The sequence below is a fragment of the Lissotriton vulgaris genome, chromosome 8, assembly GCF_964263255.1.
Source record: "Lissotriton vulgaris chromosome 8, aLisVul1.2, whole genome shotgun sequence".
Classification (NCBI taxonomy): domain Eukaryota; kingdom Metazoa; phylum Chordata; class Amphibia; order Caudata; family Salamandridae; genus Lissotriton; species Lissotriton vulgaris.
In genome coordinates, this window is record NC_141696.1 from 1,036,563,067 (window position 1) to 1,036,707,245 (window position 144,179).

Sequence of the window (144,179 nt, forward strand, 5' to 3'; positions counted from 1 at the left end):
GAGCATAGCGCCAACTTCCGGGTACACGGAGCAAGCGCGCCTGGTGGCGCTACAAAACAGCAGACGCTCCATCGGTGGAGCGGGGGGCCAAGGACAGTGAGGAGCTTACCTCACCACCGCCAGAACCAACACCGGTCACCGCGCCAGCTCCTGGGTTGGGAACGCTGCAGTCTCGCCGCCTCAGCGCCATCAAGCGGCTGGAGACTACAGCTCCCAGCGAGCATAGCGCCAACTTCCGGGTACACGGAGCAAGCGCGCCTGGTGGCGCTACAAAACAGCAGACGCTCCCTCGGTGGAGCGGGGGGCCAAGGACAGTGAGGAGCTTACCTCACCACCGCCAGAACCAACACCGGTCACTGCGCCAGCTCCTGGGTTGGGAACGCTGCAGTCTCGCCGCCTCAGCGCCATCAAGCGGCTGGAGACTACAGCTCCCAGCGAGCATAGCGCCAACTTCCGTGTACACGGAGCAAGCGCGCCTGGTGGCGCTACAAAACAGCAGACGCTCCCTCGGTGGAGCGGGGGGCCAAGGACAGTGAGGAGCTTACCTCACCACCGCCAGAACCAACACCGGTCACCGCGCCAGCTCCTGGGTTGGGAACGCTGCAGTCTCGCCGCCTCAGCGCCATCAAGCGGCTGGAGACTACAGCTCCCAGCGAGCATAGCGCCAACTTCCGGGTACACGGGTCAAGCGCGCCTGGTGGCGCTACAAAACAGCAGACACCCCCTCGGCGTCGCGGGACGCGCGCGGGCGACGCCGGGCGGAGCCCGGGCAGAGGGCGGGCCGTCTGTGGCCGTCTGGGGCCGAAGGAGGCCGGGCAGGGCCACGTCGCTAACATCCACCAGCCAAGATGGGTAAGAGAAAGAAACAGACGAATGCGGAGGAGGGGGGTAAAAATGCCAAAATTCCTAAGCACTCCAACACCATTATGTCATATCTCTCCTCGGCTGTGGGGGCTCTAACAAAGGAGATAGCGGATGTGGAGCAAGAGCTGGCCACCGCATTAATTGCTCCGAACTCTTCACCCACCTCGCCGGCAGAGGTTGTAACAGCCCACTCTCCCGGCGCCCCTGCCAGCGTTCCACTAGAACCGCATGTGGTAATAGCTAACTGCCCCCCCAGTGTACAACCATCCTTGGATTCTCATCTGTCCCATCTCCCAGTGTTTTAAACCAGCTAGCCACCAGACCTAGCTCACGCAAAAGAGGGAAAAAAGTAAATAGTCTGCCCCCCCCTGAAGACAGATCAACTATGCTGGAGGATAAACTAGAAGAATTATTTGTGGCGAGGATTAAACCCTTGCTGGTGGGGATCGCAAAGGACATTGTCGAAACTCTCAATACATGTCTGGAAGGTCTCCTGAAGAAATGTTCACTTCTGGACAGAATTATGCAAGCACTTCCAACTAAAAACAATCCAAGGAATGGGTGTAGTCCTGAACAGACGAGCACAATCAGGGTCTCTGAGGGGCCAATAGCGCTGACGGACCATGCAGGCGGTAATCTAACCAACGACAACAGGACATGTGAATACAATATACCCCCCCAGTCAGCACTGATGAGCAACCCAAGCGGGGCCTCAGCCACACTAGCCCCATCAGATAACAGCCAACCAAGCAGAAAAAAGGCAGTGCCAAGTACATATAAACTCCACCTCCCACCAGAAGCATCACCTCTGGTTGCAGTGTTTATTGGAGTAGACCCACTTGGAGAAGGGGATAGGGAATCTACGGAGGATCTGATCACCAAAGTTAAGATCTGGAGTGGTAACACATGCAGTGGTGAGAACATAGCGGAGTTGATCATCCACGCAAGAAGGGTGGGATGGATTGGGAAACAACCCAAATCAACGTATGGCGACTGTGTGGTCGTTAACTTCTGCAGGGCGGACGTGGCTGACAGACTCTTTTGGGACGGCTCAAAAATTTCGTGTAGGGATCGTCAAAGACCGGTCCCTTTGGGTTTTTTCTACCAACCTCCGTCTCTACGCAAACTCAATATCAATTACCAGGCCAGATGGCAGGGTAAAAGGTTAGCAATGGCCCGCATAAACACACACGCCCCTCTCTCAAGCCACTCAGCAGCGCCCTTTCCCATCCCTCCCACCTTGTCTCAACAGGCCTCCCAGGCAGTATCTCTGGTCGAGGGGACAAGTATAAGCCTAACAAACCAGTTCTCTCCCCTGTCGGGCCTGGATGATATGGACTGACTATCATCAGATGAAGCCACCACATCTAGTGAGGTCGCAAGGGCCTCCATGGCAGTACCGAATGATGAAAATGGTTGCAAAATTATTAGCTGGAACATTGCCGAAATCAGCTCAAAAATGAGCGACATCGAATGGGTCTCCTTTGTATCAGAACACAACGTCATCGCTCTGCAAGAAACATGGGACTTGTCATCTAGTCTGTGGTTGGACGGTTTTGTAGGCTTCGCAGTCGCGGCCTGTCCCAGCACTGCAGGCAGAGCGAGGGGAGGCCTCTTGACCCTTTTTTCCCTTGACCTCACTGGCCCACTGAAACAAATTGACTACCACTCCCAAAACTGTCTAATTGTAGTATGGCAAATCTGCTCATCTAAAAGTAATCTGTTCATCAATTTCTACAACTCTGTCAACAAGGAATTTGGGGGCAATAACATCACCCAACTGGACACATTTCTAAACATATTCACCCAAAATTCCCCTACCAGGTATGAAATAGTGTTAATGGGAGATTTTAACATTCACCCCTGTAACTTTGGTTGTCCCAGGCCGGGAGCTGTGGAGACTTGGGACCAGGAGGGCCCACACTTCGAACACATCAGGCCTGGAGAGGAACTGGAGGACCTCCTGGCCAACTATAACCTCCTTGAATTTACAGCAGGAGAGGGGGTATCTAGAGCACCGACGTTCAAGGGCTCTCCCATGGGTTCTGTTATTGATTATATTTTTGTGACCCCTGCCATTCTTGATTGTATCATTTCCTATCGCACTGTGTTTTCCCCTTTTAGCGACCATAACCCTGTTTTTCTGTCGATCCGCTGGGGGGGAGCTTTGGGACCCATGCCAGGGCAGCCTAAACAGGGATATATTCTTCGCCCAACAGATCAAGGCAGGCGTTTGAAGTGGGGGAATGTGGTGGCAGATGATTTTTATCGAAACATCGGTCAAGAGATTGAAGAGCAGATTAAAATCTGCCAAGATCCGACCTTCCCAGGCAATGATACCATGGGCGCATTTCAATCAATATGCCACACCGTGGCTGAGAACCTTACGGCACCAAGGGGCAGGGGAGAACCAAAGCCACACAAATGGTTTGACTCTGCATGCAGTAAGACCCTTAGAGCTCTAAAAGCTGCCCTTAAAGCTCAACCTAGGGACAGGGCTCTGGTCTCAATGTTGAGAAAAGAGTACAGGATTGCCACGAAATCTAGAAGGGATAGCATCAAGTAGGAGGCTTGGGAACAATTAACCGACATTAACATCTTGCGGGACAGCAGGCAATTCTGGGCTGTAGTAAACCACCCTTATTTCTCAGACTCTCCCAATGCAGACACTGACTGCGTAATACCAGATGAGAAGTGGCTAGCCCATTTCAGTTCTGTTTATGGTGAGTCGGGGGACCGGCCGCAATCACAAAACTGTGCTAGTTTGGTGGCCACACCTCTACAGTTTAACAGCGGGGAAGTGGAAAAAGCAATCTGCGCCACAACTAGGAATAAAGCCCCTGGCCCAGATGGGGTGCCAGCTGACTTTTATTTACATTCCCCCAAACTCTGGGCTGGCATCCTGGCCAACGTGTTCACAGCCGCAAATACTTCGCCCCCCCAAACACGTGGGCTACTTCCACCATAGTGCCTATATTTAAAAAGGGCCGAAGGGACGATCCAGGGTGCTACCGACCTATCTCCCTGCTGGACTCTGCTATTACGATCCTGGGCAGAGTCCTTTTAGACAGACTAAGAGATAGCCTGGAGGAGTGTGGGGGCCTGGCTGATATACAGTATGGCTTTAGGGAAAAAAGGGGCACAATAGAACAGTGCTCAAATCTCCACCTCTTGATTGCCAAGTACACGGTGGCCAAGGAGGGGTCCTTGTATCTAGCATTTATGGACCTCTCCTCGGCCTTCGACTTGGTCAACAGGTCTAAGCTATGGGAAATCTTAATTAATATGGGAATTGATGCAGACCTGGTGGCGTTTATAGCATCTATGCATCAGGACTTATTTGCTGCTGTAAGAGTAACCAAAGAGGGAAGATGCACGTCACGTTTTAGATCCCTACATGGCGTTAGGCAAGGATGCATACTGGCCCCCCTGTTGTTCACCATCTATATAAATGACCTAGGCAAACACTTAATTGGGGCAGCAAGTGACGTTCCGCGTGTAGGAGAAGTTAAGATCCCTGCTCTCCTATACGCGGACGACGCTGTACTAATAGCACGCACAGGGGTATGCCTTCAAAAACTGCTAGATGCTTTTGGGACCTTTATGGACCGGTTGGACCTGAGGGTTAATGCCTCCAAATCGCACACTATGGTCGTAGGTAGTCAAGGGAAAAGGGCCAAGAGAGGAATAAAAACCTTTTTTTGTAAAGGGGAGATAGTCTCGGGAGTCCCCGTGTTTCCCTATCTGGGAGTCCTTTTTGACAGCAGGGGTACCTGGGGCCCACAGATACGTGCAAAAAGCCTAGCGGTCACTAGAACATCCATGGCCATCTTAAGTTTCGCTAAAAGGCTAGGCCATAGACCTATGAAGGCCATTATCCAGGTTTATAACAGCAAATCCCTTCCCGTGGCCTTGTATGGTGCCTCCTTATGGGGCTACGTACGCCTAGACAAAATCCAGGTAGCTGAGAATAGTTTTTTACGTTCAGTCCTGTCCCTTCCCCAATCCTCCCCGGTTTTTTCCATTCATTCAGAACTTGGTATGGATTATATCCAGGACAAACTGAGACTGGCTCCACTAACATACTGGCTTAAGACCTGGTTAAACCCTGAATTATCGTTAAACCACATGATCATGAGGGATGTGATGAGTTTGGAATACAGCCACACGATACCATGGCTGGCGTATTTGCACAAATGTTTTAATGAACTAGGACGCCCAGATTTATTCACCTCTCCCTCGTGTATCACAAAGCAGGATGTGTGTTTCATAAAAAAACAGTTTATGTCTAGGGCATACATGTTGCGAGAAGAAGTTGAATTATCTAAACCCTCTGTCCGAACGCACTACTTAACTCTCCAGTCACTTGCAATTGAGCCTTATTTATGTTTTGTCACAAACCCCTTCCACAGATTTTTGTTAACAAGATTCAGATTCAACATCATTTATTGTTATTTCGGCAATTTTAACAAATGGACGAAACCTGAGTTAGCACCACCTTGCACCTGTGACAATTTTTCTGTTCAAGACAGTTTACATTTTGTTATGTTTTGTGATTTCTTCTCCACCCAAAGAAAAAAATACCTGCTACCAGTCCTAAGAGAAGCTGGCTTCTCCCAGGTGAGACCAGCAATGCTATATTTACAATCATTGGGCAACATTTGTATTACTTTTGCCATGGCCAATTTCCTGGTGGCAGCAACCAGAGCCAGAAGGAGCATGAATTTGGAAAACTGATGTACATAACGGGTCTTTTAAATATTTTAAACGCATTTATTCAACCAAATTAACTTGCTGATAAATGAAATTGTTTAATTCTTTTTTAACTGTAAATAATACTGTTGTTATGTACTTTGTATGATTTTATCAAATCGAATAAAGTTAATTTGACTGACTGACTGACTCAGTCACCTCATCTTCAGCCTCAACAACCAAGAAGCCGCAAACAACACTAACCTCCTGGAAAGCATGAGCAAAATCAGCCTCACCCAACTGGTCACCAACCCCACACATAGTGCGGGACACACGCTTGACCCAAAATCTGCCACCAGCGACAGAATCAAGTACAATCATGTCACCGAACTCACTTAGTCCGACTACGTCATTGTCTATTTCACCATTTCAGGATCCCCAAGCACCACTACCAAGCCTCTTAGCTCTGCCCACTAGAACTGGAACTAAGTGACAGAACCCAAATGCATGGTAGCTCTCAATACCACCCATCCCTACCCAGCAACCAACCTTTAACATGCTGTCAAGATCTCCACCTTGATCAACAGCTGTGCCAACAGAGTTGCTCCTATCAAGTCCACCAAGACCAGCAGATCCACAAAACAAGCTAATTTGTATACACCAGAATACAGGACTATGAAATGTAATTGCAAACCGCTAGAAAGAAGATAGCTCACCAGCAATGAACCCACTGTCCGAACAACCTTCAAGACAGTACTCAACCAACATGAAAAGAGGCACCTTGGCAGACTGTATCAAAGACAGCTCCAACCGCAGCAAGCAACTCTTCAGCATTGATAAAGACTTCTCCTGCCCGTCACCACTGAGAACCAGAACCTCCCATCCCAGGAACTTTGTGACACTCTGGCAGACTATTTTCACTACAAGATTTCCACTATCTACAGAAGCTTGGAGACCCAGCCTAATGACCTCTACATCCTCCTCTCACCAACTGACACCACCCACAACCACCCGCCCACCACATAGGAACAGCTCACCACATAGAGCACTACCGCCATCAGGAATGCTATCCACTTTGGGGCAACCATGGAAACCTGCCCACACCAGTTCTTATTCAGGAGCAAGGAAATCAGCAGCAAACTAGCCACCATTCTCAATGCATACATCACCACAGTCAGATTCCCCAATGGATGGAAACGGGCAGAGGTCAGACCCCTCTGCAAGAAACCCTCTGCCATCTCCAGCCAACTCAAAGAACTACTGCCATATCTCTTTAATACCTTTATCCGCCAAAGTTCTCGAGGTCATCAATTGTCAACTCACCTGCTGGCCAACTTCCAATCTGGTTTCCATGCCAACCGTAGCATTGATACCAGTCTGATCGCTGCCAGCAGTGATAAGAGTACCCTCCTCGACCAGAATGAAAGACAGGTCCAGTCCTCCTCGACCTCTCAGCAGCTTTCGATACTGTATCCTACTACACCCTCATCAAGGGACCCCACCACATTGGGATCCAGGGAGACTCCCTCAGATGGATCGCATCCTTCCTCATAAGAAGAACCCAGAAAATCCACCTACCACTCCCCAATTGGGAACCCAAGAGCATCATCTGTTGTGTCCCTCAAGGCTCATCCCTCATCTGACACTGTTCAACACCTACATTACGCCCCTGGACAATTTCATCAAACCCAATAGCCTCAACATCATATCCTCCTCAGACGACACCCAACTGACCCTCTCACTCTGAAACGACTCCCCTACCACTAGGCAACTTCCACAACTGCATGACGGGTGTCATTGTCTGGATGTAGACCAACTGTCTGAAGCTCGCATGATCTGAAAGATCTTCAGATGGCTCCCCATCAACACCAGAAAAACAATCACTCGATCTCTAGTTATCAGACAGCTGGACAACGGCAATGGGCTCTATGCCCGAATCACCACCCAACTCCTAAAGAGACTCAGGACGATACAGAACTAGGCTGCTAGACTAATCATCTACCTCCCCAAATGAACCCATGCCACTTCCCCACCTCAGGAAATTCCAATTGCTCCCCATCCAGAAAATATGACAATTCAAGATGTTGATTCAGGCCTACAGGACCCTACAGACCAAGGACCAGCATACATTTAACACCACATGAATGTCCACCAACCCTCCAGACACCTGCGCTCCGCCTCCCTTGCACATACTCCCCTCATCCGCTAAAGCTACAGTGAAGGACTCTCCTTCACCTTCCTCACCGCCAAGTTCATCATCCTTGTTCCTGGAATTCAGAAAGGGACTCAAGACATGGCTTTTTAACTGATCCCAGCACAAACCTAGCACCTGGATACCTTGCAGGTGATTAGCTGCGTTCTACAATTCCAAGTTGATTGTTTAAAAGTGCTCACTTGATAACTTAATATGTAGCCTTGCCTCCTCATTACTGCCTTGGCCTAGCCTGTACAGCAAGAGGTGTCTCACATCCCCTTCATGTGACTAACCAAAAATAATTCCCATCCCACTCCTGTGTCTTCTCCTCATTCCCCTAGGCCCTATCTCCTTGTTCAAGGCCATAAGGGGGGATAATCATGAATCCTGGCAGGTAGAACTACGTGGGAACAGCCTAACTCACACCATTTTTTTCAAGTTAAGAAACTCTGGGTAGCAGGTTGCCCATTGAGTGATCGTTTTGACAAGGTGTCTGACTTAAGGTAATAATCTTTGGAGAGTGGGGTCCTCCAATAATAGGCAGTATGCTATGGAGATCTTTTCCTTGCTGCTTAACACCTTGAATGCTACAGCAATTCCCGCTTGGTGCTGAAGTCTTCAGATTCCCATTGTTCATGATGAGCTCAGCTCATCAAAAGCACACAACCAGTGTACTGCATGACGAGCTGAGGTCGTCATGAGCAGGGAAGGGGTTAACTATCTGTCTGATAATTCTGATTGACCCACTGCAGTACAGGAGGTATCCAGCTCCATAGTAAGTATGATGATTGGCAGGCTCCGGCAGTCTGTGCTGGAGCCTGTTACTGTCATTAAGTCAGGTGGGTCTGGAGGGTGAGCCTGGCAACATGTGAGGGAGGGTCTGAAGGAACTTCCTACCAATGTATGCCTACCTGGCTTTAGATATGTTTCTTTAAGAGTTGGCCTCTCCAAAGAGGATGGTGACTACTCCTTAGAGAAGCAGGTCAGCCCTTCTGATAAAGACTGAGGATGGAGGAGGCAGTTTCTATTCCTGCTTCAAGTGAGGCACCTCACCACAGCTGTTAGGAGTCAGTGGTCTGAGCGGATATGGTCGGTTGTATTGACGCCCTTTCCCCCACAGGGATTAGCAGGAAAGTATAATGCCATGGCAAATGTATTCCCTTTTTAAATCAGTGACACTCCCTGGGTTGTTCACTAAAAAGAAGAAAAAACTACTAAATGTATTATAGCTTAAAAAGAAAATGTATCTCACTCTCGCCTATAGTGGCTTGATAGTTCTTGAACAATTAATGAGAAATAAATACACTTTTCAGGCACGAACACTGGCAGAATGCCATAAGAAGAAACAAATCCCATGCCTGTTAAGGACTCCATTGAAACCACATCTATGTGAATATCAGAATATACTGCCGCACAGTAATTGGTATTAAATACATCCTTTTGACTTAATGTTTCTGAGTATAGATGAATGTTGTCTTCATATTCGTATATTGTGAAAGGACGATGCCACAACGGTCATTGTGGATATATCAAAAATATCCCTAAACAGTGCACAAACTAATATTATTTCTTTACACATGTAACACCATGGGCTCGATTCCGATCCGGTAAAAAAAATCCCACGTACGAGTCGTATTCGTAGCCGTTTCTGTACGACTCGTAAACACACCATACGACCCGGCGAGTACGATCCGGACCGGGTGAGCAGGACGCTATTCGTACGGTCGGCGTCAGGTAAGGGCGATTCGTACGGAAAAGCGCTCAATCACATACACAGCGTATGCCGCGTACCCCCCATGATCGCCGGGGTACGCGACGTACCCCTGCGATCATGTGGGGTACGCGCCGTACACCCAGCGTACATGGGGTGCGCACCGTACACCCACCGTACATGGGGTACGGTGCGTACCCCATGTACGCTGGGTGTACGCCGCCTACCCCACATGATCGCAGGGGTACGCGACGTACCCCTGCGATCATGGGGGGTATGCGGCGTCCCCCGGGGGGGGCGTTCTGTACTTGTTTTGGCGCGAACTATGCGTTTACGGCTGTTTCCAGCTCCTGTAAAAAAAGGCTTGTACGTTGCGTACCTGACACGAATCGTACTTGCTGGGTCGTAAGAACCAGCCGCGAACCGTAGCGATGTCACGTACAGCGGGTTCCGAGTGAGACTCGTACGGATATTTTAGTCGTACGGAGTCCTGTACGACTCGTACGGTCTTTGGCTCCTAGTACGGATCGTACTTCGTCGCTCGTACGGGGACGTGTACGGGTATGATTCGTACGGGGAAAATTGCTCCGTACAACGATTCGGAGCGCATTTTACCGGATCGGAATCGAGCCCCATGTGTCTTTGCCAACTGCATAACAAAAATCATATTATTACCCTTTGAGTGATGTTTATAGATCAACCACCAGTTCACAGGAAACACATTTATGTAAAACTTTACAAAACGTGTTTTTGCCATTTATGTTTCGTTTTTGTTTTTCGCTTTGTATAACGCATAGCATGACTGTGAAGTGATTTCAAAGCAATAAAAAGTGAGAAAGTGAAGGATAGATAATAATCTCCATGTTTCAGAGATAGAAAGTCTAATATACAAAGGGCAATCATATGATGAAGGTGAAGTCAAAGGCTTTCCATGAACATCTCAGAGTGTTTATTTTGGAGAAAGAAAGTTTTCCATTGGTGGTGCATTGATATGCAACCACCCATGATTTTTGAGGCAAAACACTACCTACTAATAATAATAGACAAGATTTAGAGCGAAAACATAACATCTCTTTGAAACCAAAGTTAAAAAAGAGAAATTCACAGCACACATCCAAAGTGAAAACTCTTTTAAGGTTTGTCTAGGCATAGTATTTTTGTACTGGAAGGGTACCCTTTCAGTACATATGCTAGACTTGAGGCAGGAACACTTTCACTGTGGTGCAAACAGTCAGTGGCGTAACAAAACTTGAGGGGGCCCCCCTGCTAAGCACTTGGAAGGGCCCCCACCTACCACCCAGAAATCTAGTATATTTTGAATTGAAACCCCCATCATTTAAATTAAGTGCCTCTATATTGTCTTTCTCTAAGTTCTAATGAGAAAGTGGGAAACACTCTTAACATACAAGCTATACCATTTGTAACAATACTGTCAAAAGCAGATTATTTAACCTCATCAATGCTTGAGATATTCCTTTCCTGTGCTGAAGGTCAATGGTAACGGGTGTGGTCATGACGAGCTAAGCTCGTCATGAGTGCAGCTCCACTGTGCCTCATGACGAGCTGAGCTCGTTATGAGCATGGAAGGGGTTAACTGAGTCAGCATGCAGAACAATGCCAAGGAGCAATCCTATTCTCTCAGGAACACTATGGCTGAAGAACAAAGAACAATTATGAAGGATCTGATATAGAATTGACATTAATGGACAATAACTTCAAACTTTGAAAGACTGGTGCAACCAACGCTGGAGAGAGAGTGTAGTGCTGCCTGTGTGCGCTACAGACCTGATGGTGCCCCTGGAGACTGGAAAACGGGGTCTGCTGGGGGCATAGCTGCCAAGGATTTGGATTGCCATTTCCGACTTTTGTTGATGTATGTTGCATGTATGTTGTATAATATATTGACGTGGAGGAAGTGTATGACTTGGTAGTCATTGCAAAGTCATCCTCGTGCATTTATGGTGGATTAACATAAGTCAAGCGTTAAACATGTAACGTCACCCGTAACAACGAGAATAGCAATTATATAAATATGAAAAAAATAGAATTTTACTGTCCAGCCTAACCTACTTTTATACGCTTTGAGTAATTTGCTATGACTCTGGAAAAACCTTTTTCATACTCTAGAGCTGAATAAAGAGTCTATTTCAAAAACTGTTTGTATTAAATGTTTATTGTGTGAGTTTCAACTGTTCAAAGTCAAAAGTGAAAACATGCACTGACTTACTATTTTTCTTCAACATGATGTTTTAGTGGTAATATTGTATTATCATTGTAATAATTTAATAGGCTTTTATGTACATGTAAGGGTTTTTAATAACTATACATAAAAAAACTAAACTAAAAACAGTTGAGTCTGTTTCAATAAGGTTCCACCGGGGTGGAGGACCTCGTGTTTGAAAATGAATCAACGATTTTCTCATATCTTGATATATTGACAGAAGGCATGCATAAATGTGCAGTCCGTGCCCAGTAATACTAATTTGTTGAGCTCACCATGTTTCCTATGACATGTTTTTATTTTTATTATTGGCTTCAGTGGCACCAATAGACCACTATAAATGGTCCCCTTAGGATCCAATAAATAGAGAGTAAGGTCTCTCATTTATTTTGGGTTAAAGTGTGGAGATTGGTCAATCCCTCCATAGATGACAGATCAATGGTATATTCATTATCTATTATTATGGTGGTGTCCCACACATATTGCCTCATCTAGATTTTCCACAGAAAATCCAGGCCATCAGCTTCTTGATGCCATTTTGGTCCTTATCCCAGAGCACCACTTCACCTGTTATAAGGACAACAGAGATATAGAATGCAGCAACCAGTAAACTACTACAACTACACCTGCTTGACCACATCACTCCAGCCATTCAACCGGCCACATGCTCCTCCGTCAAGGCACTCCGCCTTACACCTAGTGTTGGACTTGGCCCTTCTGGCAGGTTCACCCCTGCACTTTTTGCTTTTAATGGTGACCTGGTGGTAGTGATTTTTGGTTTCTACGCACTTTCACTGTGTCCCAGTGGAAAGTGCGTGCGCACTCTGAGTGCGTGGAGTGAGGTTGGCCTGCCCTCCCATAGGAGTGCATGGGGAATGTCTGTGTCCCTGGTAGTTCCTGATGTGTGAGGCAAGCATGCTCAAGTTTGGTATGCGCGAACTCATGAGAGTGAATGATGCGCAATGGTATGTGCGGCGTGTATGTGTCTAGTGGGGAAGTGCCACTTCTAAACATGGCTGTACGTGTGCTGTGAGGGTGCTGGAGTGTGATTGGCTGGAGCTGGCTGGGATGCCAGGCTGCAGGATGTCTGGATGGGTCTGCCCAGTGGTGAGTGCTGAGATTAGCATGCTGATGTGAGGGGAGGAGTGCACCTGTGTCCTGAATGAGGCTGGGTTTTCCCCACACAATGCTGGCTCCGCCCCCTGTGGTGCGACAGATGACCTTAGTCCTGCCAGTGAATGAAAGGGGTGGTTGAGCCATCTAGGGTGCTCCAAAACCAGCTGCGACTGGTTTCTTCCCCACCCTGCACCTACAGACATATGATGTACTAGTATAAGAAGGGGCTGTGTCCCATTAGAAGTTGTTCTCTTCCAGGATCCTGCCTGAGGGGGCTGCTGCTGTTGCTGGGCCAGAGGACCGCCACTTGGACTGTCTCCCTGCCTGGAGACCCAGTGAGCTGGCTCTGGGCCCAGCCTTGCCCCCCCTGCCTGCTGTAATTCTTGGAGGACTTTTGCTCTACTTATGGGCCTCTAAGTGCCTGGAAGTGCTTTAATTGCTATTATAGCGCTTAGGAGCGCTGTATCTCTCTGCCAGTGCCCACCCGGCATTTGGCCACTTAATTGCCGCCCTCAAGGGATTCCCTGGTGTGTGGATCCCCCTTTTTGCCCACTTGCGGCGCGGGAGCCCACCCTGCTTATTTGCAGCTTATTGCCGATTTTAAAGTACCCTGGCAGGTGCCCACCCTGCCAGGGACATTGCCGCCCTAAGATCGAGTGCCCACCTTGATTTATTGTCCTTTTAAAAGAGCCGGTGCCCACCCGGCATTTGCTGCTTATCCCCCGCCTACGAGTGCCTGGAACGGGCCGCCGCGCTCCCGCGACGACCCGGAAGTGGTTGGCAGGCAGGCCAATCCAAGCGCGGCCGACCGGAAGTCCTGCCCCGCAGCCGGCGTCCTTCCCCCGGGGCTCCCGAGAGCAAGGGAGAGCCCCGGAGCACAGCGAGGAAACCGAAAGTAGAGGAGGGCACGGAGGACGACGGGGTTCTCCCGGAGGAACGGAGAGAGAGAGCCCCGCCACAGCCAGCCAGAGAAGCCCAGCGGAGAGAGCCGACGTCGCGAGGAGACGCCGACTCCCCAGGTAGCAGTGAGTGCAGGCGTGCCCCGGGTCGCTCCTCTGCTGGGGGCAGTTTCCGGCCCAGATCTGAACGAGCCGTGCGAGGCTCAAGAGCATTCCCAGTCCCCCGTTTGGGACTCCAACGACGGGCCTTTGTTCTCGAGTCCCCCAGAGGGGGGACTCCCACAGAAAGGCACCACAGTTGTTTTCGGAGCCTGAGAGGCTCCCAAGAGGCCGCACTTGTTGTGAAGCCACAAGGGCTTCAGGGGGGCATTTTCATTCGAGCCTGCGAGGCTCTTGCCGGCACATTCTTTTCCCAGAGCCCCGAGAGACTCAGAGCGCCATATTTGTTTAGAGTCCTGAGAGACTCTCAGGGGGCACTTTTGTTTATTTAAAGGCCTGCAAGGCTCCCCCATCGTGTTGGCTCCATCATTGTTCTTTCAGCTGCCCAGCACTTCGTGGGCAGCTGCCACGTTTAGGCCCTGACTCTGGGACACAGGGCGTCCTAGCCCCAACAAGGCCAGAGGGCCTAGGGACTGCCACAGGTGGTGGCTTAGGTGATTTTTGCGCAACTGTTATTCCTTACACCTGTGAATGTTTGTAGGCATCATGTGTTTTCCTCCCTTACACCTCTGAATGTATGTTATGCATCATGTGTTATGTGCTTATACCCCTACAGGTATTGTGATACTTAGGTGGTTTTTCTCCAAGTGCAGGTGGTGCTAGTGAGGTCCTAGTTCCCTGCGTGACCTGTTCCTAAGGTGGTTAGGATTGCGTAGGTGGTACTTAACCTTTACCAGTAGTTACTGGTTGTGTGCTTCATGTTCTATTTGATGCTAAAGTGAATATTATTCTATGTGCAAGTGCAAATTCTACCTAGTGCTAAGTTCTCAAAGTGCTGATTCCTGACAGTGGTCCATTTGTCCCTGTCTTGTACATATCCCCTGTAAATTCTGCCTGTGCCTGTTGGCACATTGTAAAGTGTGTGTTTTATCTAATGTGTTTTGGTATAATACAAAGGCTATTTTTATATATAACCTTGTGTGGAGTTTCCTTTGTGGTGGGCCTTGGGTGTTGTTTCTGGGGTGCGTGCGCAAATACTTAACTCACATCGCCTCCAAGTTTAGCCTTGCTGCTCACGCCTCGTTACCTAGAGGGTGAGCAGGGGTTATCTTGGCGTGTAACTCCCTTGCCCTGACTTAGGAGTCGTGGTCTCTGACTGACTTTGGCGCAAGCCGTGGCCAGCCAGGGATCCCATTTCTAACACCTGGGAAAATCTACAGCACTGAATCCTCTTTCATACAAGTAAAACCTACGTGATGCTTGTGAAAAATCACCTTGCACATGACTGTCAGTCCTTCTCACGTCCTTCCCTTCAAGTGGGTAAAAGTGGTGGAACATTCTGTGTTCTGGAACTCACTACCAAAAACCTGACTGTTCCCTAACAGTTGCCACCCTTATGCAAAATTCTGTGACAGACACTGACTGCCTCACTGGGAAGGAATGAGTCACTCACATAATATGGTAAGTATGAGCAAATGCAGTTGTATCTCTCACCTCTCTTCCCTCCACTCACAACACCAAAACTCTAACAATATTGGCCCCACTATAAACCCACACACCATGAAGCAATAATGATGGCATGTATTATCATTATCATAAGCAGGTCTGTCTCTCACTTCTGACTTCTCTTTACGCCACTCTATGCTTGAGCATAGGCACAGCTATGTTTTTACTGAGGCCCAACAGGAGATAATGCTTAATTTGAGCCGGTGGTTGCAGGTGGGGCCGACCAGCACTCGTTTTTGGGGAGAGGCACTTAACACCATTGCTGCTAATGGTTTTCCCCTCCTGTGCTGATTGATGTGTAAATCCCATTGTTCATGACGAGCTCAGCTCGTCATCAGCACAGCTCAACTGTGCCTCATGACGAGCTGAGCTCGTCATGAGCATCGAAGGGGTTAATCTTCCTCATCATGTTTTGGATCAGAGCAAGAAAGTGAAAATCGGAAGGATTAAGAGATAGACAGAAAAAAACATGACAAAGAGAGAAAGCAGGAATGTGATATAAATGGGCAGAGAGTGTCCAGTGGTGGATTAAAGACAATGCAACCTTGGTATTCCACATTCCGGCATTCAATAGCACTGGCCATTGGTCTCTGATAAAAACTCCGGGCCCCTGGACTTATTATTTTACAAATTAAGCACTGACTGGAGCCACCCACTAGTCCTCAAGCACAACACCAGTATTATTTTCAAAATGATCACTATAAACTCACGCTGTACCAACAACGTCGAAGGGAGTATTTTGCTACCTGTCAAGCAGAAAGCACATGGAGGCTTGCCAGGGGTATGATGTGCTTTATAAATGTAACGGCAATGCAATACAACTGACTACAGTAGTAAAATGTAGTGATATATGTTCATGTTCGTTCCTGTCACTGTGTAGGAAAACGTATTTGTTGTCCTGATGAAGGTCAGGTAGACCTGTGCCACTTGTCGAAATGTTGAAATGTCAACATAAGAAATTGACCATGATGAAAAACTGTGGAAATAGGATTGTATGGTGGAAATGGTCTGTCACAAATTCATTGATGTGTTTGTTCGTCACACAATTGTGTTTAAATTTTGCACCTAGAGATGTAATAAGAGATTAGTCTTTTATATGTGTATATTGCATCACATCATTTGTAATTGGAATGCAACGGTCATATACACATATGTGATGGAAAATAACATGTCTCTTTAATTGTTCATGTGCCTGGAAGCTGGTAGCTGAGGAACACTGTCCAGATTGTTTCACACCTGTGGGAGCTTCTCACGACATAAGAATGAATGACTGAAGTTATTTTCCCTTGGCACTACTCATTTGATGTCAATGTTTATGATGACACAGCCAGTGCCAGTGCTAGGGACCAGGTGTTTGATTAAATATTCACTGTCATCCACCGGTAGCATTAGTCTACATCCCTATCTGGCAGGCTGTCTCTATTCTTCCATCCACAAATAGGAGAAGCAGAGTGGTTTCTTGTTCCCATACAGTAAAGCACAACAGACACACTCTATGCTCAACCTAACCCACACACACATGCATAGTGCAAATGCACTCTTTGTATATGTCCCCTGCAATCTACCCAGAGTCCCTTACTCTAGCTGTCCACAGGCAGTTGGCCTTATATAAAAAGGTAAGTACTACAGCTAGCAGTTTATAATCTAACATTAACAGCGTGTGCTGTGGTTAAGACTTCATTAGGGAGGCTTACTGCACTGCAAAGTTTCAAACACCAGAGATTAGAACATTAAAAAAGAAAATATTTTTCAGGTTAATTACATGTTTTCCAAAATGGCATGAGAGCAGCATCCCTTTCTCGTTCCGATTTGTAGTGTAGTGTGCCAATGCTTTACCACGCCAGTTTAGGACACAAACTACTTTCAGGTTACCATTTTCTCAAAGCAAGTGGTATTGATTTGCAATGTGGAAGCTTTACTCTCTGAATCACAGAAGGTCTGGGTGGGAACTTGGATGGGGAGCAGTGGGGCATTGGTCTTGCCAGAGTCTAACCTGCTCCCCCCAAATCCATTTAATGTACAATTTTTTTAATGTATTTTTTACACAAGCTCTTCATCTTTTAAGAGACTGGGATAACATTTAAAGTAGGCATTCTGTGAATGAGAATGCAGAGATGGTGCGTATGCTGTCTGGCACGTCTTCCTCCCTAAATTCACAAACAATCACAATGCGTTTTAAAAAGAATCCTGTTTGTAAATATCCGGATTTTTTGTGATTCCTCACAGGTGGTGCTTAAGCTGCAGTTTATTTGTGTATCAGTCACAGAGCAAAACTGTGGCGAGTTGCAAAGCTGTTGTTGTTTCAAAACACTACTGCTTTGCAACCTGTCCTTACACATTGGGGCCTTTGTTCATTGCTTCAAAACAAAAAGTGCAATATGTGAAAAAATGTGTAGTGTGGCAATTCCATTATTCTTCATGACCCTCCCACATCCCGAATCCTGAAATCAGGCCTGCAATGAATATTGACCAATGGAGACACCAGGCAGTGCTTTAAATGGACCGGGACTGAGTAACTGGCACTTCTTTAATTTGAAAGGGGGTGTTAGGGACCCGTCAGCACCTGCTTTTAAAACTGCCTGGCAGGACCCACAGGATGAATCTGGAGCCTGCCCCATACGCTGTAATTGCCACGGAGGCGGCTAAGTCTGACGGCCCGGTCGCCCATCTCCTCAGTTTCCAGTCACTCCTGACCAGGCATATTCTGTGATGTACAGACTTGGGGTGGGTGCATACCCCATCAACACACATTATCTTTCTAACAATATTAAATGCTATGAATTTACTAGCTCCAGCTACAAACAGACCTGACCATTACAAAAAAACGTCATGCCAGCTGCCTGGAAACATTTCGCAGTTACTCGGGTTAAGTGTATTTGAAAAACATTCCAGTGAGTTTTAGGTGTGTCATGGTTACCAAGAGCGAGAGAATGATATTAATGAGTGTTTTTTCTCGTTTTCAGAGTTCTAAATGTGCATGTATTTCATTTGGGCAGCACGTGAAATCTCACATAAACAGGCTGGGATGTGCAAGCACTTTACAAATTATGTTAAATAGAGGTAACTGTGCACAGGACGGCAGTTTTTAAATTACATATGCGTATGTTAGGAAATTAGACACATTTATGATTTGTTGTCATTTCTTGTGTCTTTCAACTGCAATTAAGTTTCTCTAATAAGCCTCTACCTGCATATTTCTTTTAAAAATGCAGCATTTTTCAATGATTTCATCATTGATCTCACCCCGCCACCAGCCTCACTGAAACAGACTCCAGACAGACTCACCCGAGGCCTGGCCAGTGGCGGTTCGTCCATTGGGGGCGTTGGGGCGTTGCCCCACTAGCCACATTGATGTCCGTCACTGCTGTCAATTACACTGCACTAACTGCGCAAAAAGTAAAATTATAAGCACAGGGCAGAGCGCACAAAAACTGCCGACAGTCATAATTGAGGCCGGAGTCACGTCATCACGATCGCATCACGGAAGGAGTGGGGGCGGGCCTGTGGCAGGCTGGCAGCAGCAGCGTGGCAGGGAGGGCAGCAGCAGTGTGCGCATTCAGGACAAGTCATTTTTATTACTTGCCCACGCATGCGCACACACGCAATAGCCCCTTCCCTCCTCCTCCTCCCCAAGCCGTCACACAGGCAGAGACCCGGGGGAGCCGGGTCTCAGTATGGGCAGTTTTAGCCCTGCTCTATAGTCAATCCTGGCGCAGTGGCGAGGTTATGCTGCGCCAGGATTGGCTGAGTAAAGTTACCGCGCACGAGGAGGGTGGTGCTGCCGAGCGTGGGTGGGTGGCTGACTGGCTGTGCTCAACCTGCCCATTGGGAACCATGAGAGAGCGCTGCAAGCAAGACCCCTCCTTTCATGACCTCGTGATTCCCCTTGCCACTGGACATGGCCCAGGCGGGCCGAGATTACTAGCATGTTCCACTTCCAAGTCACAGAAGCGGTGGGCCACACAGAGTAAAACAAAAGGTAAACTCTGTTTTTTTATTTTAAGTGGCTGTGAGTGTTTTTAATGGTATGCCAATGCCGCTGTCGCCAGTGTGCGAATATGTAGCTGTAGGCTAGTGCTGCTGTTTATTTAGTCTTGCAGAACTAAGAATTTCACATTTAAAGTGCACAGAAACCGAAGCACTGAAAGCTGATGACATTTGTGATAAAGCTGTCATTTGATGTAAGACGCCTAACTGCATTCGGTGGATGTGTCGATTTCACTCGATAGCATTGTGAACTGAAAAGCAAAGCTTGAAGGAGATCAGATCACCCAATCACAGACACTTCCTGTGTCGTCATCATCTTGACTTCCTTAGCCCTAGGACTCGATCACGTCATTTAGCTCCTTAGGGAAGGGGTTCACGAAACAGACTTCCAGCCGTCTTTAGTACCGTTTTGTTTGTAAATTCCACAAAAATGTAAATAGCTGTTTTATGACTATTTTTCTCATATCAGGTATAATAACTACACATGCATTGCAGACGGTCGTTCTTCCAGGCAAAGGGTATGTTGTAAGTGACAGTTCAGTTTTAAAGCTTTATTCGACATTTGTCATAAAAGCATTCACCTAACCCTAATACAATAAATACTACATGTAAAAATATTTCTAAAAATACATATTAAACATTAAATGTCGAATAATACATGATAAAAAATACATCAATATTACAACAAATTATCACACATTAAAAAATAGAGTTTCTATAGGATAAAGAAACAGTAATCCATATAGCAAAGTGCAAAATTAGAGATATACATATATTCATTATGATGCAATTGCCATTAATGATCGGGTACGAATTAGCCATGACCAAGCCAAAAATTTTGCTACCCCAACCACAAGCAATGTTGAACAATCTGTTTCAAGTATCCTAAGGGCTTCAGATTGGCTTCGGGTTCCCAACTTTAAGCACACCGGCTTTAACCATTTGCGCTTGGGGGACGAGTACAGTGGACAACAGAACAAGAAATGGGAGATGTGTTCAGTTTCTTCATTACAATGGTGACAATGTTCATCCCATGCCGGGGACCAAGGCTTCTTAAACGCATTCAACGGGAGTGTACCAATGCGAAATTGGAAATAGAGTTTTCTGTCGTAAGATTTTTCAATAAGATCCCAAAAAGGTTCGCAAGAAGGGTACATTTTTATATTTAAGAAGCGAGATGTTAAATTTGAGCTTGTGCTGTCACTAAACATTGTGAAATATACCATTTCCCAATATAGGTCCTTTAACTTTGCCTTCGTAGGGAAGCAGGTCACATCTTTATTGTCCCATAAATAGTCCAATTTCAATTTTATAAGGAGTCCCCGCAACTCCTTTAACCATGGAATACTATGGAAACAGTCGAATTTAATGACATCCGCCAATGCTGCTGCATAATGGCTTAATTCTGGGGTCACCATAATTCGTCTCCAATATAGAAGGGGATGAAGCCTCGCTATGTCCTCTATGGATTTTCTTCCCAGATCCAATTTTAACGGGATTGTCGGTGTACTTTGGGGGAGTGACACACCCACTCGTTTCAAAGGAATTGTGGGGTTATGGCCGACCTCAGCCTAATAAAGGTTCCCCAACAGCCCACATCTCGCTCGCCAAGGCCTTTGAAGACTCACTTTGAAAATCTTGTTTCCACAGCCTTCCTTCCCACAACCGAATCACTGCTCCCTGAAGCGGGAGGGTATTGGCTCAGAAATATATCTCTTGTTTTTATCCATAACAGTATTTCTTGTTTGGTAAATGAAAAATGAGTAGGTTGTCATAACTTATGAATCTTGGTGATTAAATGTATTTTCTAAACAAACAGCAAGAGAGATTAGTAGGAATATGCTTTTTGTGCATGAAATCATTATTACAAAAAACAAACATCACTATGTGCTACGTCATGGCTTCTACAGCCTATCACAATCTCTGACACTTCTTTTTGTCCGCTGTACCTCATTAGCAGGGCTTCTGCATTATCATAGCACTGTACATGGGCGGAGGCCCACAGCAGAGATGTTTTGACTGAGGGGCTTTTGGTGATATAATTGACAGCACAATTACCTCATTGTTGGTGATGAAAGGGAAGGCCCTTCTTTGCAAAACGTGTTCTCCATTAGTAACTACCCATGTGGGGTTCTATATAAATATATATATATATATATATATATATATATATATATATATATATATATATATATATATATATATATATATATATATATATATATATATATATATATATATATATATATTCACAGAAAAAAACATAGGTTATAGACCATATATAGTTAGGAATTTGCATTTACAAAACCTTGAAAATTCACTGAAGAAACCATAGGTTATAGACCATATATAGTTAGGGATTAGCATTTAAAAAACCTTATTTTATTTGCACAAAACCATTGAAATTCCATATATAGTTAGTTGCACTAACTATATATCGCGGACCCGCAATCCACTGCTAATGATGTCACATATTACATCATTCATGACATGGTCAGTGACATCACTGATGACATCACTGATGACATCTCAAATGACATCACTGATGACATCACTGATGACATCTCAAATGACATCACTGATGACATCACTGACATCTCATTTGACATTACTGATTACATCACTGATGATATCATTTATGTGATAATACATCTTCAGACTCTAATATAACCTTTGATACACTCAGTGTAAACAGGCACTCACAGACTGTCACACATCCATGGAGTTACTCACACACCTATTCAGTCATGCAAAGAATCAATCACATCTCCATTTCCTTAACTATACAGTTATACACACCTTACTTATTCAAACATATACTAACACATATTTACTCTCTTATACAATCCTTGATACAAGTTCACAATGATTCATACAGCCACTCTCACATTCACTGACTCTTATGTTCAGTATTTATATATGTCAACTCTCACATGGAGTGTGTTTTACATATGTACTTTGACATGTAGAACTGAGATATCCATTCACTCACCAATATACTCATGCACACAGTCAACTGTCCATACAGCTGTTTCTACATGCACTTTTGAACCCATACACCTAGGGAATCAACCGCTCACACATCTATGCACAGAGTTATACACCTCCCAGCCACCCACACACACACTCAGTCTCCCATACAAATACTTGGGCAACCATTCAATAACCCATATAGTTACTGATATGGCTACTGATTTAAACATGCAGCAGTTTACAGAAGAACATAAATATTGATTGCCAAATTAAGACACTTTAATCACTAACCCATGCACTCAGTGAGACACATTTAATCATTCTCTCATACAGTCAGTCATGCACCTACTAAATCCTTCATCCAGACACTTATACATCCACTCATTCTTCAATATGTAAGACATATTTTAACTTTACAGAAACATACAGTCACTGGGTGTTGTCATCAGTGATGTCATCAGTGATGTCATTTGAGATGTCATCAGTGATGTCATCAGTGATGTCACTGACCATGTCATGAATGATGTAATATGTGACATCATTAGCAGTGGATTGCGGGTCCGCGATATATAGTTAGTGCAACTAACTATATATGGAATTTCAATGGTTTTGTGCAAATAAAATAAGGTTTTTTAAATGCTAATCCCTAACTATATATGGTCTATAACCTATGGTTTTTTCAGTGAATTTTCAAGGTTTTGTAAATGCAAATTCCTAACTATATATGGTCTATAACCTATGGTTTTTTCTGTGAATTTCATTGGTTTTTTAAAAGCTAATATCTATAGCTGTAAAATATATTCTTTATTAAGTGACGTATCACGTAGCCCGTGAGACGCCTCATGATGCATCGCATAACCGTGACGTATCGTCTCTGCAGCGCAAACCAAACCCAAAACGTAAGCGCGCCAGAACACGCTTAAAGATATATATATTTTTTTAACCTTAATTAGACAAAATCCACACGTGCACATATCACAAACGTTCAAAAAACACAATATGTCGAACTCCTGTTACGCTGCCGGTTAGCTGCACGGTTAACGTACCAGGAAGCACCTTTACCGCGAAAAATCGCAAATTTTTTTTTTTCACCCCCCAGGGAACTTTAATAGCCCCCTCATCAATCCTAGGGGTTCAGGAGGGGTCTGCCTTACCCCTTTCATTCATTTACACCTTTTTTTTTCCACCTCTTGTCTCTCGATCCCACAGAGAGACAAGATGGCGGCCGCTCCAGACTGTTTACAATGATAACAGCCAATCAGCTTCTCCTCAGACTCCCGTTACACTGCCGATTAGCTTCCCGGTAGCTGCCCGGTTAGCTGCCCAGTTCGCGTACCAAGACGCGTCTCTACGGCGAAAAAATCAGATTTTTTTGTTTGTTTTTTTTTTGGCCCCACGTGGCTTTATAATATCCCCCTCATCAATCCTAGGGGGTCAGAAGGGGTCTACCTTGCCCTCTTTCCTTCATTTCCCCCTTTGTTTTGGCCTCCTCTTGTCTCTCGATCCTACCGAGAGACAAGATGGCGGCCGCTCCGGACTGTTTACAATATTGACAGCCAATCAGCTACTCCTCAGACTCCCGTTACACTGCCGGTTAGCTTCCCGGTTAGCTGCCCGGTTAGCTGCCCGGTTCGCGTACCAAGACGCGTCTCTACGGCGAAAAAATCTGATTTTTTTTTTTTTTTTTGTGTTACACTGCCGGTTAGCTTCCCGGTTAGCTGCCCGGTTAGCTGCCCGGTTAGCTGCCCGGTTCGCGAACCAAGACGCGTCTCTACGGCGAAAAAATCAGAATTTTTTTTTTTTTTTTTGGGTTACACTGACGGTTAGCTTCCCGGTTAGCTGCCCGGTTAGCTGCCCGGTTCGCGAACCAAGACGCGTCTCTACGGCGAAAAAATCGGATTTTTTTTTTTTTTTTTTGGGCCCGGCGTGGCTCTATAATATCCCCCTCATCAATCCTAGGGGGTCAGAAGGGGTCTACCTTGCCCCCTTTCCTTCATTTCCCCCTTTGTTTTGGCCTCCTCTTGTCTCTCGATCCTACCGAGAGACAAGATGGCGGCCGCTCCGGACTGTTTAGAATGTTGACAGACACCGGAGAGCCAATCAGCTTCGCTTCGCAAAGTTCCGATACGCGAAAAGTTCGCGAACCGGAGCGCTGCCCGGAGCGCTGTTACAGATATATATCTTGTTTTAAACGTTAATTTCTCAAAATCCACTGAAGCACATATATTGAGACCTAGCAAAGGCACATCGGGCTAACAGTCCCTACAATTTTGCCAAGTTTCGTGTAAATCCATTCAGCCGTTCGAGCTAAAAGTAAGTCCAACCGCCCTATGGAAAACTCAATGCAAAAAACGCGTTTTGGGACCCCCCTTTTTTCTCAGCCCCCCCTTGACGAAACCCCACCACATTTTCAGGGGCTGCTCAAAAACAAAATGTGCCATTTTCCTGAAAATTTCAGCCGATTCCGTCCACAAACGCCAAAGTTATTAGGCATAGAATTTTCAAAAGTTCCATAGAGAAAAAATCCTAACTATATATACCTACTGGCTATCGCCAGTAGGTAATATATATAAATATATATATATATATATATATATATATATATATATATATATATATATATTCAACAGCATATACAAACGAACAAACGACGAGAAAGAAATGGAATCACGAATCTTTATCATGTAAATATAATTGCGAACATTTTAGATAAATATTAATGTCTGGCCTTTTCCTTGGATGAAGTGTGACTGAATTTCTTTATATATATATATATTCAACAGCATATACAAACGAACAAACGACAAGAAAGAAATGGAATCACGAATCTTTATCATGTAAATATAATTGCGAACATTTTAGATAAATATTAATGTCTGGCCTTTTCCTTGGATGAAGTGTGACTGAATTTCTTTACATTTTTTCAACGAGGGAACAGTAAAAAAGTGCTCTTTGTTCGCCCTTGTGAAGAGCAGGGAATATTGCCTTGCCATAAATCAAAGGGTACTGTAAACCCCAGTGTTTTCAAGCTTCTGTGGCTATGGGGCCTTATCAACTCTCTTCTGTCTTTATTGTCGCTTTACAATTACATATGCTCTATAATTATGGTAAGTGCAGCCCCTTATCTTGAGAGCGATGGTAGCGTGCTGTTGTGTCAAAAGTCTCAGACTCCCACTGATTTTGACTTTATTTATGGAAAGGCAAAGGGAGTCTCCTCTTTAAACGCTGCAGGTGCAGACTTGCCTGCATGTGGCACTTTTTTGCTAGGCCTATTAATGAGCCAGCGTTGATCTTTCATTCACAAAATATATATTGTAAACAATGCACTCGACTGTTAAAATAAAAATAACTTTGCCTGGCCCCTACATGTGTAACTCCGTTCTGTCAATCAGCCCGAGAACTAATATAACCCCATAACAAAATGCACAGTAAATCGCCACAGACTTCCATAAAAATGTTGTGCCCCCCTCAGCTCACCACTCTCAGACTTCACCAACCACCACTGACACTTAGTAAGTCTTGTTCCTATAACGAAGCACTGCTGCCATCACAGCATCAGATGTAAGATACTTCACTAGCATATTCAGAGGTATTATCGCAAAGTCTGTTATGAAGTTCTGTGGATATACTGGGTAATAAGCAGCTACCTATGTCATTATTATATGAAATCTTTTTATTGATTTATTAACCAACTTGCTTTCTCAAATTTGCTTGAAATGCACCATTTGGCCACTCTTTTTTTCAAAATGTTCTCATGGGGTAATTCCTTGAACCCCTCTTTTGGCCGTCAGTCTCTCTTGTCGCATATAACTCACGCACAACTTTTACGCCACACCTTTTTCAAAAGTCACCAGCCGCCACTGTCCAGACATGCAGAGTATACTATGCTATTTACCACCATTGTTGAGGGGCATCATAAACCACTAGAGGTTTCATTTCTCAGAGTCATGGTGTGTGTGTGTGTATCTGTGTTTTACTGAAAGTTTCAGGGAATATGAAACCGAAAAGTCCCTGACATTCGCAAGCAAGCTACAGTCGCAGAATATGGCCTTGGATAGGCCAAGTCCCCAAACTCCATGGGCAAACATCCCACACTACACATCTGCATGAAACTTGATATTCTTGCAATATGTTTAATCTGGTATATGCAAAATTTCATACAGATTCATTAATTGAAACCTAAATTAATAATGGTGAAACTTTTTTTAAACCCCATTTATTGTTGTTGTCCTCTGATGGATCAGCTTTAAATGTGAAATACCAAAAAAAAGTGAAACCTGCTAAATGGCTGCCATATTTTGTGTGGATTTATCAAACTGTGCCAAATGTTTTGCAAATGAACACTTCATTGACTGCTCAATTAAATGTGCCTGCCTCAACAGACCTTTGAAACTGAAAACACCAAGTGTAAGCTGAATATGCTAAGCATCTACCTCATTTCATGCAGGTCTGACAAACAGTGCCAGCGTGACAACCAATTCAAATGTTATTTTACTCTTCCTATTAATTTGCCCAACTCCCCTATATTGGAGCTACACAAAACCTGAAATACCTGCATTTGAGTGTAACCTGCTCACTGTTTGCTGCATTTCCCAGACATTGAGCAAACAGAGCCAAAGTTATTACTAGCAAATGAAAATCTTATTGCCCCCTTTTAATTTTGACCCCCGCCCCCTAATCCCTCAACCCCATTAGATTGGCACAATACTTGACATACTAAAAGAAGACTCATTCTTCTACATTTTCTCCATATTTTGTGCAGATGTATCTCCCAGTGCCAAATTATTAGCAAATTAACACTTTCTATACCCCCCCTTCTTAACTGAGCACCCCCTTGATGGAGCTCCATGCCTTTGAAAAGCCAAGAGTAGGCTTAGTAAGCTAAGTGTCTGGTAAATTTCATGCATATTTGTCAAGCAACTGTCTAGATATACTAGTGTTTATCCTTTAGAGCCTACTCTGCACCTTTTTAAACCCTAGTATCTCAACACTATTGCACAGATTTACACCCAACCACAAAAATACCATTTTTTAATAAATATCTTCATTTATGCCAAGTTTGCCATAATTCCTTTCAGTGGTTGGAGTTGTAGTGATGGGCAACATTTCCTATAGGAGCTAAAATGGGAAAACACATATTTTTTAGCCACCCCTACCTTTTTTTCCTCCTGCACAGAATAGCCTGAGAACTCGCACACCAGACCCTAGCATCATGCTCTAATTTCTTGGATGCTTGAACTTGTGCTACGTTACGCTACATGGGTCTTGTTAAGCACCTGTCTCAACCAATAAGAGAGCCTTGGCACAAATCAGAGCATGGACACTAAACATCATGCATCATTAATGGATTGGGCCAGAGAAAAGCCAATGTTTTAATATTTCCTAAATCACAGGTGATGAGAGAAGCACCTGCTTGGCACATGCATAGAGAGTTCTAGAGCCTTATGTCAAGATGAGGCAATGCACCTTCTAGTGTCACGTAAGGATTTGGCCCCCCTTCGAACCTGCGTGCCTTCATTTGAACACACAAAAAGTAATCCACTGACATTGGGCACTTGTTTACATCTCATGTTGAAATCATTAGGGATGTTGAATGAGAGGTATATTTAACACGACAGATGTAATTGCTTGAAAATGTTTTGGCACTGAATGCCACGTGTCTGCTCTGGGCGAGGCCTGGTCTCACCCAGGTCAGCTGCAGGACCTCTCTGCCTCCCAAGCATAAGTGGCATTGTCATTCCCGGGGAAGGGCCATGCAATGACATAATGAAAAGGTAGCAGTGAGGAATGTGGATTCATGGGTGGTGAAAGAGCAGCGGTGTGACGGCAGCAGGACTCTCACACGCCACAGTTGAGAAAGTAGTTCCGTAGTGCACATCACACTTTCTGACTGCACAGGGTGGCACTGCTCATGGACGTCTGACTGGCTCGTCCCCTCAGACGGGGACAGACCGAGGTCCTTCTGGGCAGCAATAGAGAGAACTGGGCAGCCCCCGCCCCTCCTGTCTCCCACACTCTTGACAATGTTAGCTGCGGCGACATTACGGCGCGGGGCGGGGCCTGCTGCACAGTTTGTGTGTACTCTATACCTCACTTCCTAGCTGCCAGAGCATGAAGAGTTACATTACGGACCAGGAACTGGGAGCCAGACGCGTCCTGGCCCCTGTATTGCCGCTGCCGGCGTGTTTTCGGGGTGGATTGTGCCTTTCCCCTTCAGTTTGTGGTAACCTCGGCTGGGCAGTGTTTGGAAGGGTGTCAGCAGCTGTGTGTTTCCTCTTGCAGTGCATGGCTCTCCTCCTGCACAGCGAGCACCCGGAGCCCGGCACCAGGAGGCTGCACTTCAGGTAAGGCAGCCCTGCACCGCTTTCCGCTGTGTGCCTGGGTCTTCCGGTGATCGCAAGGTGCCCTGTGGCACGTCATAGCAGTGCATGCGGTTTTGCGGTCGTGAGTCACGTTGCATTCTGGTACTTGTAGTGACACCCACCCACAAGAGCCAAAATGTAAATCAGACATCCACGACTAAATGACCTACTGAGAACAACGTAAGATTTCTGAGCGCCTCGATTATTAAGCTATTCATTCCGGCACAAGGGGTCGTCGGAAAGCATGAGTATAGGTACTAAACGTTGCTGTGTGACTGGGTTGGTGATGGATCCTCGAATAGTGTGCTCATGTTTTTCCCTGATTCTCTCATTAGTACAAGAGGAGGGGCGTGGAGTACAACGTTGAGATAGTGCCACCGTAGCCCAGCGGGGCAATGCACACATATGTGGATGGACAGCTGCGTGCTTGTATGAATGAATGGCTCTTGTGTGCATGGGTGATTCAGTAGATGGATGGAAGGGTGGGTGTTAAGCTGGAAGAACATGAGCAATCTCTCGTGCACTGTCCACATTCTGAATAATAAAATGTTAACATGTCTGCTGAGCATCAGTATTGCATGAGCTGTAGCTTGCTGCATTTGCCAGAGGTAAAGGGTCAATATACAGAAGTTGCTGCCTGTCACCCAAATAAATACCAGGAAGGTCTTGGAGAAACTCTGGAGATACTTGAACGAGTTGGAGGTCTTCAGACACACACAATCTCTTGTCTTCCTATGATACAATCCATTTGAGCATCTGTCAAGCTTTAGCTCATTTCAGTGGTAAGCAGGTAATACTATTCTCCCACATCATTATAGGAGCTGTTTGTCTGGTGCTACACAAGCCATGTAGTGATGTAGACCACTCTCCTTCCCTACTCATCAGCCTTCTCTGATACATTAGATAAAATGCGCCTCAGCTCCTCGTCCTTTCACTTATACCATAAACCAATCCTGTAGCAATGCCATCCATTGGTATATACTGCACCAGGCACTAGCTGTATGTATTCAGGCAGAGTATTACTACAAATATCAGGACACTTGTATTAACCTTCCTGCTTCCTCAAATTTGCTTGAAAATGCACCATTTTCCCACTATTTTTTCAAAATTTTCTCGGGGGGGGGGTTCGGGCTCGCTCGCTACGCTCGCTCGCTACGTTGCAGTGTGATTATCAGTTTCCGCCCACCACTTTCAAATGTCACCAGCCGCCACTGGGCCTGGCCGGCCTGCAGCTTCAGAGGCAGGCAGGCTCGAGCACCGAGCGGGCAGCCGAAGACAGGGCAAGGCTGGCTAGCCAAGCAGCAGGGACAGGTAATAATTACATTATGGCCGAGGGCCCGCACAGTGACGGTCTCTTTCCGACACTGGCTGGGCTGGGTCCTGGGTGGGATGCATCACCTCACTTCTCGTGCTCACGCTCACTTTTAATTGTGATTCTGCGCATGACAATGGTTTGGGCACAGACACCAGCCCCACCCTATGCCTCACCTGCGCAGACGCGGAGACATCAGCGCGCACTAAACGCAATTACTAAAGAGCCTCAGAGAGGCCTTCTTAGGGTCCGGGGGGACAAAATTGTGCACATTTGAATAATTAAGATGTGGGGCGTGTGGTGCGCACCAATTCTACTAAATTCATGCTGGCTCCGCTCCCGCCGCCTCCTGAGCGGCCCCCTAGAGCACGCCCCCCCCCCTTGCAACAGTGCGCGTAGGCCCGGGCCCTGTGTTATGCCCCGGCCGTGGGCACCTGCTGCATAATTTAAAATTAATGAAATAAGAGCCAGGCTTGTTTGAGGGGGGCCCTTGAGCACGGCGAGGCCCCCCCACCCCCGCAACGCGGGGGCTGATGGGGGCCCATTTTACGTGTAGGTGGGGCTAGGCAGACTGATTGTATGCCAGCTCAAGGGTGAGGTTAGCCCAGCTCCTTCTCAGATATGGCGGTGTCCTGCTCTCTCACTCTCATGCAACTCAACACAGCAAGTTCTGCTGCTGCCCTGCATTGCACGGCAGCTGCGTAACTCCTCCTCTTTGTGCCATAGCTGGAGGTGTGGGCTGTTTCAATCTGTGGAGCCTTGAAAGTACAATGACATTCCTCTATACAGTTGATAGTTTGTAGTTCAGTTGCAAGCAGATTTAGCGATTTCAAGTTTAGGTGTCTGATGGCTTTATTGTAGATAATCTAGTGTTTAGTGAACTTTTGAGCACTTATGCAAGTCTTAAGAATGATGCACAAAGTTTTAAACAATTTCACTGTTTATGAGCAGTGAAAGCGGCGGTGGGGCAGTTTGCTGAGGTAATTTAAAAAAAAATCTCGTTCAATATTTATTTATTCTTCTAAAGTTTCGATACTTATTTAATCCCAGATTATTTTTAATCAACAACAGAACGTATTTGCAACCTCGATGATGGAAACAGCTGGGCTTATTAGTTTAGCTAGCATCTTTGAATTTCACCGTTCCCATGCCTCACAATTTTTTTCGCATATGTTTTCAGTGGATTGCACATTTACTGAAAATTTCGAAATTCTAAAACATAGGTTACCAGTTCAGATTGTTCCAAGGAGGGGTTAGCATCCCATTTTAAACACCTCCAATCAATGTAGGGCAATGTTCTCTTATTAAAGGCGTGTTTGAGGAGGAAACGTCTCGGTAGCAACGGTCATCAATTACGTTAGGAAGGGTATGGAAATCGCATTGACCGGGTGGCACTTGTGACTCTTGTAACGGGCTGCATACATTGCATACAATTAGCACGCAAAAGACCGTCAAGCATAATTTACGCGATATGCATAGGTATGGCTATTACATCTGGAAAAATTTACTCTTTTTCTCCAGTGTGAAAGCTTCTTTTGTTTTGTGTGTTTGCGGTTGGCAAAGTTTCCCATCGGTTGCTGTCAATCATTTTACTAGCTGTTCTCTTCGTAGCGTTTTGCCCTCCGTTAAACATGCTTGGGTGCTCATCTCATGATACGGACACGCAGAACCACGTTCGATCTAATGTCTCTGACTCTTTTTTATGAAAAAGTAAACTTGAATCGCTCATCATGTCATGCGCATAGCCTCGGGGTCAAACAAAGAATCATCCCAGACTGCCTTAGGGTCTTATCCAAAGGGAAAACGCATGTTGACAGTGCAGTTGGAGAAAAGCGAGTGATAAAGTACATACTTATAAGTAAGATACAACAGTCATCTGAAGCTATTACAGAAAATTCAGGTAGCTTTTTGTACATAGCCACAAGCACTGAGACCTGTCTCTTTTTAATATGGTCGTATCATTCAGAGGAAAGATTGCTTCTGGGGGATAATGTCTTTCTGTATAATCACTACTGCACGAGTACACCTCTTCAAGTGAGCTATGATATACCATCTTAGAAAGGCATTCCCTTCCGGCGTAAAACATAAACCCATTGCATTATTGTCTCCCAAAAGGACAGCTACGAACGTTGAGCTGAAAAATAGCAGTGAACTTGATTGATAAGTCGCCCTTCAAACAATACCAATTTAATAGGTAATTGTGTCAAAGTCACCGCGAATACACTTTGCAATATCTGGTACCGGCTTTGAGCAATGCTCTAAAAGGCTTACCTCATCCTTTGTCAGTGTTCTGCAACCCTAAGCATGACTAAGCGATTTTTTACAGTACTTTTCGGCTTTAGGCACAAGTCTACAAGGAAGAGCTGTGACACGCTCAAGCAAATGACAGAACACTTCCCCACAAACAGTGAATTGTCCTTTAATGAATGGTTTTATTTTTAAGAACAAAAATATGATGGTTAAGATCATGTGCAGGAGAGAGCATTAAAACATTTAACAAGGGTGCTCTGAAAAGTCAGTGAAACTCAAAGCATCGACACTCTTGAAAGCAACAATTCCACCGAAGATCATTTTTGGAAGCTTCTTTCAAGATTCGTGAGAAAAAACTAAAACATTGAAAAATAATTTTCCAGACACATATTGAAATCTTATGTTGAAGTGTTTTTTTTACTTATAATGCACATTTTTAAAAAGAGAAATACAAATTATTAACACACAATACGCTCAGGTACCACACATTTTTCAGGGTTAGCATTCTTACTGCTGTTTACATTCAAAACTCTCACTTGAAGTTGCAAATAATCTGAAGCAAAATGACAGTAAATTTGATGTTATAACCACTCTCGGGTGTCGAGTTCATCCCCTCCCTGTTGGCCTTGTCATGCAGTATCCCCTCCCCTTTGAAACACCCAGGGGACAACCAAGTATGTTGCATCAAAGGCTGTAGTTTATTTTCAAAACATGGATTATACATTTCGCAACTCACTGGTTGGTCATTCAAAAACCCATGTTCATTACGCATCACATTATCACTTAAACGTTGACCCCATGGTTTATCTCTGTTTCTGGCTGACAGCACTGACCCTGCGCAAGAGCCCCTTTGGCAGGTGGCTCAGTGTTCTGCTGGTTCTAGGCTTCCTTTGCTACAGAGTTTGTGGGGGGACGTCAGACCCGGCCAGGGCTTCGATTGCTGTTCCGCTTGCCCTAGACCATTGCTGGCCACTTACCTGCTCAAAGTGACTGTGCCATGTGGCATTCCATGGACACTGTCTGGGCAGCTCTTCTATCTATGCTAATTTTTCCTCTGGGTATCATTCTGGGCTGCTTCTGCCACGCTGCAGACGGTTTACCAATCGGAGGCAGCTCCCCCTTAGCTCCCAACAGTCTCCCTGCTCCTGAGAAACCCAGCTGCTCTAACATCCTACTATGTTGAGCAGGAACATATCCATGCCCACCCGGGTCTGGTGAACCCCCATCCTCCCAGTGGTAGCCCGGTGTCCTAAGGTTAACCAGCCGATGCCACACCATGCCTCAACCGTTCACCCTACATACCTTAGCCATGGGGATATTTAGCTTATGCCTTGGTTGAACGCCCAATCCATACCCACCAGCCCCCTTGTGGATGATATCTCCTTTCCGTCTTGGGGGCCAGCGCATTCTTCACCAGTATTGTTATGCCGTCTCCACAGGTTCCAGAGGTGTCCCAGTACCAGAGCCATGCACTGGTCTGCTTGGGGTGCCATCTCCTTGAATCTGTTCCACTGAAAACATTAGATCGCATCAGCTATTGAATTCCCCACCCCTGCAATGTGTCTGGCTCCATCTGCTATGTTCGCCCACAGTTGGCAGCCGAATAAGAGCCACACCACTGCTGAGCACTTTGCCTTTCCTAGGTGGATTGCCTTGAACACTGTGTGATTGTCTGACCAACGTGTGATCTGCCTGTTAGCCAGCTTGCCTCCCCGTATTGTAAAAGACACTATGATGGGGAAGAGCTCCAGGAGCATAATGTTGCCTATGATCCCTGCGCTATGCCAGCTGTCTGGCCACCACAGTGCTGACCATGTGCTCCCGAGGATAGCCCTAAAGTTGAAGCTGCCCGTCGCATCCTAAACAGCTCCAATTGCTCCGCAGATATAAAGGGCTCCCACCACTTGAGAGTGCCATTGAAGCCAGCTAGGAAAGTGTCCCAATGTTCTAGATCTTCTTTTACCACTTGTGTGATGTCTCTTTGACATCCTTTGGTCAACCAGGCTAGCTGACTGGCGAATGGTCATCCAGCTGGGATCACTGTCTTAGCGAATGTTAGAACTGGGTGTCTCTAGTTGGCAATGGTATACACCTTTGCCTAAGTAGGGACCCTTACTGCCAAGTCAGGGAAAGGGGATTACACTACTGGATAACCCCTGCTCACCCCCTTGGTAGCTTGGCACAAGCAGACAGGCAGTATTGGAGTTCTGGACTTTCTGGTACTGTCCAGAGGTGTCAGGGACAACACCCGAAGACCCCTGAGTTCTACCTGTCTCGGTGCACAAATAAACAGAAACACGGGCTTCTCGATGGTGGCGTCAAAGACCAAAGGTTTATTACTGCAGGGACACAGAAGTCACAGAAACTACACACGGGCAGAATCTCGGAGCCTGTTCGATTTGTACCAAGTGGGTTGCTCCTTAAATACAGAATTTTTAGCTAGGGGCAAAATTCTTCACATGTTGGTATGTTTCTAAACCTTTATGTCTAAACAATAAATATTTGGCGTTATACAAGAATCGTCAACAATATCTGATGTCAAAACATTACAAACGAGGGGTTCCCACTGTTCCATCATAATCCCATGTCAACTTTTCATTCAAGAGCCGGACCGCCTCATCGTAAATTTCGTTACCTCCCCCTAATAAAGGCCCAGAAGGAAAGGAGCAGAGCCAGGTGCGGAAGATAGAAAAGCAGGATAAGAGATGTTTGTGGGTTGTAAATGGGCAAGGCTACCAGCTTTGGCCGCCTAATCATGATCAGGCCAACGAATACGAGAACCAGTATAGCAGGACTGGCCTCAGGCTGGGGAGGCAGCTTTTGCCGAGTCATGCGGCCACAGCGTTTCTGTTCTAAGATGCATGTGTCACTAGCAAGGTGAATCGCCGGCTAAAGCTTACGTGTCCTTAAGTGGAGCGAATTTGATCAGAGGTTACTGTGTGTCCATTGACTATGTGAGGGCAAGAATACAAAATGGCTGCCATACTCTAAGATGGATGCCATCGGAGAATCAGAAATGTGGTTATAACAGGAGTGTTCTTGCTCGTAACATAGCGAAAACACCAGGATATGCTAAATGGATCATTTGCGGTTCATTGGTACCAAAATTATGAGTTTACGACAATGTTGAAAACATGGGTTCAAATCGTCACGGAACCTCAGACCCTCTTTTTGCCCTTACATAGGCAATTACTCAGTCTATGTCAGAGTCTATCTCGATGTTCATTAGGTCAGTGATATGTTGTTGTATCATCATCCTTTCTCGTACCTTGTCTCCAAACACAGGTGGTTTTCTGAAACAGGTTGCAGCACAGAGGCTACATAAAGCGGGACCACATTGGATAATAAGGCAACACGAGAATAGGAATACTAGGATAATACCAACGACCATCAGAACCTTCCATCCCCACGCTGATAGTAGAGTCCAAAGCCACTCCATGAAGGACCAATTTCCCTTGTCTACGTGAATAGAGTCGGAAATCTTGTGTAGCTTAGAGATCGCTTCGTATACAGTTGGAGCATTATTGAGAATAAAAACACAGCAGCTCGATTGGATCATTCTGCATACCCCACCTCGATCTGCAAGTATTACGTCAAGAACCATACGATTCTGCAACGTCATGAGACGATCCGCCTGAAGCTCAGCTGTTAAGTTACTAAGGGCACCAGCAGTTTCTGTAATAGTAGATTCAACTACCCGTGTTAGTTGACGTAGATTTCTACTATTGGCCATAGGCCCCCAGAACGGAAGGAAACCTTTGAAGAAGTCTCCGGCTTCCTGACCAGCGGTATCTTCTTTGCTGAAAACACCTCTTGCTACTCTGGTCTTGTGATAATCTGGGGAAGCAGTGTACGTCGGAGGCAATAGTCGAGCAATATAGCATGAACCTGAAAAATCAGCAGGCAACCATGTATATGCCCTATCCTGACAGATGAAGTAAGTACCCTTAGCAGTGGGAAAGGCAGGGGAAGAGTTAGACGGATACACATAAGTCTCAACGCAGTCACTCTTCCCTAGCCGAGCTCTTGGATTTCTCCCATTACCTTGCAAACAGACTTGACCTCGGTGAGGCACGACCCAAACTGGAGTGGAGCTCTTACGCTTGCTTTCACCCAAACTAATGCGATACTCTGTGGAATTCCAACTCAGATATACTCGTAGTTCATCTCTAGGATAAGATGGGGTGTTATTGACGTCTTTAATCATGTCAATGATTCCCTTCACTAGAGCTTTATTAGCGGAGTTATATTTAGCGGAACGTGGTGGACGCGGGGAATAGGTCTCAAGGGCATAGACAAATATAGTCTGAAAGGCCTGAAATGATCCATTATAGCTAAAAGGCAAGACCAGATAGGGAATGCCTTTATCCATAGTGTGTGGTATCAATCCACATAACCAACAGTCTGTCGTGTTAACTACCAGTTGGTGTTGATGCAAGAGTTGTACAAAAGTGTTATTTATGAATTCTGAGCGTCGAGCTTGCTCATGTTCAGGGAACGGGTGAAAGGAATGATAAGAAGCAATAGTAGAAGAAACAAGATCAAGGGGAGGCACTGTACTTGTTATTGGTGCAAAAATTAGATGTACACCAAAGACGATTCCACCCACCAACGTTATTAAAACAATCAAAAACGTAATTGCACATTGCATCAGAAAACATTTGTTATGAAGAATCTTGTAGAGTCTATTTCTGCGAACATAAATTACATTCTCTCGGTGCAGCTCAGGAAGTTCCATCTTCTACAACCGCTCGCGACCACTGATGATATGTACGTAGTTGAAAATGCCTCTATCAGCCCTGGGAGTTCCCAGAACTAACAGAAAGACCCACCTTGTGTCTGGCCCCCGCAGATTCAACTAGGCACAAAGCCACGACCCTACGGCTACCCAGACGGCAAGGTAATTAAAACAACAAAATATATTTAGAGAAACACAAAATATTAGCAAACTTCCTGGCTGGAGGCAATGTATCAAATTAAAATATGAAAGAGATAGGCAGTTTCCTGCTTTATTTGTCCTTAAAATGAGAACGGAGGTTGTATCTCAGTTTTCCTGGCGTTGTTTGGTCTGGAAATAGACTGTTTTCAGCAGGAGTTACAATGTTCGAGTCCGCAGATGGCAAGTGTTCGTTTGATGCAGGGGACAAATGTTCAGTGTTCAAAGGAACGGTTTCAGAAGGGGAGTCAGAGTTCGATGAATCAGTGATTAATTTTGCATCGCTGGAAGGAATTTATCTAGGAACTGGTTCTGTTTCAGTGGCACCAACTCCTTTTCTCACCCAGTTATCATAAGGGAGTGGAAGGGGTACACGCTTTGCATGTGTCTCGTGGATCCAATTCTTTCTGCCAGCCACACGTATAGCAGTCCTTGTCGCCAAAAGAACTTGGAATGGTCCGTTGAACTTCGGTTGTAGATTTCTGGTCCGTCCAAAGTTCCTGATGACGACTTGGTCGCCGGGTTTCAGCTGATGACCTGGACTTTCCGGTGGCTTTGGCAATGCATCGAAAACCTGTTGATGAATGAGACTTAATTTAGCAGTCAAGTCAAAAAGGTGATCAATTAGCATTGGATAGTCCAGTTGTTTAAACTCTTTCGGTCTAGGTACCCCCAAACGTTCGCAGGTCGACCGAACACAATCTCATAAGGGCTAAGCCCTACTCGAGAATGTACAGTCGCTCTTGTGGATAACAGAGCCAAAGGTAGTGCATCTGGCCAGGACAAGCCCGTGGAGGCTTGTATCTTGGCCAGTTTCAGCTTGAGGGTGCCATTGTAGCCCTCAACTAATCCAGCAGACTGGGGGTGATTCGCACTGTGAAATTTTTGTTTAATATTTAAACCTGCACACACACTCTGCATAACTTTCCCTACAAATTCACTTCGGTTATCTGACCATACAATCCGTGGCATACCGTACCTAGGGAAGTATTCTTTTAGAAGGATTTTGGCAGTGGACAAGGCAGTATTGTCCTTTCGTGGATATGCTTCGATCCACCTCGAAAAAGCACAGACTACCACTAGAACGTACTTGAGGTTGTTGCAACGATCCATGTGAATGAAGTCTAACTGGATCACTTCGAAGGGACAAGAAGGAGGAGCGAAGTGACTAGCGGGTGTGGGGATCCCCTTGCCAGGATTATGCATCAGGCATATCATGCAATTTCTAACCACTCTTTCTGCACACTTACTAATTCCATCATTCTTCCAGACTGAAGCCAACATCTTACAAATCCCTTTAGAACTGATGCGCGCTGCTCCATGCGCCATCGTTACCACCGCAAGCACATACGCATCAGGCAACATCCAACGCTGCTGTTCCGACAAATCAATCCAACACCCATTCGAGTCCAACTTACCCAAGTTCTCTTTCCATGCAAGCTTTTCCTCTTCAGTCGCTTCTTCCTGAATTGCTTTCACACTTTCCACTGTATCCTCACACATTCCTGATTCAGTAATCCATCTTGCAGACGTTGCAACATACATTCTACTCATCGTATTTTTAGCTGTCTGTTTAGCGGTCTCATCAGAAAAAGCATTTCCACGCCCAACATCATCCGTGATTGCTCGATGAGCACTGCACTTCACAATCGCAACTTCAGTCGGCAAGGTTAGAGATTCCAACAGGTCATTGACTAGCTGACCATGTTGGATCTTAGTCCCATGGGACGTAATGAAACCTCTTTCTTTCCACAAACGGCCAAAACTATGCGCTACGCCAAACGCGTACTGACTATCTGTGAACACATTCACTCTCTTTCCCTTAGCTAAAACACACGCTCTCGTTAATGCAATTAATTCTGCAGCTTGGGCAGAATTCTGACTCACTCTTGCAGTCTCCACAATCGTACTCAAAGTCGTTACTGCGTAAGCAGCTGTTACATCACCATTCTCCAATTTAAAACAAGACCCGTCAACATACAACGTGCCATCTGGATCTGCTAACGGAGTGTCTTTAAGATCAATCCGTCCTTTTGTCTCTTCCTCGGTTCTGAAACAACAGTCATGTGGTTCGGAATCACTCGACTCCTGACTAGTCGGCAACAATGTTGCTGGATTCAATACATTGCATCTTTTAATCTGAATAGGACTTGCTAACAGTGTCAGCTCATAGCCTGATAATCTAGCACTGGTAAGGTGATGCGTCTTGGTTCGGTTCATGAGTGTGTCCACGGCGTGAGGAACCATGGGCACTAACATGTTGTTCATGACCAAACCAGCAGATTGTCGAATGGACGCTGCAGCTGCTGCTGTAGCTCTCAAACAACTAGGCAATGCTCTGGCTACCGGATCTAATGTTGATGAAAAATACGCACAAGGGCGTTGTTTATCACCAAATCGTTGCGTCAAAACACTCAACGCGCAACCTTCCCTCTCGTGGACATAGAGAGTAAAAGGTTTACTGTAGTCGGGTGTACCCAATACAGGAGCTGAACACAATGCATTTCGTAACTCAGAGAAACTTTGCTGACATTCGGCAGACCATGGCACCGGACTCGGAACACTTTTCCCAGTCAAGGCCACCAATGGTTTTGCCAAAAGAGAAAAATTTGGGATCCATTGCCTACAGTATGAGGTAATACCTAAAAAGGCACGCACTTCTCTCTGTGTGTTAGGAACATTTATCTGCGTAATTGCTTTTATTCTCTCTGGGGTCAACCTTCTTCCCTCCTTTGACAAGAGATGACCTAGGTAGGTCACTTCTTGACAACAGTATTGCATTTTGGAAGGTGACACCTTGTGATTTAAATTAGACAAATGATGTAGTAGGGAAATTGTAGCTGCTTTGCAAGTTTCCTTGTCCTCGGCAGCCACTAGAAGATCATCGACATATTGCACTAAAGCAGAACCAGGAGGAAGTACAAAGGAATCTAACTGACTTTTTAATGCCTGGCTGTAGATGGATGGGCTTTCACAATAGCCTTGTGGAGCACGTTTAAACCTGAAGCTTCGGACTCCTAGAGAGAAGCCGAAAATATCTCTGCTTTCTTCGGCTATTGGAATGCTGAAAAAAGCATTCTTCAAGTCGATAACTGAGAACCATGTGGCTGTAGCAGGAATCAACGTTAACAATGCAGTAATGTCTGGAACCACAGGAAACTGTGGAATCACAATTTTGTTAACCTCTCTAAGATCGATTACAAATCTATAGACTGGAGGCTTTGAAGGATCAGTGCGTTTCAGAATAGGCAGTACAGGACTGTTACAGACATTTCCTCTAGTTTCTTCTACTACGTCTTTCTTGATCAAATCTTGCACGATCAATAAGAGCGCTCGTTCACCTTCACTAGAGATCTTGTATTGTGGAATTCGTGGAAATTTGACATTTGCTTTCAAAGTGACTACATATGGTGGAATTTCCAAAAGACCAACATTGTTAGGACCAGTCGCCCAAAGAGTATCAGGGAGAGAACGCAGCTCCAGTGGGAGCGCATCCATTGACAAGTACATCGGGGAGATGATTCTCTTACCCAATGTAAGCTGTACTCCTGCCGGAGAACAGTACAGAGTTGCGTACAGGCGTTTTAACAAGTCTAAACCAAGCAGATTTTCATTACAACCAGTGGTCAAAATTAGGGGTGCTTTCAATTGATGAGGTCCAACAGAAATAGACAAAGGACCAGATACGGGGTTGTGAACAGGGGCGCCTGAAAAACCTACAGAAACATTTGTTAAGCCAGACAAAGGTGCGCCAGGGAGTTTCATATGTATGATAGAACTTTTTGCTGCACCAGTATCCAACAGAAACGGTTCGACTACACCTGATGTTGCTACTGCGACATAAGGCCCACTCTGATCTACTGGAACTGATACTACTCCCTCTCTTTGTCCATGGCTGTCCTAGTACTCACTTTGCTGAAATTCCTCACTAACTTTATTGTAATCCTCAACATGATATTGCTGAGAACTAGTTGGTTGTGCAGATTGTCCATTTCGCTGATCAAAATAATTAGAAGGGCGATCATTCGTTTGTGGAGGCATAGCACCTCGTCCTCGATCTCTAGAATTTTGCATAGAACCACCACGACCTCTCTGAGCTGCTGCAGCATTGTTTTGTGCCAGTACTGGACACTCATTCTTATAATGACCTTCCTTTTTGCAGTACGCACACTGATTCCATTGGTATTGTGGTCTCTGAGAATTATAGTCGGTCCTCTGATATGGCCCTTGCTGGGTATTTGTCTGATTCGTGCGAGGCGGATATGCTTGTTGCAAAAGGACTTTGGTTTTTAAATCTTTTGTTTTCTTATCTGACTTTTCTTTTTCTTCCTTATCCCTATTTTCATAGTACTGAGCAGTTGCAAGAATTTGTGCAGTCGTAGAGACAGCCCACGCACTTTCAGAATCTTTTAATTTATTACTGAGCTCTGGTAACAGATTGTGCACAAATTTATCAACAAATAATCTCTGGCCTCCTTCCGTGCTCATATCCTGACCACTGTGATCTACGAAAGTTTCTTCAAACCTTGTGAAAAAGTCAGAGACACTTTCGTCCTTCTTTTGCTTGCATGCGGACAACTTGTCCCAGTTAACGCGCAATGCTGGCATCATAGTTTTCAATAATTCGATTATTCTACCAGGTAAATCAGCAATTAGAGGTTCGGGTTTAGAACCACCTATTTGTTGACCATCTGCCTCTATTATAGCTGCCCAATCACCACCTAGGGCAACTGGATGATTTTCTTTACGAATTTTAGCCCAAATTGGTTGTGGTACTACGTTGCCAAATAACATGTCAATGTCCGCTAAATTCATTACACAAGCTTCAACTGTTTGAGCCAACTCTTTGTAGTATCCGGCTGGATTCTTACGCGGATCTGGCAAAGCCTGTTTTACTGCTAACACTTCAGCTCTTTTCCACGGAATGTGTATCCACACTCTTTGGAATTGGGCCGGAGCGGCCGCAATACCATTCACTGCGTCAGCTTGAACGGCTTCGCGCCATATTGGAGGAACCTCTCTCATAGGATATTGTCGACCTTGTTTCGTACTACACTTGTCTAAATCTCTTGGTGAACGAAGGGAAGGATCGAATCTAAAATCTAAAATGAATTCCATTGCTTCTTTTATCTCCTGACCAACTATCATACCTGCAGCAAATTTTTGTTGAACTTGGATTAATTCATCCGGTACCTGCTCAGATTCGCTCTCTTCCCATTCTTCACGTAAAAGGGAACACATGACATCAAACACATAGCGCTGTGTCGGTTCCTTCCATTGCATGAATGTATCTAATACATCTTGTACATTATACCTCCCAACTTTCGAAATCCACCTAAGGGCAGTAGAGTCTAATATTCCACGTTCTTCACTACTAGGAAGCTGACTACGTCTCTGAACGGAATCAGAGACAGGACTCCTAATCAAAGTTTTGTAAAAGGGAGATAGAATATTAGTGACAGAATCAGTGATTCTCCGACGAACAGAAAGCGGAGTCATATAGCTTGCAGAAGTTTGGAGGAGAGTAGTAGTCGGGACAGAGGGAACAGCAACAGTAGGGGTAGCAGGCAAAATAGTTTGTGAAACAACAGGAATCAGCGGTACAGGCATAGGCAGAGGAGCCGGCAACCCTGGAAGAGGGGGTGTGGAGGAGGAACATTAAGATTAACCACAGGAAGTACAGGAGCTTGATTCGGGGGTGCAGGAGCAGGTATACCAGGCTGTCCAGCAGCCGGTAATTGAACATTAGGCAAGGGTGGAGCTGTAGCACATTGTACATATGGTGGGGGTGACCTCAACAAGTAAGACAATAGGGGATCCTTTTCAGGGTCCTCTACTATCTTAGCTGTACTTGATGGCAAGGCAGGATAGCACTTGTCTATCGCTAAATTACGCTCTCTGTTGGCCACCTCCATTGCTTTCTCAGATTCATTGAGTTGCAGCTGCTTGGCAGACTGTTCTAAAGTCAACTCTTGTTCTTTTTGTTCTTTCTTTAACTTTTTAGTTTCTCTCTGTTTGGATTATTTTCGCCAATAACGGAAAGAATCAAACATTGCCGGCCGGGCTTTCTTCTTAAACAATTTCATTTCTAAATTGTCAAGAATTTCAGGTTCAAAACTACCATGCAGTGGCCAACTGAGGACACCGTCTTTTTCCGTGTAGCGGATCCATACCTCGTTATAAGAGATAGGGCCCACACCGAACTTGCAATAAAGATCATAAAGAGGAGTTCCAATCAGAGGAACCAGACATGAGTCCTCCAACCGGGAATCCCTGTTGCAACCAAAACAAGACAACATACAATTTTTCCGACTTACCATTTTATAATCCAGAACACAGAACAGACACACACAAAGGGGCGCACTCGAACCAAGAACTTAGGCCTACCAAAGCGAACAAATGTATCGATACCCAAACTAAACCAAATGATTATCGTAACTAGAACAACCAGTGATAATCTTACGAAACCAAACCAAACCAAGGAATAAAAGGATTATCCAAACAGGAGCAAACCCTTACGAAGTAACCAAACAACTAGCAACCACTTAATACTTAACTGAGGCACTGAAGACGTCACCAAGGAGAAACCCGTCTTGTCTCGCCGTACTAAGGTCTGCACCTCGGGTCCAAGACAGGGCGACAGTCAAGGCAGCGGACCACTGCAGCCGTCCGAACGGGAACCCTCGTGGAAGAGAACGTCGGGCCACTTTTGCGATATGCCGGGATCGATGAAGTGGGGCGCCTCCCTCTGGAATCTTCACACGAAGCTTCTCGAACTCTTCAGGCTTTTGGACCGGTACCGAATGACGTCGCCCCACAGGGGCGCCAATTGGAGTTCTGGACTTTCTGGTACTGTCCAGAGGTGTCAGGGACAACACCCGAAGACCCCTGAGTTCTACCTGTCTCGGTGCACAAATAAACAGAAACACGGGCTTCTCGATGATGGCGTCAAAGACCAAAGGTTTATTACTGCAGGGACACAGAAGTCACAGAAACTACACACGGGCAGAATCTAGGAGCCTGTTCGATTTGTACCAAGTGGGTTGCTCCTTAAATACAGAATTTTTAGCTAGGGGCAAAATTCTTCACATGTTGGTATGTTTCTAAACCTTTATGTCTAAACAATAAATATTTGGCGTTATACAAGAATCGTCAACAATATCTGATGTCAAAACATTACAAACGAGGGGTTCCCACTGTTCCATCATAATCCCATGTCAACTTTTCATTCAAGAGCCGGACCGCCTCATCGTAAATTTCGTTACCTCCCCCTAATAAAGGCCCAGAAGGAAAGGAGCAGAGCCAGGTGCGGAAGATAGAAAAGCAGGATAAGAGATGTTTGTGGGTTGTAAATGGGCAAGGCTAAAGCTTCGGCCGCCTAATCATGATCAGGCCAACGAATACGAGAACCAGTATAGCAGGACTGGCCTCAGGCTGGGGAGGCAGCTTTTGCCGAGTCATGCGGCCACAGCGTTTCTGTTCTAAGATACATGTGTCACTAGCAAGGTGAATCGCCGGCTAAAGCTTACGTGTCCTTAAGTGGAGCTAATTTGATCAGAGGTTACTGTGTGTCCATTGACTATGTGAGGGCAAGAATACAAAATGGCTGCCATACTCTAAGATGGATCGGAGGATCAGAAATGTGGTTATAACAGGAGTGTTCTTGCTCGTAACATAGCGAAAACACCAGGATATGCTAAATGGATCATTTGCGGTTCATTGGTACCAAAATTATGAGTTTACGACAATGTTGAAAACACGGGTTCAAATCGTCACGGAACCTCAGTGTGTTAAGCATTTGTTAACACATACAGCAATACAGTGAAAACACTACAGATGGACACCACACAGGTTGTATAGGAATAAGTATTCTTTATATAGGCTTATCACAAGACCATAAATGACAAAAAAACCACAATGCTATACTCAATACTAATTCTTCAAGATGGTAGAAGTAGTTTAAATAGGCTATTCACTTAAAGTTAGTCTTTAGCAACAAATAACCCCAACTGGAGTTATTAGGACGTCAAGGTCAAAGAAATTCCAAAGTACGGTGCAGACAGCGAGATGTGCGGCGTCGGGCCTGGAGTCGAAACAGACCCACAAAAAACAGTACCTTGGAAAAGCGAAAGCAAAGACAGATCACAGCATCGGGGAGATGCGGCATCATTGGTGCAGTGCGGCTTCGGTTTCTTGCCTCCGGGGAGATGATGCATCGGGACCTGGATGCTTGCGCAGGCAGGGGAGGCGTCGGTTGCTGACCGGAGAGGAGATGACGTCACAATGGCCCCGAAAGCACGGTTCCATACAATGTCATGATGTCGATGGATTCTTGACCACCCACGTCGACGATCGGCTCCGCGATGATGTCGCATTCAGAGTTGATGGGGCACAGCAGCAGGCGTTGGGCTGGGGTCGCAAGTCGGAGCAGCGCTCATGGCTATGGCAGGCATACGATGCCATTTGCTGGCGTCGATGTGGCACGGCGTCCAGCTGCGGGTCTACGTTGCAAGTCGGAGCAGCGCTCACGACTTCTTCGCAGATTACGGCGTCGCTCGCTGGCGTCGGTATTGCAGAGTCCCTCCGTAGCACTAGAACAGCAAGTTCCAGATGCAGGCAAACAGAATGGGGTGAAGTTGTGTATCCTTGAGACTTCGGTCAGGAGGCAAGTTCAAATCAAGCCCTTGGAGTAATATTCTGCAAGATGATGAAGTACATAAAGGTTCTCCTCCTCTCCTTGGCACTGAAGACACCACTGTGGGCCAACCCAGCAACACAGCACACTGGCAGTGGGTTAGTACAACTCTTACAGCTTCCTTTGGTTCTTCTCCTTGGCAGAGTTATGTAGGTTTGTATTGTTGTTCCAGATGTGATCTAAAGTCTTGGGGTCTTAGTCCCCATATTTATACTGCTTTTTGTTCTCTGAAGGCAGAGACGCCTTTGCCTAGTCCAAACTGGTTCTGGTTAGTCCTGGAGTACTATATTTACATGACTCCTTCTTTCCTTTCACAGTGCAGGACAGAGACATCAGACTCAGCATAGGAGGGAGAGCCAGCCAGCATTGTGGTGGGCAGGCACAGCCGTATTCAGGTCCCAGGTACAACTCCTCCCACCCATCTGAATTTAGATCTCTCTATTCAGCCCTGTGCTGACTCACCCTGCCTCTTGGAATTCCCCAGCCCCTATCCCTCACAGAACCAGACACAGAATACACAACCTAGCAGAGGCAGGGTTGGATAGTTAGGCAAAAAATACCTACTTTCTAAAAGTGGTATTTTCAAACACAGAATGTTAAAACCAACTTCACTAAAAGATGTATTTTATCATTCTGAGTTCAGGCATACTAAACTCAAATTTCCACCATGTTCCCTGAGTCAGGTAGGATTATAAGATGTAATAATCAAACTGCCCATTCTGGCCTAAGTGGAACAGTTAGCCTAGCAATAGTGAAAAATGAAAATGGCTTTAATTCACTTTTAGGACATACACACACCAGGGCATGTCCTACCTTATACTTACAATGCACCCTGCCCTTGGTCCTACCATAGGGGTGTCCGATATGAAGAAAAGGAAAGGTTTCGGGACTGGCAAGTGGGTGCACTTGCCAAGTCGACGTGGCAGTCACAGACTGCACACATGCCCTGCAATGGCAGGCCAGAGACACACTTCACAAGCTGCTTCTGTGGGTGGCACAGCCAGTGCTGCAAGCCCACCAGTAGCATTTGATTTACAAGCTCTGGGCACACATGGTGCATTGTACTAGGGCCTGACAATTAAATCAAATAGCCCAATCATGGAGTCACTAATCAATACATAAATTTAACATAGGGAAAGCATATGCACTTTAGCACTGATCCAGCAGTGGTAAAGTGCCCCGAGTCATAAAACCAACAAAACAGGTCAGACAAAATAAAGGAGGAAGGCAAAACGTTTAGGGATGACCCTGCAAAAAGGGCCAATTCCAACACAACCCCCTTCCAGCCAAAATGCAGGGGAGACAAATCCCTACCCTGATGGGCTTCTCTGCTTTGGGCGATAGAACATGGACCCCAGCCCGCAATTGTAGGGGCACACCCCAGTTTTACGCCAATCTGAACCTATTTGGATCCCTCTGTCCATACTCTGAGGGTCCACCATGCTAACCCATGGGTAACCGTTCTCCTCACCCGTGGACCCCATCTGTGCAGCGCTTAACCTTAGCCTGCTCACAAGTGTGTGCCAGCAGACAGACAGCAAGCCATAGTGGCCACTGACAGTAGTCAGTGATGAGACCCAGGCCTTATGCCTCTCAAAATTCTCAAACCTCAGTGGCTTCAGACAGCAGGGACAGTAGCCGCAGGTGCTTGGCACCCTTTGTCCACTCTCCCTCATGTCACGTCTGGTATGACATTCTGGCACTGACCCACCAGCCCGAGTCTGTACCCAGCAGCTGGGCAAGAGGCACACCCGGTCCTCCTCCTTGGGGCTCTGTACCCTCCCACCTGGAGCGGTACACCCTTCCATAATTGTCAGGGTGCCTGTAGAAGGTATCCTGCACGATTTGCCCCCCAGTTCAGGGGTTCTATCCTGCAACTGGTCTTCCAGGTCAGGGGGGACCCTGAACCTGGTCCTTCAACCTAAGGTCTAAACCCTCCAGTTCGACAGGTGTCATTGGCAATGGCTCCCTCCCTCTGCCCCCCATTCCAGAGTACTGCACCCTCCCATCAGGAGCGGTACCCCAGAAGACAAACCGGTCAGGACACTGTTTACAGTTGTCTCCCCTCCAGGTCAGATAACACCTGAACATGGCTACCCAACCCAGAGACCAATTCCTGCAGTTGAACACTTGCCCGGCATACCAGTACTTCACTGGGAGCACATATGTCCCCCCAGAGGGTGAAACACAACTCTTGTGTCCTGCGACAGTATGCCTGGCACAGATCTCCCGACCCATGTCCATCTGACAGCTTGTGGAGATCTCCCAGGACAGAAGTGGTGTCACCATGGTCATTCATCGGTGACTCAGCCATTCTGACTGGCCCCGGACCCACTGGTTCTTCCACTGGGGACTCTTCCCCCTCTCACCCCTCACTATGGACTTCTGCACCCTTCACTTAGGAGTGGCACTGCCAGACACCAGAACTGATGGAGGTATGCTTACAGACACTCCCAGTTCTCTAGACACTAGGGGATTCGTCGCAAATAGTGGCCCATCAGGAAAGACTAAGCTCCCCACCTGGTGCTCCCTTAAAGAACCATCCAGGTTCTGAGACTGAGGTAGGGCACTACCAGGACCTTCCCCTTAAAGACAGGACATGAGGACCTACACCCCTCTCACTACTACAGGACCTAGCTGGGCTACTCTGAGCCACTTCCACCACGCTAGGTTGGAAGATACCCGAGCCACTCCTCTTAGGATCACTCCCCAGTGCCTCCTCAGACCTTCTGGACTCCACCAAAATGTCTCCCTCCAATATGAGCTCCATGGGGTCAGAGAACTCCCTCTCCAACAGGTGTTGGCATAGCTGTGGAAAACAGGGACTTACAATATGCTCTCCCACAATTGGATCACACAGCCCCCTACAAGGGTTAACCAAACTATCCTTCACCTCACCATCCAGTGCCTTCCATACGCACTCCACACCACTCTCCAGAGATTGGCAAGATAGTATCTTACTGTCTCTGTCATTAAACCCACACTTTTATGGGCAGTCTCCACATTCACACACCAGTACTTTAACCATGTGGGACCCCTCTCCCCACCCCTCTCATCCAGAATAAGTGCAGAGTCCCTCCCAACACTAGGACCATGAACCCCTGCGCCAGTGCCCCAATCTACTTCCTGGACACTGCACACCACTGGAGCTATCTCAGATCCTTGAACCTCCTGGTATAAGTTAACCCCCCCCAAGTCAGGTAACACATCTCTGGATGTGTGTACTACTCTCTCAGCACTAGAACATTCAATTTTGCTGCCAACATCTGAGCTGGATTCCACCTCCAACTCAGCAAAGCTCACTTTCTGAACTACGCACATTTCTTGTTGCTGGGCTGAAGCACTCATGGCCTCAAGCCTCTTGAGCTCCAACTTAAGCACTCTCATTCTTAACCAATGTTCCATTCTCATTATCTCCAAGGACAATCTATTATTCTCTGTTTCCTTCTGACGCTCCCTCTTAAGCTTAGCCATCTCCAGCTTGTGCATCCTATTTCTCTCCGTGTCTTCCAGATTTCTGAGAGACATGTCTTTGGAAGAGACACTAGTGCCAATTGGGAGCAGTACACCTTTCCTAGCTGGAAACACCTGCCTATCCTGCTACCCATCCACATCCTCAGCTGGCTCCACCACCTGCCCAGAGGCATTTCTTTTTTCTACCCAGGTCCTCAGTGCCTTTTGGTATTCACCCTTCTTTAAAATACCTTGGGTAGCAACTTTCAATTCTCTGCAGAAGGCTTTCAGCTGTGTTTGACATTATAGGTATCCAACCTCTCTTCCTCAAAATCTAGATCCATAGATGCAACGGATGCTGGTCTACTCATGGCAGTAATAATTGGCAGTTCTCAGGAAAAAATAACAGCCCAAGGAAAAATATTCTACCAAAAAAGTATGTGGTCGCGTTTGGTCTGCACTCACTAGTAGTGTACACCAATTACTGTATATGAGTCACAAATGCAGGTCCAAATACCACGAATGTTAAAACTGGGGGTCTCTATTTGGCAATGGTATACACCTTTGAAAAATAGGGACCCTTATTTCTAGGTCAGGGACAGGGGATTACACTACTGGATAACCCCTGCTCACCCCCTGGGTAGCTTGGCACGAGCAGACAGGCTTATCTCAGAGGCAGTGTGTTAAGCATTTGTGAATACATACAGCAATACCATGAAAATACTACAGATGGACACCACACAGTTTTTATAAAAATAAGTATTCTTTATATAGGCTTATCACAAGACCATAAGTGACAAAAATCCAAAATACTGTACTCAATAATAATTCTTCAAGATGGTATGAATGATTAAAAAATAGGATATTCACTTAAAAATAGTCTTTAGCAACAAAAAACCCCAACTGGAGTTATTAGGTCGTCAAGGTCAAAGAAATCCCAAAGTACGGCGCTGACTGCGACGTGCGCAGCGTCGGGCCCGGAGTCGAAACAGACCCACAAAGAACAGTACCTTGGAAAAGCGAAAACAAAGACAGCGCACTGTATCGGGGAGATGCGGCGTCGTTGGTGCGGTACGTCATTGGTTCTTTGCTTTGGGGGAGAAGATACGTTGGGACCTGGATGCTTGCGCAGGCAGGGGAGGCGGTGGGAGAGGAGGTGACATCACGATGGTGCTGAAACCACAGTTCCGTACGATGTCACGATGTCGATGGATTCTTGACCATCCACGTCGGCGATCGGCTCCACAATGATGTCGGCTTCGGAGTCGATGCGGCACAGCAGCAGGCGTCAGGCCAGCGTCGCAAGTCGGAGCAGTGCTCACGACTATGACAGGCTTACGATGTCATTGGCTGGAGTCGGTGTGGCACGGCGGCCGGCGGCGGGTCTACGTTACAAGTTGGAGCAGCGCTCATGATTTTGTTGCAGATTACAGCATTTCTTGCCGGCGTCGGTATTGTAAAGTCCTTCTGTAGCACTAGAACAGCTGGTTCCAGGTGCAGGCAAACAGAAGGGGGTGAGGTCTGGTATCTCTGAGAATTCGGTCAGGAGGCAAGCTCAAATCAAGTCCTTGGAGTAATATTCTGCAAGATGATGAAGTACACACAAAGTTCCTTCTCCTCTACTTGGCACTGAAGGCACCACTGTAGGCCAAACCAGCACACAGCACACTGGAAGGGGGGTTGAATATAGATGTTCAAAAATAGAGTGATAGATAATGAGTAAAAAAGATTTTTAAAAAGTTCAAAGAAACAAAGGATTACAAAGATTGAAGGAGGATTTAAAAAGCATGCCCAGAACCATAGCAATGAATGAAAAATAAGATGGCCGCACCCATTGCGACCACGTGGGTAAGTTCGTCCAATATTTCCCCCACGAGCACGCAAAAACAGACGCGAACACGCAATTGCACCCCGCACGTAGGAAATGCAGAATGCGAGCATGGAACTAGCACCCGGAAACGGAAATACTCAACGCAAACACTGAAAACAAGATGGCCGCGCCCATGTACGACCATATGGGTAACTTCGCGGTAGCCGCGCTGAAAAAAATCCCGCAAACACGCAAAAATAAAAAAATCCGCAAGTTCGCAAAAAGTTCGCAGATTTTGCAGACCGCAAGTACCCTTTTTTGCACAAATTTGCATACCGCGAATTAGCAAAATTCGCCCATGCTTAGTGTGCGCAACATATGTGCTTAAGATCAATTTCAGGGGTGCAACAGGGTAGGCCCATAGGAATGAATGAGAAGCCATTCCTTATTTGCGACTTGCAATTTGCGAGTCGTAAATAAGGGATGTGTAGGAACCGCTATTTTTATAGCAATTCCTACGTGCATAGGCTTTTGCGAGTCCTTAATTGCGATTCTTTAATTATCGCAAAATCCTACCTTGATACATGTGCTTTCAAGCCTTTTATTTAGTTTTTTTAAATAACAAAAAACAATTACATAATTAATCATCTAAATGATATTTTTTTAATATAATCAATTAAAAAATAAATATTCAAAAACGTCCCAGCCTATTCTGAAACAACCCAACAAACTGTTAAAACATTGACATAAATAAAAAAATGGCTAACATTTTTTTTACTAAATCCAAAAACACTACAAATAATAAACATGGTGAACATTAAAATAATACTAACACGAAAACGACTAAAACTCAAGCAAATAATAAAAACAATTATACGATATACAGCCAATAATTAACAATCTAAAAGACTTAACAAGTATATATTTGTAACTTCTATATTCTGTCCTATGATATGTTTGCCATCAAATAATTTTTGACACAATATTTGTGCCTCACAATATTATTGAAACATTTTTGTTGCAGTAATACCATGGGTACTTGAGCAGACAACAGGAAAGGATGCCACTAGACAGTTGCTGATACAAAGAGATAAGGTGTGAATGTGCAACCGCACATATCTGTAAGTGGTAAGAGTACACAGAGGTCTCCTGATTTCGGACATCAGATAAAAAGCCATGCTTTTAAGTCCTCACATCAATTGTGATGTGACTTTGTACTTCATTCAAACAACCCTCACATTCTTGGCCATAGCAAGGGATTGGAGGAATAACAGGGTAAAGCTAGGTGCAAAAAGATAAGCGTAACACTGTTGAAAGAATCATAACTGCTGTTTATTGACTGAGTTCTATTGTACTTGCTGCATGGGGCCAAAATTATAGAAATGGCTATTCATTGCTCATGTTTCCCTCATTTATAAGGGCTGGTGCGTTTGTTGTCAAACTCACTGACAAAAGCACAGATAGATAGATAAAGCTATTTATAATGCAGTTTAAAAAAAATATTACAATAACAACCACAAATGTATATTTACATGTAAACTGCATAGCAAGTACTTATAGAGGCCTAATAAAGGCCTAAAATCTGCAAAAATCGGAGATCACTAACATTTGAAACGCTGAATAATAATACCTTGGCCTTTTTAATGATGTATAAATATAGGGGGCAGTAATTTAAAAATGTACTAACAAATCCAAAATGCATGTTTTGCCCCAAAGTGGGCTACAAAAGTGGCCCCATATCAGAATATCTAATCTAGTTAGAAGCATGTATCTGTGCACAGTGCATCTACACTAGCCCCATAGCCTTCCATGTGGCCTAGACATGAAGGTGTTTGTCCAGGCACAGTCCATCTTAACAAAGTCCGTGTTAAAGTGTAAATGCTAAACGGTTCTTCAACAGCATCGGGTACATATTGAATCGCAGTTAGTCTTTCTTGGAACAAAAACATGTTGAACTCACTAAAAGAGTTGAGCATTTAGAAATTGTGGTGCATGTTACTATTGGGGTAAAGCAAGGAAGTTTTGAGAATTTAGAGCATTTTCTCTAAAAGCAAGGACATTATAAAAAACATTGAGACACTCCCTTCAAGGAACTAAAATGACGAAGTCCCTTCACATTTATATTACAGATAGAGCAAGTGTTGTGAGGTAAATTCAAAACATTATGAGGAGAACATGGATCTCAAGGGCCACAGTGACATTGTTGGAGGGATAGATAACCTCAAGCGCCACCATCAATCACTGAGAGAGCGGTTTTACCAGGGATGTAGCCCATCTTGTTCTCATAGGACAGAGTAAAATAAGTGACAGAATAATGAGTTCACCCAGTACAACACTGAACAAAGTATGAAGATATGGTGACTAATAGAGTTCAGTTTGACTTTAAATAACGCCAAATTTACTGCTTCTCTGGTCCTCAGGGTTTGGCTATCATTTACTCTGCTGCATCACTTTATCATCCATCCTAAGTTATATAAACCTTTACACTGTTTTAATAAATGTTTCCACTATTTATATTTTAAAGTGGATATTCTCATAAAACATTGATATTAAGTGTTGTGTAAGGCGATTCCTTAATGTAACCGTGTTCTCACTGGGAATATCAAAGAACACGCTCCCTTGACACGAAAACAATTATCTACTGGCACAAGCATGGTCTCCTTGATTGCAAGTACAATTGCTGTAATGTATTTCTATTCAGATTTGTATTTTTAGCAGCAAAGGAAGTTCATTTTTGTAGCTTCTAATCAATCTATCACTATTAATAGAAATTTTTCATTTGATGCATCGGCAAGCATGTCTGTGGAACGTCAGAGCAAAGCTCAAATTTAGGAATGTTAAAAAAGAATGTATTATGGGGCCAGGATAAATACTAATGTGACAATGGGGATGACCTTCGATTGGGGGGTCTATTGTAGCATCCCATTGGGGCATTGACTGCCACTCGACATTCTAGAGGACATGTATATAAATAAAGGTTATTTTGTTTTTTGAGTAGTTTTCTAAATAACTGTTGTTTTTATTCCTCACTTTGGCTCCACCTAGAGGTGGCATTTTCAGATCAAGCTCTGCAGTTGCTCTAGTGTTGGATACCAGGTGAGCAATCCTAGCTTCCCACGCACTTTAAGGCACTCAACAGAGGACACTCACAGTAGAAGGATTGAAGACTTTTCTTTTCAAGGAAACCTAGTACTAGGAATGGTTTGCTGGGCTGGCGGCATTGGGGCGCTTTTTTGAAAGCAGTTGTCACGCTGTACAAATGGTAGTTCATTCAAGTAATGTATCTAATGCGGACAACCAAAAAACCTACAGTATCCCGCAAGGTTGACTGAATAGATAGTTACCCTCACTCAGTCAACATTCATATGGATTAATTAATATGAAAGGTTGCAAATTATCTTCTCCAACACAGCCATTTATCCAGTGCATACCCTTTATTGGCCATTTGGTTTCACCTGGACATTTCACCAACAGAGACACTCATGTCTTTATAACGAATGGACTATAAAATGGCATGGATTTTTCACACCCTTGGTGTTACTCAGATGAGAATTTTCCACAGCTCTGGGAGTGAGGAAAACCTGGGCTCACACAAGTTAAACCCTCAGGATTCCCCTAGAAATGAGAAATCACCACAGGTATCGATAACTTTGAGTCTGATTTCTCACTTCTACTGCGATTTTCAGTTAGATATTTCAGCTGCTATCAGCAGCCAGAATTGCTGTCTGAAATTAAACAGATTTGTGGAAACACCACGGATTGCATAAATATGAAGTGGCTGGCACTGCTTTTACATGCCCTATCGCAATTAGGAGGGCAATTTGTAATGAGGGCCTCTGTTGCATTGGATATTGGTTATAATCTTAAGGAACTCATTGCAATGCCTCACCTGTTCCCCCCTCCCTTATCTTTAGTCTCTTTGTTTGACCCTTCAGGTAGAGCTATTATAGAATGTTGGGTTTCTGTCGGATGGTGAGGCACAGCTGAGCTGGCAAGACTCGAGATGTCCATTCCTTAATACTTAATAAAATATACAAAACCTTTGTTGCCGCAGTATCATCTTTTCAAATGGTGACGAGAACGAGATGCTGTGCAGGGGAGGCGACTTGAAATCTGGCTAGATTATGTGTTCCAGTGACACCCTACAGAGGAATTTATTAAGCTGGATTTATGCAACACTGAGCTGGTTCTGAAAGCATGAGTCCTGCTACCTAATCACGGTGAGAGTTCATGTGATGTGGCACAATATCACATATGCTTAAGGGCCATCTACTCATATTTTGTCCAGGATAAATCAACGTTTGACTGGTTTCTAGCTGGAAGAGCAGCGCAAGTGATTTTTAGACACTCATTCTTTTACACTATTCTGGTAGAGTGATTGACATTTGGTCAGTTTTATTGAGGATTCGCTGACATTATTAAAGCTTATCAGGCTAGAGGGTGTTTGACTTCATGAACGTTCTGATTGACTCCAGCAGACATTGGATGTGAAAATCAGAACCATTTAGCCAATAGCTTTAAGTGGCCTGCTTGTAGAAAATGTATTAAAAGGGGACATTTTCCTACATTTTGTAAATGCAGAGATGAAAATATGCATGTAGTATCTGATGCTGAGAGGAAACTGGAGGAGAAGAACGAATGTGTTTTCCAGGTTAATCCCACAGTTAATGAGGAGAAAATACATTATTCTGCATGGGGCATTCTATTAGATTGTATGGCTATTCAAGCATATGCAGATTCATGCTCACCATATTCCCTGATTGACAAGGTCATTTTTCAGAAAAAAATGTCAGCAGAGTACAAGCTTGAGGACCCGGATATTCATCCAGGAGGGTACACTAAAGAACCCAATCTGCTAGAGGGTATGGTAAGAATGTGTATCTCATTCATAGACAGGCACATGGTGGGAAAAATTTACCTGCCACAAAAAGGGTCACATTTATTGGGTTGGAAACATCATTTTTAGTTTAAGGAAGAGCTTTATTGAACAGAAAGAATGCAATAAAGAAATAAGATACAATATTAATGTCAAATACAATGCACGTAAAAAATGTGGGTAATATAAAGAGAGAAAAAAGGGAAAAGAGAGGAGGAAAAAAGGAGGGGGGAGAGAGAGAGGAAAAGGGACTCAGCAATTGAAATACAATATCCATATATAAAATGTAACATATCGAAAAAACCTGCAAGTCTTCCAGAAAACATTATATAAAATTAAAGAGAAAAGAATATGTAGAAAAAGAAGTACATTTAAGCTAGAAACCTATCAAGGGGGTTTGGGTACTTCCTCAATACGGGGAGAATGCAACATGGAGGATTGAGCTGATGAGTCTAAGAAAGTAGTAATGGTAACCACAATAAATCACGTTTGATAGCAAGTGTAACAGGATAAACATATGCTCTATCTAGTCTGTGATTAAAACAAACACCATACCACCAAGCCTGCAAGAAGATGGACGATGTATCTTTCCAAGCTTTGGTAATTTGTTGAAATGCCACAGCAAGGAGAAGGTCAATAATAGAAGTATTAAAGTCGGAGGAGGACCATATATCAGAAAGGCTACCTAGAAAAATATGTGTAAGAGAGAAGGGGAAGTTAGTAGAAAAAATAGTGTTAAGTTGTTGCCATACTTTAGACCAAAAAATATGAACCATAGGACATGAGAAAAGCATGTGTTTAAGATCCGCTCTCGATTCTGAGCAGGACCAACATGTTGAAGGGAGAGAGGAGTTTATTGTATGTAGTTTAGCAGGGGTGATCAAAAGTCGATTATAAATAAAAAACAAAGTTTGGGTAGTATTAGCTGCTCTAAAAGACCTCCTTATCTTGTTCCATATATCCTGCCACAAAGAGATAGAAAAAGACTCCTCCAAATCAAGTTCCCACTCTTTTTCAACTTTCGACTTATCTCTATAAACAGAGAATTCATGTAATTTTTTATAGATTTTCTAGGCAGAAGAAGAAGATAACAAAAAGAGTAATTTGAGAGAGGAAGAAGGACTACAAGAAAGTGAGGGTGTAAAAGAGTCATAACTTGTCTGAACAACAGCGGTCAACAAAGTATAATTGGAAAGGAAAGAAGGAGGGAGAGAAAAACGAGATTGAAGAGTAGAAAAACTAAATACATGCACCGTCAAGAAGGAGTTGATGAACCCATAAAAGCCCATGGGCATGCCAATCTTTCCAGAAAAAAAGTTCTGTTTTTAATTTTAATAAGAGGATTATACCAATAGGAGAATGTAAAAATTGTGTACGATCATCAAGGCCATCCAGAAACAGGGGAACAAAAAGTTTTCTGGAATTCTTAAGAATAGGTAGAGACATCTTTTGTGGAGCTTGAAATAATAAGACAAATTCTTTAAAAGTAAAAGGGTGAAAAAAGGAGGATTCAATGTCAACCCATAATGGAGAAGAAGCGACATCTGGTAACGAACCAGATAAAAAAGAAACCGAATGAGATAGAAAAAAGGAAGTATGGTAAGAGGAAAAATCAGGAAAATTAACTCCTCCCAAATGTTTGGGACGTTTAAGTTTGGAAAATGACATTCTGGCTCTTTTATTTTGCCATAGAAAACGAGACAAAATAGAGTAAATATTTTTATAACAAGATTTTGGAATATTAACAGGAAGATTAGAAAGGAAAAATAAAATAATAGGTACTAACATAATTTTAATGGAATCTAATCTACCCCACCAGGAGAGAAATAAAGGGTGCCATCTTGTCGTGGAGTCTGTTGGAGTAATTTGTAAATGTTTAATATTAAGAGCAACAGTATCCTTAATTGAAGGAGTAAACCAGAGACCCAAATATTTGATTTTGGAAGGGCTCTAATGAAAAGAGGAGATTAGATAATCGGCATGGAAACAAAGTTTATTGAGAGAAAGGATTTCACACTTATCGACAATCAGTATAGTATATAATCTGATACAGCTCCAAAGTTCGAGACTTCAGAGAGAAAAGCAGGGACAGACGTTTGAGGATTAGAAATGAAAAGGAGAATGTCATCCGCGTAGGGAGAAAGTTTTACTTGTTTTTCACCATAGGAGAAGCCAGAGATGTTATCATTGAGCCACATTTTTGTCAAGAATGGTTCTAAAGCAAGAATAAATAGAAGAGGTGACAGAGGGCATTCTTGACGAACTCCACGAAACAAGGGGAAGGAAGAAGACCATTAGCAAAAATGAAGGATCTAGGAAAAGAATATAACAAGGAGACATAAGAAAGAAATTTAGATCCAAAACCAAACCATTTAAGAGAGGACAAAAGGAAAGGCCAATTAACCCTGTCAAAAGTCTTTTCTGCATCTAATGCAATAGCAGCCAAGGAATGATGAGAAGTCTGAGACTTACTAATAACATTGAAGAAGAGTCGAGTGTTATCTGAAAGGTGCCGTCCTTTGATGAACCCACATTGTTCCTTACCGATCAATTGGGGTAGAATTTTGTCTAAACGTAAAGCTAAAATGTTTGCAAAAATCTTATAATCAAGATTAATCAAAGAAATAGGCCTGTAATTTTTACATAAAGTATGATCCTTGTTATCTTTGAGAAGAAGACAAATCAACACCTCCTAAAAAGAGCCTTCAGATTTTCGAGAAGTTATGAAGAAGGAGACTAGTTGATGAAGTTTAGGAACAAGGAAATTGGAGAAATAAGAATAATATTCATTGGAGAAGCCGTCAGGGCCAGAAGCTTTACCTTTCTTAAGAACGCGAATGGCTTCCAAGATGTCTGTAGGGCCAATATCTTTATCTAAAGAGGAAAAATCTACATCAGATACCGAGGGATAAGGAATGGAAGATAAGTAATGACCAATGCCGGAAGACAAAGGAGGAGATTCAGGAGTATAGAGAGTCTGATAAAAGTTGGAAAATTCAGCTAAAATATCTTCATCTTTATGAAGGATTGTATTAGAAGAGGAGACAATCGAGTCAATCTTCATTCGCTCCTTTCTAACTTTGAGATAGTTCACAAGCATATTGCCAGCTTTATTTTGTGAGGGATAATATTTATTGCTAGACTTAAGCAAAATTAGGTTAGCAGAATCAGTAGATAATTTATTGAAGGAAAGTTTGGCAGTGATAAGATTATTGAGATCAGATTGTGATTTAGTCGAATAATATAAATGTTCTAATTGTTTAATTTGAGAAGTGAGTCTGGACAAAGATTGTGAGGCTAAACATCTCTTTTTGGCAACATAAGAAATAATGAAATCTCTAGAGGCAGCTTTAAAAGTGTCCCAAATCAATTGAGGTGAGGACTGGGGAGATTCATTGGCTGTAAAAAAGAGAGAAGCAAAGTCAAGAAAAGCAGTGGAAAAGGACTTATTCAAAAGAAGGGAGTTATTGAATCTCCATCTCCTAGTTCCTTTACGGGGGGAAGTAAATCAAGCCAAAGGGAGATCAGGGCATGATCTGAAATCAAAAGGGAACCTATGTCAGAATGAGTAATGTGTTGAGTGAGAGCGTTGGAAATAAAAAGATAATATATACGGGATTGGGAAGAGTGGACAGGGGAAAAATAAGTATATTCTTGCAAGGTAGGGTTAAAAAGCCTCCATGAGTCAACTAGGGATGTTTGAGATATAACAGAAGTGAATTGAGCATGCATTGGAGAAGGACAAAATCGGGAATTCGACTTACGATCTAAGAAAGGATCCATAATCATATTACAGTCCCCGCCTAAAATAAAATAGTCATCTGTGTATTGCATCGTGGAAGAAAGAATTTGAGGCCAAAACAATTTATCTTGTACAGTAGGAGCATATACATTGAGTTAAAGGAATTTTGTTAACCAACAACAATACAACAACCCACCTTCCCTCCATGTCATTATCCTGCTTAACAAGTTGAACATTCAAACGTTTATGACAGAGAATAGCAACACCATTATGCTTTACTGTCCCGGGCGATGCAAAAACATGTCCCACCCAATTACGACGTAATTTAGAAACCTCAACATCTTATATATGAATTTCCTGAAAGAGCACTATGTCCCCCTTCAAATGTGCTAAGTGGGAAAGAACACGTTGTCTCTTAATGGGAGAACCCAAACCTTTAACATTCCAAGAAATTACTTTAATTGACATTTAAAACTCTAAGAAATACATAAAAAATATGAATAGTAACAGGCAGTGAAAACCAACAACGAATGATATCTGGAACAAATGCAAGCAATATATCAAAAATAGTCAAAAAGGAAGAAGAAAACAGAAGGAAGAGAAAATATTGAGATGTCATGAAGGAAATATAGAAGAGTTGAGAATTGTATTGAGATAAAGAGAAGAAAAATTGAAGGAAATAAAGTAAATGATTCAAAAAACAAGAAAATAAGAAGAGGAAAAGAAGAGAGCTGAGGAAAAGATGCAGAAAAAATAGAAAAGAAGGTACAAAGAGGAGATGGAAACAGAAGTTCAATAACAAAAGACATACCATAGAACAACAAGACAACCGGGGATGGAGGAGCCACAAAAGGAAGGAAGCACAACGGACCGAAGACTCCATGGAGACGTGGCAAGGGGAAAAGAGCCACCAGGCAAATCGTGAAGAACAAATGAAAACAATTGCAGGGATCACAAGACCAGCATCTAAAGAGGTACAAAAAAGAAAAAACAAGCGGTCAAATAAAACATGGAGCTAAGACATAGCACCTTTACGAAACAACAAACAGCAGGAAAAAGTAAAACAACATGACGAGCCATTACAATGAAACACAATAAAACAAGCGATAATTATGCATGAGTGATGTCCATCGAGTCGGCATTACAGGAATCCAGAAACTGCTGCAGAAGAATAGGATCCTCATAAGATGTCGTCTTGTTATTGTAGGTGACCTTAAAAAGGCAGGGATGAAACAAACCATAGTGGGCATTCAAGGCCCGTAAAGCAGGTCTCATGTCCAAAAATTTCTTACGATGATCGGCAGTAGCCTTAGCATAGTCCTGAGCAAAGTAGAGATTAGAGCCATTGTAAGAAATCTTCGATTTTTGTTTGGCTGCTTGAAGGACTCGAAGAAGATCTGTGTATTCCAGAAAATACAGGATAACACCTCTGGGTTTCACTGAGGAAGTGGAGGCTGACGGTCGAGACACTGGGCCTAGACGATGAGCACGTTGAATATTTAGAGAAGGTGACGCTTGAAGATCAAGAAGAGTGGTGAGGAAAGATTGGAAAAATGAAATTGGATTTGATCCTTCAAGATTTTTGGCAAGGCCATAAATACGTAAGTTGTTACGCCTGTTTCGATTTTCCAAATTTTCAACCTTATGCATTGAGGGAACCTGGGCAATGACCGTTTGAGCTGAAGCAAAAGAACCCTCAAGATCATCCACTCTCTGCTGTGTGTGAGACCAGTTATCCTCAAGACTCTGGGGCGGGAATTAGTCTCTGTCATATAAGGTTTAAGTGCCTGAATCTCCTCCAATATAAGTTTCATAGAGATGGTTGCTGACATGTTTGTGGGAGAAGGAGAATTGGCTTTGGTCCTCTTTCCAGAGTTACTGGCAGTAGATGGAGAGGAAGATTTAGGAAATTGCTTTGAGGATGAGCGTGGAGCAGGAGTAGAAGAACCCTTGAGAGCAATGTTATCAGATTGTGAATCATCCAATGTGTCTTGTAAAACACTAAAAGGGTTAATGTCTTCCAATGGTACATTAGGAATAGTGCGTTAGTGAAGAGTGGCCGTACGATTGGTGCGTGACGTTGCCATTGAGAAAGTGAGCCAACTGGTACAGAAAAATCACTGAAATTAAGAAATCCACTGGAAAACACACTATGCCAGAAGTAAAAACCACCAACACACTGCTAATATGTGAAGAGAATAAACAGCAGAAAAATTCTTGAAATGTCAATAGAAATGGCTCAACACTGATGCACTCTTCTCAAAAAATGAAAAAGAATTACATATAAGTGTAGAAGAGGGTCATTGTATATGAAGTAGGAAATACATTTTAACCAGGAGGCAGAAGTGAAGAAATAACTAAAATGGCGGACACATCCTGAGGAGAAGGAGATTAATGCTAGACAATCAGCATGAAAAACAGCGCTCAAGGTGCAGGGAAATGGATCCAAAAATCAATTAAAGCCCAGTGTTCATCAGAGGTAAACTCACAGCATGTTAGAGGCTGAGGAGATTCGGAGAGGCAGCCCTCTTGCACAATAAACAGCAAACGTGGCAAAAGTGCGGCAAAATGGGGTCAGGAACATGAAAGAACAGAATACCGGAGTGCGCTGCATCTCCTGGGCTGGAAAGTACATGCGCGGGTGCCGGTGAATTTCCGCCGTCCTGCAACGCTGTTCCAGCAATCCGAGGAGCAGTAAGCTGCCTGGAAAGGCTCCCGTCGCCTCACGTCGCAATGGAGCCTCCCGGACCTGCGGCCATCTTCCTTGGCGCCTTAGCCACACCCCTAGGGTTGGAAACATCGTAAGGAGTTGGGTATGACTCTAGACCCCAACAATGAAGAGCATGTATTTCTAGTGGACCCATCACTAGTGGGAAAACTTATTTGTGGATTACCCAAAAGTGTTTTCAGATAATTTGGGGAAGTTGAACAATATACAATACCACTTAATGCAGGGGCCGCTCCTTTTGTGCATAAGACAAGATCAGTACCATTAATGATGAGAGAACAATTGAAACTAGAGCTGTAGAAACTAGTAATTAAAGGAGTCATTGAAGAAATAGAACGTTCAAGGGGTTGGCACCCATTGTAATCACAGCCAAAGATGGAGGTAAATATATCCGCCTATATGTGAACATAAGGTATTTCAACACAAACAGGCATCCACTACGTAGGACACATGAAATGTTGAGTACTATACAGACTGCCAAGTATTTCATTTTACTAGATCTATCCTCTGCCTATCACCAGGTCGTTCTCCATCCTGACTCACATGTGTTAACAGCTTTTACCACACTTTTTGGAAATTTCAAATTGCTAAGGATGCCATTCGGTTTAGCTTCAGAAGTCGTAGCATTTCAAAGAATAATGCTACAAATACTGAAACTTTCTAAGGGAACTTTTTTGTTTTCAGGACAGCATCCACATTTATGTTGTTCGTGAGGAGGAACATCCTAGTAGGGTTGTAGTTGTGGGCCTCAGTAAGGCCTACCAGTGCTAGGGGTTCGCCCTTCTCTGCACAAGTCCTCAGACCAATAGAATAGAAGTTGGCACAGAAACTGGAATATAAAAAAAAGAGTTTATTAAACCTCATGAGGTAGAACTACATTCACACAACACTTCAACACCCTTCGGGAGTGTATGAAGTAGCACACTGAAAAAAGGAACATGGACCTTTTATACCCACAGAGGGGCTCAAAAGAAGGCGGTACAAGTACAGAAAGAAGGTTTTAGGTACATATAAGGTCATACAGAAAAAGCACAATCAACAAGTGGGAGGAGCTTGCAGTTGCTAATTCTAGTAAACACATCCTGACAGTTGCAGACTAATGACAGCTGCATGGACAGCTGCAAGCTCAACTGAGCATGTGCAGAGTAGAAAAGGTTAAATATAACCTGTCTCTAGGCAGAGTACAGGAGCAGACAACAGAAAGGTAGGACAGAGCACATGGTGAGCACATGGTAGTACATGGCCGACAAGATGGCTGCCGAAAACAAGATGGCTTCAGCTAGATGCTAACCCCGATCGCTGCCAAATTACAACAGAGTGAGGCAAGTTTTAGAATAATTGATAAAGGTGGATTTTACTGCAAAAGAAAGTAAGTGCAAAATAAGAGTCACTTCTGTGAAATATTTGAGACACACCATCTTTGGGGATGGCATGATTTAACAAAAATTGGGTTTGGTGGAATCAGTTCGTAAAGCAGCCACCCCGACTAATAAAGATGAAGTCACATCATTCTTGGGTTTGACTGAATAGTGAACACATGTCTAGGTATATAAGGAATTTCTCTCAGTCGGTCCAGCCTCCTAGGGATTTTCTAATAAAGGGGTATCTTTTATCTGGAAAGAGGAGCTTACCACTACTTTCACTGGCATAAAGAATGGCATTGTCAATGCACCACATGTAGGGAACTTTAATGTTGATAGGTAAACCATTTTAACAACAGATGCAAGGAACTGAGGTCTAGGTACCACCATTTTGTAGAGATTTGAGTGGAAAGAGAGAATCGTGTTGTTTGCATCAAGAACTTTGGCAAGCTCAGAAGTAATGCATTCCACTGTGGAGAAACAGGTACTGGCATGCTACTGGGCCATCAATCACTTTACATTTTTTCTTTGGGGTTTGCCTTTTAAGTTGAGAACAGATCACAAACCTTTGCTGCCACTGTCATCCATTATCTGGTTATCTAGATCTAGCTTCCAACTGTGTTGGGCCCTGGGCACAGTTAATAGAGCTGTGGTTTGTATGGAGTTATATAATCGTGTGATCAGTTTACAAGAAGATGCATTTGTAATCATCTGCTCTAGTGAGGTTAGTAATATAGAAACAGCTCAGAGAAGCTCCTCGCACCCTCAGCCATGGGACCCGGCTGGACGCAGAAAAGATCACCAGGGTAGAGGTCGGCAAAGGTTTCAAATCCCATGGATTTCGCCATAGCAACATTTCCACAGTCTGCCATTGCTGGAATCATTGGATTCTGTGCAAGTGGGATAGAAGGGGCATATAAGATCTTCCAGCAAGATCTTCCAGCAAGCTCTGGTGCGCAGCCTGTCCCACGGTGTGCACCAGAGTATCTACATGCACAGTATCCATCTGTAGTATGGCTGACAGAAAGCCACTTGAAAGGGAACTGGTGCAGCGACGCCCGTCTTCACAGCTACATGAGGCTGAAATGGGGCAGGATGTAACCAGTAATGTAAAAATTGAGCTTGCGCACAGAATGCATAAAGCGGAATATCTGGGGCTCCCAGTCCCCCCTGCATGAGGGAGAGTGTGAGCAGCTCCCAGGAGATGCGAGCTTGCTTCTTGGCCCAGACCATAGAGATCAACAGTAAACGGATAGTGTGAAAAAAGGCCAGGGTGAGCGGAATTAGTATGTTAACGAATAAGAATAAATGTAGGCAAGACGACCATTTTAGATATGGCTATCCTGCCAGCAAGGGATAACGGTAGCTGGGGCCACACCTTTGTCCTTTTCTCCAGCCAGGAGACAGCCTGCCCATACATTAAGTTCCAAATTTCCTGTTCATCTTGGCTTAGCCAAATGCCCAAATGTTTTACTGGGCCATCCGCCCATTTCAGTGGGTGGTGCAGGTCAAAAGGCTTGGTGGCCTCTTTAAGCGGAAATAAAGTAGACTTTGTCCAATTTATAAATATACCAGAGAGCCCGCCGAATTTGGTAAGCTCCCTAAGCAGCAGGCTTAGATTCATCTCGGGGTCCGTAATGCACAATGTCATATTGTCCGCATATAGAGAAATAAGTAGTCCTCTAGTGCTAAATCCCAATCCCCTTGCTGGGTGATGTTGGCGTAACCTAGCTGCTATTGGCTCCATCGCAATGGCAAAGAGGAGATTGGAAAGGGGGCAGCACTGACGAGTCCTGTAGGACATATAAATAGGGTCTGATAAGAGTCCATTCATGCGCAGTTTGGCTGAGGGAGCCTTATAGACAGTTTTATTAGTGCTATAAATGTCGGACTGATGCCCTTCCTCCCTTGAAGAGCGAAAAGGTATGGGCACTCCAGCGCATCAAATGCCTTAATCATGTCAAGAAATGCCACAAGCTCCTTAACCTTGGAAAATAATGCAGCACGTAAAAAATGTGCGGTGATTGTGGGAAGTGGATCTACCGGGATGAAGCCAGATTGGTCAAGTCTCACGATCAGAGGGAGCAGAGATGCTGCAGTCAGTTCGCAAGCAATTTGGCAATATTAATCAGGAAAAGCGGCCTGTAAGAATCTATCTCGTGGCTTGGTTTACCAGGTTTCGGTATAGTCTGAGTTATCGCCTCTCGCATAGACGGAGGGAGTATTCCAGAAGTCTGAGACTCTTGAAGACTGCAAGGAGCTGGGGTGCTAGTAAGTCAGCATATGCTTTATAAAAAGTGGTCGTCAAGCTGTCGGATTCCGGGGCCTTTTCCATTGGCAGACTGCTAATTACCTGCAGGATATAATTGGATGTAAAGGGTTCATCTAGGTATTCTCTACGTGTCCTACCGAGCCACCGTAATTCAATAGTTTCAAGGAATGATTGGAGCTCCACCAGTACCATCTGATGAGTGGCGGTGTATAATTTAGTATAGAATTTGGTAAAGTGGTCCATGACCCCTGATGTCCATTGACAACAGTGAAATCATCACCTGCTATCTCAGATATGTAAGTAACTATGTGCGTTTCTGTTAGCATATTTGCTAGGGTTTTGCCATGTCTGTCACCCTCCCTGTGGCGCCTAGTTTGGGTATGTTTGCCAAGAAATTGCACCTCCTTGCTGGCCTCTTCCTAAAATTCAGTGAGTAACTCCATAATAGACAGTAAAAGTTCAAATTCCTCTGTGGCATAATACATGGTTTCCAGCTCCATGATGCGAGTCTCTAGACTAGAGTAGTCAATATGCCTCTAATAGCCTTGAGTACCCTGGCTTGGCATGAAATGCATTTTCCCCTTATAACCACTTTAAATGCCTCCCATAGCGTTGCATGCATGGAGACAGACCCGGCATTGGTGGCAAAGTATTCCTCGATGTCACTAGGTATCTCCTCTTAAATTTGCAGAGTCGAACAGGGCGTTAGGGGCTAGCCTCCAGCTAAACCTCTTACGTGGTGTGTTTGCGATGGTTAGCTGTAGCAGACACGGGGCATGATCAGACAGCATTCTGGTGAGATGTGTGGAGTCTATGGTCCATAATTCAATGTCCTGGGAAACCAACCAATAACCCAACCTGGACAAAGCTCCATGATGGGCTGATATGTATGTGCCCTCAGCCACCCCCGGATTCCTCTGCCTCCAAATATCAACCAGGTTGCCATCCTCTTCTACAGTGTCTAGGGCATCCCTACAGTTGGGGTGTAGTATGCAAGAGCCGTCCTCTCTGTCCAAGGTGTCGTTTAGCACCACATTAAAATCACCACCCCATATTATAGTGTCAGACCAATGATTTGCATTTTGGCCCATACAGTATGAAAGAACCCTTCCCCCCAAGTATCACACAACGGCCTTCAGTGTTTTCCATTCAAGGCCTTGCAGAATCACAATCACCACCCCTCACGCATCATTAGAATAGATAGAGGAGAAGGTATAACCCCAATATTTGATGTGCAATTTAAGGGGAGATGTGCTATTCAAGTGAGTCAATTGGAGCACACAGATGGCAATGTGATGTCTGCTTAAGTTAGAGTGAACTAATCTAGCTTTCCTGTGATTGTTTAATCCCTGGATGTTCCAATTTAGGAATCTGTAGTCAGTCATCCCAATCTGGGGCGTGTGTTTCTAGTACCCATTTTTAGGTCGACCAGTGCATATGAAGCCCAGTTTACCTCATTTGCCAGCATTTTAAAAAAAACTAATTTGTGAGTTCCACCCTAAACTGTTCTGAAGGTTGCGAATAATGACATAATTTAGCTCTTCATTAAATTCTGTCCTGACACACTTACCCAACATATCAACACCGCCCCTCCCCCCACCCACACCTACCCCAGTCAGGTTGTGCAAGACATCTCCCCCTTAAGAAAAGACAAAACAGTGTGTCCCAGATCAATGCCTAGAAGCAAACTTGGGGGCTCTCCCTGGGAGCGTGGGTTTACCAGCAAATAGCACTGCCAAATGATGAGGTGGCCGAGAACAATAAAGGGAACCAATGGCATTGGGACTAGGATTCCCAGAAATTATCAAAACTATACCAGCAGGATGGCTACAAAGCAATGCTAGTATCCCACAAGAAGCTTGAAACATAAAACACTCAGAGGCTGCACGCTACTCAACAAGTATTGTCCATCAGCTATACGCAGTGCTCAGTCACTATCACTGAGGTGTTCGCCAGAGATTGGAGTTTTCACAGGTTTTGCAGCTCATTTTAGCCCACATACAGGTTTAGCAAACTTCATTGCTGATTTTGCATCCAGGAAAAAGTGGGCAGTGCCATCATGAGAGACCTTCAGCTTGGCAGGGTAGAGTAGTGCATAAGAAACCTCCGCCTGCAGAAGCATACGCTTAACCAGCACAAACTCACGGCACACTGCCTGCACCGTGGGCGTGAAATCAGGGAAATAGGAGATAGTGTTACCTTTGTGTTGAATAGTCCCACGTTCTCTGGCCAGGTGCAGCATGATATCTCAATCCTGGTAGCTCAACAGCCAAGCCGGAATTGGGCAGCTTTGCTCCCAGCATACTATCCACCCTCTTCACAATGAAGACTGTCTGTTCCAAACAGCTCACGTAGAAGTGCCTCCACAAATGTCTCCATTTTAAAGACGGCCATTGTGTCAGGCACATACTTGATGCGAATGTTGTTACATCTGGATCAAGCTTCCAGGTCGTCGTTCTTATGTCTAATCAGAGTCAATATTTTGCCCATTTGCAACAGCTGCTCCTTGGTCTAAATCTAGAAGTCATGTGCATCGGAGGTGCGGTTCTCGAGCTGGTTCAGTCTGTTTTCTTGAGTATCCACATGTTTCCTGACCTGATCCAGTTGGGAGGGGAGAACATCCAGCTTGATGTCTATGGTCTTTAAGCTTGACCTCAACTCCCGCAAGAGTGCATGCAGATCCTTTGCCTTATAATCTGTGTTGGTTGCAGCAGGTCTGTCTCCCTCTCCCTCTTTACCAGAATCTGTTTCCCTTGTCAGCCTTTTATTTTCAAAGGACAGTTTTGACTGTTTGTCTTTGTGTTTGCCCATGTCCGTGAAGTGATACAGGTTTTGAATGTAATCAGGAATGCAGGTCTTCCTCTCATTCAATTCCACAGACCTCCCGCCAAACACCAGTAAGGCAACAAAGGCACCCAGTGCTACTAGCAGTTGTCCGCAGACTCAAGGAGCACCAGTTCTGATATCAATAGAAAGGCGGGGGCCCAGTTAAGTTCAGAGATCTTTGTTTTCAAAATAGTTCCCTAGATGCCCCTGTTCCACTCTGAGGACACCCATGGCAGCCTTATCAGCAAACACATAGATTTCTAGAATCCCTCCAGCAGCAGTGGATTAATAAGCCTGCACGTCTCCCATGGCATGTCTGCGACTTTCTGGCCTCAGCCCCAGCAGCGGTTGGCCAATGTCAACAGGTGTCACATGGGAGGTCTGCAGCCCAGTCACAGTGTATTCATTGCAGGATGTTGTCTGTGCCATTCCCTGCCGTGCAACTAGTCCAAGAGAGTACAGATTCCTGCTGCACATCATTCTCTTTCTCACCACAGCCCCAACTGTGGTCTACAAATGTTTGCAAATTTCCCAGGGTCAGCTTCAGTGGAGCTGCAGCGCACTGGACACAGTTGGCCCACTGTACCGCTCCTGGTAATGTCCCTGGGCCACTAGAGCAAAGTTCACACAGTGTGTTCTCGGTGTTGTGTCTGAAGCCTCCCTATTACAGCACCAGGAACAAGCCCAGATCGACCGATACAATCAAAGATCGGGTGCGTGATGTTTTTTATTTGCCCATCTCCAGAGGCAGCTCGGGGACAGCTTGCAGGCACTCCAATGTCTCGAGCGAGGGCCTCCAGCCGTCCGCCGCCCCCCTGGCTCCTTACCTCAGCTTGCATCCCGAATCGCACCGCTGGATCTCGCTAGCTGCGGCACCACCCGTTCCCTCCCAGGCCGAATCCAGTGCTTCTCCACACCAGCACAGGAGCCGCAGCATAGATGCCGATGGATGTCTGTTTCTCCTCTCACCCTCTGCAAGATGTTGGACACTGTCGGCATGGGGCCACGGGTTCAGAGGTAGGTGTGCGATCTGGCGCTCCTCTCCCAGATGGATCAGCCTTGGCTGGCGACCAGTTCCTGCACAGTCCTCAGCCCCGCACTCTGATCCAGAACGCCAGGGCCACCAGCACCCCAGGCTAGCGTGGCCACCAACAGGCTATGCGGTTCGCCGGGTGTCATGACAGGCCTGTACCACGCAGTTGGTGCAGGGGAAATTTAGAGCTGCCTCTCCCCCTTAATTGGTGTCGCTGTCCACTCCATGTCTCTGCGAACACAGAACTCAGGTCCTACTGAAGAGCGGATTTTATGCGGATGTCACTTCGGCTGGCAGAGTGGCCATTTTGCCCCTCGGCGAGACCACGCCCCCCCCAAAAGAAGCAAAGAATTTAAAACTAATGTTGATATTCAGGAAAATGGGAGTATGTAGAGCATGTATAGATTACACATCTTCTCCGACAAACATGCTTCCGTTCAAACAATCTTCATGTGTGGAGAGAAACAAATCCATAAATGTGAAGTCTAGTCTAAGAACAAAAAGAAAAGTCCATCCTACTGCATGGTATAAAGACTATGAGGTGTCTTAACTATAGTCAGATGTATGTTGTTGTTCCCTTTTTGCACTTGCCCTTTTGTAGTTCTTCATATTTAATGTGATGGCAGTCTACCATTACTCTATGTTGGTGTAGAGTTTTATATGATAGAGGTCAATAGCTATTTTGTCTTAATGATTGTTTATTTATTATTTGGGCAGCTTTGCAGAAGAGTGTTGTTCACACTATACATCTGACAACAGACATGTGGACCAGTTCCGCAGCCACTGATTACATGTGCATCACTGCACACTGGGTCTCTTTTTCAGGGGTTACAGCAAAGCTAAGGGCAGGTGTTGACCCGGACAACGTTTTTAAAGCTGCTCGGAAACATGCAACACAAGCCATGTTTGGCATGGAGACAAGTAATACAGGAGAAAACATTTTGCAGGAGTTTAACACAAAGGTCGTTCAATGGCTGTCCCCAATAAAACGCAAGATTGGTTATGTTTCCACGGACAATGGCGCCAATGTAATTAAGGCCATGGATATGGGTAACTATTTCAGAGTGCCGTGTTTGGTGCACTGTATAAACCTGGTTGTTAAAAAATTCTTGAGTGAAGAAGTCCAGTGTGCGAGTTAATGACCACTTGCCGAAGAATGTAAACACATTTCAACCATTCTTTTAAGGCCCGGAAGCATCTGAGGCGCCTGCTACATCAACGTAAATAGCCAGTGAAAGCACTCATCCAGGAGGCGGCAACACGTTGGAACTCAACCTTATACATGCTTGAGCGTCTGTTTGAGCAGTGTGTGGTAGTCAATCAGTATTTCTTTACACAGGGTGCAGCTATGAAAGACATGAGGATACATGCGGAGCAATGGAACCTAGTTCAAAGCCTGACAGACATGCTTCGTCCTTTTGAGGTCTTCACGCGTGCAGTCAGCAGGGAGGACTGTAATTTGGGTAAAGCTATCCCATTGTTGCGCATGCTAGAGCACCAACTGAAGGCGGTGTCTTCTACGTTTGAAAAAGATGAAAAAAAGCAAGAAGCTTTTGATTTGGCGGAGAAATTATTACAGCACCTACTTTTGCAATGAACGTCTTCAAAAGATCCACACAGAACAGCATTACATTTGTGCTACTATTCTGGGTCCACGTTACAAAAAGGCACTGGCAGGCAGTTTATTCTTTCCTTTTGATGACACAGAAGTTACAAAGTAAAAACATTGGCTAGCTTTGTCAGCCACTCAGATGGAAAGAGAACGGCAGGAAATTGAAGGAAAAGGCAGTACATCAGCATCAGCAGGCCATCCGGAGTCAAAATAATCCACTTCTGCACTGGTGGCTGTGGCAGAAGTGAGTGATTTTCCCTCTCAGCCGTTAAAGACACCAGCAACTGGATCATCTGCACCAGACACAACAGTAACATTGTGTGAAGAAGAGGATTGGCTAACTCAGCTTGGGTTTGCTTCTCAAAAGGTCCCAGCAAAAAGTAAGCAAAGTGGAGGAACCGTGAAGAACCTTGAGTCGATGGTGCAGGACTATCTGAATGACTCAACAGAGGTCTATGTTCATGATGACCCATTAGCGTATTGGCATGGGAAAAAAGAATTGTGGCCAGAGATCTCCAACCTGGCTCTATATTACTTGTCTTGCCCACTCGCAAGCGTGTTTTCAGTGCTGCTGGCGGCATTGTAACTTGCAAAAGGACCCGCCTCTCGCCCAAAAATGTGGAGAGGTTAACAATGATCAAGATGAATCAGAACCTCATACCACCAGATTACAAACTACGAGAATACGCGCAGGAAGAAGACGAGGAGGACACTAACTTAGATGAGGGAATTTCTTCTCTGTTAGGTGACCCCCGCCTGAATTCGCAGATTTTGAGGACGAACTCTTCTTCCCTGACACCGAGCCCTGAAAATGAGCCAATGAATCAATAACTTTCTTTTTCGTCCTTATTCACTTTTATTCCTGTGTGTCTGTCTTTCTTTGTTTTGCAAAATCTATATAAAAAAAACTTTAATCACCTAATCACAAAAACAAGCCCATCATCAGAACTGTCTTCACTTATTTGCTTATTGATTTGAAGGTGCAGCAGTCTGTATTCCTCAGGTTCACTTGTTCACAAGTGCTGTTTTTCTTCAAACCACTTGCAATCAAAAGTATCCATACCCAGTAGTGCTCCCAGACCCCAAAACCCACCCCTAAACACCAGGAACCCCCTCCAAACAGGCCCTCGAAAACATGATAGTGAGCAAAAAGGCAAAAACTTTCTCAACTCTGATTTTCTCCAAAACACTTTTATCTGGTATTAGACCTTCCCAACAATGCCTCAAGACCCGGCAACCCACCCGCAAAAAAGCACAACACCCCCAAACAGGCAAAAAGCAAAAATGTAAAATCTCATACTTAGAATATTTTCCGTCCTTCTTTCATTTCTGTCCAAACGCGCTGTGCAGCTAGGTCATAACTTCACTTTTCCACCAGGTCTGGGGGCATTGCTGGGAAGGTCTAATACCGGATAAAAGTGGTTTGGAGAAAATCCATGCTGAAAAGCGTTTTGGCACATTAACTTAGGGCTCGTTAGGGTTAGCACTAGCAGCAGGATTGCATGTGTTTCGGGGTGTTCTAGATGTTTGCAACTGAGTTCTGGGGTCTTAGAGCACTCGTGGGAATGTGTAATTTTGGTTGCAAGTGGTTTGAAGAAAATCCATGGTGGGAAAGGGGGAATTTGGCCTGGTTAAAGAAAGCGTTTGCCACTATTCTTAACTTAGGGCTCGTTAGGGTTAGTAGTATTGTATTGCATGTGTTTGGGCAGGGGGCTGTTTGTGGGGAGGGGGGTTTGCGAGTCTTGGAGCGATGCTGGGTATGGATACTTTTGCCTGCTTGCAAGTGGTTTGAATACAATCCACGGTGGGTAAGGGGGGATTTGGGCCTACTTTACTTTCAAAGTACGTTTTGTCACCATTTTCTACTAGACCTCGTTTTTTGAGATCTGATTGGGGGTCTTCTACGTTTTTGTGACTGGATTTAGTAAGGGTCTGGGAGCACTGCTGGGAAGGTCTAATTTTGTTCTAAAAGACAGTTTACAGTACACCTAGTTTGAGGGGAAGATCCGCTAAATTAATTTGCCCATACTTATTTATCCTTCAAAAGGAGACTCAGACAGAGTACGCACTTTCAAAAATATTGTACTGTCTACTAGGAAACTCAAAGTGTGACTTTTTGCACTACACAGCGTACATACCTTATATTTATTTCTCAGTGGTGTTCTAATATCACTTCCTGTTTTTTCATCAATAATTACAGGCCGGGTTTCAGCCTGTGCAATTTGAAAAGGATGAAGTCAGGCTTCACATTAGCGAGCTGCAATTCAGCATCCGCCAGGCAGGCAGTGGACAGGGTGTCTTCTGGTCACCAACATTGATGGACGGAGCGTCAGATGGAATGGAGAAGTCACGCTAATAAGAGGAATGGTTGGATGCATCTTACAACGTCCCAAATTCAACAGGACAACTACAACAACATACAGATACAGTATCCGTTCTTTTCTAATTATCTTTTAAGTAATGTTATTGCTGTGAACTTCTATGAGTGTCACTGTGCATTTCTTTGATCTCTGCTTCTAAATTCATCCCTACAGCCATTGTAAAGGTTTTACTTCTGCTATTTTTCAAACCTAATTTAATGTACGAAGTGTTTCTCTGAGTGCAGAGATAGGCAAAAACGCATAATTATTACTGCAGCCCTGTACTTTCGCATTCTTTCATTCACGGTTGTCGAAAGTACTACTTACTTTTCAGTAACCATGCATGCAGTAGTGCATGCACTTCCTTTATTGCACTTAAAAGATTTATGGTTAGCTTTGTACCGAAAGATTTGTTTATCTTCAATTATTGTTTGTCCATGCTGTGCTTTTTTTTTCTTCTCTCAACAAAACTTTCCCAAAAACCCCCATTCCCATCCATTTTCCAAACCCTAACCCTCTTCCCCTGGGCTGTGTGGTTTTCATTGATGTGTGACTAAATGACAGCAATAATTCCACACACTTGCTGGGGAGGATAAGGTCATAGCAACAGGCTGGTGAAGGAATCTGAGGATATATTCTATTCTTACTCAGCTTGACACTAAGTCACTACTGGCAAATGAAAGCAGATTTTCATGTGCGCCATCAACTTGATTGGTCATCAAGAACATCCTCCTCCTAGACGTGGCAAATTATTACGCTGCTGTGTCCTTCACCTTCAGTACTATTTCTTGTAGTAGTAGCCAATGTCAAAGAAATTCTACGCAAGTACTAGTTATACTTTCAATACTTTACCATTTGTTAGGCTACATTGTGGCACTGTTCTCGGGTACTGTCACCTGCTATATTCTCTATCGTACCGTTCTAATGCTACGGTAAGGACAAACAAGGTTTTATTTTCTTTTTTTTCAGATGCTGCAACTGCCACTGTGTAACACCACAAGTACCACCGCAATGATAACATTTCATCCGCCCAGGATTGCCAACCTTAATTGCCATTTCGCGTGCAGCCAGCCCTGTGCCTAGCCCTATTTCCAAACACAAATTACAGGTAAGATAAGCGTTTCGGGGGAGGTAGTATACTGGAGTATCAGGAGAGACGAGAGACTGACGGTCCTAGGACTATTGAATTCACTTACTCTGTGAGAGGCACTTAGTTTTGAAAACATTTGGGCCATTAGTACTTACACAACTTGAATCAAGATGCCACTTAAGTTTCAGGACTGTTAAACCCCCACCCACCAGCCTCAAAAGCATTAAAAAACACGTATGCTAAGATAAAGTTTAAAGTATATTTATATATCCCTAACATAAATAATCTCCCACAAGACCCAACCCACCCCCTCCCGAACCCTAACGAATGTCCCTGAAAACTAAGTCCCAAAAAGTAGAAAACCTAACTCCCAATTCCCACCCCCCAAAAGTCTTTTAAAAAGGGGCAAGGGACAGTCTCCTCCTACTGCTGGCTGCTGTTGACTTTTCGGGCCAGGTCGGCATGCTCCTTGTGGAGGGTCTCGAGCAGGGTTTTGGTGATGAGGAGCTCCTGCTTGAGGTAGTAAACCCTCAGGGAAAGGCGGTGCATCCTTTTTTTGGTACTACTGTGGGGGGCAGCTGATTTCTATGCTGCTCGGTGGTGGCGGGTGGCTGCGGTACCCTGGCTCCGTACCGCTGGAGACTTGCTGCGCTGACTGGCTGACCCAGGGAGCGCGGAGGAGGATACAGGTGTCGCAGTGGATGTTGTTGACGTACTCTGCGTGTCCTCCTCCTCCTGGGCCACCAGCCTCTGTTGCCGGGCCCTTTTAGCCAGCTCCTTCCGTGTTGGTTTGAAAGGAGCATCTATATGAAGAAAGAAAGACATAGTCTGTAACCAGTGCTCTTTAAGATTAATACAAAATGATTCAGCAGAAAGTTGTGTCACAGTAGAACTAGCAACTTGCAAGCGCAGTACATAACTATTGTGGCCAGTATCTATCTAACCTCCCACTTCTTCATCCTTGCTCTAACATTAGTGGGAGTTTAAGGAATCAATTCTACGAGCACTATGGACTCACTTCATTAGAGCCGACTATGACAGTACACCAGTCTTATTCTTCTTCTTCTCTCTTGTTTAGCAAAATTGGTACTTTAACTTCTGCAAGCCGGCATAATGCCAGCGCAGTCAACTTTCACCCGAGAAAAACAGACGCCCGCCATGATGATTGAGACAGACTTGCATTACTGTACTAGCCCAGTACATGCAGGTGGTGATGCTCTTACTTTTCTATTATGGGTGGCACTGAGAATACTCTGTTACAAGGGCTACTGCTTAATTAATTTAACTTTCACCCTACAGTGCCAATGAATATTAGAAAAGGAAAATGAAGAAGATAAATAATCTGATCATCTATCACTGCACATGGTATGTATTTGCTGACATATGGGATGACTTTAGGTGCTTTGCTTTTTATTGAGTGAACAGTGATACATCCACACATGAATGATCGAGTTCTACTAAACTTATTAACAGAAGTAGTGAGTGGCCATCGTAATAGCCAGATATATGCTGTGCTTGCAATACAAACTACTGCTACTATTCATGGTAGTACTTCTTTTCCTTGCCTTTCCGACACTGGGAGGGACGTGCGGGTACGGTGTTACATGCTCTTCAAAGTAAAACTTAGTTCATCCAGTGACCGTCTACTCTCTTTAGATACACATATGCTATCTAAGAGTCAGATAGTACCATGATCCAGGCATCCATTCATTCAAACTGTATGTCAATCATTCTTCTTTATGTCTCTCATCTGGACAAACCTTACATTTTCTCACGGGGAGCACACTATGCAGTCTGCAATCTCAATAAGTAAGGAATATAAGAGCTTACCACTGCCCGCTACTACTGTGGCAACCTGCAGAGCAGTTTGGTCCGGCACTTGCACCGCCTCCTCCCCAGAACTTTCCTCCTCCGCCTCTGCGCTGGGCCCAGCACCAGATGTTCCACCTACAAAGTACATTTAAGAATGTTAGATGTCATAGACATACACCACTCACTAGCATTTTGTCTAGGAATGAAGAAATGTGAATACAGAAACCAATCTTATATTTTGTGACTCTCTACTCTAAAGTAAAAATGTCCCTTTTTCCAGGGAAGTGTGTTGTCTTACTGCACTTTTTGGCACAACTGATGAATGCTTGCTTTTTAACATGCACCATTTTTCTAATAACAGACAGAAGCTTCACTTCTAAGAACAAATCATCACTAGAACGGAGGCACCAACGATTCAGCACCAAAAAGAAAAATTAAAGTTCAAGCCAGGTGAGGGCTCGGCTCACCCACAATAAATGTGTGAAATAAATCACTATAAGCACTTTTCCATTTTTAATCAACCGTTTATGTTTTATGACAAGCTTGATTTTAATAAATATTTTTACTTTTAATAAAGCTTTAAAAACTAAATAGACTCGGTGGTTTTTGGTCATGAGTGAATGAGCAAAAGGTTTTGCAATTTGCAAGCATGAGTCCGTGCCTCTGACACTTCTGGACTCTGACTCCGTACTCTTGTCCTGCGTTGGATAATCATCATTGGGGATCAATCATCGATGAATTCGGGAGCTAAATGACTCTGCCACACTATCTAGTCAGTAAGGAGATCGGGGGTTCTTCAAAGTCTGATATCACTGAGGTATGTTGAAAGTCTACCTGCGCCTACTATAATTGATAAACAATGCACTATTTAGTGTCCATAGTTCTGTTTGTGCAGATTTGTCCCCGCAACAGTAGTAGTATGGATTGTCCTCCTATCCAAACCAAAAGTCAAGTAGTATCTTATTCTTTCTTGGTGGTCATTCACCTTTTTATTGTTGGTAATTGTCAAAGCATAAACATTTAGAAGACTTGAAAAGACATTATGGACAATCCCAGAGGACTGCACTCAGTGCATAGAGCTATTGCTGACTAGAATGGGAGTTTCGTTTTACACCTTTTGCCAAATGTGCAATCTTAGTTAATGTTATGTTATGTTAATGTTAAAAAGTATTTATTGAGCGCACTGCCACCGATTGGTTTCCTGGCACTAGAGTAGACAGAGAACGGATCCTGAAGGCGAGAGGAGAAGGCAATCAGTGATACGCTTGTTTAAAAAGCCATGTTTTTAAGGCTTTCCTAAAGGACATGAGATCCGGGCATGATCTGATCTCAAAGGGGAAGGTGTTCCAAGGGCGAGATGCAAGAACAGCAAATCTGCAGCCACCAGAGCGTTTGCGTTTGAAGGCAGGTGTCTGGAGGAGGGCTTGGTGCGCAGAAAGCAGGTGGCGGGAGGGGGTGTGCCTGGTGAAGAGATTGTCTATGAATTTAGGGCTTTTGCAATGGAGAGATTTAAAGATCATGCAACCAGTTTTAAAAGAGTAACGTTGGGCCAGGGGGAGCCAGTGAAGGTCCCTAAGCGTGAGGAGAGGCTGAATGCCATCTGGGTTGCGCAGTGATCAGCCTGGCTGCATAATTCTGGACCATCTGGTGGCGCTTTAAAAAATATAGGGGTAGGCCTAGGTATATGGAATTTGCATAATCCAGGTGCGACAAAACCGTAGTAATCACCACCTGGGTCATGGCTGCAGGAGTGAAAAAGCGTTGCACCTTCCGGATTTTCCTGAGCTGGAAAAAACACTTGGAGACCACTTGACCCACTTGAGTTTTTAAGGAGAGGTCGCTGTACAGGGTCACTCCGAGTGTCTTTACGGCAGGGGTAGGGGTAGGGGCTTTGCCCATATCGGATGGCCAGTAGTGAGGGCCCCAGAATTTGGCACTGTCCCCTGTGAGCACCAGCTCGGTTTTTCCAGGGTTTAATTTTAAGTGATTTCGGTTCATCCAGGTTTGGATGAACCGCATGGTATACTGGAAATGAGAAATGGAGAGTGTGGAGTTGTCGACCGTAAAGAGCAATTGCAGGTCGTCTGCGTAATTAAATACAGATACCTGCATATCTCTTAAGGCCTAGATTAACGGGAGAATGTAGATGTTAAACAAGTGGGGTGACAATGATGAGCCCTGAGGGACTCCACAGGTAATGGACCATTTAGGGCCGACCAGGGTACCCAGACGGACCGACTGGGAACGATTCTTCAGAAAGGACTTCAGCCAGCCTGCGGCTAGGCCCCTGATGCCAGCCTGGTTGACACGGTCGATCAATATGTCATTGTCGACCGTGTCAAAAGCGGCCGACAAATCTAGGAGCACCAGGGCCTGAGGGGAATGTCTGTCAGCGCAGTCAAGGAGAGAGTCGAGGACCACAACTACCACTGCCTCTGTTGAGTGGGCAGGGCGAAAACCTGCCTGGTGGGAATCTAGACAGTTTGAGCTCTCCAGAAAGTTGGACAGATGTTTCGCAACATGGGCTTCTAAAACTTTAGCCAAAAAAGGGAGGAAGGAAATTGGCAGGTAGTTTGCCATGCAGGAGGGGTCCGCCCCAGGTTTCTTCAGAAGTGGGATGACTGTTGCCTCCTTGAATGCAAGGGGTACTAGGCCGGAAGCGAGAGAAGTGTTCAGTAAGGTATGGGCTGGCGTAGGGACGGAGGACAGACATTCTTTGAGAATGAAGGGGGGGCATTTATCAGAGGGTGCCCTGGACTTGACTCCTGTCAATAACTCTAAGAATTGCTCAGAGGTCATGGTAGGAAACCTGTTTAGTGTAACCTCGATGGTGGGGGAATGGTGAACAGAGGGAGTAACGTTAGAGGAACTGGGAATGCTCACTTTGATGTCCACAATTTTATCAATGAAATATGTGTTGAGGGCATCACAGAAAGTCTGGGTTAGAGCCACCTTAGGGCAGACGCTGTCTAAGTCAGTCAGCTCATTGAAGATTGAGAAGGTATCCTTGGGTTTGTCGGCTGAGTTTAGAATGCAGGAGGAAAAATAAGCAGATTTAGCGACCAGAATGGCCTTCATGTATTCCTTCCTGGCCGTGATGAACTCAGATTTTAGGTCAGGGGAATAACAGCGGCGCCAGTTTCGCTCAAGTTGGCGCAGAGATAGTATTTAGCTTTTAGGTCTTGGGAGAACCAACGCTGAGCGTCAGCTCGCCGGGCCAGTTTAATGTCTTTATAGGGTGCGTGAATGTCGCTGGCAGACAGACTAATAAGAATAATCTAGTAATACCACAGGGAGTCATAGTCGAGGCAGGATAAGAATTTAGATTCAGTCTACAAGAAGATCAAAGACGATTTAGAAATTTCGAATGAGGAACGCTAGGAAAAAATAGGTACTCTATATTAAAATTAAAACTTACCGGGGCCAGCTAAGGAGCCCTCGCCTGACCGATCCTGGCTTTGTTCAGCAGCAGCAACCTCCTCCCATGTCCTCTTGCCCCTGGGGGGAGCTGATGTACAACATGAAAGAAAGAAAGACCCGAAAACATGGATGATTGTTGTCAACCAAATCAAACATTTCAAAAGAACAATAGCAAAATATTTTTGCCAAATAGCAAATAGACAACTATTCCACGGGATATATTGACCTATCTCATGTGGTCTACTACCATATTAGTATTGCTTGATTTGCGGACCGTCGACTTGGAAAGTTATGTAACTCACTAAGCAAACTACTAAAATGGTTCGCCTAGGACTGGCAGGCAGCAGTCCGCAGCATGCCAAGTGACAGACAAACTCCATCGTGATTGCAGATCAGCGACAACACTAAAAAGTTTCCTACTACATTAACCAGTTATTAAAATACTCAAACTATCAATCCACCACCACTATTTCTTCTTATTGCCAGGTGTACAAAGAAAGGACTGGACTTGAGTCTGTAGGGGCAGATTTACAAGCCCCTTGCGGCTCTTTTGCTCCAGTGTTGCTTAACTTTTGTGACGCAGCGGCAGAACAAAAGAGGCGCAATGGTGCGGCATATATTAACAACGTGACGCATATGGGATATGCATCACGTTGTAAAGCCCTGCGCCATCAGGGGGCGTTCCGGCGCAAGGGAGGGTGTTCCTGCGCAGGAACGCATCCTAAAAGTGGCTGAGGGAAATCTACAAGATTTCAATCAGTTACTTTTAGGACAATGATGCGTGACTCAAACCCTGCGCCTGCTTGAAGCAGACGTATGGCTTGGGATATAGGGCACCCCAGAGCATTGCTGGAGCTGCACCATCGTTGCGACACAACTCCAGCAATGCACCACCTTTACGGCACAGATGCGTAACGCTTCGGTGACGTTTTGGGCCCATGGTGCGCCGCATTGTAAATAGGGTGCACCATGGGTGGTGGTGGCGTGGTGCACAATTACTGGCGCATCCCTGCTACTTTGCAGGGATGCGCCGGTAATTAAAAATCTGACCCTTAGTGTCTAGCATTACGCAGTTCTTTAAACTACACTCATACATAATTTCTCAGGCCAATGAAATGAACACAAAATCGAAAACAAATAAGCATAGTAGCAACGCTACTGAGAAGGAGAGCAGTGCACCTGAAGTGCACAGAAGATTTTGAAATATAATTTACCTACAATGTAATCAGCAGCATTATCGCTCTTGGTAAAAAACAAAAATTTGCAAAATAATAACACACAGAGCAGGAGAAAACAGAGTAGTGAAGAAATAGCTACTACTACTCACCAAGTCCGGGGATCTCGAGGCTGAGCAGGTCGATCAAGTCGTGTTCCAGGTCCAGGAGATCCGTCCAACGGTGGGTGGCCTGGTTTTAGGTGCACCGGACCCGAGAGTGTTGGTACATGGCCCGGCACACCTTCTCCCACCGCTTCCGGAGCTCCCGGATCCCGTAGCCGCTAGCGATCTTGCCACCTGCCATGATGGTCGTGGGGAGGCGGCGCTGGACATAAAAAACTAGTGCGGACACCTTCTCCGCGCTAATGATCTCCCTGACTGTGGCCTGCTCCCCCCTCAAACGCCCGCACGGGAGCCGGGCACGGGGTGCGGGACCCTTCCCCTTCTCAGGATGCTTCCCGGGTCCCTTTACCATGGTCTGGGCAGAAAGGAAGGTAAATATTAAATAAGAAATAGAATAGGGAAGAAGAAAAGAAAATAGTTTAAAAAAGTAGTTTAAAATTAACCAAAAGTAGCAGAAAACACAAAAATATAGAGCTAGAAAAATAAAGGGATAGATAATAAGTAAAATAGATTAAAAAAAACTTCAAACAAGCAAAGGATGTCAGAGATTGACAGAGGATAAAGAAAGCATTCCCAGAACCATAGCAATAAATGAGAAACAAGATGGCCGCGCCCATTCATGACCGCGTGGGTACGTTCGCGCAAGATTTCCCTCGCAATCACACGCAAACTTGTACTGGCGAGCCACACACTTTGCGGGATTACACATAGCGCCCGGAAACAGAAATACATCATGCAAACAAGATGGTCGCGCCCATGAATGACCGTGAGGGTAACTTTGCGCCGTTGCACTACAAGCGGCTTGCTAAAACACACAAAACCTTGCGAACTAACACGCCGCAAAAAAACAAATCACATATTCGCACGAATTCGCGGCTTCCGAATTCGATCTCGCGCAAATTTGCGCCCCACGAATCCCACGAAATTGCAGAAAAATGAGTTCTGCAAAACTAAAAGCACTCAGCAGGTGCAAAAGTTCAAACTCATCATTAGTAACCATTCCCTGTAGTGCTTCCTGAGAGGCCCCTCCAGAGTTCAGTTGCCTACTTGCAACTATTCTATGACCCTGCTCTGACCCTCACAGCAGGCTCATAGAATAGCTACAAGTAGGCAACAAAGGTCCTGTGAAAAAAAATTGCACTGCAACAGAAAGCAAATTACAGATAAGGAAGCAGGTGCCAGACTGGAAGTTCAAATTCAGTGACACATTAATCAACCCCAAATTAATTCATGTCAGTTGAAGCTGGGCAGGTGTGATTTTCCCCCCCATAATCTACAGTGATGAACCAGAGGGTGGCAGTGATGTACCAGAGGGTGGCATGGGTGAACCAGAGGGTGGCAGTGGTGAAACAGAGGGTGCTGTGATGATGAACCAGATGTAGAAACAACATAGTTGCGACCGTTGCGTGCCGACAAGTAAGTTCGCGTTTGCGAACTGGTACAAAACCCTTGCAAACTTGCAGAAACCCTTGCAAAAAAAAAAAAAAGAAACATCCGCAAATTCGCAAGAGTTCGCAGATTTTGCGGATTGCAAATTCGTGAATATGCTAATTCGCGAACCGCAAATTCGCAAAATTCGCCCATGCTTAGTTTTCAAATATGTGCTGGTTTGGTAGTTTTCCACAGGTGCCGTCTTAGCTGGGGCCCAAAATCCTCAGCTAGCCAGCTTGTAAAAAAACATGCATTCTGCTGGGTGAAATATGATGCCTACTAGGTCACGATAAGGTCCAGCCGCACAAGTGGGGTACCATGTTTATTAGGAGACATGTGGAAATACCTAATAGTACTGAATAGTAGAACATTTCTTAATACTAATTGAATGTCTCTACCTATGGAATATAAGCAAGTATGTAACACAGAAAACATTTTACAAAGTTTGCACGTTTCCTAGAAGACAGAATTCACAAATTGTATTAATTTCCTATACAATTAGTCACATGAAACGTGTAAACATTCCTTTATGTGGACACAATTTGATGTTTTCAGGGAATTCTGGGTATACAATCTAGCCAGAGCTATGCAATTCACCCCACCTTGGCCTTCCCCTGGTGTCTAGTTTTCAAAGATGTGCAAGAAGACATTTATTCTTTGGACAAAGTTTGAAGTTTGGGGGGATTCTGGGTATAAAATCTAGTCCGAGCCTTGCAATTCACCTCAACTCGGACTTCCCCTAGTGTCTAGTTTTCAAAGATGTGCTGGTTTGATAGTTTTCCCTAGGTGCTGGCTGAGCTGGGGCCCCAATCCTCAGCTAGCCACCTTGTAAAACAACCTGCCTTCTGCTGGGTGAAATATGATGTCTCCTAGGTCATGTTTCGGAGTGTTTTGTGTCCCAGGCACAAGGTCCAGCCACACAAGTGGCATATAAATTTTATCAGGAGACATGTGGAAATACAGAATAGTAGAACATTTGTTATTACTAATCGAATATCTCTACCTTTGTTCCTTTCAAATACAAGCAAGTATGTAACACAGAAGACATTTTACAAAGTGGCTTCTGAAAATCATGCCAGTATGGGTACCCAAACATTCAGAGATGTACAATCACTGCTTCTAAACTTATTATCTGATACACATATCAGAAAAACAGAGTAGTCCTTCATACCATTTTTTCATTCTTTATATTTTACCATATGATTTGCTTTATAATCGGTACACAAAGAAAAACCATTGTAATCTGCATCTCGGTTGTTGGCTTTGGGTACCTTGGGTTATTGGGGAACCTGCAAGCCCTGTACACCCCTATAACCTGTAGAGTACACCAGATGTAATGGTATATTGCTTTTCAAAATCTGTCATAGTAAGAATAGGTTACTGAGGAAACTGTAGACACAGATGGCTGTTTTTTTATCTCAAAGTTATTATTTTTTTTATTCGACTGTTACTTTTTATCGGAAAGCCTTGAAGGATTTACCCAAATTACCACTTGCTAAATTCAGAATTGTGTCTAGTTTTCAGAAATTTATGACTTTCCGGGATCCACAGAGTTTCATACTGATTTCTACCACAAACTGGAAGGAGGTTGAAAGCACAAAAAATAGGAAAAATGGGCGAATCTGGAATTTTTGTAGTATTAATTGTGGGGGTAGGGAGCCATTGTATGTTTTAAAACATAAATTGAATATGCACATGCTGGTTTGGCTGATATATATGTATTGTATATATGTATATAAATACATTTTATTGTTCGTTTACAGCCCTGATGAAATTCCTTATCAGAATGAAACAAATTGGCTGGGCTGCAGTTTGATGTTGTGAAGAATAAAGAAAATCTTTTTGGGAATATCATATGGCTACTGCATTATATTGGATCTATAAGTAGAATTCATATGTTTGAATAATTTAGATTAATATGTGTATGAGTGAACTTTCAGTAAACATATTGTACTTCCTAGGCACTTGCTTTTTTATATTGTTTTTCATCTTGGTTTATGGTTTCATAGCAGTAGGACCATTAGAAAGTGCTATTGCATCCCTATTACGAATACAAAACGCCTGTGCAGTCAGTTAGAGCCAATACTGTTAATTTTTGGAACAACTCAAATGTCAAGGTCACTCATACAATCAAACAACTATAAATCACCATATTTATATCAAATGTAATTACAAACATTTGCAGCTGCTTTTTTCTATGTGTATATATATACATATATGTTTGCTAAATTAATATATGCATTACCAGACATTATTTAATGGTGTAAATAACAGATATGAAATCGGTGAGTTATAATTGTTTGATTGTACGAGTGACATTTGATGTTAGATTATGGACCGTAGTCTTATAAGTATAAGCTGTGTGTTTACAGCTCGTGTTTCTACTAAAAGTCTAAACTTTAAATTAGAATGTGAATGCAGATTTGCATTACGTTGTAGACACAATAAAAATAAACATTAATGTGAATAGGTAACTGGTCTTGCTGATTTAGTATGGCTGATAAAAAGCACAAACTTATTTCAGTGTGTGTATTAATTAAATGCTGAACAGATAGACGTATGAGCATGTATATTTGCAGTGCAGCCGTAGTTATAGGAAACTACATTGATGGTCTTATTAGTACTAATTATAAATGGGCTAAAAGAAGCAAGAAATGGGTCACTGTTAATGTGGTCAGCAACAGGGATTTCAGATCACGGGGAAGCCATCTGGGCAGTGAACTGCTAAATATGTGGCAGGTGTGAAACTGGGGCTTACGCGCAACTCATCAATCAATGACAGAAATGTTTTTTTTCTGAAAAGGAAAGGGACAAAGCTTCTTATTGGACACCAATAAGAGAACGCGAATGGAATGATGGGTGAGGAGGAGGTATGATGAAGATATCTTCCAGAAACCGCAGGAGAATAAAGAGCAGAGTTCTGATGCACATAAGGAAGGAGGCGTAATATAATACGAGGCCAATGAATGGAGAAAATGGTTATAGAAGCAATAAGTAATAATAATGATATTCATAATGCAATAAAATAGACTTTTACTGGTACTCCTGCTGTAAATTTGTGATGTGATGGGGCAGCGAAGTAATAAATCATCATAATTAATAATAAAACTGTGTCTACAACTATCAAAGTTTCTGAATTTAGTTGGTTTTCTGTACAAACTTGTGCATTTGTTCCCAGCTTTAAATTATATGACAACTTAATTATGCATGCGAGGCAAAATTATGCAGCAAACTCCTTCTCTGAGAATATCATGCCAGTGAGATAAAACAATAGCCTATTAATATTTAAGTGCCGACAAATGAATAAAAACAAGCACACATGATCTCCTAAAAATACTGGCTCGCTGCAATTTGTAGCATTATTTAATATGTTTGTCTCTTAGTTTTGGTCTTTGGGCGCCACTCCTGCTGGTCAGATTTAGAGCGAGACAACGTGGCCATATTTGTAAAAAAGAAGTCCAAACGATATTCCGCGACCTTTAAACGATCTAGTATTTTTCAGGCTCTGTTCCAAATGATTATTAATAGAACATTTTGGAACCTTTCTAATCGGGTGAAAAATTGATCTCGCTTTTAATCATGGAAATGCACAAATTTCCAATGTTCCTTAATTAGACGGCAACTAGTGAAGCACTGTAAGAAATGAAAACAACGAATTGGCTTTTGCATTTCTAGCCAAATGACGTAAGGTTAAAGCATGCAAAGAAGCTGGCATGGTGACACTCCAAACTGAACAATGATATCACTCAGCAATAATGGTATCAACACATATTACATAGCAATGCTAAATTTGCCAAGCTGCACATATGCATTAGATTAATGGTTTCTTTGTTTTAGAGGCATCATTGATATCAAGAAACAAGAAGTAGACGGGGGATGACCCTGATCCATCCTCTTCTGGCGGAATGATGTGGATGACAATCTCACAATCTGATGTGTAGTGCCAAGCATTAAGACTCAGCGTGGATTTGCATGCTCACACACCAGAAGTGATGCCAGTGAATAATCTGGAATAGTTATGCCAGTCCCTCTAGTATCAGTACCAATGATCCAAATCTCTAATCTATCGGAGAGCGGTGTTTTGGATCATGGTGAGCTACTACACTTAACAATGAGATCCTCATGTATGACCTGGCGTTCCGCTCTGTGGTCCGCCTGGTCAGCAGAGGGCACGGCCTCGATTCCCGTTTCACTTATTCCTGCTTCTCTTCGCATGTGCCCACTTGAAATACACATTTGAAGGGTCATATACTACAGCAGCCTCCTTATCTAGAAGCTAAACTGCATGCCATTGTAGGCCCCAAAATGTTGTTTATAAAAATATATCCCCATTTGCTGTACATCTTATATCATTAACTCCAATGTGCTGATATTTATCTGTAAACTATATTTAGGACAAAATTTGTATGTCCGAATTTTTCTGACTGGGATATTCTGATCGCACACTTGGCTAATAGGGAGTCATTGGAGTTACAAGAGTGTTGGTCAGCTTCTCTCAAACATTTAAAGGGGTTTGATCACCTTGGAATACTCTCTGCCAGAAGTTCAGATGGTGGGCATGGCATTGCTCCCTATGAGTAGAACGAGCTGTTATTGGTGTTTAGAAGTTTGCTTCAGAGAAAACAACTTTCACTTAGCAGAATATGCAGAGTAGGTTCCTGGAGATTTGGATCATTTTTAGATGTTTTTTTCTGAGTCTAAAGGATGTGTTGTTAGTGAACCTTAAGCATTTGATGTAGTTTAATGATGGTTGGGTGAAGCCTTCAAAGTTTATCCTTACATTACTTGAGGATGGTGATTAGGAGGAAATTGGCCATTGTGGTGCAGGGATTCAACATAGATGAGGGCCTCGAGCAATGTGTTGTCATTTACTCATGCTTATTTTGACACAGATAGGTGTCATGCATATTCTAATGAATATATTAATGCTCTTCCCCTACATCTCCGCTCGGAAGCTAGTCTGCTTCGGTTCCGCAAGCTTTTAAAAACTTTTCTGTTTTCTGCTTAACCCCCGCATTACTCTGTAGTTTCATTCTCTGGTGAGCGCTGGGATGCCTATTGGTAACCAGGCGCTATATAAAACTCAGAATAATAATAATAATAATAATTTATCAGCTATGTGAACTCACATGGTTTGAATTTATTGGTCCTGTTCATCCCCCCTTTGGGGGGGATGAACAGGTCATAGGCACAGTAGCAAATCAGGATGTGCTCCTCTGGATGATCTGTGATCTGTTGTTAATAGAACATGAAACATGGAAAAACACTGTCCTTCAAGGCAATTCTAGAAGAGAGAGTGCTAATTAAGGTTTGATAATCCTTTATTTTGAAGGTTTCAAGGAGATCTAACAGTACAAAGACATTATCAATGTCTTGAGTGGTAGCTACTCTTTTGCAGCATTGGAGTCTAAATTAAGACCAGTAGTCTTGGAGGAGGATGGTTTTCAGAGCCAATTACGTTTTAATGATCTTGATAAGAAATGTAGGTGTTGTGAAGACCATCGAATTAAGTTTCTTATATTTAGGTGGTAGCAGAATTTTTCAGGTAATGCTGGTATTTGGAATATAGCATCATATGCAAAAACACAGCACTGTGATTGCCTAATTCCCAAATAGCCAGTGATGGGTCTATCATGGGCTCTTCAAAAGAAATATTCTATTTTTCTTAAGGGAAGCTATACCATGAACATGCCAAAAAGTCTGAGCAATGTACATGACCGTTTTTATGTCAAAATAGTCACCTTTGGCTGTTTGTTAGGGACTATGGGCCTGATCTATGGCGTGCAAAATAGTGCCTCACACATTGTGAGTTTTTTGCGACTCGCAATTTGCGAGGTGCTATTTTGGATGTACAACAGTGAGTATCACACTGTTTGCAATTCCCAATGCTCATAAATATTAATGTCCCTCTTACAATTTGCGACCCCATTGGGAATTGTAGGCCCTCCCAGGTGTGTGGCCTGCTGGGCTCAGCAGACCACCATGTCTGGGACTGCTTTTAAATAAAGGAAAACTGGATAAATTTGAAAAAAAAATGAAATGTTTTTGTTTCATTTTTTAAGGGCAGGTAGTGGTCCCTGGGACCACTGCCTGCCCTTAAAAAATATTTCCCCCTGCATCTGCAAAGGGGAAGAGGTCCCCCCTTCCCTTTTGTGAGTGCATTACCACCCTACCACCAATCACCTTTGCGCCCGCAATTGTGGTTGCAAAATATTCATACATGGGTTTGCGCTCGCTATTAGGAAGGGAACGCCCCTTCCTAATAGAGAGTCGTAAACCCTATTTAGCGAGTTGCATATAAATTGGGACTAACAAAATAGCCTTTGTATATTGCCCATGCTGTTTTTGCATGCGCAAGGGGTTCGCAAACCCGTTTGCACATGCAAAAAGAGTCACACATCTGGCCCTACGAGGCCTGGGTCTTGTGCACCTCGCACCCTCGCTGTCTCTGGCGATTCAACAACTGGCCTTTTTTACTACCCTCACCTTCAGTAAATAACCCAAGGCAGATTGATTTGATTGGTATTTCTATAGTTCTTAGACTGTCAAGTCTACGCTGTAGTCAAAATGACAGGAAACTAGTATATCTCAATACAAAAATATCTCTATTACTCCTCTACATACGTACAAACTCCTTCATTCTTCCAGAACAAGTTTCAATATTTATTACAAACAAGGGGCCCCTTTAGGATGGTGGGCGGATCACCCCCACCAGGCCGGCGGTAGCCACCGCTAGCCTAGCGGGGGTGATCTGCCCGCCATCCGTGCCGGAATGACCCCCCGCCATATTATTATGGCTGGGGGGTCGGCGAAAAAAATCGTCCGCCGCTTTTCCGCCATGGCGGAAAAGGATTCTATATGGTGGCGGTGTCTGTCAGACACCGCCAGCCATATTAGAATGGGCATTTCACAATGCCTTTCCGTGGCAGCAAAGGTATGCAGAGTCTCCTTTGGGGGCCCGTTGTGGGCACCCAGGGACTCTGGGGGGGGGTAGGGGGTGTACATGGGGGGTACCTATGGTACCCCCCAGCAGTTCCTTGCACAACATGGCAGGCACCACACGGTGCCTGCCATGTTGTGCATGGAAGTGCACAGCATGCCTTCCTGGCATTGTGGCGGGCGGTGCAGAGTGCACCGCCCGCCACAATGTTAGGAATGCTGGATGTGCCCGTCACTGTGGCGGGCGCATCCTAAATGCAGGCACGGGACCCCCGCCCTTAGTTTGGGAGGTCCCTTGTACCAAAAGAATGGCGTGCAACTGATGATTAACACATACTTTAAGAAGACATAGCCCTTCGATCCAGGAAACTCCATATATTTAAAGGTGTTTCCCTAAATTCAACAGAGGGTCTTTTCAGGTTGCTTTAAATACAATACGCACAACGGTGATTCCTTGCAGAGTAGAATAGGATTCCTTCATTGATTAGCATTTTGTTTGTCGTGCAGAGCTGTGGTTGGTAAATAGAAAAATATTGTGCATGTATGGGTGCTCGTGTGGATGGATGAACTTGTGAGTGATCGGATGAATGTATGCACAAATTGTTCTGTGAGTAGAAGCATTAAGTGCGGGATGAATATATAAGTGCATAGTTGGATCAGTGTTTGAATGGTTGAATAAATTAATAAATGAGCACCATAGTTAGAGTTTCGGCGTAAGAATGGGACATAAGGACCCTCTTGAAGGAGGACAGCAATAGCAGACTGTCACATGCGTCAACACACACCTGATCAAAATCTATCAGCACATGCAGCTCCCACTCCAAAAGACACTCCTGTACCAACACTGCACAAAGCACCTGCAGCAGAATCTACATCTTCATTTTGTAATAAAATGCCTGGAAGAAGGTAATACAGATTTTCCTGAACTGAGTTAACTGGGATGGTGAATAAGCTAATTAGGGATGAGCCCCAGTTGTATGATTCACTGGTCTAGACACAACTGTGTACCAGATAAGTTGGTGTTTTTCATACACCACTCTGAAAGGCATTATTGGAGATAAAGGTGCAGTGCAGACTATTATCAAAAATGATACCTCTCACAATAACTAGTTCACTCTTCCCCACTCCCACACTCCTGGTCCCTAACATAAATCTGTACACTAATGACAACCCATTCACAAAGGTGCGAATCCTGATGTTTCACAAATCTCACTACATTCTCTAAGTATTTATAATGTAACATTCATTCACTATAGCACAGCATTTTGCTTAGCCCAAATCATGTGGGAAACACCATCAAAGAGGTATGATCTTACATTTGGCAACAAATCAACCATCCCCCATGTATCAACATCTATCAAATTTCTCATAACAATGTAAATCATACCCACTCATATCATGTTCATATAACACATTCTATTATTTTAGACAGTTTTATAAAGCATGACAATGACCCAAGGGTATAAGGGCACTGTACAGAGGAACCTCATGCAGTTACATCATATCAAATAGTAATATAAAGACATCAAGGGAAAACATAAACAATGACATAAACATGTTGTTTCACACTAAGCTTTTCTCTCATGATCTCTATTCTGGCAGCTTGTCAGCAAAGATGATATACAATACGTTGTGGCGAGAGGGTACATGGTAAGGATCACTGACAGAATATCGAGGAGAAGGTTATCGAGCTGCCACAATATCAATGTAAAATATTGAGTGACAAAATATCGACTTCATTTCTATAAACAGGTAAGGGCAAAAATATTGAATCCTAAATATCGTTGTTAATAATATAGTTTGCTAAAATATCAACTTTTTTCAAATGTCTTAAAAGTAATATATAATTAATTAAATAATTAAATAATAAATATAATTAAGTAAATCATACTTTAGAATAATTTAAAAAAGCTTACAACTAATAAATAATAAATGTAATGTAAAAACATGCATTTTTATTTTTTAATATTCATTAACTTAAAAATATTAATAAATATTTAACATTTTGAATTATAAAATGTTAAAAACATAAATATATATATACCTATAATGTAAATATAGAAATACATTATATATAAGTTAAAACATTAAAATACATTTTTGTTTTAAAAATAATATTTTACACTACATTAAATATAACAATAATGAAAACGTTGCATAGCGTAGGGGATAACATTATTATTCCCACTTCAGTGAGTGGAACAGTAGGGAAAGTGTTGGATAGCGGGTGGCTAAAATTACTATTCACACTCCAGTGAGTGCAACAGTATGGAAAGTGTTGGATAGTGGGTGGGTAAAAAATACTATTCTCACTCCAGTGAGTGCAACAGTAGGGAAAGTGTTGGATAGCGGGTGGGTAAGAATTATTTTTCCCACCTTAATAAGTTCAACAGTAGGAAGAATGTTGGATAGCAGGAGGGTAAAAATGACTATTTCCAATCTAGTGAGTGCAACAGTAGGGAAAGTGTTGGTAAGCATGGGGGAATAAGTGCCCACTCCTGCAATATAATTAACAATAATTAACAATTAATTATTTTTTTCCAAAATTAATTTACCTCCCACTATTTTCCCCTATTAACGGCACCTACAATATTTAAAAATATTATTAAATTATCATAATTAATTAACAATTAAATAATTAACTAATAATTATAACTGTTTAAACTAAATTAATTCACACAATGAACACTATAAAATAACTTTTAATAAATATTGTATAAAGAATAATAAAAATTACATTAAAATTAAACTACTTCTCACCCTACTCCCCTATCAATCCTCAACCAACTCCTAAAAATTTACACAATTAAAATATTTAAAAATCAATTATTAATAATTAGTATCTAATTATTTACTAATTAATAACAATAATTTAACACAATTAACATAATTACCAATTAGTTATACATTGTTATTAATCAATTTATTATTAATTAATAATGAATAAATTAACTTAATTAAAAAAGACAGACCGTGGTGGTAGCGGGCCAACAAGAACGGCCCAACGCGGGTGGTGACGGCCAAAAACCGACCACAGCGGTCAGAAACGCAGTGGAAAAGCTACACCCCGCCGCAAGCAAAGGGGAGACACCGCATGGGCAATTAGGATATCCCTGATGGTCCCGCGAGCTGGCTGACAGAACTGGCGGTGGACCACCCATTCCACCAAAACCATTCACACCATGGGAGGAGAAGGTGCTTGCCATACTGCATCCTGAGAGTCTCACAGGAGTATCAGCCATTGCACTAGTTGGCAAACAAACATACAGGTAGGTAGCCATCTTCACTGGCTGTTTGTGGGTGGGAGACCTGCATAACTACACACTGCACCTATTGCATGCAATGCATCGATACCTGACATGTACGAGTAATTGATGTTCCTCTGCACCATGTAATAACACCCAGTATTGCACTTAACAATATTCGTGAAGTTGTCTCAATTGTGTAGTGTACAGACAGCGGATGACATGCAGCTAACAGATTACATGCACAGTGCCCAACACTTACCATTCCCCATCTAATCCACAGGTGATGAAGAACTCGCTGCCGAGGACAACAACGACCAGCAGAGCCAGTCTCCACCCCCGGTACATGGACTCTCGGATGTTGACTCCCAGGATAGTGTGGACGATGAGCTCTATGCCGGCACATCTGGTGTGCCAAGGACCAACAGGTCCTGGGACCCCATCTTCCCTACCACCACGTCTGCTGCAACAACAACAGCACAGCAGACCCCTGCAATCACGTCCTGTGCTTCCACCGCTGCCACCTTCGCCACCACCACCACCAGCACCCTCCCTGTCCCAGGCAATGACCAGGACACACCACCAACTGTGGAGTGCAGGGAGGGTGTGCGGGGACCCACCGTGGTTAGGCAACAGGTCCATGGCAGCAGGGCAGGTGGGAGGGCCAGGGTCATCCCCAGACCTCAGGAGGTTGGCACACCATACCTGGACCACTTCACCAGAGTCATCGGGGCATATGGGGCATATGAACCGGTCAAGGGACAAAGTGGCCGATCTGACGAACTATTATGTGAGCTCATCCTGCTGATGATGTCCATTGACACACGCATTGGTCAAATGGTGGACCTCATGGCCCAGCAAGTGGCGTTGCTGAGGGACAGGCCCGCGTCCCAAACAACACCTCCACCCCCTCTGTTGTGCTGCAGGATGACAGTGCACGATTCTCCCCTGCGGCTACAGAGAGACATGTTGTGTTTGTGCTCCCATTGCCTTTCCACAGTTTGGCTGACATGGTATGTCTGTTTCTGTTGGTGTTCTGTGTGTGTTCCTGTGGTGTTTTTTTGTTTTGTTTTTGTGCAGGCATCTGTTCCAGTTTCCCTGTGTGTGTGTTCTGTTTGTGGATACACCCAGGGTGTGTGTTTGTTTGTATGTGTATGTGCTGGGAAGTATTGGCAGTCTTCAGTGTGTGAGGCACTGGTGTTTTGCGTTCCTTGTCAGCCACTCCTGCAGTGGCTGTCTCCCTGGTTGTTTGTTGTGTGATGCAGGGTGTGTATTGTGCTTGCTTGTTGCTCTGCTTGTTGCTTGTTGCTGTGCATGAGGGTGCACAGGATGGGCACCTGGCCTGTGACTTGATGGGGTGTGTTGATGTGTGGTTGAGGGTGGTGTGTCCCTGTGGTCTTTGTGCCCTGCCCATGCCTTGTATTGGCCCTGCCTTCTACATTGTGCGCATGTGTTGACCGCGGCAATGACGTGACTGGTTACTGGACGTTGCCGCTAGTTTGCGGTCAATGTGTGTCCCGGATGCAGAGGAGTGACTTGTTGGCAGTTGGGTAATGGTTGGGTGCCCTTGTGGATGTGTTTGGAACCCCAGCAGGGTGCCTGTGGTGGAATTGGACCCTGTGTCAGCCCGTGTGTTGTGTGTTGTATTTGTGTATTTGTGTATTTGCGTACCTGCGGCGGCGTCCACGGCGGCCCATTTGATGATAGTGCTGTAGCAGGTACATGACCGGATGCATATGTAGAGCTGGGTCCATGGCGTTCATGACCGGGTGGAGAGGACCGGGTCTCTGCTATTGCGCTCTGCTGTCGAGTTTCCGCCATCTCTGGTTAGGCGGTGTCTCTGCTGCGGTGCGTCTGCCTGTTTGGGCCATCCTAATCTGTGGAACGGGGTGGACGTCATTCCGCACGGAGGTGAGTCTCCATTATCTCCCACCGCCGCGGTGACGGGTGCACTTTGATGGCGGTGCGCGTCGCTCCGCGGCGGTCGGGAAGTGACCTATGTTTTGCTATACTAATATGGCGGACATGTGTACCGCTGCTCGCGGGCAGAAAAAGGTTTTTTCCTGCCCCGCCAACACCACAGTAGTGCCACCACCTGACATCCTAATGGACCCCTGGAACTTGTTGAGCAATTTAAACAGTTTTTTTAGCTCAGAGATTTGAATGTGTATAGATGTTTCCAGTAATTTCACCAGGAAGGGAATGTTTGACATTGGATGAGAATTATTTAAATCTGCATGGTCAGCGCCTAGTTTTTTTCAGGGGACCTGTCACTTGCCACATCTTCAAGCAGTCTGGGATAGTACATTGGGATAGTGATTAGTTTACTATTTTCAACCAAAGGGAGGGAGAAATTGAATGAGGTCTTTTGTGATTGCTGAGGGGGCTGGGTCATTGAAATGTGAGGTTGGTTTAATTGATGCTATGATCGTTTGGTCCACATTTTAATTAAGAGTTTTGAATTTGCTTTATGCACCACATTTCTAGTCATAGTGAGATGGTTGAAATCTTGAGTCCCCTCAGATATTATGTATTACGTATTCCTATTAGTAAGAACTCATGTCTGCATACTAACCCTGTAAAGCCTGCCTTCTGATATTGATTTACTTTTCAATTTCACTTATTTTCTTCTTAAAATGTTCTTGAAATGGTTCACAGTTCTCCTTAGAGTTATTACTGATTAATTATGATGGTATTGGAGATCACAGTAATTTGTCTGAAAATGTTGAAGTGTTTGGATGGTTTGGCATTATTGAGTTTGGATCTGAAGAATAATGCTTTGTTTTTTCATGTAATCTTTTTGTAGTCATTTCTTAGCTCTTGTAGCTGTCGCAGAGACAGAGAGGTGGGTTCTTGCCTTCAAACTTTTCCTGCTAGTCCGAGCCTTCTCCTTTCTTAATTTAAGGTTCAGTTGTGTCTGGATTGGGACTGTTTGTTTTGTGTCTTTTGGAGTATAGTGAGGGTTCTCGCTCCATTGTGACTATCATTGTCCAGTTGTAGTCTTCAGTTAGTTACTCTATGTTCCGCAATTCACTAGAGAAGGTGAGGTTCAACGACAGCAGACAAGCTAGATCGTCTCCGTTAAAGTTTTTAGTAACTCTTATCCAGTGTTTTGTATGATCCCTTGGCATTTTGCCTTCTGTACGAGTGCTGTGAGGTGGGATATGAATGTATGGTCATCCGACCATTCAGTTGCATAGTAGATACCTATCTCAGAGATCTTTCCAATGAGATTAAGTGAAGATCCTTTGATGTGTGTCAAGCCTCTGCAGGTGTGCACAAGGTTTAGTTCTGGGAGGAAGTTTTTATTAGGGAAGACACCTATATGCCTATCTCATCATTCCAGTGGAGATTGAAATCCCCCAGGAAAATGGCTTTAGGGAGTAGTAGGAAATGTGGTAATAGTTTCCATTATTTGTTTGAGGAGGATCTGCCTATTTCCAGGTGAGTAGTAAAGGAGGTGTAATTTAGCTAATGCTAGGCCTGCTGTGAATATTTGGATGGCCATGCATTGACATGGGGATAGATTATCCACAGGGAAGGTATTAACAGGCAGGGAGATTTGATGAATGATTGCAATTTCCCTATCCTGCGGACAATCCAGTTGCCTTATTGTGCAATTCTGGGGTACAGAGATATCCATGGGTGGCAGATATGTATTTTAACCATGTTTCAGTTAGGAATATTATGTCTACCACGTGTGATAGGATTGTTTCGGCTATGTTTTTTCCATGTTTGGCAGTGGATGTACAGTTGTTTAACACCTTATTTACTGCTCTCTCAGGAGCTGAGGTATGAGCCAGATGGTCTCGGATCATCTGGATCAAATTTGATCTTTCATGGTTCACACCCTGTGCTTTCAAGTGTGGACTTCTTGTGTTGGTGTAAGTAATTATCAATATGTCAGAGGTCGGCAGTGTGTCAGTCTGTGAGGCTTCTTCATAGGATTGAAGCAATGTTCCAAGATCCATTGTGGATAGTTGAATCCATGCTCTTTTATGGTGCTTGTATCATTTCGGTTTGTATGGATGGCCATGGATGAATGGGAGAGCAGGATTGAGTGCAGCCTGTGTTACTTTCGTTGAGGGGTTCTTGTCTCGGGCAATGTGTGTGGTATCTAAGGAGATTGAGTTGGTTGAGAAAAGGTTCTCTTTAACAAGGGATAGCTCCCCATTAGTTGTTCATCATGCCCTTAGCCCCCCCTGAGGCTCACACTACATCCTCTGACCCCTGTGTTCTATCAGTAGTGTATCCACCGTGGACGCCCAGGATACTACTCAGAAGGCCCCTCTCAAGATGGCCAGGGAGGGCATTATGGAGGGTGATACCCAGGGGAATAATACACAGCCAAGTTCCATTATAAGCCAACCTGTAAGTCCCAGGTTCAAGCATAGAGGAAGTGTAGTCATTCCAGAGCAAAAAAGCGTTTCAATCACAATCACAACCGAAATGTCAATCAGTTATTCTGATTATTTGCTAGGTGTCTGCCCCAAGGAGTTCATTGGCTTCTTGAGCACCAAGCTAGCTCCAACTATCTCAAGGTTGGTGATGATTGAAGCCCATGTTTCACAGTTGACAGAACAGCTGAAAATCCTAGTCATCCATCATGAGGATCAGAGTTTTCCACACTGGGTGGGATCTATTACCACAGGCACAGGTCGACTACAGAGTCCTTTTTCAAATTCCCTCTGAGTTAACCCCTGTACCCCCACAGAAACTCAGGATCCTTCCTGCTCCCTTATATGTTATTCCAAGTTCCTCAATTCCCATGGCTGGACCATTTCCCCCTGAAGTTACCCATCCTGTATCCTCCCGGTCAGGGCCTGTGACTAACCTGCAGCCAGAAAATGGTAGTCCTAGAGAATGATCCTCCATGCAATAATTCTACAACAGAAACCTTTAGGGAGTTAGAGGACAAGGTGGTCACTGGCTTAGGTTCCATTCTAATTTAGGCATGTAGATTTACAAAATATAGTTAAGGTCAGGAGGGTAGCCTGATGCCAAGAGATGGAAAGGGGACTGTGTGGAATTTAACTTTAATAAACCCACTATTGTGGCGTGTGTTTTGACCCCTCTAGGATCAAATAGTTCATCTAGACTCACCAACATCCTGAAACTTTCACTAGGTTTCTACAACAAATCCAAGATTTTGTGTCAGCCATCATTGATCCCTGTATGGGACATGCTGACCTGTCATGATCTCCTTTTGCCTTCCCTAGCTCTGTACCTATGTAATAGATGAAGCAAAAGACACACAATTGAAGGACGGATTGCAGAACAAATCAAAACATTTCCCCCAGTCACGAGATCTGGGTTAAATCCATCATTCTTTTGCTCACTATGCCACCCTAGTTTAGACCAGGCCATATGAAAATCAGTCTTGACCCTGTGCCTCATGGGAACAGTCCATCCTGAACTGCCAAGCCAGGTCCTGCCTGGACTGGAAACAAGCATCCTTGGACCGGTTTTGGGATTGCACACCTCATCAGCCAGGATAGCTTGTATCCAGTGGCATAGTGAGCCCGGGACCCACTTCTGGGCATTCCCTGCGTTCTTAGGGAGAGGAAGCAAAAGACACACAATTGATGGACGGAAAGCTGAAAAATGTCTTTTGACTATGTAATAGATTTGCACCCCTGAATAATCTTGAATCATGTGATTGACTTGCTACCCCGAGACACTCCTGATACTGGTCCTCCAAAAAATGTCCTCACAAATATTCTATCTGGCAACCAGGACGAGATGAGTCTGCTAGCGTGAAATATTGCAGTTTGTCCTCCAAGTTTAATGGCAGTAACTGGGTGCAGTTTGTCAGGAAATACTATCTCATCCGTTGGCAGGAAACTGAGAAGTAACAAATAAAACGATCACTCACACCCTCATCACCAGTACACACAGAAAGAGGAATATGCTTCAAGGAATTGCTTTTGTGCAGGAAGGTGCCCCTTCCTGCACTAAAACAATCCTGTCTTAAATATTCCCCTCAGGATCTGTCTTAAAAGTTCGAGTCGCATTATCGTTAATCCATTACATACATTTTAGCATTGTCTATATTGAGCACTAATACTCTAATAATTATGCATCATATACTTATCCACATTCTGGCGTAAGTACATTTACTGGAGCCCCTAACTTGTATTTGTATTTCATTTTAAACATACGATTTTGAAAAGTATTTATCTGTGTTTTTCTTTTTATTCTGAAAATGGTGTGTGGTACTTGTGTGCGTTTAGCTACCTTCTCCATTTTCCTAATGCTGGACAGTTTTAATGTTCTTATCTTGTTACTTTATTTTTTCCTATATGCAGATCTGTTTTGACTAATCCTAGCTGTAGCTAACAACATTTGTCTTATTATACCGACTACAAACGCACCCTTCAGTGTAAAAGAACAACCACTTTCCCTGCAGAGCATCATAATGGTATATATTTATCTATAGTTACTGATTGTATCTATTTTCTTTGCGTCTCACTAAGGTGATGTTTATTGTGAGACAAAAACTGATCAAATGACATTTCAAAACTGACAAACACAAATGACTCTCATCTTGAACATGCTATATTCATTTACAATGACATGGGATTTGTCTAGTGTGTGGAAATCATATAAGTAGTCATTTATAATTGCACCCATTGCTAATAAAGTGTTTTCTCAAAGATCAGAAATGAGAAATTCCCGTGTTCTTATCAGTTTTCAAACAGCTTATTTGTGCTCTCTTGATCAAGTCAGTTTTCAATAAGTGAATTGATTGTTATATTGACATAGATATTCAATTGGACAGCACTTTAAAGCCAGTGTATGCATTGAAAGGTTTGACATAACCCACAATGGAATTGTTGTTTCAAACATAATTGGTTCTAGAGCTCTGCTCAGATTTTAACTTTTCCTGGAATATTTTGAAACAGTGTTATGTACAAAACCAATCAAAGGAATCTTGTCTTAAAAACACTATGTGAGTGGAATGCTTAGATTCACCCCAGGCCCTGATAATTACTGGGGTATCATGTCAGTCAAGTTTTTGTCCATCATTGTTCAAGTCATCTCTGTAAGTAAGCAGTCATATGAAAATCAATCACGCTCCTGTTCCAAAAGGGACAGTCCAGGATACTGCTAAAGACAGGTTCCCTCTGAATGGGAAAATTACCAATACCAGAGCCTTTTTGGCCTATTTAGGCCTCATCAGTGGCATGTAGCTTGGACAATGTGGCACAAAGAGCAAGGGCCACATATCTAGGCACATTCATCATCTAGGGTATTTCCCAATAATCTGAGCCACAGATAGTGACAATGAATCGGCTAATTACATATCAGATTATAAGGGTGGCCTGCTCCATTTGAAACAGTCTTTCCAAACTTTCCCTTTCCCTTTCAAAGGGCAGGTGCCCTTTGAAAGGGAACACAGGGAAACCTAAACTTATTTTCACCTATTTCGGCTTCATCAGTGAGGTCAGACTAGAGTTCTATTGCAATTTGAGCGTGGTACCCACATATGGCAACATGTATTTCACCAAGGTTCTCTGACTGAGGAAACAAAAAAGTGATTAGTGAAATGCTTGAATTAATATGAGTCACTGGTAATTACTTGGGTCTGCATTCCAGTCTATTTTTTTGTCACCATGGGCCAGATGTATCAAGCTATTTTTTAGTTGCAAACGCTGCAAATCGCTAAAAAAATAGCGTTTGCGACTAAAAGATTAACAATAGGAGCCTGCCAGCGGGGCTCTAAAGGTATGCTGGGTGATTTCTAACCCGCTTATCACTTGTATCTTTGTGGCTCCAATTCTGAAGGTTTCTTTCTATGAACCCATTTGGTCATGCAGTCATGAAAGAGGAACAGCCTCTAGTTGCCCCTCCATTACAGCAGAATGGTCCTATATGGTCTAGTTGGCCTAAAAGAAGTAGGGTAGTAGTGGTAGTAGTCATCCTCATAGTCACACTAACACTATTTGGGGTGGTGTGGTATTTGGAGGAACCGCATCATATGCACACTCTAGTAGGCACTATCCTGATTCCCCCTGACCACCTATTTGTTACATTGGCCCCTCATAAAGAGAGACATAGACAAACTTACACCAAGAACGCATTTCTTCAGATGCTTCATCAGGTACACAGCACCACTAATGCGACAAATTGTTGGGTGTGTGGGTTACTCCCCTCCGTTATGCACAAAAACAATTTGCTGATGTCATTGCACCTATCATATCTGGGTAGCTGTGAGGCATGGTTTCAATTGCTTTGTATGGTGTACATGCACTATCATGCTGATGCTATGAAAATGGTACAGTTTAATTATGAAGCAGTGTTGGAATATATAGTGGTACACCAGGGATTTACACCTGGAACAGATGGAAAGGAGGGTACTTTACATCCAGAAGCTTGCATGAACATCTTTGAGGCTAATGAAAATGTCACTTGGTTACAAAATGAAATGGTAGGTTTTAAAGGATTAAATGTTACTGAATACTTAAAATGTTTCCGGGAGCGAAATATCACTGCAGACAAAGCCATGCCCGTCCTTGTAATTAATGCCACATCTAGCTTCTGTGTTGAAGGCTCAGGGAACTTGCCTGTAGGACAGAGCAGTTGTAACTACACCTACCGATTGAACACTACTAGTAGTCCACCTTTGCTCACACCACCGAATGTATAATTCATCCGTGGGGAACATGCTTATACATGATTTCCCAGGGGATGGTCTGGTCGGTGTTATGTCTCCTTCCTCTTACCCCCCCTGTTTACATTGCACCTTCTAATTATCACAAGTATTATAGGCTACAGCGTAGGGACCTCCATTTGCATGGAGGCGATATTGATCAGACAGATACTTCCCTGCAGCAAGTTATTGACATAATGAAGGGTATTCTGCCATTCTAGGGTCCCATGTTCAATAGCCATAATATTCGTCTCCTGGCCAGAGTGGTTGAGGGAGTCATTAATACTACTGCAGGTATATTGACCAATATTACAGTTGAGCTTTAGGCTACGGGGTAATTGCCCTTCAAAATCGGATGGTTTTAGACGTCATTCTGGCTGAAAGGGCTGGAGCCTGTTGCGTAAACACAGACTTGCTTCAGACATTCATCGGGATAACGCTACATGGTCCCTCACAGGGTGGCTCTGGGGTCTATTGACATCATGGTGTTGGAAGATACTCCTTGAATTAATAACTATCGCGGGGGTCATCTTCACATGTTGGTTATGTATTAATTACCTTCCAGCATGTTGCACCTATTGTGTGAGCAAGCTCTTCCGCACTCCTAGGTTCTCAGGATGTGATAACAAGGTCTCTACTATGATGATGCAGGATATCCAGGATATGCTGCTCATAGACGAGGGCATTTTCGAGTATTAGTTGGATTTTCATATTAAGTGAGTTGATTTCTTTTCCATTGTTACAAGATTGTTACATGAGTACCTATGCATCCCCTCCCTTTAGAAATGTAAAGACCCTACTGGATAGCTCAATAAAACATTTAGCCATCCATGCTAAAAGAAAGGTCTGTTAGGTTTAAAATCCCCATTCCTGCAACGCTCTTGTTTCATGCTATATTAGATTAGCAGTGTGTGGCTAAATAGATGCCATTTGTATTTACGTTATGCAACTCACTGAGTTATCACCGTAATGTGCAGGCTTCAGTTAGTGAGTGTGACTCCATTTTGTATTTCGAATCAATATTAGGCTGCTTAGACTGTGCTTGAACTAGGCCCTATTACTTGTATAGCTTGCCTCAGCACTGTATTTTGTTATGATTTTCTCTTCTGTTGGAGACTGTTTCTTGACTTACTAATGAATAGGCCATTCTGTCCTCGCATACCTATCTGCGCGTGTAGTTTCTGCTCCCACGTTAGGAGATGCTGAGGCTCAGCACAGTAACCTTGAATTGTCGAAACGTGTACCCATATGGCAGGTGGTAGCTCATCCCTCTGTACTCTTTTTGTTCATGTTCAGCCCAAGGTGGTATTTTTCTATTGTGGACGTGGTTGGAGGCTTCTCTGGAAGAATTATTACGCACTGTAGAATGTTGGGGGGCCAGTCCCTCGGCAGACATCTCAGGGTGCAGGTCAGGATAGACTCCTCTGCAGTGTATTGCTAATGAAAGGTATGCTTGTATTCTCTACTGTCTGACCGACTCTTCATTCTTGGGAAGGCATACCAGGTGGTTGTAAGTAACCCGGGTCGCCCCTAAGGGTGATTTCCTTCACCTCCATTCTATAAGCTGATGTTAAGAGCATGCCCACCTCTGACCTCTCCAAGTGGAGTTTAAGGCGGTTCACAATGCAGGACCTGCAAAGGGTCCCTTGGAAACTGCAAGTCCACCAATTAGTTGACTTTACTTTTGCACTCCAGCACCTCAAATGATCCGGTCCAGTTATCCTGGCACGCACAAGGCTCCACTGGGGCCATGACCCACACTTTCTGAAACTTGATCATAGTGGCATTCTGATCATAACAACGTTTCATGTCCTCCTGGCTGGCTTCCAGATTCGCTTAAGTGAGTTATCTGAACGCTTATTCTTGTTCCTGAAGGCCAGCATTTAGCTATATACATCCTGGCGATGTATTAGATATCGCAGATGGCACCCTGAGGAAGTCTTTGGTTAATTCCAGGGGACAAAACACGTGTTGGCACAATCTGTAGCTATCTGTTCTGTTGCTGAAGAACTGAAACACAAATTGTTTTTCACAAGATACAAAATAAAGAAGAAATACACTGAGAAGTCTAATGCGTGGACTAATTGTTGCTGAAATAAAATGACTGTATCTCAGGAAATTGTTTCCGTATTCTAAATGTGTGGACTTTGTTTACACCACTGACAACGTTGGGTGGTCTTTGCCTAATTTCCCTTTTGAGCTCTGTCCTAGTCGGAAGAATACATTGGTGTTAATCACAGGTTCACTTAACCTTGTGCAGCTTATACCCCACTATTCTCTTCTTACGCGTCCTCTTACAGGATGCCCATGCAGGAGCTCAAAGGGACTGAACCCTGAAGACTTCAGCGGTACCTCCCTGTAAGCAAAAAAAGCACAGTAAGAGGACGTCCCACTTACCCTCATGAGTTCACCAAGACCCATAATCATGCCCTTCAGGGTCCGGTTAAATAGGTCAACCAACCCTTTACCTAGGGTGTGGTATAGAGTGGTGAACTTGTAGGTAACACTACACTCCTGCTACAGGGAGTTCATATACTTATATATGAAGTTGGTACCTTGGTCGAACACCACCTCTCTGGGGAACCGCACATGGGAGAAAATCCCCATCAGCACACATCCCACTACAGGGTCTGTCACAGTATGGAGAGGAATGGCTTCCGAGTACTGGGTGACATGGTCCACTAAGACCAGGATGACTCTGTTGCCAATGGCTGTCTTGGGATCCATAGGCCCCACAATGTCAATACCCTCCCTCTCACAGGGGGGCTGATCACAGGAGCCTTACACTTCCTCCCACTCTCACCACTTGCCTAGCAGCTCTTCTCCTTTACAAAGGTTCATCTTGATTCCCTGAAGTGATCTAAAGTTCTTGGGTCTGGGCCCCAATATTTAGGCAACACAATACTTTGTTCTCTGGTGGCAGAGAAGCCCTGTGCTTGGCCAAAACTGGTTCCGTCCTCTCTGGTGCAGCTTCCTGGCCGGATTTGGAGACAGCATTTTGCAAGGCAGAGCAGGCCCATTCAGGTGAAAGGAAATCTCCTCCCCCTACTCTAAATGCAGCCCAGGTCTGTTCAGCCCAGCCCTGACTCATCTGGTTCTCTGGAGCCACTGCTCCTTCACAGCCCCTGACACTCCAAAGTCAGATATGCGATACACAAACATAACAGAGGCACACTGGATGGCTAAGCAATAAAATACCTACTTTCTAAAAGTGGTATAATCAAACACAGTTTGTAAAAATCACCCACACTAAAAGATGCATTTTAACATTCTGAACTCAGGAATACTAAACTTTAGCTTCCTACCTTGTTCCCAGAAGTAGTTATGTTTATAAGATATTATAAGCAAACTCCACATTCTATCCTATGGCAACAGGTAATCTTGCAATAGTGAAAAACTAAAATGGCAGTATTTCACTAGCAGGACATGCCACACACACATGCCCTACTTTTTGCATAACGTGCACGTTGCCCACAGGGGTACCTTGGGCCTACCTTGGGGGTGACTAACATATAAGAAAAGGGAAGGGTAGGGCCTGGCAAGTGGGTGCACTTGCTAGGTCGACATGGCAGTACCAGACTACACACAGGCTCTGCAATGGCAGACTAGAGGTACATTCACAGGCTGCTTATGTGGGTGGCACAATCAGTGCTGCAGCCCACAAGTAGCATTTGATTTGTAGGCCCTGGGTACAAACAATGCAATGTACTAGGGACTGACTAGTAAATCATATATGTCAAGCATGGAGTCACCAACAATTTACAAAGGGAGCACTTGCACTTTGGCACCGAACAGCAGTGGCAAATTGAGCATAGCATCTAGACCAGCAAAGCAAAGTCCAACACACAACAGAAACATGGGAGGAAAAAGGCAAAATTACAGGGGAAACCCACGCCAACGATACCATGTCTAACATGCTGAATGATCTGCATAATGGATGTTGTTGGACCTGTCAGCCTTAGGGTGGTGTTCCCCTACCTTTTTGCCCTTACGCCTCCCATTTTCACTGTACCTTTTTGTTGGACTTAGGACTCTGGGCGCCTAACTACTGCTAAACAGTGCTGAGGTGCAGGTGCTCTCCCCTAAAACCATATGACGCTGGCATATCTGCCACAAGCCCCTGCTATCGCAGTAAGGCTTAATCCTCCATAGGCTAACATTGGGAACCCCCTTATGGGATAATTCCTAACAGGGACCTAATAAGTCTGTCATGTTTGATCTTGTTGGACTCGGGGCTGGGAACCCTTTCCAATGATATATGGGGTTTGGGCACTACTACGCTATGGATCTCACTTTAAGAAAGTGGACCTTTTCCTGCAGACTCCCCCCTTAACGGCCTGTCTCTCGTCAATGTGATAGCAAGGTCAGGGAAGGCAGGGAACATACCATAACTCCCTGGACTCTTCCAGAAGCCCCTGCCCCCAGACCCGTCCAGAGACTTCTACCACTTTCTAGCCCCTAGACTGAAAAATATATAAGGGAGGGTCCTGGCCTCACTTCGTTGTTACACTGCTGGACCACTACAAAACTCTGCTGGATTACAGACTGCTGCTCCAGGAGGATTGCCACGTGGAGCTGACTGTTCCTAGGAACTGCTGCTCTGTGGTTGCTGAGCTGCCCTACTGCCTGCTGATCAGACCCTGCCAAGAGGAGACTGAAACAACATCTCCAGAGTATCTCCACAACATCCACAAGGACTGATTCCCAGGGCACTGGGATCACCAGGACAGTAAAACCACCAAGGACTGTCCCTGTAGCTTGTGGAACTGCTCAGCTGCAGAACAGAACTAAGAGGACAAAAGCAATCTGTCATCTTTCCATAAGTTGCCCCAGCAGCTCTGAAATCACTGCTGCCACCTGGGGACCCTAACGGAACTGTGAGGCACAGTGAGGAGGAAGCACTGATAGCCTAACTCATTGCCATCTCCCTGGGACCTGAGCACACTGTGTAGCACTGATAAGCGAAGCGCTGAGCAGCAGGAAGCACCGCCGCTACCCTGTCGGAAGCATTGGTCCCTACTTGGACTAGGGTGCATATCCCGGCCAACTAGAGACCCCGGTTCTAACATTGGTGATCGAGCGGTGTGATAGGACTTGTGCTTGTGTAACACCATGCAGTGACTCAGTGTACACCTCAACCCTACACCTGACTCCACAGATTTTTTGTTTACCCTCTCCAGTTGGCATTTTTATTTTTAAATTCTCCCTGACTGGCTGCTTTTTTGCAAAGTCCTATTTGCCAAGTTCCATTGGTTTTCTCTACGAACGTCTGAAGTCCAACCTGGCAAGATGGAATTTGAGCTGGCCAAACTGGAAACTTACACGGCGGTGCAGCTCAAAGAATGTTGCGAGGAGAAAAGGGTGCCCTTCAAGCGTAGCTCTAAGAAGGTAGAGCTTCAGAAAGCCTTGAGGGCATGGGTAACAACCCACCCAGAAGGAGAAGGGGACGTGCAACGATCGGAGCAAGGCGCCGCAGGAGAACTTGACCTACTGCCCTTGGTGGAAAATGGCAATTTGTTACCAGGTGCAAGGGTACCTTCTAGGGCAGGCAGTAGTGTGTCAGTAAGGACCTTGTGTCCTCAGAGGAATTGGAGGACAGGAGAGAGGAGGGTCTGTTTAAATTTGAACTCACCAAGCTGGAAAGGGAGTGTGAGAAAGAAAGGTGGGCCATGGAGGAGAGGAAACTTACCCATGAGCTCAACCTGAAGGAACTGGAAATTTGAGCCTTGCAAGTAGGGACCAACAGCAACAAGAATGGTGACAGCGTACCTATGGAAGCTTCACATGAGTCCAGGGTCTTTATGCCTAAAGATGTCATGGCCAATTTTAAGGTGGGGGATAATATTGATAAGTGGTTAGCAGCCTATGAGGTGTCCCTAAGAGCCCATGTGGTCCCAGAGAGTCACTGGAGGGACGGTCTGTACAAGTACATACCTCCAGAGGTTAGGGACACACTCCTTAGCCTAGAAAAGGAGGACCAGACCAACTATTCTGTTATGAAAGAAGCATTGCTTAAGAGGTTCGGTCTTACCCCTGAGAGGTATTGGCAGAGGTTTAGGAATAGCCACAATCTTCCCACACAGAACTGGGTAGATTTCCTGGACTACGCTAGTAAAGCTTTGGAGGGCTGGGTGCAGGCAGCAATGTGCATGACTATGAAGGGTTGTATAACTTGTTCTTAAGAGAGCACCTTCTAGAGAAATGTTTTCCAGAACTGCGCCAACACCTGGTTGACCACAAGTTGACCAATCCTAGGAAGCTTGCGGAGGATGAGGACACCTGGGTCAGTACTATGATGTCCAACAAGGGTTCTGAGGGGGACTCCCGAAGGGGTGGTCAGGGTCCCCATCAGAAGAAAGAGGGGGGAGATAAAAAGAAAGAGTTCTCCAAAGGCCCCCAAAACAATTCACAAGGGAAAGGGTCTGGGTCCTAGCCCCAATCTGGACACCAGAAGCCCACTTATCCTGACAAAGGTCACTAGCCCAGAATTGCCCGATGCTATGAGTGTGGTGAAATTGGACACTACAAGGGAGACCCCAAGTATTGCAAGAGAGCACCACCTCCCACTGGAGGTAAAAACCCTGGGGTGGCTAGTGTAGCGCTTGGGGAGGAGCTGTCCCTAGATAATGGGAGTGAGGGGGCAAGGCTTGTCCTAGTATCTCTGGAGACAGTGAGATGGTTCCTAAGGTCCACGTGCCCTCCAATACTACCAAGTATAGGCAGTCGGTCACCCTCAATGGTCAGGGGGTGGAGGCCCTGAGGGACACAGGTGCTAGCATGACTCCGGTAAGGAGTCAGCTGGTGTCCCCGGAGCAAATAATTCCCAATGCATTCCATCCAGTTGTGATGGCTGACAACAGGGAGGGTCACTATCCCATAGCACAGGTTCCTTTTGAGTGGGGAGGGGTTTCAGGTCTGCTAAGAGTTGCTGTGAGCCCTGCCATGCTGGTGGACTGTCTGTTAGGGAATGACCTTGAGCACACTGCCTGGAAGGAGGTAAAGCTCAAAGCGCATGTGGAGATGCTGGGGTTACAGGAGTAGATCTGTGCTACCACACGGTCCATGTCTGCCCGGAAAGGGAGTCAACCAGGGCTGGAGCCTTGAACAATGGCCGAGCCAGCTGCTAGAAAGGGAGGAACCTGAGGGTGTGGGAAGCCCGCCCCGGGGCAGTCACCCTGTGAGATCGATGGGGCACCTAAGGAGGTCGCACTGAAGCTTACGGAGGGGGATGTTCCTCCCTTGGGGGACCTACCTACCCCTGCAGAGTGGCAGGTAGAAGGAAGGCCCACCAGGGAGGAGTTTTGCCAGGCACAGGCCGAAGCCCAAGCCGCAGGCAATGCCTCCGCGGGAGGATGGGCTTCATCACAGTGAGCCCAAGGCTCTTGTGCATGGGTCATGAAGGGCCTTAGTGGTCTCCCAGTGCTACAGGGCCTTTCTTTTGGAATTGGCTAATGAGATCCCATTGGCAGGACACTTGGGCTAAGACAAGAACTTTGCTAGGTTTGTCCCACATTTTTATTGGCTACAGATGAGGATCTCTTCAGATACCTTCTGCAGGACCTGTCTGACCTGCCAAGCTAGTGGGAAAACAGGGGCTAAGCTGAAGGCTCCCCTGGAACCACTACCTGTCTTTAGCACCCCCTTTGAGAGGATGGGCATCAACATTGTTGGGCCTATGGATCCACCGACTTCTTCTGGTCACAGGTTTATCCTGGTTCTGGTGGACCACAGCACCCGGTACCCAGAGGCTATTCATCTGAGAACCATCACTGCACCTGTGGTGGCCAGGGCCCTGATGGGAATTTTACCAGAGTGGGTTTCCCCAACGAGGTGGTGTCCGGCAGGTGCACCAATTTTATGTCTGCCTACATGCAAGCCATGTGGAAGGAGTGTGGGGTTACTTATAAGTTCTTCACCCCTTACCTCTCCACTGACCAATGGTCTCGTAGAGAGGTTTAACAAGACCCTTAAGGGCATGATCAGGAGTCTGCCTGAGGGCCTGAGGAATAAGTAGGACATCCTCTTGCCCTGTCCGTTGTTTTCCTACAGGGAGGTACCGCAGAAGGGGTTGGGCTTCAGCCCCTTTGAGCTTTTGTATGGCCACCCTGTTAGGGGACCTCTCAGTTTAGTGAAGGATGGGTGGGAGAAGACCCCAAGGAGCCTTCCCCAAGATGTAGTGAGCTACTTGCTGGACTTCCGCAGCCAAATGGCTAAGTTGTGGAAGCAAGCTTCTGACAACCTAGAGGCCAGCCAGGTGGTGATGAAGGAATGGTACGACCAGAATTCTCACCCTGTGGAGCTAGAACCTGGACAGAAGGTGTGGGTCATGGAGCCTGGGGAGCTCAGTGCCCTCCAGGACCACTCTACTGACCCTTATGAGATATTGGAGAAGAAGGTTAAGGCCACTTACCTAGTGGACCTTAAGACCCCCAGGCAGCCCGACAGGGTAAAACACGCCAACCACCTCAAACCCCACCATGAGAGGTCTGAGCTCACCTTACTGATGGTGACTGATGAGGCAGAGGAAGAGGAAAGTGTACCTCTCCAGGACTTCTTTGCTTCCAAAGAGAAGGATGGGTTGGTGGAGGAAGTGGTCCTCTCCCCATCCTTGACTCCTGAGTAACAGAGGGACTGCGGCCAGGTCCTGGGGAAGTTCTCCTCAGTGTTTTCCCTTATCCATGGGATTACCCACCTTTTTACCCATGACGTGGACTCAGGAGACAGCCTCCCTGTCAAGTCCAAGTCTTACAGGCTGTCAGACAAGGTGAGGGCCTGCATCCAGAGTGAAGTCACTAGAATGCTGAGTTGGGGGTGATAGAGCCCTCCACAAGCCCTTGGTTCAGTCCGGTGGTTCTGGTACCAAAAGCTGTCCCATCGGGCACCACACCAGAGCTTAGGTTCTGTTTGGATTACAGAGGACTGAACTCTGTGACCAAGACTGATGCTCATCCTATCCCCAGGGCGGATGAGCTCATTGACCGGCTGGGGGCTGCCCGATACCGGAGAACCTTTGGCCTCACTGATGGAAACAAAGAGATGTCTGCCTTTTCCACCCCAGAGGCCCACTACCAGTTATGGTCTTTGGATTGAAAAACGCTCCTGCCACCATCCAGCGGCTGGTGAACCGGGTCCTTCGGTTTAGAGGCCTTCTCTGCTGCCTACCTGGACAACATAGCTGTCTTCAGTAGCAGCTGGGAGGACCATCTGGGTCAACTCCAGGAAGTGCTTCAGGCCCTGCAGCAAGCAGGCCTAACTATCAAAGCCAGCAAATGCCATTTAGGGCAAGGGTCAGTAGTTTACCTAGGACACTTGGGGGGCGGGGACAAGGTGCAGCCCCTACAGGCCAAGATAGAAACCATCCTGGCCTGGGAGCCCCTCAAAACACAGACTAAGGTCAGGGCATTCCTGGGCCTCACAGGATACTACTGCAGATTTGTCAAGGGTTATGGCAATATTGTGGCCCCTCTTGACTGAGCTAACCTCTAAGAAACATCCTAGAAAAGTGATTTGGACAGAGGCTTGCCAAAAAGCCTTTGACTCTCTAAAGCAGGCCATGTGCACTTCTCTAAAGAGTTCATTGTCCAAACGGACGCCTCAGAGCATGGCATAGGGGAAGTACTTTTGCAGCTCAATGAGGAGGGAGGGGACCGACCAGTGGTTTTCATCTAAAGGAGGCTTCTCCCCCGGGAACAGCGGTGGAGTGCTATAGAGAGAGAAGCCTTTGCAGTGGTCTGGGCTGTGAAGAAGCTGAGGCCATACTTGTTTGGCTCCCACTTCCTGATTCAGACTGACCACTGGCCCCTCAGGTGGCTCATGCAAATGAGGGTCGATAATCCCAAATTGCTGAGGTGGTCCATTTCCCTACAGGGGATGGACTTCAGGGTGGAACACAGACCCGGAATAGACCATGCCAATGCTGGCAATCACTCTAAGTTTTTCCGCCTTAGTGATGAGAACTCCCTAGAGGTTGGGTAGTTCTCCCCACTTTCGGCTGGGGGACACACGTATTGGACCTGTCCGCCTTAGGGTGGGCTTCCCCTACCTTTTTGCCCTTGCACCTCTCATTTTCACTGTACCTTTTTGTTGGATTTAGGACTCTGGGCGCCTCACCACTGCTAAACAGTGCTGAGGTGCAAGTGCTCTCCCCTAAAATCATATGACGCTAGCATATCTGCCACAAGCCCCTGCAGTAAGGCTTAATCCTCCATAGGCTAACATTGGGAACCCCCCTTATGGGATAATTCCTGCCTACACTTAGATTGGGCACTGCAGACTCCCCCTTAACGGCCTGTCTCTCGTCAATGTGATAGCAAGGTCAGGGAAGGCAGGGAACATACCAGAACTCCCTGGACTCTCCCAGAAGCCCCTGCCCCCAGGCCCATTCAGAGACTTCTACCACTTTCTAACCCCTAGACTGAAAGATATATAAGGGAGGGTCCTGGCCTCACTTCGTTGTTACACTGCTGGACCACGACAAAACTCTGCTGGATTACAGACTGCTGCGCCAGGAGGATTGCCACGCTGCTGGAGCTGACTGTTCCTAGGAACTGCTGCTCTGTGGTTGCTGAGCTGCCCTACTGCCTGCTGATCTGACCCTGCCAAGAGGAGACTGAAGCAACATCTCCAGAGTGTCTCCACAATATCCACAAGGACTGATTCCAGGGCACTGGGATCACTAGGACAGTAAACCCACCAAGGACTGTCCCTGTAGCTTGTGGAACTGCTCAGCTGCAGAACAAAACTAAGAGGACAATAGCAATCTGTCATCTTTCCATAAGTCGTGCTGCAACCCTGAAAATCACTGCTGCCGCCTGGGGACCCTAACGGAACTGTGAGGCACTGTGAGGTGGAAGCGCTAATAGCCTAACTCATCGCCATCTCCCTGAGACCTGAGCACGCTGTGTTGCACTGAGAAGAGAAGTGCTGAGCAGCAGGAAGCACCGCTGCTGCCCTGGGACCTGATCGCGCTGCGAGCTAGAACGCTGTGTCTGCCCTGGGACTTAAAGGCGCTGTGAGCTAGAAGAGCCGTGTGCCAGTATCACCGCTACCGCCCAGGACCGAGGAAATGAGTATGATTTTCCAGGTGCAGGCAAGAGTGGAGCCTTTTTGCAACATTGCCTCTGAAGAGGCTGCAGTGAAGCGATGTGCCCGAGAAATCACTGCCACTGCCCAGGTGGGGCCAGCTACTAGGATTACCCCTGCAGCGCTGTGCTGGGGAGTCTGCACCACAGCTGGACTGGATTGGATTGAGAATCCCAGGCGCGTCACAGCGAGAGCCGCACTGGGATTGGTGCTGCGTCGGAGGGTTGCCCAGCAACCAGGATTTCCTGAAGGTCGCTTCACCTTTGCAAGCAGGGCCTCTCTACAGGATGTCAGCACGGATCAGCCAGTGAGACCGCACCTGCAACCAAAAGGGCCGCCTCGCTCACCCCTGTGCTGTGCCAACCATTGCAGAGCGTCCTGGAGATCGAAGGAGCCCCGCACCGGTGTCTACCTCACTCCTGATTCAAGGTAACGCCTGGCACTGTGAGTATTGTCGCATTGTGGGGGGCGGGCCGTGATTAGAGGGTTGTTAATTCACCAACAGGCCACCTGGAGTGTAAGTGGCCGGCAGCACGTCACATGAGCAACACCCTACCATCAGCGGGGACAGCATTTTCCTGCACTTACAGCGGAGGGGCGCAAAATAATATTGGGAACCCAATCTTTGCTGCAGTACCACAGCGGGTAAAAGTGCCTTACTCGGTTTAGACCCGATAATCCAGTGAGACGGGTTATGTGGACTAGAAACAAGCACCGGTCCTAAAAGACCACAGTATTTTGAGCCTGTAACTGTTTCTCTTGTGACCGTCCTCACGCCTAGGGCAGGGGTTGTCCCTGTACTCGTTTTCTGTACACACTTACTAGTAATTGCACGAACGTTGTTCCCACAGACTCCTTGAACCTGCAAGGTTATTCCCCTTTCTCTGGTACGGAGGACATTTGGAAAGTATCACGCAGGATAGCCTCTACGCATGGGTTTTTATTTTTTCTTTATCCTGCATGCCTGAAACTGAACTGGTAATTATACAATCATATCGACCCAAGACACTACCAGGAAAATAGTGCCAGTTCAGAGCTCATGATTCCTGGGGAGTGTTTCATGTTGATCTTGCCTTAAATATAGATAAAGATTATTTTATTTTTATACAAAAACAGGCGTGGTGTCCCTATTTGTGAGTATTTTTATCGTGTCACTATTGGTGTGTGTTGCACAAATACTGTACACATTGCCTCTGAAAATAAGCCTTCCCGCTCTGCACCAGGCTACCCTGTCGGAAGTGGTGGTCCCTACTCGGACTAGGGTGCATACCCCGGCCAACTAGAGACACCGGTACTAACAGATGCGCTATTAACATCTATGACCTTGCTATGTACTTGTGCTATTACTATGCATGTCACGTGATTATGTCAGTTTATAAGAGGGGGGGACTTGTTTGTTTGGTTGTCTTTTTGATTGATATGCCACTTGGGGAATGTTTGTATACATACATATGTGTATGTGTGTGTGGCTGGTGTCACTTTTTCTGAACAACAGGGGTAAACGGGACACATCACTTGGGGATATCAAAATATCACTTATTTTGACTTTGATTTATTTAATGAATCCCTTTAGGTATCATTTGGAGGATACTATTGTCCCATCTAAAATTGGATCAATTGCAAATCTTTGCCAAATTTGGCTTAGAAATATGGTAATTAATGGATTACATTTTTCCAGACGAGACCAATGAATATGGTTACTGTAAACATTAATCTGTGTACCAGAAATCTAATGCCTATTAAGACACTAAAGAAATGTCCATCTCAATCCATATATGGGGGCAAGGAAACACAACGTAGAAATGGAATTACAATCAAAAAGCCAAAATATAAATCATGGAAATATGGAGGGAGTGGTTAAAACACAATATGCTTGCACAGATAATGGTATATACTAGCAATGTCCTGTATAATTTATATTTATCTTCATTGATTTATTTGTCTCTTCCTTCTTGATGTTTTTAATGGTATGTGGGAAATAACCATACCTGTCCTCTTCCTTGGTGGGTTTCCTTGCACACATGCTCCCACATGGGTTCAATTACTTTACATTTTTCTTGATTATGAATCTATGTACTGTGATTGTCATGTCTGTGTTTGCTGCTATATAAAATGGACTATTAGTTAGTAACTTCTTTGTTTCTGATGTAATGTGATGTTTTTTGTAAGTGTTATTGTTTGTGGAATTGTTTCTTAAATATGTCTTATGTACATCATTTACAGCCCAAATAAAATTTACATCTCTTTATGAACAAAACACATAGGCTGGATGTTAATTTGATGGATTATATGCACTGCATGAGAATTAAATAAAAGAAGAATATTTTTATACAACAGCGAAGATTTGTGGACTGTTATATCTCTGAGTGCAACATTACACATTTTTCATAATTTGGTTCTCTTAGCTAGCAGTATCATTGTACTGGAAATGAAGTGCACCAGGATTTGAAGATTGAATTAACACATATTTTGGGAAGCCACTCACCGACACCAGCTCCCTACCACTTCCAACTGCCTAACTGTCAAGGTGAGCGGCACGGCGTGTAGTTGTCACAAGCGTGTGAAAACTCACGCAGCTCTGCCCGTATTAATACATCTTAATTTAAACCCATTGGGAACAACAGTAGCACTTTAAACATGACTCAGGAATGCACTGAGGAGACTATGTGTGCAGTTTGCACAACTAACTCGGCTTGGCATTTAAAACCCCTTGCCAAGCCTTAAACTCCCCTTTGATTAAATATTATTCACCACTAGGTTAGACCCTAGATATCTCGTAGGGCAGGGTGCTGATTAGGTTGAAGGCAGGGCATGTACTGTTAGGTTTTACATGTCCTGGTAGTGAAAAACTTCCAAATTAGCTTTCCTCTCCAGTGAGACATATTCTTCTCCTAGGTTAACATTGGTTATTCCCTATTACATTTAATAAGCTGTAATTCCTAATTGAAAAAAGGTAGTTGCACAAATACTACCAGAGAGAGAGAGCACAGGTTAATTTAGGATGTGTTTGTGACTTACCTTGACTAGGATTTGTTTTCCTGATTAGATAGGGTGCACACCTCTGCTAATCAGAAACCCAATTTCCAACACAGGAGGTCCTGGTGAACCTGTTGATTTGGGGAAACGTACATTTTTGCACCTAGAGCAGTCGCCGCATTGGTCAGATATTTTCAGCACCTTCACCCAGTCAAGATTTCTTTCTTGGTTCTTTTTCTCTGAAATAGAGCTTTGATTTCTCCATCAAGACACGGCAGCAAGATCTATACAAAGAGGGATCTTTGGGCCCAGATACTTTCTCGGTAACGATCTACCTGAGTAGATTGCGAGCAGCCCGGTGGCAGTGGGCTCGCTTGCAGGAGCTGAGGGCTGCGATCGTGTACTCTGCGTTTTTAGCGCGCTGTCACGCAGATTTAAATGGTGACGCGCATTTATTTTTAAAATTGCATTTCTTTTAACTCACCTGTACTGAAAATCCACAGGTACTTCTAACCTCCACTTTGCTTCCTAGGGGCCCGGTCGGGGCTGGCTGGCAGCTGATTCCACGCTAGGCTCCCAGCGCTAGTGGCCGCCATCTTAGGTTGGGCAGGTTCGCCCAACCCCACCCACGCCACTCCCCCCACGCTGCTCCTCCATTTAAACGCCCCCCATGTGTCAGCGCAGCGGACGAGCGCAGCGGGTGCGCCGTAGACGCGCCGGAGTCACGCCAGAGTCCAGCCCGTCTGCGCCCGTCCGCGGCAGGCCGGGGCAAGGGGCACCCCCTTATGTCCACTTGCTGACATACTCTCCCTCCGACCTTCTGTCCCTTTGGACGCCGCTTGGTACCATCAGCCCACACACTTCCAGCTTGTTGCACCATTTGTGCCTCTCTTCTAGCCCTTCATCTACCGCTCCCACTGCTATATCAAGTCTCACCTATTTGTCCCATGACACTTCCTCTGCTCTTCCCCCACACCCCGTCCCTCACAAGCCCACCTTTAACATCACGGCTGCGCTCCTCAACACCAGATCTGTAGTCAGCCATCAGTATGAGCTTTATGATTACCTTGATACCCATAATCCTAATCTCCTGTTTATAACAGAGACTTGGCTTAAGGCAGACTCCCTACCAAACGTCTTAGCAGCTCTTCCTCCCTCATATTCCATCGTTCGAGCAGATCGACCGGAGGGCAGAAGAGGCGGTGGAGTGGCCCTTATTGCTCATACCGACCATCACTTCCAGATTCTCCCCTGTCCCCCCATCCCCGAAGTTGACTGCCTGATTATTCGCTCTACTTCCCATGCCACTCCCCTAACCGCTGTTCTTATCTACCGTCCCCCCAACCCCACTCCCACCTTTGTTTCCTGTCTCCAGGACATCCTTGCAACCCTGGTCATCAATAACTCGTCCGTACTGGTCCTGGGTGACCTTAACTTTTGGCCCAACGACCCGGCCGAAAGTTCTCAATCTAAGGAGTTCACTGATCTAATGACCAGCCTCAACTTTACCCCCCATGTTCACAGTCCCACCCATGTGCATGGCCACTCTCTCGACCAGGTTTGGACCCTGAACATCCCCACTTCCTCTCCTGCTATATCCCCCTGCCCTTGGTCAGACCATTTTTTAATTTCCTTTTCCCTTGCCTTAACCCCAGTGGCTAAACTTTCCCTCCCCAAGAACACCTGGGTTAGGAAATGGGGCAAGGCAGATATGCCTTCCTTCCACTCATCCTTAGTTAACGCCTGTCCCGATCTTTCCGGCTTCGCCGCCCCGGATCAGTTGGCCATGATCGATGGGTGGCTGACCCGTGCTGGCGAAGACTTCGCCCCCTTGAGGCGGATCACGGTTAAGCGAGCTCACGCCGCTAACCGTTGGTTCACCCCTGACCTCAAGGCAATGAAACTGGCCGCTCGCAGAGCAGAGCGCGTATGGAGAAGAGAATACTGCCCCTTGGAAAAAACCATCTACCTCTCCGTGCTTAAGACATACAAGCAGGGTATCCTGGATGCTAAGACCCTGTTCTATTCCAACAGGATACTGGCAGCGGAATCTCAAACCAAGGAGATTTTTGCCACAGTTCACGAACTTGCTTCGTCCAATAGAGCTGCGGCCTCCATTCTCCCCTCCCAACCGCTTTGCGACTCACTCAACGATTTCTTCGTTGACAAGGTCGCAAAGATCAAAGCCAACATTCCCCTCCCTTCCTCCACTTTCACCAACCCTCCCCCGCCCGCTATCACGTCTAAACTCACTTCCATTCCCCCCTTAACCAAGGCCACGCTCTTCCCCCTGCTTCATAAGGTAAAGTCAGGCTCCCCCCTTGACTTTGCCCCTGTTTACATCTTAAGAGAAATCTTCCTAAACTGCCCCACTCCCCCCCTCACACTTTTGAACGACTCGCTCAGCAACGGAGCGGTCCCTTCTGCCCACAAATTCGCGGCCATCATCCCCATCCTAAAAAAACCTGGTGCAGATCCCTCTTCCCCCTCCAACTATCGTCCCATTTCCCTCCTGCCTTACTTGGGTAAAGTTCTAGAAGCCCACGTGACCAGCACCCTGAGCGCCTATGTGGAAGCCAACCACTGCCTCTCTACAAGGCAGGCGGGCTTCCGCCCCCTCCACTCCACCGAGAGGGTGGTGACCTCAGTGATGGACAGCCTACGCGAGGGCATTGACACTAACTGTCAGCAGGCCCTCATCCTTTTAGATCTGTCCGCCGCTTTTGACACGGTGGATCATTCCACTCTTCTCACTCGTGTCAAGGCGGCGGGCATCGAGGGCCTGGCCCTCGCCTGGCTTGAGTCCTTCCTGAGCGACAGGGCTCAGGCGGTTCATCTAGCTGGCTTCACCGCTGCTCCTCGCAGGGTTGCTTGTGGAGTCCCCCAAGGTTCCTCACTTTCCCCTCTTTTGTTTAATTTATACATCTACCCTCTAATTTTTATGTTACAGCAGCTCGAGGTCACGGTGTTTAACTACGCCGATGACCTCCAGCTAATTTTCAACCTTTCCCATTCCCCTTCCTCTTCCCTGAACGTCCAGTCCGTCATGTTGTTCATCCAGGACTGGATGAACTGCAACCACCTCAAACTCAATCCAGACAAGACGGAGTTAGTCTTGACCGGAGGTGGTTGCAGTCCCTGGTCCCCCTCCCACTGGCCTTCCTCACTTGGTGTCCCTCCGCTTCCTGTTCCCAAGGTCAAAACCCTTGGCATTCTTCTCAATTCTTCACTTTCCGTTCACTCACAGGTTTCCTCAGTTGTTTCCTCCTGTTTTTTTTCCCTTAGAACTATTAGGAAGATCTCTCGCTTTTTCTCTCTGCCTGCGTTAAAAGTCATAGTGATGGCCATGGTGCTCTCGCGCCTTGATTATGGTAATATCATCTACAATGGCGCCCCAGCCTACGCCATTCGCCGTTTGCAGCTAGTGCAGAACCAGGCTGCCCGCCTGATCCACGGCCTGCCTAAATTCCATCGGGTTACCCCCCTAATGCAGGCACTGCACTGGCTGCCGGTGAAAGAGCGTGCCCTGTTCAAACTCGGCTGTACCACATTCCAGGCCAAAATGGGCACCGCCCCGGAGTTCATCTGCTCCGCCATCAAACCCTACTCACCTGGCAGAGAGCTCCGCTCCTCCCATCAGGCCCTGCTGACCATCCCCCGTTTCCGTAAGAAAAAGGCCGGAGGAACAAAGTTTGCAGTCCTCGCTCCTGCGTTCTGGAACTCCCTCCCGACCGAACTTCGACTGACTTCCTCCTACATAGAGTTCCGGAAGGGTCTTAAAACTCTGCTCTTTGCCCAAGCCTACAAGGTCTGATCCCCTCCGCTCCTGCCATCCCCCTCGCAATCCTAAAGCGCCAAGAAACCGCTTGGTAGTAGAGCGCTATATAAATGTTTTTAAATTCAAATTCAAATTTGCTTCTGTGAAGAAGTACCAAGCAAGGGACACCTGTTCCCTAAGCCTAATGGAGTCAAACGTTTTCTGGATCAGTTCTGGTATTTGGTCCTGATCTTCAGGCAGCTGGAAGTCAAAATTTTTTGAAGTCCTAGCACTTTGTAGTGGTATTCCTCAACACTACATCTAAGACTCCCAGTGCTCAGGGCATGGCCAAGAAAAGGCTTTACGGAGGGTCCAGTGTCGGTCAAGTTATGACTGGGAAACTGGTCACCAAGGTAAAAAGTATTACTTCTGCTTGTTGTGTTGCTGTTGCCACCAAGAAGGTCAGCCTGCTGACCCTTTGTTAGACTTCAACTATTAGAGAGTGGATCTGCACAGCTTGTTGTATTCCAATAATCCTGTGTTATCTCACAGTTGTCAAACTTAGCGTGCTTCTGGATCTAAGGGATAGTGCCCCCTTCCCTACCAAGTGCTAAAAGTGTATGTATGAGGCCAAGGAAAACCCTGGTCTACCAGATGCACAGCTTGTGGGCTATATGCCTTTTCAAAAATTGCCTAACATAATTTAATAAGTTTGGATGTGTATTCAGATATCATTTAATGTACAAAGTTATACATAATCATAGAAGAATGTAAACAAAAGGTTATTTACAATGCAATACTTTTTTCAATCAAACGTTCATTTTACGTAAAAACTGAGAAATATTTACTAAAGCAGATTCAACAAAAAGTCATTGTCTTTCACATTGCATGAATAAGCAAAACAGAAAAATTATTTAAATTATGTGCGTTTTTCCCAATGCATTTCGGGTTCAAACTGAACCCTTCGTCAGGGGATGCACTGTTCAAAAAATTTCTAATAGCAGTCTTGAAGTGAAGTGATTTGTATTCGAAGTCTCTACAGGACCTAGAAAACAGCAACACATGGAAATATATCCAACACTTATATTACTTGCATACAGCTTTTAAGAAAGAAATCAAGCTAGGGAGCTACACGAGGATTAGCCTTCACATTTGTGTAATTGAAAGTAAATAGTGGAGTAATACTGACGATAGAACCAAGAACCCTGCACACAACTGATGTGCTAAAAAGTGAAGAAATGGACTACGTTAACAGCTTATGTTAGGCACTGTGAGTAATAATACACGCACCAGGGTATGTTTTAGTGCACAGGGAGAGTGGCACAATTCTCCACGTTCATTTAACTCTCGATTACCGTCATCTTGGCTGAGGTTTCCATTTCTTCACTTTTGCTGTATGCAAGTAATATAAGTGTTGGATATATTGCGTATTCATGCAATGTGAAAGACAATGACTTTTTGTTGAATCTGCTTTAGTAAATGTTTCTCAGTTTTTACGTAAAATGAACGTTTGATTGAAAAAAGTATTGCATTGTAAATAACCTTTTGTTTACATTCTTCTATGATTATGTATAACTTTGTACATTAAATGATATCTGAATACACATCCAAACTTATAAAATTATGTTAGGCAATTTTTGAAAAGGCATATAGCCCACAAGCTGTGCATCTGGTAGACCAGGGTTTTCCTTGGCCTCATACATACACCTTTGTTAGACTTGCCATCTTTTGGTGTTGTTTACCCTGTCTTTTTGCATCTGACCTCCTGTTTTTGATTGTGTGCACAATTTTGTTTTTGCTGGTTTTAGGGCTCTGGGCACTTTACCACTGCTGACCAGTTTTGAAGTGCAAGTGCTCACTGTCTAAAATATATTGGTGATTGGTTTATACATGATTGGCATATGTGATTTACTGGTAAGTCTCTAGTAAAGTGCATCAGGTGTGCCCAGGGCCTGTGAATCAATCAGTAGACCTGTAGCACTGATAGTGCCCCTCACACGGGTATCCCTAAGAACATGAATCAGGCCTGCCACTGCAGTGTCTGTGAGTGTAGTTTTAAACTGCCATTTCAACCTGGCAAGTGCACCCACTTGCCAGGCCCAAACCATAAGCCTAAGGTAGCCCCATGGGCATGGTGCAATGTATTTAAAAAGGCAGGTCTTGTACTGTTGTGTTTTACATGTCCTGGTAGTGAAAGATGCTGATTTCATTTTTCACAACAGCAAGGGCTATATCTCCCATTGATTAGCATTGGAGGTACCTTGTAACACCTTATAGGTGTATCTTCCCATTGGTAATAGATAGATATTTTTCATCGGATTCAATTACCATCATTGGCAACCCAATACCTATAGACATCAGCATCTCTGAAGTAACTGAAGCAATCAACCAAAGCCTAGGCAATAAAGCGCCTGGCCCGATGGGCTGCCAAAAGACCTAAATAAATGGAACCCAGCTTTCTGTGCCCCTTTGCTTTTGAATATTTTTAATAATCTGACTCTGGCAAAGATTCCTGATACATGGGCCAGATGCATAATAGTATCGATCTTCAAAAAAGGCGATAGGTCGCTTCCATGTAACTATTGCCCCATCTCCCTAATAGATAACACTCTCAAAACTCTAGGGAGAGTTCTACATAATAAAATCATAGATTGGAGAGAAGCAACCAACATCTTAGTCCCCTGTCAGCTGGGTTTCAGAAACAAGGTAGGAACAAGGGAACAATGCCTTAACCTGAACTTAATCATTAGTAAGTATGCCATTGCCAAGAAATCCCCGGTGTACATGGCTTTTATGGATCTGTCCACAGCTTTTGACCTAGTACATAGGTCAAAGCTGTGGGCTATCCTATTGTCTAAGGGTCTTGACGAAAACCTGGTTAACTTTCTGGCTTACTTGCATAGAGACCTTAAGGCTCAAGTAAGAATTGGGGCGGGAGGTGAGGTTTCAGAATCCATTAACATCGGCATGGGGGTCAGAGAAGGTTGCGTGTTGGCCCCCCTGCTTTTCATATTTACATTAATGACCTGAATGCGTCCCTGAAATTGGCAACCCAAGATGTACCATATATTAATAAAGTACCCATTCCTGCGCTGCTCTATGCCGACGACGCAGTTTTAATAGGCCGCACATCAAATTCATTACGCCTCCTGGTTCAAGAATTTAATATTTTTATGAAAAACTTAAATTTGCAAGTTAAATTAAAAAAATCGTTTTTAATGAGCAGTGGCCCGGGCAAACATGCTATACGCCCGATTGTAATAGAAGGCCATAAGATGACCGCAGTAAAATCATTTGTATATTTGGGTTTGGCCTTTGCTGCGAACAGCTCCTGGAGTGAGCACTTAGCCCACGCCAGGAGCAAGTTATCAAAGGCCACCAACTCGATTTTAAGAATTCCTCGCCCCAAGACCATTGGAGCAGTATTAGCCCTACAAAAGATTTACAAACTCCAGTGTATCCCGGTAGCCACATATGGCGCTGAGATATGGTGGACGGTCAACTGCTCTGGTATACAGCAGGAGGAGAATAGGTTTTGCAGGAAATTATTGAATGTCCCAATCTCAACCTCCCATTACATATCCCACAAAGAGCTCAATATTCATTTTATTACTAATTTTATTAGGGCTCACCCGGCACTTATGTGGATTGCAGTGTGGAAGAATGAAGCAGCCTCCTTGACCCAGACAATTATTTAGGACTGTCTAAGTTGTGCCAAGTGGCTAGAAATTCCATGGTTGAGTGGTGTGTTGAGTAGTTTGTGCAGCATAAATATGGAAAGCATTTTTTGGGACCCTACACTCACTACCTTAGTCGCAAAAAAGGAAATGCAGAACGCTCTGTACTCCCTATATAAGACCGAGCGGGAGGTAGCAGAGGCCAGAAAAATTACTGTGCGTAACTACATGGACATTGAACGGTATAGTTATCCACTCCATATGGATTGGTCCTTACCAATGAGCCGATGGGAGACAAGCCTATTGTTCCGTTTGAGAGCTGGTACAATTCGCTTCACACTTTCCTTCCCAATTGTTTATAGCCTTGATCCAAAATTTAACCTGTGGAGGAGTGAGCAAACTATCAAGCACTTTATATTTGTCTGCAAATACTATAGCAAATATTTTAAACAGTTTTTATGTTCATATTTTAACAAGAGAAGACTGATCAGTTTAGAAGCAGCACTTCCTTCTATGTTAGCTTTAGATGATGTGGACCTTATTTTTCGTACTTGCACTTTTTTAAAATCGACAGTAAAGGCTTGCAGATCAATGATTGAAGTTTGACATAATTTTAAACAGTCATGTATTGTGACTTAATTGTTCCCTTACCTTAATAATCTATTTGCATTGTGATTATGTATAGTTTTGCACAAAGTCACTTTGGATTTGTTTAATGGAATTAAAAAATATATATATATTTTAATGGTTATTTTATATGTACTTGTTTTTGTGCTTTTATGGTTACTGTTGTACCCGAATAAAGTTGAACTGAACTGAACTGAACTGAACTGATAGATATTTGGAGTTTATGGTCTCTTGAACTCTCAAATTAAAAATACATATTTTGGTGAATTCAGTTTTAGATTGTGTGTTTGAAAATGGCACTTATGCAAAAGTGGGCATTTTCTTGCTTAACTATTCTGAGACTCTAACTGTCTGTCGAATACATATCTGGGTTGGCTGACAGTTGGACTCTTGTGTATTCACTCTAGATAGTCACACAAAGAGAGCTGAGGTGTGCCTTGCATATCCCGATGGCCCATCAACAGGCTGATAGGTCTTCCTGAGCTAGAGTGGTGGGAGAAGTTGTAACTGACACCTGAACAGGGCTCTGCCTGTCCTTTCCCAAGCTGTCTCCACCCCCTTGTAATATTTCTGGAGCCAGGTCAGGGAAAGGCAAGGTCTTGTGCACTGCAAAGACTTTCCTTTGATGCTTTCCTAGTTCAGAGGCAAGACAGGGTATATGTACTGGACCACTGAGACCCAAAAATCAGAACACTTCTGTACTGAGGACATTCTGCCAGGAAGATGAGCTAGATGCTGTAGGAGGGACTACTTTCTTTGTTGTACTGGCCTGCTGTATGCTGCTTCTGTCTGGGAGTGAAAAAAGACTGGACTTTCCTTCCTATATCCTGATTCCTTGGTTGTCCAAGAGCTTGAGTTCAACTTGCCTACTGTTATGAAGTCTTGGGGCAATCAAAGACTTCATGCCTGGGCTCTCCTGCTGAAAGTCCTGACTTGCCAAGTGGTGCTAAATTCAGAACCTGGGCCCTTAGAAGTGTAACCTGTAATCTTCAGTAGAAAATTAATGCATCAACTCCCAGCGCCTGTTTTATTGACTCATCCCTGCAAAAGGTCAACGCATCACCACTGCCTGCCCTTAACCCCTTGCATGCTGATGACGGCCCCCAGGCTTCATGCACTACAGTGCTCATGTGCTGATGACGGCTGGGGGCCGTCATGATCGCACCCGCGATCGGAATGTGCCGCACAGGCGCAGAATCGTGGCAGCATGCAAGGGGTTAAATATAGTGACTGTTTGAAGCATTGACCGCAGCTTTCACCACAGGCTTCAGCTCTCTGTTGAGGGCAGCGTGTCAGACGAATCACTGATGCATGAGCCTCGAGCCTCGTGTAGCACATGTCCTTGACACCCTCTCTGACTCTGATGCAGTGCCTGTTTTGCGGCTGTGGGATCGACGCAACACCTGCTTCTCCACTGTTGCATTGATGCAGCACATCTGGATTTTTAACTCATCGCCACTGGGTGGTGATTATTCATCGACACCATATTGCAGAAAAGAACTGAGGCAGCATGTCCGGAAATCGATGCGTCACCTACCCTGCCTAGCTGTAAGGAACCAAAGCATCACCTTCCCTACCAGTAAGGAACCCACACATAACTTGCCCTATTTAAGAAGGAACTTACACATCACTTTGCTTTCGCTGCACCTCCTCCGTGCCTAGCACAGTCTTTGATTTATGATGCATCCAGGCTCCTTTGTGCTAAAGTAAAAGCATCCATAGGTTTTATTTATTTTTAAGTTTGAGTTTATTGAAAGACAGGAGAAAAAGAACAGCACATTAAAAAAATTAAGCTCAGAGAATTACAATTAATATAAGGTTAGTTAAGTAAATAGAAAAAAATATCATCGTTATAACAATAATGCTGTGTAGAAAGCGAGGAGGAGAAAAGAAAAAAGGGGGTAAAATCATAATCTAGCTCTTCCAAATTTTTTGAGAAAGCGATAACAAGGTAAAAAAGTTAAACACTGTAAGCATAAAAGGAAATTATCTAGGAATTAGGAGAATCACAATATAAACTCATTTTAGTATATAAACTTGAATAACAATATCCTAATTTTATTAAATAAAACAAGGTGAGATTAAAGCGGTTTTCGGACATCATCAGGAACATTAACAGCATTAGTGGTGGACCAAGATAAATATGCAGTGAGGGGAAGACATAAAAGGTCTCTTTTAATAGCTAAAGAAATAAGGTTAACAAAATTAGTATCAAGCCTGTGATGAAACACACAGCATTCCACCAAGCTCTGAAAGTAACTTTTTCAGTATGTTTCCAATTTAAGGTTATTAGGTGTAAAGCAACATCTAATAATAAATCTAGCAATGTATAATTAGCTTGTGACTGAGGCCAGTGGGAGAACAGGGAACCTAAAAATATATTGGAGAAGGAGAAGGAAATGTTAACTTTAAAGAGCTTTTTGTTCTGGGACCAAACTAGTTTCCAGAAATGAGCAATATTGTGGCATTCAAATAACATGTGATTTAAATCTGCATTAGAGTTAAAACAGGACCAACAAGTAGAGGAGGTAGTGTGTGAAAAAGAACCTAATTTTGCAGGGGAAAGTAATATTCATTGATAAACGAAATGAAGGGTTTGAGAGGTGTTAGCTGCTCATGATGTTTTGGGGATTTTGAGCCACAATGTATCCCATAAGGAGATTAGCCAGCATTGTTACAGATCCCTTTCCCATGCCAACCCAGTTATTGATTTCATCCCTAGATTTCTATTGAGTACATTTGCTTAATCTTTTAAAAATGATATTCTTACTTGTGTTAGTTGGATTTTTGTTGCTTTGGTCTTGCTTTATTCAGATACATATTGGCTATTTTTCTAAACTGGTATGAACTCCTTTTGTAGTGTTTTAATGTGCTACTGTAGGTGTATGTACAAATACCTTACACATGGCATCTGAGATAAGCCTGACTGCTCGTGCCAAGCTAACAAGGGGATGAACAGGGGCAATCTTAGCTCTGTGACTCCCTTACCGTCACTAGTGACCCCATTTTTAATATCCTTGAAGTATACATCTTTGTCTTGAGTGCAGGAGGGAGCAGGCCCAGGCCTTCTGGGCTCTTTCGAAATTACAGTAAGCAGAGTTCATTGTTGGCGATGAACTGCAGCTCCAACCTACTCAATGGGGTAAAAGATTCCAGGAACAACCCAACCAACATTCTCGGCTGCATATAATCCCACAGTACACCTTACTCATGAATTCCAAGATGGCAAAATCCTTTTGCCCCTGGGCCACACCTGTCTGCCCACTCAGTTGTTTGTTCAGGAAAATTACTAGCCTCCGTCATTTGTGGTCCACTCTACCACTGGGATTGCAGGAAGCCTGGCTGGGAGAGCAAAGGTTTGCCTTTCCCAGGTTTCACCTTACATTTACTTGTGAAACGGCAGGCCCTTTACAAGTTATTAACCGGCTCTCAATAGGCTAATACTATTTAGCCTACTGGATTATAAAGTAGGGTAAATGAAATTTCTAAAAGTTGCTTTTCCATTAAATTGGACTTGAATGATTATTGAAAATAGTATTTGAATCACTTATTTAGCTGTTTCCTGCCAAAGCTACAGAATAGAGTTATGATCTGTCCTCTGACATATTCAATGATTCAGCTACAGCACTGTAAGTAAAACAGCTTTTTGGGGCTAGTCACTGGAGGGACAGATCAACTTTAATTTTTCAAATATAATGCACACAACCTTGTTGTCAACAAGGTGTACTATGGAGGTCTTATCATGACTTCCTTGCTGTCAAAAATGGTTATTTTGGCAAGTTTTATAGTGTTAGATGCCTGCAGTCAGACTGTAAATGGTATTCCTGAAGCCACGTGTTTACAGTTCCACTGGGTGGATAGCACAATAGATGTTACAATACACAAATGAGATATAATGTCTATGCCTGGATGCATTTTCTTCCTGCATCATGTACTAGGGAATTGTAGGCAAGTAAATACGTAAAATAGCGCCTGAAAAAATGTGACAGGTCTTGGAGTACAATGCAGAAAAGACAGATTGCTACAATATGTATCACGGTGGTCCTTCCTAGGCTCTTAGCTGTCTTACCTTTCCAAGGCCTTTAACATGGTGTTTCTGATGGTGCAGGAGTAGCGTGTTGTAAAATGCCTTGTTTCATTATCAAGAGCTGGGACTTAGGTTCTAGGAGATCTGGGTCATTATAGAACCTTCCACCTTGAAGCAAGGACTTGTTGGATCTCCATTTGAGCATTAGAGGATGAAGAAATATCCTTAAAAATCTGGGACAATGTGTATATTGTTGTCCCTGGAAATAACTCTGAAACTGGGACATGGACACACACAAGGGTAATGCATGTTCATTCCATATACACAGATGGTCGTCTGGAAGCTTAGCAGCATTAGCACTCTGCACCCTTTGCCTGCTTTTTACCGGAGGAGAGGCAGGGAAGCCTGTAGGGGATCAGGCGGACTGGAGGCCAGGAGGACTATGCCTCCCATCATCCCTTGTGGCGCTTTACACCACACACCGTCATCAGCACGCCAGGAGGTGCCAAAAAGGGGGCCAGGGCTCCCGCAGCACAGGACAATCGCGGGCGTGCCCAGGCCACGCCGGGGCCAAGGCCAGAGGAGACTGGGCTGGGCCACCCCCCTTTCATCGGAGTTCTGCTGAATTTATTTACTAAGGTGAGCCTATCTTATCCGTCCTTATTTCTCACCTAAACTTGCCTAACATTATCATGGGGAAGAGAGTGGGCCAGTCGGCACTAAGGGCCACTACAACAAGTATTGACAGCATGTTGGAAAGAGCGGTCAGTATTGTGAGTAATGAGGTAGAATGACCAAGAAGAGCTTCTCTCTCAGCTTATGGGTACCTTCTCTTCTTCCACCCCCCATTGTAGACGGCGCCAACCTGAATACCAGTGCACTAGACTGTTCTATCACCAACTGTGTGGTTTCAAGGGGCGGTATTATATCCCATGCTCCCTCACCAGATGTTATTACACTGGATATTCCGACAAGCTCTGAGGCAATCACCGGGGCGAAAAGCAAAACGAAGCCTGCTAAAGTTTAAAGTGCTAAGAGGAAGCAGCTTATTCGCCCTTCCTCATCTCATTCAGCCCTGAGCTTTTGGATACGTCCCACCCCAAATCCTACGACAGTTGTGGCCCAGGTGCACACCCCAGTTATGGATCCTGGTCGTTCTATCGGAACCAATACCGAGACTGGTTTATTTCCTTTTGAGAGTCAAGGCTGTAGCGAAGCTGTTATTGGTCATATTGTGGACCCCATTAATGAACATGTCAAAGGTGCACTTGACAGTTTCTTCACCACTTTGAGGGAACACTTGTCCATGCCTCAGCTTGAGTTTCCTAACACGATCTCCCCCGCCCAAGTTAGTTCTATTGTGCCTACCTCTTCTGGAAAGTCATCTATACCACCAAATAATGTGTCAATTCACACAAACACTTTGACTGGTGCGCTCAATTTGAAACCAGTGATTATTTCCTGTGACATGTGTAACAAAATGAAGATGTGTTTTGTATCTGAGGGTAATGGTGGAGAAAATAGTATCCCTGATAATGGTTGTGTAAATCGCCCACTTGCTAAGAATGTGACGCGCATTACGCCCACTGCTAGTATCTCTACTGTGGCTCAAACTAATACTCATACTGCTGGCATTATATTCCGGGAGGGTGGCACTGATATTACATGCTTGTCAGACCCTATGGGTAGCAGGGAGGTGTTAAATTTACCACCGGAAGCGTGCCCTTATGTTGTGGTCTTGGCAGGTGTTTCCCCCCCATAAGGCCAAATCAGACTGAATCATGGGAGCAATTAAGCCACAAGAGCTTAGACTGGCTATCTAAACATAAAGGGTTCAGGGCATCACTTATTGACAATATCATCATGGTACGGAGAGTTGGCAGTCCCTAAAACACATTAAGGGGGACTGCATAGTTATTCATTTCCGCAGACTGTCAGTGGATAAATCAATATTATCGTCACATGAGGCCCAGTCTATTTAACCACCGGTGTCTGGGCCATGCCATTGGGGTATTTTTATAAACCTTCCCCGGAGGCATCATTCCTTGATACGCCTCTCACGGCCCGCCCCCTCTCTCTACACAACAGATTTGTGCCCCTATCAGGTCTGAATAGTCAGGATTGACTGTCCCCTCCCCTTCTAAAACCAGTGTCAGCAGAGCTAACCCCTCTCTTAATTGCATCTCCGTGTTGCCAACATGACATCCCAATCGTACTCAATGTAGACCCTACTCTTAAAATTTACAATACTGAGTTGGAATGTCGCAGGTCTCACGTCTAAAATGAATCTGCCAGATCAGTTGGAGTGAGAACATTGTAATGTTCCAGGAGACCTGGGCCACTCAGAGCTATTTCTGGAGGGTTTTTCTTTTGTTCAATAAGTTTATTAAATTTTAAGAAGTATAAGAAATAATTAAATACAATATAAAGTGATACAATCAATGAAAAAAAAAATCCATAGGTACAGTACTATGTTTGATCCAATTACAAATAATTTCCGCAAATAATATATAGGTAAATATAAGAAACCCTTAGGGGAAAAGTCAGTGAACCAAAATATCCGTAAATTGTATCACTATTATGAATGGAAGAAGTAAAAAGAGAGAAAAAGGAAAGTAAGAAAGAAAAAAGAAAGTAGAAAGGAAGACAACAAGAAGAAGGAAAAAGAGAAGAATAAAAGAAGTACAAGGGGGGAAAGGAAAGAAGTGGACGTGAAGAAAGGGAAGGGAAGGATCCACTGCAGTACTACAAAAACCCACCACACAATTAACAAACAGCAATCAATTCGATGACACAAAAGGATACTGGTCAACCAAACCCTTCGAGGCCAAATCCATATATGCGTCCAGAGCTTTCCAAAGATTACTAGAGATACTAGGGTAAAGATGAGCCACATCAACTGAAATGTGTGCACTTCGTAAAAAAGAAACCCAAGCCCACCATGTATGATATGATACGGAAGAAAAAGACTTCCATTCCATAAGAATTACCTTAACAACAACTGTCAATAAAAGATCCAGCAATTGCATATCTAAGGTATCCAATGGCAAAGGTACTCAGGAAGTTAATGGGCCCAACAGGACCATGGGAAAGAAGAGCTGAAAATCAGTATTAAAAATTAATATAAGATGTTTATTTATGAGATCCCAGAAGGGTTGTAGAAGAGAACAGGTAAAAAACATATGAGGATACTCACCAGTAGCAAGACCACAGCTCCAACAGAGATCATCATCCTTCAAGTTTAGCGAATGTAAACGCACAGGAGTCCAATGGAGAAGGTTGATAGAGAAAAATTTAGATTGGGTTAAAGAAAGGGCGATCTTATCACAGAGAGAAAACTTCCCAATCAACTGCCAGGTTTACTGCGAAATATGCTCAGTAAGATCCTTATCAAAATGATGCAGCCATTTTTGTTGGGTAACAGTATGTAAGGCAGATAAAGTAGACGACAAAAATGTATACATTTTTGAAGCCACATGACCAGATCTAAGCCACAAGGAAAATAACATAATAGTGGGAGAATTGGGCTCCAGGTGTAATTTAGCAAGAGCTACTTTAATTTTTAGAAAAGTATAGAAATCCAAATTGGAGAGCGAGAACTGTTGAGCTAAGGAGGAGAAGGGCAACGGATCATTATTGGAGTCATAAAATGACGAACTAAAGTCACTCCTTTAGAAAGAAGTCCAGTAAGGGATCAATGCGGGATCAATAACAAATTTCATTCTAGGATTACGCCACAAAGAAGACCACCTTGATTTATGAATCGGTGTAGCTACTTTCTTATCCACAGACCTAACTGCTGCAATAGTATCCAAGATAATTGAGCGGGAAAAAGGAATAGATAAAGTGGATGTGGTTAAAAAGGAAGAAATTGGTAAAGGAAATGAGAGATGTTGCTCAATGAACACCAAGGAAGGCGTGTGAACAGGAATCGAGAAAACCATAGAGCACCTTGGGAAGCAAAAAAAGCCACCTGATATCTCTCCCAATTAGGAAAATTACAACCACCCATCTCATAAGGTATTCTCAAGGACTTATGCACAATTCTAGCCCTCTTGTCACTCAAGAGAAACTTAGAAGTAATGGAGTCAATCTCACAAAAAAAGGAAGAGGACAATTTCACCGGAAGCATAGAAGTTTGGATACGACCCCACCAAGAAATATGTTTAGGGGACCAAGTATCTAAAAGTTTGCGCCTCATTATATGCCACCGTATCATAGAGAGTACCACAAAACCAAATCCCTAGATATTTGAGATGTTTAGATTGACACTTAAAACCAGAGGTACCCATATGCGCTGGGAAACAATAAGCTTTCAAGGGGAACATCTCAGTCTTGTCCCTGTTAAAAGTATAACCAGAGACCTTAGAAAAAAGAGCAATAATATCTGTAAGCACGGGAATAGCTGAAACAATATCATCCGAAAAAATAAGAACATCATCCGCATAAGCCGCTGTTTTTATGCAATGCAGACCAAAAGTAAACCCCTTGATATCTGGGTGGAGATCAACTAATCTAAGAAGGGGATTAATAGCTAATAAAAACAAAAGCGGGGATAAGGGACAGCCTTGACGAGTACCTTGACGAAGATTGAAAAACTCAGAGGTAGCCCCATTGACTCGGATATTCACTCTCGGTTGGGCATATAAGGACACAACCATGTTAACAAAAAAATCACCAAGATTATGTGCACAAAGAACAGCATGGAGAAAAGGCCAAGATACCTTATCAAAAGCCTTCCCTGCATCTAAGGCTAGAGCAGCAGCTGGAAGCGTGGACCGCTTAGCTGTACCTAGAATATTGCAGAAGGTAGGGATTTTATCTCTAGCAAGTCTACCCTTCACAAACCCCGTCTGAGATGAATGGACTAAAGAAGGAATATAAGATTCTAACCGTTTAGCAAGAATCTAAGCAAAGATTTTAGCCTCCATATTAAGAAGGGAAATAGGGCAAAAGTTTTTAGGGTCTGAGACATCTTTTCCTTCTTTTGGAATTACTACAATCGTAGCATTCGCCGCAGTACCCGAAACTGCGCTCTCCTGAATAAACACGTCAAAAACAGCTTTAAGACGAGGAACCATGGAAGGGAAAAATGTCTTATAAAACATGATGGGAAATCCATCCGGCCCAGGGGCTTTACCAGACCGAGTGGACTTGATTGCATGTATAATTTCATCAGATGTAATTGGGCCACCCAATTTCCCTCCATCTGCCATAGATACAGACTGAAGAGGGATAGTTTTTAAAAATTCTTGGCAATCTTCAAACGACGACTGATTAGTGGGGGTATAAAGAGAACTATAAAAATCCCTAAACACGTCAAGAATCTCCGTAGTCTGAAATTTTTAAATACCAGATCTGTCAGTAATAGAAGAGATTTGAGAGGATTTAAAGCTAGACTCCTGAAATTTCAAAGTCGCTGCTAGAATCTTACCAGCACGATTCTTCAAGAGTAACCGTTTGGATTTCTGGGCCTGAACCCCAATATGAGCTCTCTTGGTAACAATAGTGTTATAGGAATATTTTAAAGTTTTAATGGATTGCAACAATTGTTTATCATTAGTACGACGAAAAAGAAGCTCCTGTTGTTTAATACTATCTGCTAACTCCGCGAGTTCCCTTTTGATGTCAGCATTTCGTTTCACCATAACTTTAATAATGTGTCCCCGGAGTGTACACTTAAAAGCATCCCATAAAATCACTGGAGAACTAACTGAGCCTTCATTATCAGAAAAGAAATGTTCAACCTCATCATGTTTAGTCTGAACTTGAACATCGTAACAGAGAATTTCTGTATTGAGTCTCCAACGGGAAGGTTTTATCTTAGGAGCTGGATTTAGGAGAGAAAAAGAAACTGCCGCGTGATCTGAGATAAGAATAGGATGAATGTACGGAGAAGATGAGTGCTGCACTAAAGACGAATGAACTAAGAGATAATCAATACGAGAAAAGCTTGAATGAGGGGAGGAAAAGAAGGAAAAATCCCTACCCGTAGGTTTATGGAGACGCCAAATATCTTTAAGATTTGTAGAAGAGCACATATTTAACAATTGTTTATGAGCTCTAGAAGGACGGAAAGAGAAAGCCGAATTCCTATCCAGCACAGGGCCAAGTGGTAAATTAAAGTCACCACCAACAATCCAATTACCATTATGCGGTTTAAGAGCTAGTTGTTTAATGATCTTTTGCCAAACAGAAGGATCATCAGTATTTGGAGCATAAATGTTCAAAACATAAAGATCAGCAATACCATCAGACAATCTAGATAACAACCAACGTCCCTCAGAATCATGTTCAGCAGAAATGACTGATAATCCAGATTTTTAAGAGATAAGTGTTATGACCTGATTCTTCTTGCCAAGGGCATCCAAACACATCACATCAAGCACCCACTCTTTCCATAATAACAACGCTTCTTTATAGGAAACCTTTGTTTCTTGTAAGAACACTAAATCCGAAGATAGGGATTTACAATAGTCAAGAACGTAAGCCCTCTTAACCGGATGTTTTGATCCCTTAACATTAAGGGAGACTACATTCAAACCAGACACAATCTAACACAGAAATAACATCCGAGCAAGAAACATGGTAGAGGGAGTAAGACGCCAAACAAAACACTCACAAAAGACCAACAGCTAACTACACAAGAAGAAAGCACTACCTGAGGATCCAAGAGGAGAAAGAGAAAGAAAGGGAAGGAAGAGAAGAGGAAAAGAAAAACAGAAGGAGAAGCACAAGAAAAGAATAGAAAGAGCAAAAGAAAAAGAAAAAGACCCACCAGTAGGGGTTTGAATGTTTTATTATTGTAGCTCCCACCCCAGACTAGGGACTGCCAGCAAGAGGCCTCTCAATCTGGATTAAAATTATGGCAGGAGGTCGTGCTAGGGCCCTCGCCACCAATAATGATAAATTTAAGGCCATAACCTATAAACGGGGGATTTCGTTCTATCTAATTAATTTTTATAACAATGATTTTAAGAATGTCCCTAATATGAACTTTATTGATTTGTTTAATTTAATTTCTAATTTACAGACAGCTAACCATGGTGTTAAACCTGAGGGTATTTGCTTAGGGGGTGATTTTAATGTTAAGCTCCAGAGGGGAATTAACTCTGCCATTCATCCTACGAATATGGCATCATTATCTCATTGGGGGGCTCAATTACTAGACTTCTTAACCTCTTCCATGTTCATGACAAGGCCAGCTCGTCATGAGGCACGGTTGAGCTGTGCTTATGACGAGTTGACCTTGTCATGAACAATGGGGATCATGGATCTGCAGCACAGGAAGGGAAAACCCCCTAGCAGCCAAGGTGTTAAGTACTAGTAACTACTCAGATGTGATGGAGCTTGTTGCAGTGCCGACAAGAGCCGACCATATAGAACCTACCTATAGAGGCAGGGGCTCATCCTCTACCATCAACTAAATTTTTATAAATACTCCTTTAGAAAATTGTGTGCTAAAATCTGAGGTAGTTCCCACACTACAGGGGGATCACAACCCTGTTAATCTAACCCTGAGTCTCGTATCTAGACCGGCCTACGATAAAGAGTGTGGTGCTAGGAATCTGTCTTCCTCTACTGACAACCTCAGATTGGTCTGGCGTGGTATAGACAACAAAGCCACATTTGGCAGGATGGTAAGAACTCACTCTGACTTAATTGACACTTGTTTGTGCTTTAAGGAACATAACTCTGAGGTAGTTGACACCTTCACGCAGCTCTGTGCAGGCGTCAAAATGTTGTTGTCTAGGCCCAATAAGAAAATTCAACAGAACCCAGGTTGGTTTAATGCTGATTGCTCCGCAGCTAATAGAGCCCTGCAAAGGGCACTTGTTAACAACCCAGAGGCAGCTCCCTCATCAAATCACTTAGACACTTTAAATTAGCTATAGCAACTAGAAAGGAGGAAATCACAAGAGAGCAGTGGGACAATCTTGCTCAGGCTACTTCACTAAAAAACGGCAAGGATTTTTGGTTAGCCGTTAAAGGCATGAGGTCCCTGGGAAATCCTATGTCCACAATTAGCTGCAATATCTCTAGCGCGTCTTGGGAAGCTCACTTTAGTAAGATTTATTCTGTCCCAGTCTCACTTATAGCTACTAATGAGTACACAATGACTACTAGGGTCCCGTTTGATCTATCAGAGGTAGTGAATGCTATCGATCAGAGTCTGGGATGCAAAGCTCTCGGCCCTGATGGTTTGCCCATCGACCTCATTAAAAGTCTCCCATATTTTTGGGCGCCCCTATTGCTGAACATTTTTAATACCTTAATTAATTCCCCCACACCCCATACTTGGTCCTCCAGTATTATCGTGGCGATTTTTAAAAAGGGGGATTTATGCACTAATTTAAAAAAATCCTTTTTAATGGCGTGTGGGTCGAAGAAGTATTCTAACTCATCAATCGTTTTAAACTCCAATAGTTTACAGAGCACTTGCACTTTCCCATATCTTGATCTGGTATTTGCTTCAAATGGATTGTGGGCTGACCATGTGGCTTATTGTAGGAGGAAGTTTACAAACTCTACTAATATGATACTCGGGCTGCCAAAGCCGAGGAACACAGAGGTTGTATCTGCCACTGTTAAAATTCTCCGACTCCAAAATATACTAATTGCCACCTACGGAGCTGAAGTTTGGGGCTATACTAATAGTGGCAGCATCCAGGATGAAGAGAATAGATTCTGCCCCAAAATCCTGGGTGCACCCATTTCCTCTTCTAAATATGTCAATCACTGTGAACTTAACTTGCCATATATTGAAGATTACATCAAGGTTCGCCGAGCACTATTTTGGCTGAGAGTTTGGAGAAACCCCGAAGCCCAACTTACTAGAGAGATAATATCAGACTGTCTAAAATGTGATAAGGTGATGGATATACCTTGGCTGGCCGCTGCACATAAAAGCTTGATCAGTGTTAATCATGAATACTTATTTTTAAATCCTGTAGATCTTGGTACCATTAGTAATAAATCCCTTCAGACGGCCCTTTATGCATCCTATAGGAATGCTAGACTTGAAAAAGAGCACAAGAAAATGTCAGTTGCTAGATATATGCATATTGAGAATGTCTCATGCGCACCTTCTAACTATTTATTAAAGCCGATTGGTCATTGGGAAAGGGGTTTACTTTTCCGGCTCAGGACTGACACCATTAAATGTATGCTCTCATTCCCCGCGGGGTACATTCCTAACCTCGATCACTTGCCATGTCCATGCAACAGCCAACACAAACAATCAATGCTGCACTTTTTATTTTTCTGTTGTTATTACTCAACACTCATTAAAAGGTTTTTGATTTCGTATTTTAAAGCTTTACCTAAGATTGATTATAAGGCAGCCTATGGGAAGGTCATTGCTTTAAAAGACAATGAGCTAACCTTTCAGGTTGACTCCTTTCTGAAGGTGGCGGTGCACACCTGTAACTCTACGTGCCCCTGCTGAATTATATCATTTTATTTCGTTCCTTTTGATCTGCAACTTATATGTATCCTAATGAATAGTGCTCTATTTTATCACCTTGTGTGTTGTATCACTGGAGGACCACTTAAAATGTTAATCGGATGTCTTAACTGTTCTTTTGTCCATGGAATTCTCACTGCATATGTTGTTGTCTGTCTGTACTTTTATGGATATGTATTTGTATCTGAATAACGTTTATATTGATTGATTGATTGATTGACAGATGGTCCTCCTAAAGAACCTTTTCTGCCAGTGATTGAGTGAAAGGGTTGCAGCTATAGCAGGAGAAAGTGGATGGCCCAATGACATAGTGGTTTTCACTGAATACGAAAAGGGCCCAGGAGGATCATTGACATCTTGGCTGTCAGGTTGTTAAAGACTGTAAGTCCAGAAATAACTGAGAGGAGAAACATTATGGAGAGTTGCTGAAGATCCTGAAAACTGGGGACCTAAACAGCAAACACATACAGCTTCCACAGCAGCAGCAACAACATATTCAGTGGAGCTTAAGGGGTATATCAGGACCAGTATTATACAAAAGAGGTCCTGCTAAGTTGTGCTAGTGGCCGGGGCAAAGGGACATATAAAAAATATTTTTCCATGCAGCAAATTGAGTAAAGGCATTTTCTGTGACACATTCAAAAGGCACATGGAAAAAGATTTGCAGTGAAAGCTTTGTCAAACCTCTGAAAGGGTGCTGCACAGCTAATAAGTAATATTTCTTCTTTCTTGCCCCCCTCTCCAATTCTCAGGAAGCTTCACTGACTGACGATTAAATAGCGTTCCATTTTCAAACTTTGTTGTCTGTCACATAAGGGACTCCATAAGTCGTACACGATTATACCCCTGCCTGCCTCAAAGATGTTTAAGATCTTCAAATAAGGCACTTCTGGGGCTCCCATGCATTTGTACTTGTAGATATAGGGGCAGATTGTTCTCTTACACAGCCACGTATCACTGGAACAAACTCCCTCTTAGGCTTTACTCTTGCTCAGGCTTCACCTCTTTTAACGAGGGTTTGAAGACGTAGCTGTTTTAGAATGTTTTATCCTCTTATGAGCAGCAAAGTGCCAAGATACTCCTCCGGGAGTGAGTCTTGTGCGTTATCAAATCTCCAAATAAAGGTACCTTAGGAACTGTATGTACAAGAGCAAATAATTCTACCAGACTTAAGATTATTGTGAGGACATTGTACTGAAATCAATACATGACTGTATAGTAGGTAATGGTCTGAAGAGATATTAGGGGGTGCACAATCAGCTTGCCACAAATAACACTGCAGATAACCGTGATGCAGATTTGAACCAGCATTTAAAAGACATCAAGCTCACTGATTCTGTTTTTTTAATAACATATTTTATTAGGTTCTTCCAATGAGGTCTGGGCATGGGCCCTACATGTACCTGTAACAAAGCGTGGATACGTAGACCTGGGTTTCAAACTTTTTCCTTTTCGCAATCCTGCAAACATGCAGGAAACACAGTAAAACAAAATGCAGACATTTCAATATTCCAATTACCAGTCCCAAAATACAATCTTTGAAATACAGACTAGCCCGATGCGGAAAGGTGATATACCAAGGAGAAATACCCATGAGGTGACTACAACTAGGGGTCCATTGATGGTAGCGGGGGAAGCTCAATCCCACAGTACACTGCCCAGTGGGCTCATATCTTGTGGTGTTCTTGGGGACAGCCTTGTGCCATAAGTACTACAATTTTTGCACCCACACACCTATCCAGCTCCAACTTCCACTTGCCCAGGGACGGGGGGAGTCCCCTTCCAGAGCTGTGAAATATCACGTTTAGCAATAGGGAGTAAAAAGAGTATATGTTGCTTATATCTGTTGCCCCCTATCTCATCAGTGCTGTGTAAGAGGAAGAGTCATGGATCATATGGAAGTTCCCATGATAGGATATTACTAATACATGAAGAGACTCCCTGCCAGAAGGGCTACAATGCGCAACACCCCCATACCATATGAAAGAAAGTTCCCTCCTCCCTATTGCATCTCAAGCATGTAGGGGATTAGACAATGCCCATTTGCCTGGATCTGGTACGGGTATAGTATGCGCCGTGTAAATATTTGAATTGTATTATACTGAATCGTGTAGATCCCGCTGACCCTCGAGGGCTGGCGATGGCCTCTGCCCACTCATCATATATCAGGTTGGGAATGTCCTCCTGCCATGCCCTCCTGGTTTTGTCAAGGGTGGTTCAGGTATGGGTTGTTAGTAAGCATGGGCGAATTTTGCGAATCTCGCGTTCGCGAATTTTGCGGATTTGCGAACTCGCAATCCGCAAAATCCGCGAATTCTTGCGAATTTGCGGATTTTTTTTTTTTTTTGTGTTCGCAAGGATTTCTGCCAGTTCGCGAGGGTTTCGTACCAGTTCGCAATTGCGAACTTACATTTCGTCGCGCAACGGTCGCGAATTATGTTGTTTCTACGTCTGGTTCATCATCACAGGTTCCCAGCACCCTCTGTTTCACCACTCCAACCCTCTGTTACATCAATGCCACCCTCTGGTTCATCATTACTGTAGATTATGGGGGGGAAAGCAAGCACACCAGCCCTGCTTCAACTGAGATGAATTAATTTGGGGTTAGTTTATTAATGTGTCACTGTTTTAAAATTCCAGTCTGGCACCTGCTTCCTTATCTGTAATTTTGCTTTCTGTTGCAGTGCATTTTTTTTCCCCAGGACCTTCTTTGTGGCCTACTTGTAGCTATTGTATGAGCCTGCTGTGAGGGTCAGAGCAGGGTCATACAATTGTTGCAACTAGCAACTGAATTCTGGAGGGGCCCCAGTCAGGAAGCACTACCGGGAATTGTTACTAATGATGAGTTTGAACTCTTGCCCCTGCCGAGTGCTTTCAGTTTTGAAAAACTTGTTTTTCTGCAATTTCGCGGAGTTCGCGGGGTGCGAACACGCGCGAGATCGGATTCGGAAGCCGCAAATTCGTGCGAATATGCAATTTGTTTTTTTTGCGGCGTGTTAGTTGGCAAGGTTTTGTGCGTTTTTGCGAGCCGCTCGTAGCGCAAGACGCGAAGTTACCCTCGCGGTCGTTCAAGGGCGCAGCCATCTTGTTTGCCTGACGTATTTCCGTTTCCGGGCGCGAAGTGTAATCTCGCAAAGTCCGCGGCTTGCCAGTACAGTCTCGCGCGTGTTCGCAAGGAAAATCTCGCGCGAACTTACCCGCGCGGTCGTGAACGGGCGCGGCCATCTTGTTTCTCATTCATTGCTATGGTTCTGGGCATGGTCTTTGTATCCTCTGTCAATCTCTGCCATCCTTTGCTTGTTTGAAGTTTTTTTTAATCTATTTTACTTATTATCTATCCCTCTATTTTTCTAGCCCTATATTTTTGTGTTTACTGCTACTTTTGGTTAATTTTAAACTACTTTTGTAAACTCTTTTCTTTTCTTCTCTTCCCTATTCTATTTTCTTTATTCCTTTCCGCCCAGACCATGGTGAAGGGAGCCGGGAAGCATCCCGAGAAGGGGAAGGGTCCCGCACCCCGTGTCCGGCTCCCGTGCGGGCGTTTGAGGGGGGAGCTAGTGATGCCACGGGAGATCTTTACCCCGGAGGAGGTGGCCCAACTCATTTTTTATGTTCAGCGCCGCCTCCCCAGGACCATCATGGGAGGCGGCAAGATCAGTGCTGGGTACGGGGCCCGGGAGCGCCGGAAGCGGTGGGAGAAGGTGTGCCAGGCCATTTACCACCACTCTCGGGTCTGGCGCACCTACAACCAGGCCACCCACCGCTGGACGGATGTCCTGACCCGTGAGCGAGATCTGCTCGACCTCCTTGGCCTTGAGATCCCCGGGCTTGGTGAGTAGTAGTAGCTATGTCTTTACTACTATGTTTTCTCCTGCTGTGTTATTATATTGCAAATTTTTGTTTTTTACCAAGAGCAATAATGCTGCTCATTACATTGTAGGTAAATTTTATTTCAAAATCTTCTGTGCATTTCAGGTACACTGCTCTCATTCTTCTCAGTAGTGTTGCTACTATGCTTATTTGTTTTAGATTTTGTGTTCATTTCATTGGCCTGTGAAATTATGTATGAGTGTAGTTGAAAGAACTGCGTAATGCTACACACTAAGGTTCAGATTTGTAATTACCGGCGCATCCCTGCAAAGTTGCAGGGATGCGCCAGTAATTGTGCGTCACGCCACCATCACCCATGGTGCGCCGTATTCACAATGCGGCGCGCCATGGGCCCAAAACGTCACCAAAGCGTTACGCATCTGTGCCGTAAAGGCGGCGCATTGCTGGAGTTGCGTCGCAACGATGGTGCAGCTCCATCAATTCTCTGGGGTGCCCTATCTCCCCAATGCTGCGTCAAGCCGTACGTCTGCTTCAAGCAGGCGCAGGGTTTGAGTCACACATCATTGTCCTCAAAGTGACTGATGGAAATCTTGTAGATTTCCCTCAGCCACTTTTAGGATGCGTTCCTGCGCAGGAACGCCCTCCCTTGCGCCGGAACACCCCTATTGGCGCAGGGCTTTACAACGTGATGCATCTCCCAGATGCGTCACGTTGTTAATATACGCCGCACCATTGCGCCTCTTTTGTGCTGTCGCTGCGTCACAAAAGTCACGCAACAATGGAGCAAAAGAGCCGCAAGGGCCTTCTAAATCAGCCCCTACAGACTCAAGTCCAGTCCTTCCTTTGTACACATGGCGATAAGAAGAAATAGTGGTGGTGGATTAATAGTTTGAGTATTTTAATGACTGGTGAATGTAGTAGGAAACTTTAGTGTTGTCGCTGATCTTCAATCACGATGGACTTTGGCTGTCACTTTGCGTGCTGCGGACTGCTGCCTGCCAATCCTAGGCAAACCTTTTTAGTACTTTGTTTAGTGAGTTGCATAGGGTAGTTTCCAATTCGACGGTCCGCAAATCAAGCAATACTAAAGTAATGACGTAGTCGACCACATGAGATTGGTCAATAATATATCCCGTGGAGTCGTTCCCTATTTGCTATTTCGCAAAAATATTTTGTTACTTTGTTAGTTCATTTTTAAATGTTTGATTTGGTTGAGAAATATCATCCATGTTTTCTGTTTTTCTTTCTTTCATGTTGTACATCAGCTTCCCCCAGGGGCAAGAGGAGGACACAGGAGGAGGAGGAGGGTGCTGTTGTCGATGCAGGCCAGGACCGGGCAGTCGAGGGCTCCTTTGCTGGCCCCAGTAAGTTTTAATTTTAATATAGAGTACTTATTTTTTCCTAGCGTTCCTCATTCGATTTTTTCTAAATCGTCTTTGATCTTCTTGTAGACAGGATCTAAATTCTTATCCTGCCTCGACTATGACTCCGTGTGGTATTACTAGATTATTCTTATTAGTCTGTCTGTGTAGCTAACTAAGATTGCACATTTGGCATTTCCATTGGACTCCCATTCTAGTCAGCAATAGCTCTATGCACTGAGTGTAGTCCTCTGGGATTGTCCATAATGTCTTTTCAAGTATTCTAAATGTTTATGCTTTGACCATTGCCAACAATAAAAAGGTGAATGACCACTACCAAGAAATAATAAGATACTACTTTACTTTTGGTTTGTATAGGAGGACAATCCATTCTACTACTGTTGCAGGGACAAATCTGCACAAACAGAACTATGGACACTAAATAATGCATCGCTTAGCTTATCAATTATAATAGGTGCTGTAACTGTTAGACTTTCCACATACCTCAGTGATAACAGACTTTGTAGTTGAACCCCCAATCTCCTTACTGACTAGATAGTGTGGCAGAGTCATTTAGCTCCCAAAGTCACCGATGGCAGAGGCACGGACTCATGCTTGCAAAAATTCGAAAACCTTTAGCTCATCCACTCTAGTCTGGAGGACCAAAAACCACAGAGTCTATTTAAGTTTAAAGGTTTATTAAAAGTAAACACATTTATTAAATTCAAGTTTGTCATAAAAGTGAACGTGTAACTGAAAATGGAAAAGTGCTTAGTGCTGACGATTAATTGGACACATTTCTTGTGGTCGAGCCGAGCTCTCACCTGGTTTGAACTTGATCCTGCTCGTGTTCTTAGAAGTCAAGGTTCTGTCTGTTAGGAGAAAAAGTGGTGCGTGTTAAAAAGTAAAAAGCAAACATTCATCAGTTGTGCCAAAAAGTGCAGCAAGACAACAGCCTTATCTGGAAAAAGGGACATTTTTACTCTAGAGTACACAGTCAAAAATTATTAAATTGTACACTTTTTTTCACATGTCTTTCTTCCTCCTAGACCAAATATTATATAGTAGTGAGTGGTGTATTCTAACATTATTAAATGTACTTTGTAGGTGGAACATCTGGAGACGGGGCCAGCGCGGAGGTGGTGGTGGCATTGGACGAGGAGGACAACTCTGGGGAGGAGGCGGTGCAAGTGCTGGAAAAGGACATGCCTGTGAGGGTTCACACGGTGGTGGCGGGCAGAGGTAAGCTATACATTCCTTAGTCATTGAGATTGAAGACTGCAGAGTGTGCTTTCTGCACGGGTGTATTATAAATAAACCAGGTAGTAGCCTCCTCTAAATGTACTTCGACTTAGCTGTGAAGTTTTTGGCGAGAAGAATCCCAATCAGATCTGAGGTGAACTTGATGGATGGGATGAACGAAAAGCGAAAGAAGGGTGTAAGTAAGTGTGGAAGCACGAGAAATGTAATGATGACTGGCAAAGAAGAATGATATG